This window comes from Mus caroli, unplaced genomic scaffold (genome assembly GCF_978045245.1).
Source record: "Mus caroli unplaced genomic scaffold, Mus_caroli_1 scaffold_20, whole genome shotgun sequence".
Taxonomy (NCBI): Eukaryota; Metazoa; Chordata; class Mammalia; order Rodentia; family Muridae; genus Mus; species Mus caroli.
Genome location: NW_028227275.1, coordinates 31,619,695 through 31,763,400, shown reverse-complemented (window position 1 = coordinate 31,763,400; position 143,706 = coordinate 31,619,695). Strand labels below are relative to the sequence as shown.

General features: G+C 41.7%; 5 protein-coding genes and 1 long non-coding RNA gene across 10 annotated transcripts in view; 2 read left to right on the top strand and 4 right to left on the bottom strand.

Moving 5' to 3' along the window:
• The window catches only part of Jak2 (Janus kinase 2), a 62,474-nt gene extending 18,394 nt beyond the window's left edge, over window positions 1-44,080 (top strand). The window contains exons 4-25 of the mRNA XM_021151607.3: window positions 270-393; window positions 3,665-3,782; window positions 5,414-5,559; window positions 11,977-12,298; window positions 13,207-13,326; window positions 14,518-14,675; window positions 15,880-15,991; window positions 17,669-17,855; window positions 18,420-18,547; window positions 20,986-21,120; window positions 24,659-24,746; window positions 25,470-25,597; window positions 26,246-26,384; window positions 28,033-28,184; window positions 28,332-28,482; window positions 29,222-29,358; window positions 30,648-30,837; window positions 31,342-31,466; window positions 31,682-31,854; window positions 40,648-40,765; window positions 41,921-42,034; window positions 42,746-44,080. Of these exons, the coding sequence (XP_021007266.1) occupies window positions 270-393; window positions 3,665-3,782; window positions 5,414-5,559; window positions 11,977-12,298; window positions 13,207-13,326; window positions 14,518-14,675; window positions 15,880-15,991; window positions 17,669-17,855; window positions 18,420-18,547; window positions 20,986-21,120; window positions 24,659-24,746; window positions 25,470-25,597; window positions 26,246-26,384; window positions 28,033-28,184; window positions 28,332-28,482; window positions 29,222-29,358; window positions 30,648-30,837; window positions 31,342-31,466; window positions 31,682-31,854; window positions 40,648-40,765; window positions 41,921-42,034; window positions 42,746-42,853 (3,173 nt within the window). The 3' untranslated portion in view covers window positions 42,854-44,080. The remainder of the gene's footprint in view (window positions 1-269; window positions 394-3,664; window positions 3,783-5,413; window positions 5,560-11,976; window positions 12,299-13,206; window positions 13,327-14,517; window positions 14,676-15,879; window positions 15,992-17,668; window positions 17,856-18,419; window positions 18,548-20,985; window positions 21,121-24,658; window positions 24,747-25,469; window positions 25,598-26,245; window positions 26,385-28,032; window positions 28,185-28,331; window positions 28,483-29,221; window positions 29,359-30,647; window positions 30,838-31,341; window positions 31,467-31,681; window positions 31,855-40,647; window positions 40,766-41,920; window positions 42,035-42,745) is intronic.
• A 13,900-nt stretch (window positions 44,081-57,980) lies between these two features.
• Insl6 (insulin like 6) lies at window positions 57,981-61,968 on the bottom strand. Its single transcript, XM_021152407.2, has 2 exons — window positions 61,642-61,968; window positions 57,981-58,346 (listed from the first exon to the last, which is right to left on the bottom strand). Exons 1-2 carry the CDS (start codon window positions 61,910-61,912, stop codon window positions 58,042-58,044), a joined length of 576 nt encoding a protein of 191 aa, XP_021008066.1. The 5' UTR covers window positions 61,913-61,968; the 3' UTR covers window positions 57,981-58,041.
• Window positions 61,969-68,139: 6,171 nt separating this feature from the next.
• On the bottom strand, window positions 68,140-71,052 carry LOC110286059 (prorelaxin 1). The gene is made up of 2 exons (XM_021152519.2): window positions 70,796-71,052; window positions 68,140-68,553 (listed from the first exon to the last, which is right to left on the bottom strand). The coding sequence occupies exons 1-2, from the start codon at window positions 71,004-71,006 to the stop codon at window positions 68,207-68,209; spliced, it is 558 nt and encodes a 185-aa protein (XP_021008178.1). The 5' UTR covers window positions 71,007-71,052; the 3' UTR covers window positions 68,140-68,206.
• A 12,495-nt stretch (window positions 71,053-83,547) lies between these two features.
• Window positions 83,548-97,006, bottom strand: Plgrkt (plasminogen receptor with a C-terminal lysine). 2 transcript variants are annotated; one of them, XM_021152305.3, is made up of 6 exons: window positions 96,776-97,006; window positions 95,947-96,057; window positions 93,442-93,528; window positions 86,008-86,138; window positions 85,342-85,451; window positions 83,548-83,954 (listed from the first exon to the last, which is right to left on the bottom strand). In XM_021152305.3, exons 3-6 carry the CDS (start codon window positions 93,520-93,522, stop codon window positions 83,833-83,835), a joined length of 444 nt encoding a protein of 147 aa, XP_021007964.1. In that variant the 5' UTR covers window positions 93,523-93,528; window positions 95,947-96,057; window positions 96,776-97,006; the 3' UTR covers window positions 83,548-83,832. The 2 variants fall into 2 exon arrangements, with proteins under 2 accessions (XP_021007964.1, XP_021007963.1); XM_021152304.2 differs by having other exon boundaries at window positions 96,908-97,006.
• Window positions 97,007-102,352: 5,346 nt separating this feature from the next.
• On the top strand, window positions 102,353-122,361 carry Cd274 (CD274 molecule). 4 transcript variants are annotated; one of them, XM_085833915.1, is made up of 8 exons: window positions 102,353-102,707; window positions 104,025-104,051; window positions 107,589-107,654; window positions 108,647-108,988; window positions 114,651-114,935; window positions 116,831-116,941; window positions 118,435-118,494; window positions 119,745-122,361. In XM_085833915.1, exons 3-8 carry the CDS (start codon window positions 107,603-107,605, stop codon window positions 119,765-119,767), a joined length of 873 nt encoding a protein of 290 aa, XP_085690041.1. In that variant the 5' UTR covers window positions 102,353-102,707; window positions 104,025-104,051; window positions 107,589-107,602; the 3' UTR covers window positions 119,768-122,361. The 4 variants fall into 4 exon arrangements, with proteins under 4 accessions (XP_085690041.1, XP_021008203.1, XP_085690042.1 ...); XM_085833916.1 differs by lacking the exon at window positions 102,353-102,707 and adding an exon at window positions 102,727-102,931; XM_021152544.3 differs by lacking the exon at window positions 104,025-104,051.
• On the bottom strand, window positions 105,403-107,346 carry LOC147000153 (uncharacterized). Its single transcript, XR_015046156.1, has 3 exons — window positions 106,827-107,346; window positions 105,629-106,698; window positions 105,403-105,489 (listed from the first exon to the last, which is right to left on the bottom strand). It is a non-coding gene; the product is annotated as an uncharacterized LOC147000153 (long non-coding RNA).
• Window positions 122,362-143,706: the final 21,345 nt, after the last annotated feature.

The following is a 143,706-nucleotide window of genomic DNA, read 5'->3' as shown; positions in this document are numbered from 1 at the left end:
TTTTTTAAAATATATAGAGAGGAGTATTTGATTAAAACTTAGTTTTAGGGAGTGTTTTCCCACAGTATTCCACCTGCGATTGGAGTTTCTGCTGACTGTTAGAGCTGTCACCAGGGCTCCCCGATTGTGTTATGTAAATGTTCTGCCCTTTGCATCTGCAGTCAGTTCCTTATGACTCACCTCTAGGTATCACGTCACGCAGATTATGCATGTTATGTAAATGCTCTGCTAGCTATCTATAATCAGTCCCTTTTATGCTTCATTTCTAGGTATTACGCCTGTGTATCATAATATGTTTGCTTTAATGAGTGAAACCGAAAGGATCTGGTATCCACCCAATCATGTCTTCCACATAGATGAGTCAACCAGGCATGACATACTCTACAGGATAAGGTACTTTCTGACGTTAAGTAAAAGATAAAGCCAGAGAAATTGTTGGCTCTGTAAGGTGATACCTATGATGTGTTGTTCTGTTGGGATGCCACTTCATGACTTTTGATTATAATTAAGAATTTTTAAAAAAGAACAGGTGAAAATAGCTTGCAATCAGTCCTTAGTGTCTGGAATATTGCCAGTTTCCCAGGAAATGTGATGTGTGTGCAATAAAAAGCAATCTTAACAATTTTTTTTTTTACAAATAAAATTTTAAAGTTGAAAGTTTTTGTTTATAAGTTAATGTATTTAGCTATATATGGCAATGTGAAAAATATTAATATTCAGAAAATAAAAATCCAGATTTTTTTCTGTATAAAAGAATAGCAAAGAAATAATGTTGGTTTTACAGATAGCTGTAATTCTCCAAGCACTCACATGTTATTTAATTTCCTTATGACTTAATGAAACATTAAGAATTCCCTGTAATAGATAAAGAATTTGATGTGACGTATTTCTCATAGTTATTTATGCTCTTATAGCTTGGGAAAAGTTTGAACTCAGACCTAGTTTAACTGCCTTCTCACCAGCTTGCTTTTACCTCATTATAGAGATAATATGTGTAGTATTTACTATCATTATTTGATGGTCTTATTTATTGATTTTTATTTGTGGAGACAGGTACAAAAGACTTTCCCTGACCTCACTGACTAGTGGGACTGACCTTGAACTTCCTCCTGCCTCTTAACCCCCAGCCGTTCTGAGATCACAGGCGTGGCCACCACACCCAGTTTGTTTTGCTGAAATCAAACCCAGGGTGTTACATGTGCTGGGCAGAGTGGTGACATCATTAGTATTTAATGCGTTCTTAGTAAATTTTCATATTTCATTACTGACTTTCTTCTCCTTGGTCTGTATAAAACATGTAGATGCATGTGTTTGGGTTTTCTGCTTTTAAGGTAAAACAATGTTAGTAAAAGAGTTCAGGGTCTAAGTGGTGAGTATAGGAAAAGGGGAATGGGCTGGAGGAATGGCTTGGTGGTTTAAGAGCCCTGGCCACCCTTTCTAGAGGACCCAGGTTCCATTCCTAGTACCTACATGGCAGCTCACAAATGTTCCAGGGGGTCTGATGCCCTCTTCTGGCCTGAACACAAAATACATATGCATATTTATTTTAGAAGAAAACAAAATAACGGCCTTTTTACATAAAGTAGCCAGTTGTAACAAAATAATGAAGCTTTCATAAAATAATTTTATAGCTTTAACTATTTGGGGATAATCTAAATAAGAAAAAAATAAGAAACAATGTGGGTGCCAGAGGGTTTTTTTTTTTTTTTTTTTTTTTTTTTGAGACAGGGTTTCTCTGTGTAGCCCTGGCTGTCCTGGAACTCACTTTGTAGACCAGCCTGGCCTCGAACTCAGAAATCCACCTGCCTCTGCCTCCCGAGTGCTGGGATTAAAGGTGTGCACCACCACGCTCAGAGTTTGCTTTTTAGCATTATAATAAACATGACCAAAAGCAACCTGGGGGAGGAAAGGGTTTATTTCATCCTACAGTTTACAATCCATCCTGAAGGGAAGATGGAGCAGAAACTCAGAGGAGGAACTCCTAGAGTCAGGAGCTGATGTAGAGACCAGGAAGAAACTAGCTTACCTCTCCTGTCTTGCTCAGATAACTTTTTAATACAACCTAGACTCACCTATCCAAAGGTGGTAGCATACACAGTGGGCTAGACCCTTCCATATTGATCACTAATCAGAAACTACTTGACTACAGACCAGTCTTACGGAGGCAATTTATAATTGACATTTCCATTCACAATATAATGGTAGCTTGTGTCAATTGAAAAAAAAAAAAACCTCAACCAGAACAATGAATAAATATAAACCTACTTGGAAAATGAGAATATAATATAACTAAGTATCCATGGTACACTGAGCCTCTTTGGATATCAGATTTCATCTATGTTCAAGGCAAAGGACTTGAGTAAATATTTCTCCAAAAAAATGTTTGGCATGCAAATAGCTAATAGGCATTTGAAAAGATACCCAACATCATTAGTCCTGTGAGAGGTGTAAATCAGATGTGCTATAGGTTAGCAACCAATCCACTAAGATGGCAAAAGTAGACAGGCAAACAATAACAAATGTTGAAAATTATTTGTACTAATTAGAATGCTCACACACTGTCAGTGAGAATAGGAAATGGTAATGGCACTTTTGGAAAAGATTGGCCATTTCTCCCAAAGATAAATACAGTGTTGCTAACATGAATCTACAAAAACATTCTTCACAGAGTGTTGTTCACGTTAGCATAAGAACAGAAACAACTCAAATGCTTTTAAAGTGATGAATGAATAAGATATGCACATCATACAGTCCTGTGCTAATTCATTAGGAATAAAGTACATGCCACAGTGTTGATAAAACTTACAGTGTACTAACTAAATGTGATCACATAAAAAGACAACATACCACAGCCATTCTTTTGAGTATAAAGTGAGTAGAATAGAATTTGTAAAGGTGGTAGCTTGTAGCTAGGGGTTAACAGGGTGACTTGAGTTTGATTGCTAATACCTATGGAGAAAGAATAAAAATGTGAAATCAAATTGTGGTGATATTGGTACCACATTGAATACTACAGACCACGCAGCACTTTAATGTGCAGACTGTACGTAGATAAACTACATCTCAAGACTTTTAGTTTCAAAAGTGAGTGTACTTAATTTTTCTTTGAACGATACATTTTAGTGTTCATTTCCTTAAAAGGAGGAATTATTTGTGTGCACAGTAGATTTCACTTTTCGATGCCCTACTAGTGTTGCTGGACTTAAGATTTTTGCTGACTTTTATATCTACATCACTTCAGTTTCCCTTGATTGCTTCTCTTCTCCATCCTATGACTTATCACTCCAAGGTGGCTGTGTGCTTTGACTTTAGAGTTACTTACGCTCCATCTGCCATTGCTCTTGCTCGATGCTGTGTGTGTTTGTTTGTTGTTTATGGAAACAAAGTATTCTTCTAGGTAGCCCAGGATAGTCTCAAACTCATGCTTCTCTTGCTCCAGCTCCCTGGGTTTTGGGTTACAGATGTGCTCCAGGATGCTACACTCTGTTTCTTGTGTTTTCTGCTGACATTATAATCATGTTGTTATGCACAAAGCCTTTTGTTTCACAACCTGCATTCAACACTGCTCTTTGTGTTTTATAGCACAGCACTGGTCACTTTTAGTGTGTTACTGTGGTCTGTGCTTGAACTCTGGAGGCTGATAGACTGTCTCGTTGTCTTACAGGTTCTACTTCCCTCATTGGTACTGCAGTGGCAGCAGCAGAACCTACAGATACGGAGTGTCCCGTGGGGCTGAAGCTCCTCTGCTTGACGACTTTGTCATGTCTTACCTTTTTGCTCAGGTATAATTATAATATAGTTATATTAATCCTCTTTATATGTGTATTAAATCAGAAATTTCTTTCTATTTAGTATGCATCTTAAGTAGAGTAAGTAAGTTTCATGTGGGAAAATGCAGCTCTCCCTGCGGCACCAGCTATGAAGAGATAAGGGGATGGTCTGTTTGATAATCATTTTCGATCTCATGATTTACAGATGTATTTTATAATGATTCCATGAATGGACCCTTCCAAAGTCACTTTTTTTTCTCTTTTAAAATCTAAGTCATTTTAAGGATTTTCTTTTTAAAGGTAGCATAAATTTAGCAGCAGAATTCATGTGGCCATTGGATGGTAAAATTCTATAGAGTTTTTAATAAATAAATTTTGGATACTTTTGTGTTTACATGGTAGGCAGTAAAATGTAACAAGATTCCTCTACAACAAACAGAGTGAGCTGTAATAGTTGGTAGGCCCCTCAAGGGAGGCTGGCCACGTTTGATACTTAGAGTGGGAGCTGTGTTCAGCTCTTTGTCCCCTAGTACTATAGTGATACACTTCTGTCGTGTTATTTGAACACCTCATAATGCATTCTTTTCTATTATCTTTAATTTAACAGTAATTGAAATATTTTCTTTTTAAACTATTTTATTTTCATGGGCTACTACTTTTAACTATCCTATCATGGAAAGAAACATGGTGAGACAAATCTATTGAAAAATGAAACAAACAAAAAAATGAAACAAAGTGAAAACAAAACAAAAACTTCTATTGCATCATTATGAGTGTCTAGCCATACAAGAATACTTTCCGCCTGATCCCAGGCAAGCTACCCATGCCAGTCTCTCTGAGGTGCCCGTGTTCTCTCTTTGCCTCATTCCTTCTATGTCTTTGCTCTGCTTTGCACCTGTCGCAATGCCTTCGTCATTAAAGAAAATTAGGTTTCAAAGTTTCCATGAAAACTTTTAATTATGCCAATTGTATACAATTTCAACACTCTCTAGGTTCCTAAAGTATCTGCTGCGTGGTACTTCACTTACCTGACATCGTAGTGATCTGCTTCTATGTTTAGCTTCCAAGAAAACAAGTCTGGTCTTTCTGATGGATTAAGACCACCTTCTGTGTTTCTTTATAGACCACACAAACTCTAGTACAATGCCTTCAATATGAATTGAAGTCCGTGTACATTTGATTAATTAATATTTATTTTAGTTTAGGCATTTTAAAAATGTTTTTAAGATAAAGCTTTATGGCTGGGCAGTGGTGGTGCATTCCTTTAATCCCAGCAGTTGGGAGGCAGAGGCAAGTGGATCTCTGTGAGTTCTAGCCTGTGTAGCCAGCCTGGTTTACAGAGCAAGTTTGAGGACAGTCAGGACTACACAGAGAAACCCTGTCTGGAAAAAACAAAACAAAACAAAACAAAACAAAAAAAAGAAAAAAGAAAGAAAAGAAAAGAGAAAGAAAGATAGGCTATGAACCCAATTAAAATCAGTTTCTATTTGTATATGAACCTTGGTTAATTCTTTGTGGTATAATGATAAAAGCAGAACTTGGTTTATTACTTTTAAATGCGTATTTTAGGAGCTAACATATAGCAGATAACATAAATGTGATAGTAAAACCTGAGCCATGGCCTTCTCGTTTCTGTTTCTCAGTGGCGGCATGATTTTGTTCACGGATGGATAAAAGTCCCTGTGACTCATGAAACTCAGGAAGAGTGTCTTGGGATGGCGGTGTTAGACATGATGAGAATAGCTAAGGAGAAGGACCAGACTCCACTGGCCGTCTATAACTCTGTCAGGTAATTTCCTCTCACAAAGCATTACATACTTTGTATCGTTTGCTTGTATTTCCTGTGTTTGCTCACGCGTTTGAGTTATTAATAAAAATGGAGGGGTTACGGAGATGGCCCAGTGGGTGAAGTACTTACTGCACTGTGGTTCATATCCCCGAGCCACATAAATGCCGGGATGACACTGTACACCTGTAACTGTAGGTGGGTAGGTCAAGGCAGACAGCTCTCAGGGTGTGGCTGACCACCGTTCGACACAGTCAACACAGTGAGACGGGTCCAGGCTCCGTAAGAGACTGCCTCATAAAATAAGGTCGAGGGGGCTAGAGAGGCGGCTTCCCGGGTAGAGGTGCTTGCTACACGGGCTTGCTGACCTGAGTTTGATCCGTGAAGCCCACAGGAAGGTAGAAGGAGAGCACTGACCTAAGAGATGTATCTCTGACCTCCAGGCAAGTGCTGTGGCAGTGTGCCCCCAAACATGTCATGGGCATACCCACAGTAATATAAAGTAAAACTTTAAAATAGGCTCTGTACTGGGGGAGCACTGGCTGACTTCCCAGGCTTGGGGATTCTCCCCACCCACATAGTAGCTCGGTCAATTGGGACCCCAGTCCAATTAGGTGGGAAGTGAGAAAGACACCACCTTGACTCTGACCCCCTTGAGGTTGCATAGCACATACACCAGCATGTACATGCGTGCTCCCTCCATAGACTGCACACACTCAGCATGTCTATGCGTGCTTCTCACATAGACCGCCCAGAAACTAAAAAAGTTAGGGGCAAACTTTTTCCTACTACAGCGCATACTCTGGAAGAGATTGTGCTTTCAGGTTCTATAACATCGCAGGTGGTCATCATCTGCTTTACGTGTTCTGAAAAGACTCAGTAAGTTCAGAATAATGGAGAAATACTTTAAGGCATAATATTTCAGGCCTAGTTCTTATATTGTGCACACGATCTGAAGCAATAGTTTTCAAGTCATGGTTTATAACTTAGGCATATTAGACTTCTATCTGGCAAATGACCCAGAAGATTTGAATTCTGAGTGTGAGGGGACACACAACAGTGAAGTTTATACAAGTGATCTGGACTTGACCTTCTGCACATTGGATTTTAAGAGTCATGATGGACTCTTACAGACCAGCCCCAATGGCTGTAAGATACCTACTTTAAAGAATATACATGCATTTATATATACATATACGTGTGTGTGTGTATATATATATATATATGGTGTGATATATATTGTGTGTGCCTCTGTGTGTGTGTGAGAGAAGCAGTTGCATACCCCCTCCCAGTGAGTGACTCAGTTGCTCCGTGCTGAGTGACCTCAGAGCACGTCCACATCTAGTTTATAGGGCAGAAACTTCTTTGTCTCCCCCCTTGGTCTGTAAGTATTCTTGCTTTGGTTTTAGATGTCCTGTTAGGCCTTGACACAGAAAGGAGGCTGTAAAGCCTGGTTTTAGGAACTCACTTAGAAATCTAAATGATTCGATCTAAAGGGAAACAAAAAAATTGTATTTTGCACTCAGAGCTTGATTGCTGTTAAAATACAGACTGACAGGAAGGTTAGAGCCCAGGATGGCTTCAGAGTCACTGTGGAGCACAAAAGGCTTACACTTGTGCTCCTCCTACCTCTTCCTCCCAGGTCCTGGGACTTTGGCATGTGTCACTGTGCCTGCTTATATATAATTATTTTCTTGATTCTTTTAACCCTCTCATGGAATGAGGCTATAAACCTGTATACAAGCTTTTTTTAAAAAAATCACCTTTCTGCCTTTTATTAGTGTTTCTTAACTGTACAAAGTAATGGTTTCCTTTTATTTTCATACATGAATATCCACCTCACCACTGTCCAAATAATCCCCATTCTATTAGTGGAAATTTTGGAATTTTGGTGTCTTTAAAAAACAGAAATATGATAAGAATATTTTTATTTTAATTCCCATCGAAGGATACTGGGATGCTTCAGATTGTCCACAGCAGTTAACTAAGATTTGCCTCATGCTCTGGAAGAGAAAAAAACTAAGATTTTGCCACCTGCAGATAGTTTCTGCAATTGCGTGATGTTTGGAATTCTGGGGACTTTTTAGAAGGTGTATAAGAATGTGTATTAGAGGGCCCTAAGAAGCGGGGTGAGTTGTTGGTTGGTAGTTGGTTTATTGTTGGCTGTGATTGGTTAAGTACTCATGTGCAGAGAAGAAAAAGAAATTAGATATCTTGATGGTGGAGATTAAACTTGCACCAAGGAACTTGACATCCCTAATCAGCAGGAAGTAGGGTAACTATAACATCGCCACCTTTCCAACCCCTGGCTTCATTCAGGGTTCTTTCCTCTCTCCCCTCCCTCTTTCCTTTCTCTTTTCTAGTGGTGGGGCACTGAAAGGGTGGAAGAAAAGGGGTGGAGAAGGGTGGAAAAAAGAACGCCCAAGTAACACAGAACAGGTACAATTCTACTTTGTGGTTTTTTTTCCCAGAACTCTGGACATATTTGGAAATATTCTAGTAATTTACTTTAAAAATTGATAATTATTAGCTAGTCATAAGGGTTTTTGTATACATGGAACTGACATATCACAATGTATACATATTTAAAACCATTAAACTTTTTAAGTACATTCACAACATATTATAAAGAGGTTCACACAATCTTCAAAACATTTCTTCCTTCCTAAAAGAAACCCCACGTACATTTGTGTTTCAGCCCTAGTCTTCCTTTCCCCAGACTCTGACAACCATTCATCTATCTCTGTCTTTCTGGATTTGCTTATTTTGGTCTTTTTATATAAATCGAACCATACATGGAGTGGCATTTTCCTGAGTCTGACTTCTTCTGGTGTTTTCTCTAAGTTTTTAATTATTAATGCAAGTGTATGACAGTGTGGGTTTGTGCATGTCATGTGGAGGTCAGAGGACAGCTCTCAGGGATCAGTTCTCTTCCTGGTGATGTAACTCAGGTGTGGGCTTGCATGGCAGGTGCTTTTACCCACTGAGACCTCTTGCCAACCTTAGCATAGTGTCCTCCAGGTTCAAAAGTACAATAGCCTATATCAGCTATTTCATTCTTTTTTATTGACAATCAGTTCCATTTTATGTTATGTTTTTGAGGCAAGGTTTTCTGCATAGCTGTGACTAACGTAGAATGCTGAGTTAGCCAGGGTGGTCGAGTGCACAGAGGTGGGCCTGCCTTTGACACACTTGAGGTAGGATTAGAGGTGTGTGCCACTGTGCCCTGCATGTTATTTGTCTCTTCGGGTCGTGGTAGGGGTAGCGGTGTCTAAGTGTGGGTTGGGTTTCGTTTTCCCAGTGACTGTTGCTGATTAGTAGCTTTTAAAAAGCTTATTGACCAAATGCAGATCTTCTTTGAAGATTGTTCATTTAAATTCTTGGTCATTTTTAAAGTGAGTAATTTATATTCACTTTAAATGTATTTAAATAAATAAATGCATTTATATTTTATTGTGTTTAAATTTTTTTTATATATTCTGGATGCAAGATAAGTAAATCTCTAGATACAAGTTACCACATTTAAAAAACTTAAAATGCTTTTTCATAATTTGTGAATTATTACCTTTTAATTTTCTTGATTGAATTATTTGTGGGACTAAAGTGAGGAGATGTAAAATTAGAGGTGGAATGAATGAAGTGTGAGCTGATCACAAACTAGGCCATGGTAGTGCCTCCTCCAGGACATGTGGTGGTTGGGTTACTAGGAGAAAAATGAGCGAGAGAGAGAGAGAGAGAGAGAGAGAGAGAGAGAGAGAGAGAGAGAGAGAGAGAGAGAGAGGGAGAGAGGGAGAGAGGGAGAGAGGGAGAGAGGGAGAGAGGGAGAGAGGGAGAGAGGGAGAGAGAGGGAGAGAGGGAGAGAGAGAGAGAGAGAGAGAGAGAGAGAGAGAGAGAGAGAGAGAGAGAGATTGATTGATTTAGAAAGAAAGTCAAAGGCTGTAAGGAAAGATAAAACAAAAGGTCAACGAGGGCTTGCAGGAATGGGTGAATTGTGCTATGCCCCATTTATTCCTACTTAGCATGGGTAAACTGACTTACCTGTGACGGGTGTGGGTTTAGAGCATAGTGATCCGGGATGGAGAAAAGCACGTGAGAGAGAGAACCTAGAGAAAAAGACCGTTAAGAAGATGGTCTACATCGAGCTTGGGGAATTACACAGTATTTACTCACAAAGCACAAATTCCACTAATCCAAAGCGGAGATGGAAAAGGGATGCACAAGGAGATGCAGAGACTTTCAAGGAGAGAGAGATACTGGTGTTGAATGCTGCTCAAAGTGGCTAAGGAAAACAGAAGGCACGTTTAGTAAGGAGAGAGGCTTTCCTGACAGTAGCAGGAACCCTTCCCTTCCCTTGGGTGAGGCCCCAGAGCCTTGCTGGTATGAGCTGAGAAATACAGGCAAGAGCATGGAACTGACTCCTTAAACTCTTTCACCCAGGACAGGGTACTCTATAGCTGCTGGGAACATGAATCAAGGCAAGCTTAAATTTAATATGGGAAGGATGTTAGTATTTAAACATGTGGGTAGAAGAGAGATAATATATAGAATAAGGTTGAGAGGGTCTCTCTCTCTCTCTTTCTTTCTCTCTCTCTCTCTCTGTGTGTGTGTGTGTGTGTGTGTGTGTGTTATAGGAAGGGAGAGGTATGAGTGGGTGATACATGTGAAAGAATTAGCTTTTATCTGTCAGGTTTATACCTCATTTATTGCATTGTTGGGAAGGAGAAGAAAATGAGCATGAATGTGTACAGATTTGTTAGCAGAAATCTTAAAGAATTCCCAGTTAGAGGACTTCTCACCCCAGCAGGCATACACAGTCTGTATGAAGTGATAAAAGCATTTGTTGAGAAAGAACTCGAGGAAGACTATTGCTGAGGTTTGAAACAGAAAACCTTTTGGTTTAGAATAGCTGTAGAACTTGGATGGACAGAGAAGTGCTGTAAAAGAGTGTGCTTGATGGAGCTATTGGAAACTGGTAATTATCAACGTAGAACATAACCCAGTTGTCCTCTAATGTAGCTTTCGTTAGCAATTGTGGCTACTTGACCTCACAGCTTTGAGAGCCACAAGAGGCCTTGTGGGAAGTAGGAAAGGTATAAGCTATGATGCTTTGGTAATAATACCAGACAATTCCAAAAAATAGGAAAAAATTCTGATTTTTAGAATCTTTGCTTATATTTATGGTATATCAATAATATTGTTATGGCATCCTGATGTCACTGAATGTAGATTGAGGAGCTCTGGCTGCACCTCACCACTCACATTTGAAGGCATAGACATTGGTAAACCCACATGGAAGTTTAAAAATAATTAAATTATGACTTTTGACTGTCTATTGACTACATGTTTAATGACATTTGATTATAAAATAGATAACTGGAATCTTAGTGACTTTTTAGCAGTCAGCTAAGAATCTTTTAAAATGAGGAGTACTTCATCTAAGACAGGCCTAGAATTTCATTGGTGGAAAATAAATAGGCCCAGAATGGTGTAGGTGATGCTGTGAAGTGGCGCCCACAATATTCTGAGAACTGAGGGTGGAACCCCTATCTCACCCCTAGAATAAATACCAGACCACTTTCCTCTCATAAGAACTAGCCAATTGCCGGGCTGTGGTGGCGCACGCCTTTAATTCCAGCACTTGGGAGGCAGAGGCAGGTGAATTTCTGAGTTCGAGGCCAGCATGGTCTACATAGTGAGTTCCAGGACAGCCAGGGCTATACAGAGAAGCCCTGTCTCAAAAAAAAAAAAAACAAAACAAAACAAAAAAAACCACACACACACACAAAACAAAACAAAACAAAAAAAGAACTAGCCATTTAAGAGATAGATGTTCGGAGTAAAGGTTAGCATGCAGATTTAATGTAGATGTGCTTTAGAAACATAGCTATCTTCTCGAGGCTGTTATACATAGAAATAAATATACAGAAGAACTGCAAAATTTCTAAAAGGAATTGCTTTGATCAGAATGAAATTATTAGGACTTATTGAAGCTAAGCACACAAAATAATACAAACAATAAAGTGTGTTTATATAGCAAGCAGTAGTGTCCAACCATGGATGTTTACAGAATTCAGATAAAATTTGGAGTATAGCGTTATAGGAAATATTTGTAGCACAGAGAAATAAATGCCCAAACTTATAAATCATTTCAGGCATATAAGATAATTGGAGAAAACAAGATTTTAGAGACTTTATTATTATCTAGACAGAGTACTCATTTCACTTTGGGAAGGAAATTAATATATCATATTATAAACTGTGTTGTCACCAAGAGAATGCCTATCAAATGAGAATGCCTATCAAATGAGAATTTATTCTTGCATATATATCAGATGGTAGTTATGTTGAACCTGCTTATTGTGGGAAAAGGCAGGAACTTATCTCCTGAATTTGTTTTGTTTGCTGTGTACTTGTTTCTAGCTACAAGACATTCTTACCAAAGTGCGTTCGAGCGAAGATCCAAGACTATCACATTTTAACCCGGAAGCGAATCAGGTACAGATTTCGCAGATTCATTCAGCAGTTCAGTCAATGTAAAGCCACTGCCAGGAACCTAAAACTTAAGTATCTTATAAACCTGGAAACCCTGCAGTCTGCCTTCTACACAGAACAGTTTGAAGTAAAAGAATCTGCAAGAGGTCCTTCAGGTGAGGAGATTTTTGCAACCATTATAATAACTGGAAACGGTGGAATTCAGTGGTCAAGAGGGAAACATAAGGAAAGTGAGACACTGACAGAACAGGTAATCCTAATGATACATTCTTGCTCTTTCTTCTTTAAGTAGAATGCCCATAAAAGCAAAGTAAATGTGGTTATTTGAGTAAAGTCTTGCCATTCTCTGCTGGTAGAAATTTTATTTATGTAAAAATGTTGTAACTATAGTTTGTATCACAATGTTCTTAAATGTTTTGTTAATTTTTGTGGCAAAATTATTAGTAATGATTTTCTTCCAGTTTCAGAGAAAGATTGAATTCTTTAAGTGATTTAAAGTTAACATTGTTTCCTTTACTCTTTAGCTTCTGAAATTTAAGTACAATCATAAGACTAATTGATTTTGATAATATAATTAGTTCTATTATATTTGCATTGGAACACTGAAACTTGTTCACATGTATCATTCATATATGATTTCAGCAATTTAGTATTATATTAATTTTTAAAATAGTTGATAATTCTCTACTTTTCTGACAATCATTCTTTTTAATATTAACTGGATTAAGTTCTGTATCACACTGTCATACTTTAATGCTCTCACTTTTTTTAGTATGTGTTTTTTTTTTTTTAAGATTTATTTATTTTATATGTGTATGTACACTGTCCTCTATTCAGACACACCAGAAGAGGGCATCTGATCCCATTACAGATGATTGTGAGCCACCATGTGGTTGCTGGGAATTGAACTCAGGACCTCTGGAAGAGCAGCCAGTGCTCTTAATCGCTGAGCCCTCTCTCCAGCCCCTAGTGCTCTCATTTTGAAGTCAATACAAGAAACATAAACTTCGTCTTCAGGTTCAATATTTAGGAGAAGTCATCTCATTCAATGCCTATACATTGCTGTCAGTGTCCCTTTAGAGAACTTTAAGTGGCTCTCAGCACCTTCTCAAGCTTTGTTTGATGTCACTGTGCCTTCCTAAATGTTCTTGATTACAGGACTTACAGTTATATTGTGATTTCCCTGATATTATTGATGTCAGTATTAAGCAAGCAAACCAGGAATGCTCAAATGAAAGTAGAATTGTAACTGTCCATAAACAAGATGGTAAAGTTTTGGTAAGTTTGTATTATACATTAGTAATGTTTCCATTTTAGAAATTTTCAGATGTACAATAGAGTCTTAGTATTGAAGTTACTTAAGTATTTTGATTATAGCCGTAAGTATGCTCTAAAGAGTGCCAGCCCAGCAAACCCTTTATTGTATGCAGATCTGGGAACTAGAGGAAAGGCAGGAAGGCAGGAGGATGCATCCTTCTGTGATGTGTGAGTCATCACTTCTCTGATGTCCACTCCGCTGGTGTTCAGAGTCCCATGTTTGTCTGGTTTTCCTATGTGTATCAACTGGAGTATCTGATGGCCTTCTCTTGGAGAGTGTGCAATTTAGAAATTAATTTGGAATTTCTGTGCTTGTTTTGTTTTTGTTTTTCATGAGACAGGGTCTCACTATGTGGCTTTGATTGTCCTGTAAACCAGACTGGCCTTGAATTCACAGAGATCTCCCTCCCAAGTGCTGGGCTTAAAGGCATATGCCATTGTGCCCACTTTAGGAGATATTTTTATATTTTTATAATTTTGAATTTCCTTATCCAAGAACATAATTCATTTTCTGTGTATGCAGATAATGTGTTACATTGTACAAGGGTATTTTGAAACTTTTAACAATCATTTTCAATTTTTTGGTTAAGTTTAATTCAACATAGGGCATTTTTCTTGCTGCTATAAATAGGGCTTTTTAAAAAAGTATTCAATTACATTGATTATTTTGATAAATGGAAAATAAGTACTTTTTAAGTATGTGTGTGTGCTTTTCTATTAGATAAAGTGACACATTTTTGATTGATTATATGTTCATATGTATATATTTTAATAAAAAAATCACAGCATACTTGCATATCCTAACACATGTATTTTAGTCTGAGCAGTATATAAAATTAAACGTCTGTATTCATAATTAATCTCAACTTTTATGTATGTATTAGATTCTGACTAACTCTCTCAGGGTCATTGAAGTGTATAGTTATGAATGTTGTGTGACTAACTGGGAAGGTGAGCTAAGCCTGTGTTTGGGAGGGTCTTACATGTCAGATAGAAGGACCTGTTAAATCACGCTGGGGAACTAACTGGAAGTTATACAGAATAGTTGAACAATTTAGAGGAAATTAACCAGAATAGAGTATAGAGAATTTCCAACATTAGAATTTAATTGGCTTTTTTAATTCCATGGTTTTCCTTTTCTTTTCTGGTTAGGAGATAGAACTTAGCTCATTAAAAGAAGCCTTGTCATTCGTGTCGTTAATTGACGGGTATTACAGACTAACTGCGGATGCGCACCATTACCTCTGTAAAGAGGTGGCTCCCCCAGCTGTGCTCGAGAACATACACAGCAACTGCCACGGCCCAATATCGTGAGTAATGCCACGTTTCACTGGACAGTTCTAGGAGCTGGCTGGTAGGTTAGCATAAGGACCGCGGAAGTTCGAATCCCAGGCACGCCAGTACAAGACTGAACATAGCCCATCTAACAGATGAGACAGACAGGCACATCCCGAGCGCTTCGGGCCAGACAGACAGCTGAGTGCTGCTGGCTCAGTGAGAGACCTTTCCTCAAAGCAACAAGACAGTTGTAAGGAAGACATTGACACGCTGAAAAGGCTCACTGTTTGGACATTCTAATTAAATGTAGTCTGGGTTTATACTTAATTGTATTTTAATTTCTTTACCTTTCAATACCCAAGGCTAAGAATTACTGTTCTAGTTTGCTTTCTGTTGTTAAACAGAAGCAACTTGAAGAGAAAAGGCCTTTTAATTGGCTTACAGCCCAGGTCACAGTCCATCATAGAGGGTGCCAGAGCAGGAGCTCAAACAAGAACTGAGCAGAAACCAGGCAAACCCTGCTTCCTTTCTCACTCTCCTTGTTTACGGGCAGCCTGCCTAAGGAAAGTAACGTGTGAGTAGGCAGCACCCTCCCACATCCTTAACAGTCAAGATAATCCCCCAGAGGCGGCCACCGGCCAATCCAATCTGTGCAGTCTTGCAGTTGAGACTCCCTGTTTCCAGGTGGCTCTTGGCTGTTCTCAGCAGGGCAGGGACCTTAAGACCAGCACCTATGCAGGCTCCCTATTATTATGTAAATTAACCCTGCTTTCCAGTGCTGCATCTTTGAAATTTATGTGCATACTAATTCTTTTGGCACAAAGCAAATTTTTGGACTGGTATTTTCCAGTCACTGCAGATCTTCTGCTAGATTTGATACTGTTGTAAATATAGAAAGATGATTTTGTATTAGTACTTCTGGGATAGAAGAGACATGAGAGATTTTATGGGAGTATATTTTTTAAATTATTCAATTTGTAAAAAGCAGAACATCAAAATGAATGAATTTTCCTTGTGGCTTTATTGTTTTGTAGTGTCTTAAAATAATATAATTATTCCTCGAATTGATTTGAACTCACTACAAAATAACTCGATACATTTACTTCTCTTGAAAACAAATTTTGTAACTATATATAGTAGGGAGTGTTCTGAGGCGTGATTTTTATTTGGTCACTGTGGCTGTTTGTCAGTCATACGTGCACGCTGCCAGTCATGTGATTTCTCCTTGACTTGTAGAATGGATTTTGCCATTAGCAAACTAAAGAAGGCGGGTAACCAGACTGGACTGTATGTGCTTCGATGCAGCCCTAAGGACTTCAACAAATACTTTCTGACCTTTGCTGTTGAGGTTAGTAGGTCACATTTATTAATAGCAACATGTTGTGTAATCTTTCTCCATCAAGAAGTATTTTATTTTTAATATTAAGAATTATAGTTCTTGAGATGGTAATTGGCATAGTCATACTTGGCATATCTTAAAATGTCATAAAATAAATAATCCATAAAGTTAATGTAAACACATAAATAGCTATAATGCCTTTGTTTTTGACATTTATTTTATTTTTTGAGGTTTGAGTATTAGCCATGTGTCAAGTGGTATTTCGTTAAGTATACTCAAGTCTACTTACAACAACCAAAAATATTTACCAAATCGTTTAGAGGAAAATAAGTGACAAGAACATTTCCTGATTTCTAGAATAGGTTACTAACTGCGACATTCAGAGCACCAGGGACATGATTGCATAGAAGAGTGCACTGGACACTCACTGTTAAATGCACGTGAATTTGGATCTCATCAAAGATTGTTTATCCATATTTATCTTTAAAATATATGCATATTTATCTCTAAAATATATGCAGCTACATGCTCTAAATCTTGAGAGGATTTGTAGCAACATCTAGATTTATTTTATAAAAATATAGAAAGTAAAGATTTTATTCAATTATTTCCTAAAAGCACCTACGTAGCACTCAGCACATGTAGTGAAGGAACGGAGTATAAGGGCAGCAGGTGTGTGTACCTCGTCCCTTCACCATTACGTAACTTACTCACCATGCTCAAATGGTTGTCGATCACTGCGCCTCATAGGTGTGATGAGAAATTAGAGAATATATGATAGAAACCTATGTTTCAAAAATCTGTTGGAAAACAAAAATTTTAAAGTATACTTAACGTGCTCAGTTAAGCTTTGTGATTAGTATAGGCAGAAATAGACAATATTGGAAAATACAGTATTTATTCAGAAAGATGTTTTAAAATATAAAAGACATGCGATTGCCTTGAGGCATTAAAAGTAATTTTATAAATTGCTCCAGGCTGGAGGAATACAGTAATAAAGCAGGTCAAATTATTAAGATAAATGAAGTAGCTCATTGTTTATTACATTAAGACAAATGTTTTTAAGATAGAGCTAAACAATGTCATAGTAGAGATAATTACAAAGATAGAATAGTATACAATGAAATGCATATTCTTTGCTTGTGGAGCAGAGTCAGTCCTGTTAGAGAGGGCCTCACCAGTAAAGTATGTTATCACTTCAGTGAGCTAAGGGATGGATACAGTCACATCAGGGTGTGTGCTGATGGGCAGAATAGAGGTGGGGGAAGCAGTGAACTCGCGAAGGTCCTTATGCTGCACCAGTGCTAGACAGGGGAAGCTGTTACACTTGAAATCAGTTACTGAGCTCTTTTGTAGGATGTGGCACTGATCGAATGCCTTCCAGAGGCACTGCCTAAGGATTTATAGCTTCATCATCTAAATATTCTGTTGGTTTTTTTTTTTTTTTTTTTTGGTTTTTCGAGACAGGGTTTCTCTGTATAGCCCTGGCTGTCCTGGAACTCACTTTGTAGACCAGGCTGGCCTCGAACTCAGAAATCTGCCTGCCTCTGCCTCCCGATTGCTGGGATTAAAGGCGTGCGCCACCACGCCTGGCTCTGTTGGTTGTTTTTTGATAGCCCCTTTGGCTGAAGAATCTGCATAATTATCATTGTGATTTTTCTTCTTTCTATAATTAAACTTATGTAGCGAGAAAATGTTATTGAATATAAACACTGTTTGATTACGAAGAATGAGAATGGAGAATTCAACCTGAGCGGGACTAAGAGGAACTTCAGTAACCTCAAGGACCTTTTGAATTGCTACCAGATGGAAACTGTGCGCTCAGACAGTATCATCTTCCAGTTTACCAAATGCTGCCCCCCAAAGCCAAAAGGTAACAGCTCTCCAGTTACTCTAGTCATAGTCTGCATGTAGTGGGTAGTGACTTGAAAAGAAGTAGGCAAAAGGCAGGGCTGTATGAAAGCAAGTTGATCTTTCTTTGGTACATGTAGCCTGAGAGTGACTGGAAGCGCCTTTCTAAGGTGTTCTAAAGATAATTGCTTTGAACTTGTCAGCCATTTGCTTATGAAACTTCCTAACTCTACTGCCAAATTCCTGCATGTTATATCTTTCATATATATTTTTAGGATATTAATGTTTCTTGTTTTTAAAATGAAATTGCAAGATTGTAAATCTCCTTAAAATAATTTCTTTAAAATTCCCAGAAAATAAATTCTGTTAAGAAGTGATTGTAAGTTTGAATGTGTGTTAGCTAGTAAGAATATTTCTACCAGAGTTGAATAATAAAATTCCTAGAATAATTAAGCAGTTATTGAGAGATTCTTAGACACAGAGCACACTCATGTCACTTATCTGGAGAGGTCATAATTTTGCTGTGCTTTGATTATATACAGACCTACCCACATATGAAACAGATACGTTGTGTTTTTTCCCCCAGATAAATCAAATCTTCTCGTCTTCAGAACAAATGGTATTTCTGATGTTCAGATCTCACCAACATTACAGAGGCATAATAATGTGAATCAAATGGTGTTTCACAAAATCAGGAATGAAGATTTAATATTTGTAAGCCAATCTTGATAATTGGGTGGTTTCTTTTTTTTGTCCCTTTAAAGCAGTGTCTTTTAAATTTTCTTAGTTGATAATTAGATTCATGTTATAGTTGACATTTTATTATAATTTGCATTTCAAGATTTATCATTTATAAAATTCATAAATGTTAGGAAATATGCCAGTCTTACAGCATAAATTAGCAGAATTAATTAATAATAGAGTTATATTCTCTTTTCAGAAGTTTAAAAATATTCCTTTGGGAAATTTAAAAGCTAAAAACACCTGTCTTAGTTCCCATGTATGCAGCGAGTAAGGGGAATTCTGTAGATTGTCTTTAAGGACTTGAAAACAAAATAGTCCATAGGTGACGGCTCGACTAGTGTGTGGTGTGAGAGAACATGTCTTTGTATCATAGAGGTTAGAGTGAGAAGCATTACAAAGAAAGTACTGTTGTACTTGCTGCTTAGTTGATCCTAGGTTTGTCCAAGGGTGCGACTTAGAAGTGAGATTTATCTCGGAATAGAGCTGGAACCTACAAGAGTGTGCATCTAGTGTATAGAGTGTGAAGTGTCTGCCTACTTGCTAGTAGGCAGGAAAAAAATTAATATTGTCTGTTTCAATTGATTTAGTGAAAAAAGACGAGGAGTTTATAAGCTTTTGAGTTTAGGCTTTGTTACATCCCTTACACGATCTGAGAAACACTAAGCCAGTACGTTGAAGACGGTACCATAGAAGCTTGGGAGAAGCACATGCAGAGCTTTTGAAAAGCCCACTCAGGCCTAGGAGCATAGTTCCAGCCCTTGGGGGAGAGAAGCAGACATATGAAGAGCTTTAGGACATTCTTGGCTCCATATGGAGTTGAGGGCGATTCTGGACTGTATGAGACCTTTCCTCAAAAACAAAACAAAATAAAAAACAAACAACAACCAAAAAGGAAAGAGAGAAAGAGAGATTTTTTTTTAACTCACGTTTTCCAGGATTCCCATAGATAAACCACTCCAAAAATAAGCTTTTAATTAAAAAAATTAAAACATACAGGGAAGCTACCCAAAATTAAGTAGAGGTCATCAAACCAAACATTAAACTTAAACTTCTAGTAAATTTATATAATTTTCAAGTATAGACCATAAAATGTAGGTATCTTTAAAGAGGACTTGAAAAACAGCAAAATGAAAACATTTAAGGTGTGTTCCTTAAAGACAGAATTCCAGGAAAGAAGGAATAGTTGTGTAAAAACCTACTGTTGTACTTGCTGCTTAGTTGACAGTGTAGAAAGCAGGTTCCTCTCCCGCCACTGACCTGAGATTGAGGGAACTGGAAAGCAACCGTGGTGTAGCTCAGCGATAGATAGGTTTGTCTAGTGTGTTCAAAGTTCCAACTTTAACCACAGCATCTCAAATATAACAGCAAACCCCAGAATTTTTAAATGAAGCATATTGGCTTATGCCTGTCACGTGTGTGCCCAGGAGACTGAGGTAGGGAGATAGTAAACTGGAGGCTGGCTTGGGGTACAATAGTGAATTCCCCAGCCTCAGCCTGAGAAACAGTCCACACAAGGGAGATGGAGAAGGGCAGAGGGAGAGGGACAGAGACATAGAGAGTGGGTGGAATTAGAGAGGGGAGGAACTGCAGAATGCGAGGGCATTGTTTTTCAGATGTGACAGAAGCAGAGAGCGGCTGGGGAAGTTGACAGTTGAAGTGCTGTGCGGCTGGGGAAGTTGACAGTTGAAGTGCTGTGCGGTGGAGCTTACATTTGAACATGGCAGCACAGCTTCATAATGCAGGCCTTCAGCAGTTATTCTGGGCAGATACATGATAAATGCTAGTACTCATAGTGGTGGTGGTAGATGGTCATCTGGTTTATTTCAGGCTTTGGTACTTCCATGTATTTACTCACTTATTAAAGCGGTTCTACAGGACATTCATATTAGTCCTCATCATATGAAGAGTTCAAGGCCAGCCTGGGCCACACAGGAGAAAGAAAAAGAGAAGTGGGAGAGGGAGGAATGGGGCGGTGAGGACACCCCAGGTAACAGAAGCACACGGGGATTCATTCTGTAGCCTTCTGAAGGGCAGCTGGTGAGTGGTCAGAGACAAATCAGGCTCCTGCCTCTACACTGTCCTGCCTTTGTACTGTACGAGGAGGAAAACCTAGGAAGGATCGTTTGTTAACAAATTTAGGCAAAGGCTGACTCTTAAGGAGTGCAATAATTGTAGCCATTGCAGGAGACATGAAAGTACAGTAGTCAAAATATATTTTATTAATCTTTGTTTTTTGTTTTTAATTATTACTTAAGAAGAGTAGAGAATTTCAAACCTCAAATTTAGGTTCATTTTTGAAATGTTTATCATTTTTAAAAACATTTCGTCATTGAATATGTTTTCTATTTTCTAATTCCTTACTTCATCCGTCTTTGTTCACTTCCCACTTTCCTCTTTTTCTTTTAAAGAATGAAAGTCTTGGCCAAGGTACCTTTACAAAAATTTTTAAAGGTGTAAGAAGAGAAGTTGGAGATTATGGTCAACTGCACGAAACGGAAGTTCTTTTGAAAGTCCTAGATAAAGCACATAGGAACTATTCAGAGGTGTGTATGTTTGTTGGATTCGTCACTTGGCTTTTTACACTCTGCAAGTGTATGCATTCATAAGCACATCAGATGCCTGTGAGACTTCAAAATTATAAAATTGTATGCTTTTATTGCATATATCAATTATGCATAAAATAGGTTTTATTATGATATATTTATTTCAAGCGTTTGGTCTGTTACCTTCTCATGTCTCCCTCCCAGTGATCCTCTTTCTCATTCCAGCTACCGTCTGTTCTACTGTTTCATCTTTGAGTGACCTAGTGAGCTTTATTAGGGCTGCTTACATGAGTGTGGGTGACGGTTGATTTACAGGAATATACTCACCTTACCATTAAAGCAATATGTCTCCATCCCCTGTCAGCCAGTAAACTCCTTAGGGAGTGGCAGGTCACGTGAGCTCCTCCTTCCTCCACGGAAGAGTAGTGAGAGGCCTCATCTTGTATGTATATGGCCAGGTAAACAAGCTGCTTTAAGTTCAAGAGTGCACCATCCATGTGAAGCCCAGAGTGGTTGTTCATACCACCCTTCTTCCTGCGGGCACACGATTTCTCCTACAGTGGTCCTTGTAGGGCATATATATTACTTACTTTCCCATTGCCGTGATAAACACTACAACCAAAAGCAAATTATAAAGGTGTTTATTTTCACCTGCAATTCCAAAAGGGTAAGAGTTCATCATAACAGAGCAGGCGTGACCTGGTGACAGGAGGAGCAGGAGCAGTGAGAACTGGAAGTGTGAAGCAATGGTAGCCTTTCAAGACCATCCTCAATGAACTCCCTCCTCTAGCATAATCTCCCCAGACAGCACCACCAACAAAACCTAAGTGTTTGGATACATAGCCATATAGGGGACATTTCTTAGTCACAGAGTGGGTGATCTAGATGTCTTATTTATGGCTGGAATTTGAAAGTCACTTATTCTCAGTACTTGGACAAGTTATCAGTCTCTGAGGTCACTGCTGACCACTGCAGAAAGAAGCTGGTCAGGACCAAGGCTGACAGCAACACTGGTCTGTGCGCAGAGACCGTTGTATTCGGGGCCGTGGGATGGAGAGCCCGTGCTCATGTGGCAGGACAGCAGCAGTAGCTGCACTGCTCGGGCCTACGACCTCCCCAGTCACAAACGTCTGGCCAGCTTTAAGGTTCCAGACCTGAATTCCTCCAGCGAAGCAGGTCTCAAATCTAATCAAAACGCAACCCGTTAAAAGACATGTCACCATCGAGCTGTTAGGGGCATCTTGTCTGGCTGATTGGTATTGCTGTGTACAGGAGCCATCACTGAGTAAGACTGTTTGTGACAGTTTTGGCCTAGCAGCCAGCCCCGCGAGGGCTGCAGACCAGGGAGGAAGCTTCCAGCCCAGTTCTGGCATGACTTACTTATGTCCTGTGACTCAGATGTGTGGCATCTTCAGCAATAGGCTCTCACAGTCTAGCCTGGTGCACAACCAATAGGCATGGTAATTGTGTGTATTGCCTGGAGGGCCTCAGGCCTCACTGGCCAACCATGTTTAAGGAGGTATCCCACCCCTGGTGCTAGGATTACCACTCACCAACCCATGGCTTCTGGGAACAGCTTTATCTATAGTACAAGATCCCTCTGTTCAGACTCCTGTGGTTTTTAGTTTAGTTTTAGTTATCTTACAGATACCTGATTTACTTACAGATTTTCACACATTAGTTTTTCTTGACTATCCCCTCCCCTTCCTGCCCCTCCTCCCCTCCAGCTTTCAGTCTTTTCATTTCTAGCCTTCCCTTCTACTTTTATATCTATACATTCTGTTACCCCCTCTTCCCTCTCATGAGCTCTTTGCTTATATTTAGACTCTATACATACATGTATATTCACATGCATAACAATTAGAAAGTAGGGTTCATATAAAAGAGAACATATGGTATTTATTTCTTTGAGCCAAACTGAGTTACCTCACTTAATACTGTTTTTTTTTCCAGTTCCATCTGTTTTTTTTTTCCAGTCCCATCTGTTTTCTTTCAAACTTAATGATTTTCTTTTCTTTATGACTAAATGATATGTCATTGAGTATATGTATTTTCATTATCCAGTTGTCAGTTAATGGGCCTTGAGGCTGATTCCATTTCCTTGCTGTTGTGAATATAGCAACAATACGTATGGATATGGAGGGATCTCTATAGTAGGATACACAGTCCTTCGGGTTTAAGCTCAGAAGCAGTATAGCCGGGTCACATGGAAGTTCTGTTTTTAGGGGTTATGTGGGGCTTATGTCTGTATGTAGGTGTGTGTGCTAGAGATCAACACTGGGTGTTTTTATTCCTCTCCACCTTACTTGTTTTAGAATGTATTTATTCTGTACATAATTTCATGCATATATAATGCACTCGGTTAGAGTGCTGTTGAGGGCACCCGACTCGATTCTATAAAATATCTATAAAATAGAATATTGCCCTCAGCAGCAGTCGCTATCCAGAAATGACCCTCAGTGAGAAGAGAGCAGCGCTGAGACTGTAAACCGTCTCCCCACAAGCACTCATCACTTTAAGAAGTAAAGGAGCACTGACAGTCTGTATGTGTGGACCATTAGTTGTCATGGGTATGTGGAAGGAAAAAGGAAGACCCACCCTGGACTCCTGGGTGGCGCTGGGGGAGGAGGAGGAGCTTAAAGTGGGAATGGAGAGAGAAGAGGAGGGGAGAGCACTTCTGGCAAAGGGCAGACTACAGGAGAATGCTAAAGTGATGACGAAAGGGTCTGTGTCCCAGGAGGCTGAGTGCACATCTGCACAGCAAAGCAGGCTGGCTTCTTTGAGAGAAAAAGAGTAAAAGAAAGGAGTGAAGAAAAATATTCCTGCAGAGCAGGGACAAGCTGGCCTGCTGATAACATTGTGTATTAAACAAAGATGTTTAGCAGAGAAAGGCCTGGATGGGAATACACAGAATGGAAACTGACTGGCCAGGCACTGCATTCCCTCATCAGCTCCTATCAAAATTGTGACTTTTTTTAAAATTTTTTTAAGAGGAGCATCAATGACTACATGATGAGGAGACTACAGAACATTTGAGAATTTTATTAATTTCTTTATTTTTACTTTATGTCATGGTTGTTTTGCATGTATGTATGTCTGTGTACCATATACGTGCTTAGTGTCTGTGGAAGTCAGAAGAGGGTATAGGATCCTTTGAAACTAGAGTTACAAGCAGTGGTTAATGGCTCTGTGGGTGCCAGGAGCCATCTTTCCAGCCTAAAATTAGTAGAATTTTAAAAATAATGTTAATGCATTACTTGCTTTCAGTGTTGTGTTATAGGTATAGTTAAATCTTTACATATACTGAGGCTACTCCCTTTAAATGTAGCTACTCGGAGCCTTACAGACTCCTCCACGGTCTCATCTACGTAAGAATAAGCTTGGAGGACACCAAACTAAAAAGACCCCATTGTCCAGCTGAGAGTAGGACACACGCCGGTTCTCTTAAGTCAGGGGGTTTCTTTCTGAGTTCTGTACACTTACAGACTCATTGGACAGACTTTCCTTCATGTTTCTTGTCTCCCTCTGCCCCCTCTAGTCTTTCTTCGAAGCAGCAAGCATGATGAGTCAGCTTTCTCACAAGCATTTGGTTTTGAATTATGGAGTCTGTGTCTGTGGAGAGGAGAGTAAGTAAAGCCACCTGCTTGTCTTTGTCAATGTCATAACCTGTCTCGGAAGCCTTCTCATTTAGGACGACAGTAGATGTCAGCAAAACCTTGGACTTACAGATGTTGTTGAACTTGAAAGCACTATGGGACTGTTCAGTTATATCTTGTGAAACAAACAAACTGGTGTTTAAAGCTAAAATGTAGACTAGAGTTAATATGTCTTGCTAAAGCCCAGGTGACGGATGAGGATTACAGTAAACAAATACAAGCTTTTGTGTGCACATAACAATACAGATTATGGGTGACTCGTGTAACCCTGGAGCAACTGGTCCTTTCAGTACTAACTGACTTGGAGTTATGAAAACAAAGCATATATATGATAGGTTGAATTATTAATGAAACTGAAGTGACTGAATATTGGCACTAGGTAGGTTCCCCAGTTATGCTGGAGTATGTATATTTATACTATATAATAAATAGCATGTTATATATAAAATTATATGTTAGGTATACATTATTTAGCATCCTACCTCTTACTGTTGTGAATAAGCCAAAAACAAAAGTACAGTGGTGTGTATGTATTGTTTCCCTTATGTTAGTACAGTTTGTTTAATTTAATTTATTTGCCTGTTGTATCTACAAGTAACCTAAGTACTTTGAAATTTTGAATTATGCATTTTTAATTGGATGTATACTTGGGTGTATAAGTGGATGTATATCATTACCTATATTTTGATGCAGACATTCTGGTTCAAGAGTTTGTAAAATTTGGATCACTGGATACATACCTGAAGAAGAACAAAAATTCCATAAATATATTATGGAAACTTGGAGTAGCTAAGCAATTGGCATGGGCCATGCATTTTCTAGTAAGTAATTCCTGAATTCTCTTTAACAAACTAAAACTCCCCGTTCTGTTTTGTAAAAGTACTATACATATCTTAACCTGGCAACCAGGAAGTCTTGGGATGGGTGTCAAGTCATTCAGTGTGTCAGGCATTGAAAGGGATAGGTATGCACATGGAGGTATTGCATGAGCTCTGAAAGTCAGCGCTGCCTCCACTAACCTCCTGCAACTACTGTAGACACCCGTAGTTTATATCACTTGAGTTTATAGATGCATATGGTGCTGCTGCACTGGCAGAAAACAGGCTGCGGTATTTGCAGGCATTGAACAGTGTACAGTGAGAAAGCAGTATTGGCAGGTTCACACTGCCAGAGTGCCTTCCAGTTGTTAGTGTACCTTTACTGAACCAGAAGTTGTCAGCTACCACCTAGAGGTGCTTATCACTTAGAGTCTCCTTTGAAAAGTGATGCTCATTTCTTTGTGGGTGTAGATGACTGCATCCGTTAAAGAAACTGAAGACTTCCTTTTACTCTCTAAAGTACACCCCACATCAGTCTTAACTGTGCTGTGTTTTGTCCTCTTTAAATCTGCACTGTAGTTTTGGGCATATTATATGTGCACACACATTTGTATATTGATATTTGAGTGCATGTACATTTATCTTTAATAGGAAGAAAAATCCCTTATTCATGGGAATGTGTGTGCCAAAAATATCCTGCTTATCAGAGAAGAAGACAGGAGGACGGGGAACCCACCATTCATCAAACTTAGTGACCCTGGCATTAGCATTACAGTTCTACCGAAGGACAGTGAGTTCCGGGCCAGCTGCGCTCAGCATTCTTAAATGTTGTTTCGGTGGTACCATGAAGATCATGTTAATTTTCCTTTCATCCTAGTTTATTACTGTTTTTGCTTACTAATGACATTTAGCTACTACTTCTAGTAATTTAAACTGTTGTGGTTAAATTGTGACTATGTTCATTTCTCCTTTTGTAAAAAAGTACGTTACTGGGCTGGAGAGATGGCTCAGCGATTAAGAGCACTGACTGCTCTTCCAGAGGTCCTGAGTTCAGTTCCAAGAAACCATATGGTGGCTCACAACCATCTGTAATGGGATCAGATGCCCTCTTCTGGTGTGTCTGAAGATAGCTACAGTGTACTCTTATAAATAAAATAAATAAATCGTTTTTAGAAGTGTTCTACCATACACTGAAGTATTTCTTCTGTGCATCTATCTGTATGGAGGAGGCCTGCATGTGGCACAGCACATGTGTGCAGTCAGAGGGTAGCTAGTGGGAGGTAGCCCTCTCCTTCCACCATGAGGCCTTAGGGCTGCACTTCTGTTCTTGAGCTTGGCTGCAAACACCTTTGTCCACTTAAGCCATATTGCTGGCTGTATTCTAACTAATTTTCTGCCTGAATCTTCTCAATTAAGAATCCATATTAATCAGATATTGTGCATTAGTGTATAATATTCTGGTTTAGCCAATGCTACTTAACTTTGATAGCTGGCTGAAAAGGACACCTATCGTCAGACAGTAGTGCAGAAAGGAAAACCTCACAGGGATTTTTAGATCTGCATTTGAGGAAATTTACCTTTCAGAATGAGAAGTTAAATTGAAAATTATATAGTAAAGGAGAGAGGAACTAATGAACTATTAAACCTCCTCCATATGTAGAAAAATAATCTATATTGCTTTACCAACAGGTAGAATAGTATCCTCATTTTCTTATCTTTTTCTCTTTATCAGAGTCCTAACAGAGAGATTTATACTGCTGCTTCCTTCCTTAGATACGTTCTTTGCAGTGGTGTTCAGGACTACTGAAACTTTATTTGGGAAATTCCATGATTTGAACATTACTCAGTCTGCCAATTCCATACTGAGACTGTTTGATATAATTTAATCGTTTGTCTATTGTAATGATGTTGGGCCTTGCTTATCTGCCAGTCACAATGACCTCTGCTGCTAAGTTGTTAAAACACCCATCAACAATGTAACATTACTTATATGAGATATATGTGTGTATGTGTGCACGCACACACACACACACACTGAATATTGAGAGTAAATCTTAAACAAATTTTGCACGTTTCTTTCTGTGGTAGAGAGAGGCAGGACTAAGGGGAAGGCGATGGAAGTGGTGTGCCCAGTGAGACACTTTGGTTTAATGGAAAGAAGTTTAGTTGATCTAAAATCATTACACGGGATACTAATTCTGACAACACTCTTAAAACTATGTCTCTGTGGGAAATTCCCTCAGTTTTGTGGATCTGAATTGTCAAAGCTGAGTTACTGAAGTAGGATGTTAAGGTTCAGCCCTTAGACTTAGTAAACATAAGCCAGTCCCTGTACAGCTACGAAAGACTTGATTATTCAAGTAAGTTTGGAACTCTTCACATATAAAATAATGGTTGTGGAGCTTAATTAACGATAGTTTGTTCCTGTTGTTTCCAAGTTCTTCAGGAGAGAATCCCATGGGTACCTCCTGAATGCATTGAGAATCCTAAAAATCTAAATCTGGCAACAGACAAGTGGAGCTTTGGGACCACTCTGTGGGAGATCTGCAGTGGAGGAGATAAGCCCCTGAGTGCTCTGGATTCTCAAAGAGTAAGTTCATGTGGGCTGAAGGGAGAGGCACTCTGATTCCTCGGGGCTCTTCCATGGTGTGGTAGTTCCTGGCCCTTCTAATTGTGAAAAGAACGCGAAGTAACAGCACTGTGGAGTGTGTCTTACCATTTGGCCCTTTCATTATAGAAGCTGCAGTTCTATGAAGATAAGCATCAGCTTCCTGCACCCAAGTGGACAGAATTAGCAAACCTCATAAATAATTGCATGGACTATGAGCCAGATTTCAGGCCTGCTTTCAGAGCCGTCATCCGTGATCTTAACAGCCTGTTTACTCCAGGTGAGGACTAGTGGGGCCGTCTCCCCGGCCACTGACTTTCTATCTCTCTTGCTTTAACTGGATAGTTTCTCATTCTGTAGTTCCATCTGAGACAGTCTTTGATGTCTTGCCGTATATATGTCCTACATGACTGGGCAGTCTTTATTTTTTAAAAAGATATTCTTGCCGTTTATAACCTAATTTTATTTACTTGTTTATTTTGTGAACAAGAAAACTTAACCACAGAATTTATCATCTGTGTCTAAAACAAGAGCTTTTTAATTCATTGCATTTTTAGTTAATGAGAAGCAAGTTTACCTGATCACACATGTTAATCGGCTACATGGAGTTTGTAACAAGTCCCCCTTTGTTTTTTCTAGTTCCCATCTATTTTGTAATTGACTTGTTAGTGTAAACACTAGATAGGCTTACTTTTGTATGTCCCTACATCTGGAGTGCTGAAATAAAGGCACACCTGCCCCACAGCTAGCCGTTAGGACTTACCTCTCACTGCAGCAATTGAGTAGGACCTTACTTTGTGAATAGCCTGTTTAGGAAAACAGTATTTTACCTTTTGAAAAAAATCTATGTTGAAAGTCTGGGTAATAATTGAAGGCCCCTATGAATATAATCTAAATAATTTTGCATTTCCCTATGTTATTTAGTATTCTAAACTCGTTCTGTTTCTTACCTTGAATATCAGTTTTACCTAGAGAATGTATTTGACAATTTAATATAGTGTCATTCCTTATTTCTACAGATTATGAACTACTAACAGAAAATGACATGCTACCAAACATGAGAATAGGTGCCCTAGGATTTTCTGGTGCTTTTGAAGACAGGGACCCTACACAGTTTGAAGAGAGACACTTGAAGTTTCTACAGCAGCTTGGCAAAGTAAGCTGTCATAAGTTTTCAAATAGAATATAATCAAACATTGTGTTTTGGAAACAAAAAGGCTTTGGACTAGAGTTTCTAAATATACTTTTCACAAAAAATTTAAGGGTTTTTTTGTAGAGGAAAAAAGCTTATTTGTTGAATATTAGAGAATTTTCCTGTTAAATAACACTGTACTGAAGAGTACTTCAGGTCCTTTAGCATGCAGTGCACATTCAACATCTTTTAAGAGGATGGATATAAACTAAGGAGTACGTCCCAAACCGAAGGCACTCTGCGTCTCTCGCTTGGAAGGGGAAGTTAGTAGTTCAGAGTAAGTTAGGGTAAGCGAGGAGGAAACATTCAGTGTTCTGTTTGCTTTCCAACTTCATCTTGGGAGAAATAGTCTGAGTGCTTAGAGCGTAGGACCTTGAATGACCATGTTTACAAACAGAGGTTCCATTAAAAGGTTGCACACTCATACATAGCCTGTATTATACAGTCTAGACTGTATAACAAGATGAGAAAAGCCACAGTGCTTAGCCCACCCAGTTGTGGTGACATGCTCTCTTCCTTGTCTGTTTACCGGGATCTATACCATATCTCAGTATGAATTGGGTTTTGGCATAGATACAACATGAAGTCTTCACTGAGACCTTTACCTAAATGAGAAGTTTCAGTTGGATGTTCCTAAAACTAAACATTGAGGGTTACGGTAAAGTTAGCCTAACTGTGCTAATAAGTGACTGTTCCTTTTTCTTAGAATACTCTTGGGAATATTTGAGGCATATAGCCATCCAGAGAGGGAAAGTTCTGGACTTATTCTTGTTCGTATAATGGTGCCACCCTTGTGACCAGTTACCCTTTACCACTCTGTATAAGACACTACCGTATAAGACATTAGGGTTAGGCCTCCATTATATAACTCTGTGGGCCACACATACTCAGGCCGTAACAACCCTTGTTCACTGGCGGCAGAGTTAAGGTGCAGTGAGATAGACAAAAGGTTCCCGGAAGTCAGTTATAGAGACTTACCACAGCTCCTAGTGTAGCCTGATTTGTCTTTAGGAACTAGTGTTCACCACTTGTTTATCTTTTCCAAGAGTACTCCTTCATCTCAAGGAAGTTGTTTATAGGCATACTACCCAGTTTTTAAAATAATACTTCCATTTATTGCTCCAAAAGTTGTCTAACAGAAGCTGAGAATTCTTTCTACTGATTCTAGCAGCCAGCATTTTTTGCATATTTAGAAATTAATATCAAGTTGTCTTGGAAACGTTTGGCTTCCACCCTAATGGCTGTGTTGTTAGGGTAACTTTGGGAGTGTGGAGATGTGCCGCTATGACCCGCTGCAGGACAATACTGGCGAGGTGGTCGCTGTGAAGAAACTGCAGCACAGCACGGAAGAGCACCTCCGAGACTTCGAGAGGGAGATTGAGATCCTGAAATCCTTGCAGCATGACAACATTGTGAAGTACAAGGGAGTGTGCTACAGTGCGGGTATGTTGCCAGGCACACCTGTCTGCACTTCACAGCGTGTCTTTGTCATCCAGGTAGTATATTAGTCAGTGCCCGAGAGCGAGCCTTGGAGATTGTGCAGGGAGATCCGGGGCTGTAACTACAACAGTATTCCCGCTGGTTGGCTAATCATCCTTCTCACCACTCCCTTAAGGAAGAAGTGTTGACTTTTTTAACAAAATTAATTTCCTTATATAATCTATTAAAATGTTTTTATATTAGATACTTCTTATAATTGAAAAATATTCCTTAACCGCTTATATAGATTTGTAAAAATAATTAAAGGAGGTTTAAGAATATTTATAAAGCTTCTTTAAAAATGTGGATTGAAAACCTGTATTCCTAACTATTATATCACCTTTAACTTTTATCATCATGGACCCAGATTTTGTATATACTTAAATCAGTTACATAAAGCTTTTTTCCTAGTATTTAATCAGTGAAATACAGCACAGGAAAACATTGTGTTCCTTTTGTATTTAAAAGGTCGGCGCAACCTAAGATTAATTATGGAATATTTACCATATGGAAGTTTACGAGACTATCTCCAAAAACATAAAGAACGGATAGATCACAAAAAACTTCTTCAGTACACATCTCAGATATGCAAGGTACCCACCATCCCACATGTCTCTTATAGATGAAATAAACATGGTGAACTAACTCAAATCATACAAGCTTATTCTTTTTTTTTTTGGTTTTTCGAGACAGGGTTTCTCTGTATAGCTCTGGCTGGCTTATTCTTAACTAATAAAGAGAACTTGTAGGAATTCAGCCCTATAAATTATATTTATATGACTACTAAAAATGTGTCTTTTGGTGATAGGGCATGGAATATCTTGGTACAAAAAGGTACATCCACAGGGACCTGGCAACAAGGAACATATTGGTGGAAAATGAGAACAGAGTTAAAATAGGAGACTTCGGATTAACCAAAGTCTTGCCCCAGGACAAAGAATACTACAAAGTAAAGGAGCCAGGGGAAAGCCCCATATTCTGGTGAGTACAGCGGCTTTTGGTGTAATGGAATGAGACGTTAGAGGGCTTGCTTCAAACTTCAATCTTACTGTTACTAAATGTATAATATTTAATCATGTTCAGTTTAGCACTTTTCCCAATAATAGCAATATTTATCCTATGCTTTGTATTGAGCTAATTTGTATTGAGCTAAATGCACCTCATGTATTATCTCAAACAATCCTTTTTTTTTTTTTTTAAAGGTTTATTTATTATTATATATAAGTGCACTGTAGCTGACTTCAGACACACCAGAGGGCATCAGATCTTATTACGGATGGTTGTGAGCCACCATGTGGTTGCTGGGATTTGAACTCAGGACCTTCAGAAGAGCAGTCAGTGCTCTTAACCGCAGAGCCATCTCTCCAGCCCCCTCAAACAATCCTTTTTAAAAAGGAAAACAAGTAGTTGTGAGCCACCTGGTGTCGACTCTGGGGATTGAACTGGGTGCTCTGGGAATGGAACTGGGTCCTCTGGGAATGGAACTGGGTCCTCTGGGAATGGAACTGGATCCTCTGGAAGAGCCGTATGTGATCTCAGCTGCTGAGCCAGCTCTCCAGCCTCTCAGGGTTCCTTATTGCAACCCACAGAGAATGTATATTCCTATGAGTATTAGAGATGCAACAGTCCTAACCTGAAAACCCAGAATCAAAAGGCACTAAGCATGAGGCATCTCAGGTGCTGACGTGGTTCTCAGCCTCAGATTTGCAGTAGGGAAGCTTCACTCACAGACATTTTATGTAAGAAAATGTCCCAGAATCTGAAAAGCTCTGAAACCAGAAGCACTTCTCATCTCACGCATTTCTGACAAGGCCCCATTTAATTAGGAGGGAACTTACTGTACATGTAAGCTAAGTAGCTTGCCCAATGTGTATGACTAATAAATTGTAGCACTGGGATTCAAACTCAGTCTGATCTTAGCATTTACACTTGCAATCTTTCTAGATCATGAAAATGTCATAACCTGGCATTAATTAAATACTGGATTTATAGTAGTTAGGTATTAGAAGTAATTTTTGATCTTTAATTAAAATTGTCAGGAACATTCATAACTTATTTTACTTATTTAAATATTTTATTAGCATTAATTATACATAAGAGTAGGTGTCATGACACTTTTCGTGTCACATTTACTCTCTGCCTCACCCTCATCTCCAGCTGGCCTCTGTTCTGGAGTGGGCTGCTTGTTTCCATGACAACCCAGGGGCTTTGGTTAGGCTTTGATTATAGGAGGATAGGTGAGGGTTTGGACTTTCTCAGCAGTTCCTCTGCTTAAAATATTTATGTGAACCCATAAGCTCCTCTCTGTATTTAATGATGGAGTGCCAGGCCCAGCTTTATGTGAGTAATCAGAGCTGCTATGAGCTCAAAAGAAGAGCTGCTGCTGACCACCGGGAACAAACTTCTCACACTCAGGCTGACAGCAGCACTGTGTCCCGGCATAAACAGTTATATAGAAGGTAATATAATGGGCCCAGGCCCATTCACCAGAGGAATGGCCGCCAATTCATCAGAGGAATGGCAGTAGCACACACACACACACACACAAAGTTTCAGTGTGTTCATTTAGGATGCATTTTGTCTTCTAGGAATGCCACAATGAACTACTTTTTGTTTTATATACCATTCCAATAGAATTTCTGGCTTATTTCTCTGCTGAAGTAATACTATTAAGCAGTATTGTTTGAATCAAAGGATGGTGTTTAAAATTTAGAAAAAGTAATACAAAGAATACAACTGTCAATTTATAAGTATTGTCTAAATTTTTCCAGTTATTTTAAAAATATCAGTTTGCTAGCGCTAACTTCACGGGTCATCCATATTTCTGGGTTATGTTTATTTAAGGCTCTAAACTTACAGCTCATCTTTGTTATAGTAAACTATTCTGAAAGAATTTTGGTTAAAATATTTAGAATAAGTGTTTCCACGTAAGTTTATCGGCATTATAACTGTGTTTTAAAGGAAGAGGTCCCTTTCCCCTCTACTTTAGAGACGTGATGATTCACATCACTGTAAGATACAGGTGTATATAGGTGAGTGCTTTCTCAGGAGGACTCTCCTTACTCAGGAAACAAGGCCAACAATTGACAAGTGGGACTTCATGAAGTTAAAATTATTTTCCTTGTCTTCTGTGTGGACAAGGAAACAATCAAGTTAAAAGCACCCTCCAGAGTAGGAGAGAATCGTGGCTAGCTGTGCATCTGACAGAGAATTAGTATCTAGAATATACAGAAGACGAACACACTAACCGCCAAGAAAGCAGCCCCTCACTAAGTCCTTGCAAGGGAGATGGAGTGAATGGCAGCAGACTAGGCGTGGTGAGTAGTAGACCTAGAAAGAGACTGAGCCCTGCCCTGACTTGAATGTGTCCGTCCCAAAGGGTGGGAGGCCTTGAGAATGTAGGCAGGGCTGGGGGTTAGCTCAGCTCAGGGTAGATCAGCTCTGCTTTCCTCTAAACTTTCCCTTTCCTCACAAAAGACCAGGATCTGATTATGCCTTCCTTGGGAAGAGACTAAAGACACTTTTAAAAGAAAAACAGGAAATGTGCAGAGGTCTGGTGAGAAACTCTGTGCATGATGTAATAACCTGGAGGTGTTGTTCAGTAGACACTGTGTAAGGTGAGCAATGAAAGGCTTTATCATGCTGAGCTCTTATTTCAGACAGCATCTGATTCTGGTCTAGAAAGCAGGTCTGTGTGGAGTCCCTGGTATCCTATTTTGAAAGCAAAATATTTCATAGAGATACTATGACTATTTGCCTGTCAGCTTTCATTTTTATAAGGATCTAACAGAATTTTTCAAGACTACAAGGCATTTTTTAATCAAACCAGTCATTAAAGAAACTTGCAAATATTTAATTTATGTCAACACATAATATGTTTTTAAAGAAATAAGATGTTTTTATATTTTAATATAAAGATCTAAAATGGCACATATCATTAGATACAACCCATTGAAACAAAAGCTTTAGGGGCGCTGTGATAATTTTCAAGTGTTTTAAGGGAGTCTGAGGCCTGGCTTGTTACAGGGAGGCAGCTTAGTTAAGCACATTTACAGAAGTCTGCATCACTGTTACTAAAACGTGTGTGGAGATGTTGTACCCATTAGAAAACATAAATTATGATATTCTATCTCATAGAAATTTTATATTATTCCTTTACTTCTTACGCTTTTATTTGTACTTCCTTTTTCACCCCAAATTGGGCTTTAAAAATTACATTTGGTACTTGGAAAAATTCTAATCATCTAGGCCTTTTGAAATCAGAATATTTGAACTGGATTTCCCTGTGACCACAAAGTTTTTCTTCCCGGTGGATTATTAAAATACAAATACTTTATATTTAAGTTACTCAAGTTATTTAAATACAGCAGTCCAATGCCATGTGAATAAGGCACAGATTTGGATAGCTGTTTAAAAAGTTTATTGTAGACATTTTCAATCAAGTATTTAGGTCGGCAGTTCTCAGCCTGTAGGTAGTAACTTCTAGAGGAAGGTCAAACGACCCTTTCACAGGGGTCACCTAAGACCATCAGAAAACACAGATATTACATTACTATTCATTAGTATTCATTGCTATATATATATATATATATATATATATATATATATATATATATAGTTACTAGTAGTAACTATTACTACTATTATAGTAGCAAAATTACAGTTATGAAGTAGCAGTGGAAATAATGTTATGGTTGGGGTCACCACACCGTGAGGAACTGTTCTTAAGGATCACACATTAGGAAGGATGAGAAGCACTGGTTTAGGTGAGTGCATCAGTAGTCATGGCAACAGACATACTTTGTTCATTTTACATCTTTATAAGTGGAAATACAGAGAAAACTGTATTTCAATAGATGGAAGATTGGCTACAACAAAATACATTTTTATAATTCCTGGACAACTAAAACATATACAATGAGTCAGTACTAAAATTATCTACTCTTAACTGAAAATGTATTTTTTTCTCACTAGTATTGAAAACAAAGAATAAAACCAACTTGACTGTCAGAAATGGATTTAGTAGCTAATCTGTAGTTACTCTTTTCTCTTCATTTCTGGGAAGAAAAAACAAAATAGTTTTGAGTTAATTAAAATGTCTCTATTGAACTATTGTAGTGATACTTTATTCGAACTGATCTATTCAGAACTTGGAAAAACAGATTGTCACTCATTTCAAATAAAGTACAATGTTTTAATAATACCTTTTATTATATATAATTAAACAGATCAAGTTTAAAAGATTAAGGGTTCTTTGCCTTTAAAAAAATTATTGTTGTTTAGAATAGCCATCCTGTAACCCATCTGCAACACCGTACCTTATTTACCCCACCTGACCCCCAAAAGACTTACTTTCTAACAGAGAAAGTCTTGGCTCAGTTTTCTTCCTGGCCAAGAACTATCTTTTGTTCAAGTGTGTGTGTGTGTGTGTGTGTGTGTTATGTGGAAACTCAAAGTTAGCATCAGGTTTTCTTTTCTTTTTTTTTTTTTCCGAGACAGGGTTTCTTTGTGTAGCCCTGGCTGTCCTGGAACTCACTTTGTAGACCAGACTGGCCTTGAACTCAGAAATCTGCCTGCCTCTGCTGGGATTAAAGGCGTGCGCCACCATGCCTGGCTAGGTTTTATTTTCTATTCATCTTTCTGCTTTAGTTTTTGAGATAAGACTAAACACAGAACTTGCCTTTTTTGCCAGCAAGTACCCAGATCTGCCTGTTTTCTTGTCCCTCTGTGCTTGGGTTATAGGCTGCTCTCCCTGGCTTTTTACATGAGCTGGGGATCCGAACTCATACCTTTTACAATGATCACCTTACCCACAGAGTCATACCTGCCAGTGAAATATTATTTTGAAAAACTAGCAGTAGTAGGCCAGTGAAGTGGCTCACCTATAAAGGTGCTTGCTGTATTGACTTGAGTTAATCCCCAGATCCATGTAGAAAGTGGAAGGAGAGACCCGGATCTTCACGGTTGTCTTCTGACCTCCATGGGCACACGTGCTCTGTACCCGCATCCCCATCATGTGCACCGACACAACAGCAAATGCAGACATGCTGGTAGGAGCACACAGAAGGTCCAGTGAGTGGTTCCTAGCATCAGCAATCCAGAATCGCACAGAGAATATGTGCTTCTGTAGTCGTCATGAAGCCAGTGAGACATGCTGCAGAGCCCGTCCTGTGTGATGCTCTTTCCTGACGTTTAAATGCATGCCTTAGTTTTCTTTTGGTCATGGTAAAAATCACCAAACAATATAAGCTTTGGCACCTGGCTTCCTGAGTATGTGGAGACGTAAGTCCCGAGGGCGGGCGGTTAATATGAACATGAGTAAGACACATTGTTCATCGAGTCTTTCCACATCATCGTGTTCTTCCATGGAGGAAGGTGGAAGGGCAGGCGCCACGCAGCCTGTTCTGGAGTTCCTGACTCTGATTCTCCAGCTACAATCCCCGTAGCCTCTTTCTCTAAGGAGCCCCCTTCCTATACTACATTGACCATTAAGTTTCAACACCTGAATTTTGGAGAGAACACAGTCAAATTCTAGCAAACAAAATTAAGATATGAAAGAAATCACATGCAGTTTTTAACCATAGAAGTTAGTCATGGTTTTTTTTTTTTAAAGCTTAATTTTATTTAAAAATCTTTGTCTTCCTTAATACTTTAATTATTCAAGATGCTGTTTCTCTTTCATCTGTTGGCGTGTTCCAGCACATTTTCGGGGTTGGTACTAAGAGCTTGAGGAAAAGTGCTTCTACTTCAGTATTGAAAAAAAAAAATGTTGGGGCTGGAGAGATGATGGCTCAGGGGTTAAGAGCACTTAGTGCTCTTCCAGAGGTTCTGAGTTCAATTCCCAGCAACCACATGATAGCTCACAACCATCTGTAATGGGATCTGATACCCTCTTCTGGTGGGTCTAAAGACAGAGACATTGTACTCATGTACATAAAATAAATCTTTAAAAAGAAAAAAAGAAAAATGTTGAAGCAGAATTTCACCCTACAGGGAAGGCTCGAGCTGTTCTTACTACAGACGTCATTTGGGCAGTCTTTGTGCATATTGGGTTACTCTGCAGTAGTCATAGGCTGTGGCCTAGGACTGTAATGATGGAGAGAGTAAGCTAGGAGACCATTCTGAAAAGACATGGTGGCTTATTACACACACCAGTGAGAGAGTTAAAAATAATTCCTGGGCCAACCAGAGGCTCAGCAGCAGGCCTGAGTTAGGTTCCTCAGGATCTGCATGGTGGAAGAAAACATAAACTCGTGGGTTGTCTTCTGACCTCCACGAGACATGTGCAAATAAACACATGTACACATAAATACAAAAAAAACGTAAACTATCTTTAAAAATTCATGAGAATCCTTTCTTGTGTATAGATTGTGATTCCATTTATTGTATAATCAAAGCCAAACACTCAGCAGGATTTGGGAAGATGGAGTTCTGTTTACCTGCAGGTATTTAATGTGGAAACAAGAGATATATTAGAGCCAAGAGAATGGACTGTGTGTTTAGGAGACTTCAGTAGAAGCATGGGCAAAATCTATAGGAAACATGGTAGCATGAGAGGGAGGGATTAAATGATAGAACTACAGGAAACTACATTTAGAAGAGAGAAAAGAAATGTTGGCAGAAATACAATTAAGGCCAACCCATTCTCTCAACTCAAAACCCATCTATGAAAGCAGGAGACAGAAAGGACCTATTGTTGAATAAGGATTAAGTACGTGTGTACTGTTGACGTAAACAATCCCCGTGTCAGAAGAGATCTCTGAGATGGAAAGAAATCTTACATTTTTCTGTACTCAGGCAGAAACAGCCCACTGCATACAAGTTTACTACACAGCATTATTCCTCCAGTGAAAGGACTTAACCGCACTGCTTGTCACACATAGTTCATCCTAAATCCCCTTGGTGACCGACCGTGTGACTCCCTGTGCCCGGTACTGGTCTCACCATACTGTGACATGGGCTAGCACTTGGAAAGAGGCTCTGGCCAACTTGGGTTCCTCCCCTCCCCAAGAAACCAGAAGAAAGGGGCATTGCCTTCTTTGATGATTTCCAAAAGACACAGTTCCTCGGTAATTGCTACATATGTTTCTGGATCATAAAACTGACAGTGGCTTTTAAGCAAGAGCATTTCAAAGAGACAAAATATACAAGTTCCCTAAATACTAACAAAAAAAGGAGGGAAAAAATCTTCCTCTTAAGACCCACAGAGAAAAGTCTTTTCCTGACTTGATTTGTCTTTGTCTGAGTAAAAGAGCATTATGTAATGAATGTACCCGGGGGTTGGCAGTATGTAACCAAGAAATTAATTACAAAGAGTGCTTTGCTAAAAACAAAACAAAACTAAAAACAAAGCAAAATAAAAACCCTAAAACTAGAAAACAAAAACATAAGAACAGGATGGCTGTAATCTCAGTACTTGAGAGGCTAAGGCTGGAATTTGAGTCAAGCTGGGTACATAGAAAAACCTGTCCAGCTTTTTGAAAGTAGGGACAAAAGCACTTTAGGATATAGGATAATAGCATTGTCTTAAGGAGATTACATTTTGCTAATAGAATAAAAAGCTATTAAAGGCGTGACGCACACCTTTAGTCCCAGCCCTTGGGAGGCAGAGGCAGGCGCATTTCTGAGTTCAAGGCCAGCCTGGTCTACAGAGTGAGTTCCAGAACAACCAGGGCTACACAGAGAAACGCTGTCTCGAAAAAACAAAAAACAAACAAACAAAAAAGCTAAGTACACAGATTCCATACTGGTTGCCTGTTTGTGTAGTACAACTGTAAGTCTAGATGTGTAATAAGCAGCCGATTCGTGAGCTTGACTACTTAGGGAAGGACTTGTGCAAGTAAAACTTAAATTAGGTTTTGAAGACCTAGGTTAAAGATTAAATAAATGTGATACACACACACACACACACTGGAGCCAAGGTTTCTGTGTAGTCCTGACTGTCCTAGAACTTGACTGGTCTTGAACTCACAGAGAGTGACGTGCCTCTAAGGCTTGTTCATGTTTTCTGTCTAGCCAGTCCAACAGGTCTCTGTAGCTATTTCTATAATAATGACATGTTATGGAACTACAAAACTCATGGTCCACTGCCCACCTCTGACTGGGATACCACTTTCCTGTGGCTTTGTATTTTCCGTGTTCTCTTCCATAATCACTCCCTTTCTGATCTTTTTTTTAGATTTATTTATGAACCTTATGTGTATAGGTGTTTGTCTGTATGTACATTTACACACCAGAAGAGGGCAGCAGACCCCATAGGACTATGGTTATAGATGGTTGTGAACCACCATGTAGGTTTCAGGAATTGAACTCAGGACTTCTGGAAGAGCAGCCAGTGCTCTTAAGCCCTGAGCCATCTCTTCAGCCCCTCCCCTTCTGATTCTCAAGGCTTCAAGTTACATTTCTGGCTAGAAACTTATTTCCTCCACCTATTTTTAATCTGGATTTCTTTAAAAGAACAACTTAAGAGCATCTCGCATTTCAGGTCCTAGAAAAACTTATCATTTAACACCTGGTGTGCCAACAACAGAAAAACAATGTGTTTAGGTTTTTGTGTGTCAGACGGTCTCGGGGCCAGGCTTTCTGATTTGTTAGGAGGACCCACTGTCAGCGTGTGTTAGATTCATAGCTGTCGTTCATCACTGGGGAGAACAGCGGAGCAAAGGCCAGATGGGAAAGGTCTGTGGAGCAGATCACAGGCCTTCTGTCCCCTTTGTTCCCCCCTCCATGTGTCACTCCATGAAATAACTCTTCTAAATGATTGCAATATTGCAGGTACGCACCTGAATCCTTGACGGAGAGCAAGTTTTCTGTGGCCTCAGATGTGTGGAGCTTTGGAGTGGTTCTATACGAACTTTTCACATACATCGAGAAGAGTAAAAGTCCACCCGTGGTCAGTGTGCTCCTTAGTAGCGTAGCTCCCCGAGCCCCCTCCTGCTGTTTAACTTTTGTTTTAAGCACACGAAAGGCATTATCCAAAGATGAGTAACGTGTTTAGGACCTAGTTTAGAACCCTGTTATTATTTATTTGGGGACAATATTCAATAATACCCAACAAAATAACTACAAACAACTAAATTCAGTGTATTCTCTTGTCCATTGTCTCTGTGACTGTAACAAAATACATGCTATTGAGTAAATTCATAAAGAAAAGCTCGCAGTTGTGGAGATTGAAACCCCATTATCAAACCAAGGACCCTTTGGGATCTTTACAACATGGCAGAGAAGCAGAAAGAGAACTAACTGCAAAAACCCATCACAAGGCAAGGCTTCGGCTGAGAGCCAGGAGAGCCAGCATTCTGCTTCCTGTACAGCAGCTCGCTCTCCCAGGAAGTGGAACCCACAGGGAGTCTGGTGTTATCCCTTACAGAGCCCGTCATTCCAGTGCTGCCAGGGCCCAGGCCTGGCATCGAAGTTACATTGAGTGTGCCCGTCTACTGTAGGAAGCATTATACAACCTAAAATAAACTTTTGGAAGTATATATATATATATATTTCTTTCAATATAGGGAAGTATGAAAAAAAATAAAAATTATTTTAATGAAATTACTCATAGATAACCATTTTAATATTGTAACATTTTCTTTCAGACTTATATATAAAAATGAAACTTTACAAAGAAGTACCTATTGTTTTAGTAACTGAGCTTTGTAGCTTCTTGTGAAGTCCTGTTAATTATTACATCGTTTCATAATATCTCACTTTATCTGTACTTACTGCAAGTATGATTTTAGTTATCCAGTACCATTCTGACATAAAGTTGCATATTTCTGGATAACCATTTACCATTTTTATACATAAATAAATACTTTGGTTTGTGGCTATCATGTTAGAAGAAGAGTGTACTTGTTAGTGAGAAGAAGAGCTGCATCAGGCTATGTATTCACGGCACTGAGAGGGCTGAATAATTCTCTATTCACATTATATATTTAATGAAATGTTACCAACATAATATAAAAATTCTTATATCTATTTTATCCTAATTTGCATTTGTTTTGTTAGTGTAATAATTATTTAGCAAGTCATTTAAAACGGGTTTCTGTTTCAGGAATTTATGCGAATGATCGGCAATGATAAACAAGGGCAAATGATTGTGTTCCATTTGATAGAGCTATTGAAGAGCAACGGAAGATTGCCAAGGCCAGAAGGATGCCCAGATGAGGTAACAAGCTTTAAAGTCATTCATTCATTCTTTTGTGTGTCTGTATGATATGTGTGCGAGAGTGTGTGTGTGTCTCTGTATGCATGTGTAAGAAAAAGGTGTGTGTGTATGTGTGGGTCCGTCTATGTATGTATGTATGGTTTGTGTGAATATTTTGAGTGTGTGTGTCTTGGTGTGGGTGTCTTGGTATTGGGGGGCGGGGCGGGGTGGGGCGGGGCGGGGTTGGGAGGGGAGGTGTGACTACAGGCATACATACCACAGTGCACATTGGGATCAGAGGGAAACCTTCCAGGGTTGGTTCTTGCCTTCTGCCTTGCTGAAACAGACTCTGTTGTTTCTGCTGCTGCGCTAAGCCCACCAGGCTGGTTGGTCCTCATGACTGCCTCTCGTGTCTGGAGTGCTGGAATTAGAGACTAGTGCTGTTTTGCTGGCTCCTTGCATGGTCCCAGGGACTGACTCTCATTACCAGGCTCTGTGTGCGGTCCTGTTTGTCTACTGAGCCATCTCCCTGATCCAACAATTTTTTTAATCCACAGTAATTATCCATTTTCTTTCTGTTTCATTGAAAACATACACAGATTTCTGTTTCGAGGCATAACCGTAGCATTATTATTGGCCTACGTAAATTAAGATTTCCAAATTCATATCATCCTCTAACAAGCGTGGTACTTTGGGTCACTCTCACTTTGGTTTCACTTTTTCACTGTACAGATTTATGTGATCATGACAGAGTGCTGGAACAACAATGTGAGCCAGCGTCCCTCTTTCAGGGACCTCTCCCTTCGGGTGGATCAAATCCGGGACAGTATAGCTGCGTGAAAGAGATGGCCTTCCCTCAGAGACCAAGCCGACTTCCAGAACCAGAACAAAGCTCTGTAGCCTCATGGCCGTGGACTTGTGTCTACACATCCTTATCATGATGCTAGCTAGGCAGAAGAAAATGTGACGCCGTCTGCTCAAAGCTTTGGAAACGCCGTGCGTTTGTTTCTACACCATCTGTAAAAACCACTGCTCAAGTCTGGCAGCATGCTTGTGGGCTGATGCATGGAGCTCACCACAGAGTCTGCATCTCCTCTGGCAGAAGAAGAAAATAGACAGTTTTCAACTCAGCTTTTTTGAGAAATGGAAAAAATTATAATGTAAATTTTGCAGTGTAGGAAATACACAGAACATACATGTACAGTTTTTACTACGTGGAGTGTATAATACTTTGGCCTCTTGTGTGATTTACATGAGGGCTGATGTTTGTTAATGTTTTCTAATTTTTCCATGGGTGATCTATAATAACTTCATGATACAAATTAAAATGCTCAGAAAATTAAATACCTTTTCTTTCTTGCTCATCTTTGCTGCTCTGTCAGGGCCTGTAGTTCCATGCCACTGTAAATATTTTTCAAAGCAAAAGGAACAAAAGTCTAGTTTTACTTGTATAGGAAATCTTCCTGACCCTAAAGAATTTTGAAATGGGACAATCTTACAAAGACACAGCACAATCTATTTTCTTATTTGTTTTCCTTGTGTTTATGGTAAATGTGTTTTTAAATAGAACTGTCTCCAACTTTTTCTATGACTATAATGAATAGCATCCTTTTATATTTTTGAGATTAAGAATGCCAGAAATACTTCCCTCCCTTGAACTGTTAACTGCCAATGAGATGTTTCAATCCCTGAGACTTGTCATTATACATTAAATTGAAGCATAAGCCATACATAATTTGTAAAAATGTACAAGCTCTTTAAGATGCTTACTGGGTTGGAACATGGTCAAAGACTGTGAGGGGTCTCCAGGTTTGCCATTACAGCTATAAGAGAAATGTCCTTTGATCAGAGTCTCCCAGACAGATGGGAAGGGAAGGGTGGTGGGCATATGCTGTTCATTCAAGAATACCAGCAGGCGTGTAATGCACATCTCGAGACGAGAAGAGAGAGCGTACATCTTTTCAAAGTATAAATAATTGTTATCATCCTTCGCGCTGCTCCCTCTTAGACAATGTCATGTCAAAAATAAAACAAGATTTTTGTGTGTTATTTATACAAGATTTTAAATATTTGGTAATTTGTTTAAAAATTCTGTTTTCAGTGGTGTGTTCTGTTTTTTAACTTGGACTTAAAGAGTTTTGGTTGTGCTGAAGGGACAAGCCTCTCACATCCTTTGAGGATTTTAGTAGGTAACATATATAGAAACCATCTATGGTGGTGAGACTAGTGGATTTTGTTTTTTTTTTTTAAATCTAATATGTATTTAATGGAAGTCAGATTTATTTTTATGTAATTTCTCAGATCTTCTCAAGGAAGTGTGTGTGTGTGTGTGTGTGTGTGTGTGTGAGAGAGAGAGAGAGAGAGAGAGAGAGAGAGAGAGAGAGCGCTACAGCATCTAGGATAAAAGTAGTGTATCATATAATACAATTGATCTGAGATTTTTGTACTAAAATTTAACATTTTCATAAAAGACTAACATTTTACTTATTTTTAAAAATTGTAATATAAACTACATTTTGTTAGGCTTTTAAAAATATTTGAACTTTACTTTTAAAGAATCTTGCATGCATATTAAGATTGTAGAATGAGATGACAGTCTAACTGTAAAATTCAAAGTTGTGAAAAGACTTCTCATTGAGAGTTCATAATCTTTTTAGTTTTGGTTTGAATGGTACACATAAAGAAGTTATTCCCATAGTTAGAGCTTAGTGCCACATGAGAAGCAGGTATCAGATGTTTCTTCAAGCTAATATTTATTAGAAATTAAACTTTTTTCAGAATTTTATAATTATGTAAATATCAGATGATGATATTCTATAATCATTAGATAATCCCATACTATTGTGGGTACTTGGTTTTAGAACAGCAGTTCTCAGCCTTCCTAATGCTGGGACCCTTTCATACAGTTCCTCATGTTTTGGTGACCTTCAGCCATAAAATGACTTTCATGGCTACTTCATAACTAATTTTTCTGCTGCTATGAATAACACTGTAGACATCTGTGCTTTCCGACGGTCGTAGGAGACCCCTGTGAGATGGTTATTCCTCTCCCAGAGGAGCCGCAACCCACAGGTTGAGAACCACTCCTTTAGAAAAAAAATTGTGATATTTATATATATACTGCTGGTAGCACTGCAAAATTTACTCTAGCAAAGTGCCGTCTTAACAGTCCTAATTTTCCTCCTGAAAATGAAATTTTTTTACAGTTGTAACTTCTGGTAAATATTTAAGTTTTAACTAAACAATTTTATTACGTAATAGAGATGAGGAAATACCTACATTTCTACATCTGAGGCGCCACCCCCCACCCAAAACCTGGGGTGGACTGTGTGCTCCATGTATTGTCATAGTAACTACATTATTGGACCTTTAGCATGTTCTCACAAGATTGGAAGGTTGCTGTAATCGTATTATAACTTATCTTCCTTTGTGTAATCACCCAGACCATCACACTTGTATATATAGATGAAGCTGTTTCATAAACTTAAGTGAATGGTGGTGCTTATAACTTTTTGCTGGATGGTGGTATATCTCAGTGTTGGGGTACCTATAGTTTTGGATTGCATTACCCTTATGACTTAAGGTGTTGAATCTTTTCTTCCAGTGTACGTTTGACCATTTACATTTTATGTTTTGAGAACTTTCTGTTGCATTCTTGCCTGGATCATAGAATTTGTACATAGGTCTGAATTGTTTATCAGAAATAAGGTTCTCCTGCTGCAGTCTTTGGATCTTTAGGATATTGGATCATGGAATCTGTACACTGGTCTTTCTATTTCTATTCCTTTTGCTATCGTTTTATTCTAGCTCTTGCTTTCTTACTCTGCTTAAGCATTTAATCTTAGATAAGGGTAGGAACTGATGCCCTTGTCGTATTTATGATTTTAGAGGACATGCTATCAGTTTTCCACTATTCAGTGTAAATAGGGATATATCGCCTTTCATATTAAGGCATGATCACTCTGTTTCAGGTTTCTTCAGGGCTTTTATCAAAGAAGTTGGATTTTGTCACTTTTTATCCACTTATTGTGCTTTTTAAGGTATTTTAAGTATATTTACCTATATAGGTATAGGTGTGTGTGTGTGTGCATACAATGCACCATATGTCCCTGTGATCCCAGGGTCTAGAAGGAAGTGTCATATCCTCTAGAACTGGAGTTATAGTTTTGTGGCAACATATGGGAACTAGGTATTGAACCTAGATTCTCTGTATGGGCAGCAAGTAGTCTTAACCACTGAGCCACCTCTCCAGACCCTATATTGTGATTTAAAATGTTCTATTATTTGATAATTATATACAGTATAGTTTGATCAAATACATCCTTAAGTCTCTTTTACCATCCTCACCCCCTTATTCTTCTCCCAAGTCCAGGTTGTATTGGCCAACTACCCTTGGGAGTGGGGCCTGCCCTGGAGTGTGGTAAACCTACCAGGGCTGCATCATTAAAGTTCTTCGTCTTTCAACAGCTATCAAGGGCTAATAACTCCTCAGCTTGTAGTGGCAATACCATGCCCACCTCCATGCTAGGATTCTATCTGGCTTGTGTATGTGTGCAAGTCTTGTGTATGTGTTGATAAGCACCATGAGTTCGGATGTGCATTTTCCCTGTTGTGTTGGGAGAATACTTTTTTTTTATTCAGTATGTATTGACCAGTTGAGGATTTCTGTGTTAACTGTCATCTATAGAAAGAGGAAACTTCTCTTATGAGGTCAGAGAGATGTACTGATTTATGCACATAGCAATAAGTTATTAGAAGTTATTTTAATGCTATGCTCATTTAGCAAAGAAACAGTGGTAGGCTCTCCTCTAGGGCCCAAAGCCTATTTAGCTGAGTCTTCTTGGCTCTGTTAACAGTACTAGCGAAGAAAATAAAAAGATACAAATAGAAAGGAATAAAAAGTAAATAGTCTCTATTTGCTTATGGCATTATACTATACTTAGAAGAATGTCTGGTTTCTACAAGAAAAGTCTAGAATCTGATAAATGCTTTCAGGCAAAGTTGCATTATTTAATACCATAATACACAGGGCAGTAGCTTTTCTATGTACCAGCAATAAGCTGGCTGAGAAAGAAATGAAAAATATCTATTCATAATAGCTTCACAAAAATAATGATATCCATGAATAAATCTAATGAACAGGATTAAAGATCTCTGTAATAAAATATTTAAGACACAGAAATGGGAATTGAAGAAGACACTAGATGGTGGAAATGTCTTCTCTGCTGCTGGATTGACAGAATATTGTGAAGGTGGGTACAGTATCAAAAGTAATCACATATTCAATGCAATTACCTTCAAGATCTCAAAAACATTACTCAAAGAGCTTAGAAGAAAACTCCTGACATTCATATGGAAACACAAAGCTAAGAGAACACTGTTGGATAGCATGGTGCCTAGTCTCAAGTTATACTACAGAGCAATAGTGACAAAGAGAGCAGGGACCCAACACGGAGCCAGACGTGTGCACCACGGGACAGAGAAAAGAACCCAGAAATAAACCCCCACAGCTCTAAGCACTGCTTATAACAAAGGAGAAAAATCACCAGAGCAGGGGGAACACACCTCTTTCAACAATGGGTGCTGGGGAAACTGGCATTGGTACACAGAAGAATGAGCCATATCTCTCACTCTGCACAAATTCCAAATCAAAATGGAACAAGGACCTAACTGTAAAACCTTAGTCACTGCAACTGCCAGAGAAAACACAACAAAATGCAGGCTTAGGCAAATGAGTTATGGTAGCACAGCGAATACCCCAAGAGTCTGGAATTGGGAAATTAAAACAAAAAAAACCCTACATAGCAAACAAGACTAGCAGCATAGTGAAAAGACAGCATACACAATTGAAGGGAATCTTTGCTAAGTGTATATCCGATAGTAAAATATTCAAGACACACAAACTGTCATGATTAAGCAACACAAAAAAATATATTGAATCAATGAATATGCTAATGACCTGAATAGACAGGTCTCAAGAGAAGAAACAAAGTAGGCAATAGTTTTTAAAGGTGGTCAACATCGTTAGCCATTAGGGAAATGCTGAGTAAAACTACACCGAGATACTGTCTTATCCCTGTCAAGAATGGCTAATGTCACCAAAACACTGCCAGTGTGTGAACACTGCCAAGGACGTGGGGAAGGAGGAATCCTTAGTCATTGTAAGTGGTCATATAAATGGACACGGCCAATGTGGACATCAACATGGTTTCTCAAAAAAAACCTAAAAAAGATCAACCAGTGCATGGTGGTGGTGCATGCCTTTAATCCCAACACTGGAGAGTCAGAGACGGGCCGATCTCAATGAGTTTGAGGCCAACCTGGTCTGCTTAGTAAGTTCCAGGCCAGCCAGGGCTACATAGTGAGACCCTGTGTGGATTGTTGGAGGAAGTCTATCACTATCGGGGTGGGCAATGAGACCCTTCTCCTAACCACTTGGGAACCAGTCTTCTAGCAGCCTTCAGATGAAGATGTAGAACTCTCAGCTCCTCCTGCACCATACCTGCCTGGATGCTGCCATGCTCCCACCTTGATGATAATGAACCTGTAAGCCAGCTCCAATTAAATGTTGTCCTTATAAGAGTTGCCTTAGTCATGATGTCTCTTCACATCAGTAAAACCCTAACTAAGTCAGAAGTTGGTATCAGGAACCAATGGTATGGCTGTGATAGGCCTGACCATGTTCTTGTTTGAGTGATGTGGATCTGGGGACTTTGTAAAGTGGTGGAATGCTTTGGGTGTGACTTAATGGGCCCTATTACCAGAAGCATGGAAGACAGTGTTCCTGGGTGGGTTTTGAAAGGCAGGGACCTAACTCAAGAGGTTTCAGAGGAGTAGAATTTTAGATATTTTTGCAGCCTAGAGATATTTTGGGTAATATTTTGGTGAAGAACGTGGCTGCTTTTTCCCATTGTCCGAAGAGTCTGCCTGAGGCTAAGGTAAAGGAATTTAGATTAATTGCTTTGACAAAGGAAGTCTAAAACCTGCCTGGTATAAATTCTGTTGTGTGATTACTAAAGTTCACTCTTTTTTTAAAAATCTATTTTTATTTTTTTAATTGGATATTTTATTTGTTTACATTTCAAATATTATCCCCTTTCCTGGCTTCCTCTCTGCAAACCTCCTATCCCATCCCCCCTTACCCTGCTTCTATGAGGGTGTTCCCCTACCCATCTACCCAAACCCACCTCACTGCCCTAGCATTCCTCTACACTGGGGCATCAAGCCTTCATAGGACCAAGGGCCTCCCCTCCCATTGATGCCAGATAAGGTCCCTTCAGCTCCTTCAGTCCTTCCCCTAACCCCTCCATTGGCGTCCCTGTGCTCCGTCCAATAGTCGGCTACTCGGCTGTGAGCATCCACATCTGTATTGGTCAGGCTCTGGCAGAGCCTCTCAGGAGACAGCTGTATCAGGTTCTTATTAGCAAGCATTTCTTGGCATCAGCAATAGTGCCTGGGTTTGGTGTCTGTGTGTGAGATGGATCCCCAGGTGGGGCAGTCTCTGGATGGCCTTTCCTTCTGTCTCTGTCCACTCTTTGTCCCTTCAGACAGGAGCAATTCTGGGTTAAAATTTTGCAGATGGGTGGGTGGCTCAATCCCTCAACCAGGGGGCCATGTCTAATATCTGGATATGGTCTCAACAGGTTCTCCTTCCCCTTTGTGGAGTATTTCAGCTAATGTCATCCCTGTGGGGTCCTGGGAGCCTCTTGGCATCTAGGACCTTCTCTCTGACCAGTTCTTCTACCTTGTTTGTGCATTCATTTACGCTGCTGCTGCTGCTGCTGCTAAATTCCTTTCCTGATATCAGAACCCCACTTCTTCAAGCTTCCAGTATAGACGAGTTTGGAATGAAGACCAGTGCCTCTCTAGGAATCCTCTAAGCCTTCAGTGCCAGACTGGGCTGCTGAGGCATCTGGCATTGTGGTCTCAGCTCTCCAATGTAAAGACCGCCATTGTTGGACCACCCTGATGGAACTCTGTAAGCCAATCCAATAAATACCTTTTCAACATAAAGTCATTCTATTGGTTTGGTTCCTCTATAGAACCACAACCATATAATTGAATGCTAATTTTAAAAATAAAAATTACTTTTTTTTGATTACTGCAGGGACTTCAGCTTCCTCCGGCTAAAGACTTGACGAAAAGATCTCTTTAAAAATGATTCTTCGGAACTTAGTCTACAGGTTAGAGTGAGGACCACAGAGGCAGACAGCTTCTGGGACAGGCAGGAGCCACAGAGCCGCTGAGGCAGCACCCTTTTGGGGCCGCAGACATCCGGCACCCTCCCAGTCGGAGGACAGTGACCTGCCCTGCAGGGAGCGCCATCTTGGCTCCGGGACTCCGCCGAGCTTAGTCTCTACAGGTCAGAGTGGGGACCACGGGGGCAGACGGCTTCTGGGACAGGCAGGAGCCACAGAGCCGCTGAGGCAGCACCCTTTTGGGGCCGCAGACTTCCGGCACCCTCCCAGCCGGAGGACAGAGACCTGCCCTGCAGAGAGTGCCATCTTGGCTCCGGGACTCAGCCGAACTTAGTCTACAGGTTAGAGTGAGGACCACAGAGGCAGACAGCTTCTGGGACAGGCAGGAGCCACAGAGCCGCTGAGGCAGCACCCTTTTGGGGCCGCAGACATCCGGCACCCTCCCAGTCGGAGGACAGTGACCTGCCCTGCAGGGAGCGCCATCTTGGCTCCGGGACTCCGCCGAGCTTAGTCTCTACAGGTCAGAGTGGGGACCACGGGGGCAGACGGCTTCTGGGACAGGCGGGAGCCACAGAGCTGCTGAGGCAGCACCTTTTTGGGGCCGCAGACATCCGACACCCTCCCAGCCGGAGAACAGTGACCTGCCCTGCAGGGAGCGCCATCTTGGCTCCGGGACTCCGCCGAACTTAGTCTGTACAGGTCTGCTGACAGAGGATACTCAGAATCCCCAGAAGAACAACCTCTGAACAGAGACAACTATAACAACTCCAGAGATTACCAGATGGCGAGAGGTAAAGGTAAGAATCTTACTAACAGAAACCAAGACCACTCACCATCATCAGGACCCAGCACTCCCACTTCGCCCAGTCCAGGGCACCCCAACACACCTGAAAAACTAGACCTGGATTTAAAAGCATATCTCATGATGATGGTAGAGGACATCAAGAAGGACTTTAAAGAACTACAGGAGAACATGGCTAAAGAGTTACAAGTCCTTAAAGAAAAACAGGAAAACACAACCAAACTGGTAGAAGTCCTTAAAGAGAAACAGGAAAACACATCCAATCAGATGATGGAAATGAACAAAACCATACTAGACCTAAAAAGGGAAGTAGACACAATAAAGAAAACCCAAAATGAGGCAACACTGGAGATAGAAACCCTAGGAAAGAAATCTGGAACCATAGATGCAAGCATCAGCAACAGAATACAAGAGATGGAAGAGAGAATCTCAGGTGCAGAAGATTCCATAGAGAACATGGGCACAACAATCAAGGAAAATGGAAAATGCAAAAAGATCCTAACTCAAAACATCCAGGAAATACAGGACACAATGAGAAGACCAAACCTACGGATAATAGGAGTGGATGAGAATGAAGATTTTCAACTCAAAGGACCAGCAAACATCTTCAACAAAATTATAGAAGAAAACTTCCCAAATCTAAAGAAAGAGATGCCCATGAACATACAAGAAGCCTACAGAACTCCAAATAGGCTGGACCAGAAAAGAAATACCTCCCGACACATAATAATCAGAACAACAAATGCACTAAATAAAGATAGAATACTAAAAGCAGTAAGAGAAAAAGGCCAAGTAACATATAAAGGCAAGCCTATCAGAATTACACCAGATTTTTCACCAGAGACTATGAAAGCTAGAAGATCCTGGACAGATGTTATACAGACACTAAAAGAACACAAATTCCAGCCCAAGCTACTATACCCAGCCAAACTCTCAATTAACATAGATGGAGAAACCAAAGTATTCCACGACAAAGCCAAATTCACACATTATCTCTCCACGAATCCAGCCCTTCAAAGGATAATAACAGAAAAAAACCAATACAAGGACAGAAACCACGCCCTAGAAACAACAAGAAGGTAATCCCTCAACAAACCTAAAAGAAGACAGCCACAAGAACAGAATGCCAACTTTAACAACAAAAATAACAGGAAACAACAATTACTTTTCCTTAATATCTCTTAATATCAATGGACTCAACTCCCCGATAAAAAGACATAGACTAACAAACTGGCTACACAAACAAGACCCAACATTTTGCTGCTTACAAGAAACTCATCTCAGAGAAAAAGATAGACACTACCTCAGAATGAAAGGCTGGAAAACAATTTTCCAAGCAAATGGTCTGAAGAAACAAGCTGGAGTAGCCATTCTAATATCAGATAAGATTGACTTCCAACCCAAAGTCATCAAAAAAGACAGGGAGGGGCACTTCATACTCATCAAAGGTAAAATCCTCCAAGAGGAACTATCAATCCTGAATATCTATGCTCCAAATACAAAGGCAGCCTCATTCATTAAAGAAACTTTAGTAAATCTCAAAGCACACATTGCACCTCATACAATAATAGTGGGAGACTTCAACACACCACTTTCACCAATGGACAGATCATGGAAACAGAAACTAAACAGGGACACAGTGAAACTAACAGAAGTTATGGATCAAATGGATCTGGCAGATATCTACAGAACATTTTACCCTAAAACAAAAGGATACACCTTCTTCTCAGCACCTCATGGTACCTTCTCCAAAATTGACCACGTAATTGGGCACAAAACAGGACTCAACAGATACAAAAACATTGAAATTGTCCCATGCATCCTATCAGATCACCATGGACTAAGGCTGATCTTCAATAACAAAATAAATAATAGAAAGCCAACCTTCATGTGGAAACTGAACAACACTCTTCTCAATGATACCTTGGCCAAGGAAGGAATAAAGAAAGAAATTAAGGACTTTTTAGAGTTCAATGAAAATGAAGCCACAACATACCCAAACTTATGGGACGCAATGAAAGCATTTCTAAGAGGAAAACTCATAGCTCTGAGTGCCTCCAAAAGGAAACTAGAAAGAGCACACATTAGCAGCTTGACAACACACCTAAAAGCACTAGAACAAAAGGAAGCAAATTCACCCAAGAGGAGTAGACGGCAGGAAATAATCAAACTCAGGGGTGAAATCAACCAAGTGGAAACAAGAAAAACTATTCAAAGAATCAACCAATCAAGGAGCTGGTTCTTTGAGAAAATCAACAAGATAGATAAACCCTTAGCCAGACTCACTAGAGGGCACAGGGAAAGCATCCTAATTAACAAAATCAGAAATGAAAAAGGAGACATAACAACAGATCCTGAAGACATCCAAAACACCATCAGATCCTTCTACCAAAGGCTATACTCAACAAAACTGGAGAACCTGGATGAAATGGAGAAGTTCCTAGACAGATACCAGGTACCAAAGTTGAATCAAGATCAGGTTAATGATCTAAACAGCCCTATATCCCCCAAAGAAATAGAAGCAGTCATTAATAGTCTCCCAACCAAAAAAAGCCCAGGACCAGATGGGTTTAGTGCAGAGTTCTATCAGACCTTCAAAGAAGATCTAATCCCAGTTCTTCACAAACTATTCCACAAAATAGAAACAGAAGGTACTCTACCCAACTCATTCTATGAAGCCACAATTACTCTGATACCTAAACCACAAAAAGACCCAACAAAGATAGAAAACTTCAGACCAATATCCCTTATGAATATTGATGCAAAAATCCTCAATAAAATTCTTGCTAACCGAATCCAAGAACACATCAAAACAATCATCCATCCTGACCAAGTAGGTTTCATCCCAGGGATGCAGGGATGGTTCAATATACAGAAATCCATCAACGTAATCCAGTATATAAACAAACTCAAAGACAAAAACCACATGGTCATCTCGTTAGATGCGGAAAAAGCATTTGACAAGATCCAACACCCATTCATGATAAAAGTCTTGGAAAGATCAGGAATTCAAGGCCCATACCTAAACATGATAAAAGCAATCTACAGCAAACCAGTAGCCAACATCAAAGTAAATGGTGAGAAGCTTGAAGCAATCCCTCTAAAATCAGGGACTAGACAAGGCTGTCCACTTTCTCCATACCTATTCAACATTGTACTTGAAGTCCTAGCCAGAGCAATTCGACAACAAAAGGAGATCAAAGGGATACAAATTGGAAAAGATGAAGTCAAAATATCACTTTTTGCAGATGATATGATAGTATATATAAGTGACCCTAAAAATTCCACCAGAGAACTCCTAAGCCTGATAAACAGCTTAGGTGAAGTAGCTGGATATAAAATTAACTCAAACAAATCAATGGCCTTTCTCTACACAAAGAATAAACAGGCTGAGAAAGAAATTAGGGAAACAACACCCTTCTCAATAGTCACAAATAATATAAAATATCTTGGCGTGACTCTAACTAAGGAAGTGAAAGATCTGTATAATAAAAACTTCAAGTCTCTGAAGAAAGAAATTATAGAAGATCTCAGAAGATGGAAAGATCTCCCATGCTCATGGATTGGCAGGATCAACATTGTAAAAATGGCTATCTTGCCAAAAGCAATCTACAGATTCAATGCAATCCCCATCAAAATTCCAAATCAATTCTTCAACGAATTAGAAAGTGCAATCTGCAAATTCATCTGGAATAACAAAAAACCTAGGATAGCAAAAACTCTTCTCAAGGATAAAAGAACCTCTGGTGGAATCACCATGCCGGACCTAAAGCTCTACTACAGAGCAATTGTGATAAAAACTGCATGGTACTGGTATAGTGACAGACAAATAGACCAATGGAATAGAATTGAAGACCCAGAAATGAACCCACACACCTACGGTCACTTGATCTTCGACAAGGGAGCTAAAAACATCCAGTGGAAGAAAGACAGCATTTTCAACAAATGGTGCTGGCACAACTGGTTGTTAACATGTAGAAGAATGCGAATCGATCCATTCCTATCTCCTTGTACTAAGGTCAAGTCTAAGTGGATCAAGGAACTTCACATAAAACCAGAGACACTGAAACTTATAGAGGAGAAAGTGGGGAAAAGCCTTGAAGATATGGGCACAGGGGAAAAATTCCTGAATAGAACAGTAATGGCTTGTGCTGTAAGATCGAGAATTGACAAGTGGGACCTCATGAAACTACAAAGCTTCTGCAAGGCTAAAGACACCATCAATAAGACAAAAAAACCACCAACAGATTGGGAAAGGATCTTCACCTATCCTAAATCAGATAAGGGACTAATATCCAACATATATAAAGAACTCAAGAAGGTGGACTCCAGAAAGTCAAATAACCCCATTAAAAAATGGGGCTCAGAACTGAACAAAGAATTCTCGCCTGAGGAATACCCAATGGCAGAGAAACACCTGAAAAAATGTTCAACATCCTTAATCATCAGGGAAATGCAAATCAAAACAACCCTGAGATTCCACCTCACACCAGTCAGAATGGCTAAGATCAAAAATTCAGGTGACAGCAGTTGCTGGCGAGGATGTGGAGAAAGAGGAACACTCCTCCATTGTTGGTGGGACTGCAAGCTTGTACAACCACTCTGGAAATCAGTCTGGCGGTTCCTCAGAAAATTGGACATAGTACTACCGGAGGATCCAGCAATACCTCTCCTGGGCATATATCCAGAAGATGTCCCAACCGGTAAAAAGGACACATGTTCCACTATGTTCATAGCATCCCTATTTATAATAGCCAGAAGCTGGAAAGAACCCAGATGTCCCTCAACAGAGGAATGGATACAGAAATTATGGTACATTTACACAATGGAGTACTACTCAGCTATTAAAAATAATGAATTTATGAAATTCCTAGCCAAATGGATGGACCTGGAGGGCATCATCTTGAGTGAAGTAACACAATCACAAAAGAACTCACACAATATGTATTCACTGATAAGTGGATATTAGCCCAAAACTTAGGATACCCAAGATTTAAGATACAATTTGCTAAACGCATGAAACTCAAGAAGAATGAAGACCAAAGTGTGGACACTGTGCACCTTCTCAGAATTGGGAACAAAACACCCAGGGAAGGAGTTACAGAGACAAAGTTCGTAGCGGTGATGAAAGGATGGACCATTTAGAGACTGCCGTATCCAGGGATCCATCCCATAATCAACTTCTAAACGCTGACACCATTGCATACACTAGCAAGATTTTGCTGAAAGGACCCAAATATAGCTGTCTCTTGTGAGACGATGCTGGGGCCTAGCAAACACAGGAGTGGATGTTCACAGTCAGCTATTGGATGTATCACAGGGCTCCCAATGGAGAAGCTAGAGTAAGTACCCAAGGAGCTAAAGGGATCTGCAACCCTATTGTTGGAACAACATGATGTACTAACTAGAACCCCGGAGCTCTTGTCTCTAGCTGCATATGTATCGAAAGATGGCCTAGTCAGCCATCAATGGAAAGAGAGGCCCATTGGACTTGCAAACTTTATATGCCCCAATATAGGGGAATGCCAGGGCCAAAAGAATGGGAATGGGTGGATAGGGAAGTGGGGGGGCGCTATGGGGGACTTTTGGGATAGCATTGGAAACGTAATTGAGGAAAATATGTAATAAAAATATTAAAAAAAAAAAAAAAAGAACCAGGGGAATGCCAGGACCAAGAAGTGGGAGTGGGTGGGTAGGGGAGTGGGAGAGGGGTCTGGGGGACTTTGGGGATAGCATTTGAAATGTAAATGAAGAAAATACCTAATTAAAAAAAATAAATTGGAAGAAAAAAAAAAAGAAACAGAATTGTATTAAAAAGAAAAAAAAATGATTCTTCACTCAGCACCACTGAATAGGATAGGAAGAGCAGGGGCCGTTCTCCAGGATCTGCTTGCTGTGTTGACCAAAGGCATTCCTTCCCTAACTTTTAGCCAGCGGCAGATTGTGTCCTTCTGCACTTTGGTGAGACTTTTTTTTTTTTTTTTTTACTCTTTTGCTCAAAGCTTTGCTGGGGTTAGGGACTGTTCTTTGTCCCTCCTTACTGTAATGCCTAGATCTGATGTTAGAGTTGCATTTCTTTAACTGATCTGGAACTTCTGTCCGTATTAAAGGTACATTTTCATTGAAAGCTTTGTGGACCTATTCAACCATGACACAACATAAATTTGTTTCCAAAAATGGTTCTTCTCTCTCTTTACAAAGGGAAATGTGCAGGGTATATTTTGAAAGCAGTTGAAGAGCAAAACATTTTACAAACGCACCAGAAACGTAGATTTGAGTGGAAATGAAGTTCTGTCTTAAGACATCGTGCAGCTGAAGAGGAACCGAAACAAGTCCCACTGAGCAGGGTGTTATAGGGCGTACCTGCGAAGAAGACGAGAGAAATCTTTCCATCCATGCTTACCCATCATTTCGTGAGTGAGAATTCTACTTTGGAACCTCCAAGGTTTTGCTCAACTTTATAGCATTAAAATGATGTCACCCAGGGCTGGTGAGATGACTCGGCAGGGAAATGGTACCTGAGTAAAACTCAAGGCCCTGGAAACGATGTGTCTGTCTACTATTACAGTGAAATAGCTTGTGCGAGGCGCATAGTTATTCGCTTTAAGTTGCTGAGACAAATGAGTTGGATGACTAAGAGGAGCCCAGTAGTTATGGACATGAGTCTTCTTTTTATCATCTAGATAGAATGATAACATGCCATATTCCATCTAAACCCAGCTTAAGAGCTTTCAATCATGACAAAACCCAAATAGATAGTTTTCAAATACCTACGTGGATTATGGCACTTATACATATTCTTTAAAAAAATATTCGACAAAATAGGAGTCACTAAATACTAAGATTCTCGTTACTAGCACACAACACTACAAACTACTTGCAAATATTCTCTAGTGTGATTCAGTCCTGCACCTACAAGCAGCACTGCAAGAACAGATTAGATTTAGTAAGCTTTTATTAAGCGAGCATAGTTTCTACGACAGTTTGTACATCTCTATCACCAGTGATGTTTGATTAATTGTTAAGGTTTAAAAATCAACAAAGGGGAGGCACGCGACGGCCATCTCTTCTTTGGTACATCCTATCACACAGCACTTATCTGCAAAACCTCTGCGTTTCCTTTGGGAATGATTCCCCCAAAATAAACTTCTGAAGGTATTCATTTTGTTCGTGCTTTTCTTCTGAAGTTGTACGCTCTTAGCATAGGGCTTGCCACTGTGGTATGCAAACACTCTTGCCTTAGGGAGCAACTCCGCCTTTTCAAACTGATAGTCAGGCAGTGATGGAGGCTCCCAAGTGTGTGTTCCTTTCTTCTGAGAGACGCCTGCAGGGACTGTTGAGAGACAATGGGAGAAGAAAGTCCTATTTATCCAAATCTCCTATTAGACATGAATTTAGTATTGCAATACTAAAATCAGATAATTATTTTAAAAAACATTTTAAATAAAAGTTGAAAAGTACAGCCATTCAGAGGCAATGTGCTTTTAAGTAAAATAGTTACAATGTTTTCCTATGAGAAGGCTTAGCAACCTTTGAATATTTTGTAATAACATTTTTTATCTCAATACCGCTCACGTGCTGTCGAATTCAGCATTTTACAACACACTGAAATCAGTGACTCCTGCTGGGTCTTCAAGGCTTTGCGCCAGCCACTTTCTAATTCCAGAAAGTTTCTCTCACCTCTCAAAACAAAAGTGAACAGAACAAACAAACAAACAAACAAACAGACAGAAAGCCAGCAGCCACTGCTAACAGTCTCGCCCACCATCTCTCCCTCTAGCACCAGGCAACCATCAGCCATGCTCTCTCCCATGGCTCTGTCTATTCTGTACATCTCACACACGTGGTAGCATTTGGTATGTGCTCATTTTTGTCTGTCTTTCCTTTAACATAGTATTTTCCATGAGTAACCATGTGTAATTATATATGTCCCCCCCCCCTTTATTCCTTTCATGGCTAAATAACTTCCCAGGGTGTGGCTTTCCCACAATGCACCTCACTCACCCATCACCTTGGTAGTCTTCACCTCTTGGCTATTATGAATGGCACTTGCCCTGGCTATTCACACCCACATTTTTATGTGTTGGTGTTTTCAGTCCTTTGGGTATAAGCCTAGGAGCGGAATCGCTGGGTCCTGTGGTGATTCTGAACATCTTCTCATGACCTTCATATGTCACCATTGTTGAAATAACCATTAAACCCCGTGTTCAGTTTGTTTGTTTACAGTGTTTGCCTTTGATTATTTCCAATCACTCTGTCTTCTATGTGTATGTGATAACTAAGTGGTTAATAGAAGCACTTTGTTCTTTAATGAAATGTAAAGAAGTATGCAGTGGCCTTGTGCTCCAAGTGCAGATTTATTGTTACATTGTCTTAACTCAGCATTATTGGACACTGGATGATAGAAACTGAAATAACTCCTGGATGTAATTATCCAGAGACATTGTGGATGTCTACTGTGGTCACATTTAGTACTGCCTAGGAGGAGAATTTTTCCCCCCAAGTCTTTAACCAGAGATTCAGCTCTGTGAGCTGCACTCTGCATCCTGTAACCCCACTGTAAGCTCAAAGAAGGAAATCTTTATGGGGGAGGATAATCCATGGTGTGTGGGGAAACTAATTGGCTCAGTCACATTTCTGCAGTTTGAAATTAGAAGAGGAGGAGGAGGAGGAGGAAGAGGAGGAGGAAAAGGAGGAGGAGAAAGCAGAGACAGAGGAGGAAGACAAGGCGGAGGAGGAGAAAGAGAGAGAGAAGGTGGAGGAAGGAGGGGAGGAGGAAGAGGAAGAGGCGGAGGAGGAAGAGGAGGAGAAAGCAGAGACAGAGGAGGAAGATGAGGCGGTGGAGGAGAAAGAGAGAGAGAAGGTGGAGGAAGGAAGGGAGGAGGAAGAGGAGGAGGAGGAGGAACAGGAGGAAGAGGAGGAAGAGGAGAAAGAGTTAGTGAGTTTCAAGACTGAAAAGATTGCATGAGGCTTGTCACAGAATAAAGGAATACAAATACAAATGGGCAAAAAGAAGGAGAGGGACAAGGAGGAGGAAGAAAAGGGAAAGAAGGGAAATAGAGGTCAGAGTCTGTGTGGATTCTTGGCCTTTCTGAATCCATCCCTGGATCTTTCTTCCCACCCCCCACTTTCAGTGTGAGGTTTTGCCAGGCACGCTCTGTCCCCTGAAGCTGGAGGGTGCAGCTTACTGTCCTTTTCTGCTATTACAGTGAGTAAGACAGAATTATAACTAAACAAAAAAAGCAAAGATTAAAGGGAGCAAAATGCAGTAAGAAAAGAGGAAATAGTCTAGGTAATAAATGGTTATTAATTCTGTAACATTTGAAATCAAACAGAAATGAATTCCTATGAAAATCTTGACAGACACAGACATATGAAAGCTATGCACATTGATGACAAAGAGATCAAAAGCAAAACTAGTCACACATAGATGATTTTAGGGGTGAATTCCACCTAGTTGCAAAGGAAAGTAGTTTACAAGCAGTTCTACTTCATTTTATGACTCTCATTAATTCCTTATTTCCAAATCAAGTAAGAACATTGATTTTTTTTTTTAAAAGTTCTGAGAAGACGTTTCACTTACAAACACTGCTTTGGAAAAAAACTATAAAATTAGTTAAGCAAATCTACAAACACATTTTACAACATAGGAGAAAGGCTAATATCAGAATGGCAAGGGTAGGTCAAGACCACAAGATCTCTATGCAATTCAGCTCGCTAGTTCACCTTCAGTGCTGCTGCAAACCACAGAGAAGCTTCATCTGTCCCCATACTACAATCTACCTATCTGCATCGATGAGCTATCCATGCCGAGATTCCTCTCATCCGCCCTTGTCCTTCCCTGTGCCCATTATTAAGTTTTCACTTCACATGAATTGCTCCATTGGCTTTGCTCTCCCTCTCTCAGCCCTTCTGGACGAACCTTACTGCCCTACGCTGTTGCTTCTTTCCCCTCCTGTTCAACACATCCTGATCTCCTTGCTCTTCCCCGTATAATTCAGACAGCAGTGTCTTTCCCCTAAATAAACTTTTCCTCTAAATAAACGCCCTCATCCCATCACATCCTATCTATGTGACTAGTTCCTCATCACCTATATCCATCTTCTGACAATGCCTGACAGTGGTTAATTTCAAATGAGCAAGAATTTATTTGACTCATGATTTGAAGATGCTCCAGGGTCCAAGGACTTTTCCTGTAGCATCATCCCATTGCGGAGGTGGCGGAAAACGAGGATGAAGTGATCCTGCAACAGATTCACTCAGGACAATCCACTTCTGTGATAATGGCCTTACTCCATCTCAAGAACGTTTAATTTCCTCACTTCACTTCCTAACGCTGCCCTGGAGATTAAGCTTATAACACACGGAATTTGGGGTATACATGAAACCATAGTAACCTCGTTTGCCAAAGGCCATCTTTTTAATAAAGCCTACGCTGAACAAATTATTTCTTCTACGTTTAAAGTGAACTTCATATTAGTTTGTATGGTTTTTAAAACTGTATTCACACGTACACAAGGTACAAATTCTATTTCCTACAGAAATTCACTGGCAGAGCAAAGCCAAGGATGAGAAAAGAGGAGTTTGCACACTGATAAGCTACCAAAGCCTTCCCTTCAGAGTTTTACCTGGGTTTGTGAATCTTCTCCAGGCGGAGGAAGAAGGGTGAGGGTTGAAGGCTTTGCCCTTGCGTGAGTAGTGGGGAAAGAACTGTGTCATAGGAGTTTGCTCCTCCATCTCAAACCGGCTCCAGTCACTTTGGCCACAGAGTTTTATAACTTCTATCAGCAGGTGCCTGCCGCACAGCTTCCTGGGTCTGGATTCCTCTTCTTCTTCCCGGGAGAAAGGAGTCAGTAGGAGTCCAAGCCACAACAGACAAGAACAGCACAGCTGCTTCATCCCTGGGCTCCGCCACAGGGCCGGGCGCGCTGCAACGGCCGTCGCCCCGCCCCCGCCCCGCCTTCGCCACCCACCACGCCCCAGCCACGCCCCTCTCCGCACCGCCCTCGGGCTGCCCTCCCTCGCAGGCAATCTTCTCCAGAACACTTCAGTTAGGTATGGGGTGTTCCAGGCTTACATGGACTTCCGGCTTGCAGAAAGTTGAAATTAACAGGCTCCTTTGGCCTCAGAAATGCAAGTTTTAAAATGTCTTCTTTCCCTGACTTTATTCATTCATTTTCCTTGTCGTCCGCTCCAAGAAACTGCCTCATGAAATATGAGAACCTAGGACTCTGAGATGCAGCATCCTCCACCTGAAATGTGATCTTCTTTTTGCCTAGTGTTTTACAGGAGCCGTTTCTTCCCTTCGGAGAAACTTCTCATCTCCTTCATGGATTATATTTTTTAACTTTAAAAAATTGGTACTGGAACTAGAGAGATGTCTTGGCAGTTAGTGCTCATGCCGAGGATCCGGGGTCGCTTCCCTGTACCAACATAGCAGCACATGGTAGTCTGTAACTCCAGTTCAGTACCAGTCATACTCGTGGTGCATATACACACATGCAAGCAAACACTCATACATATCAAATAAAATAAATAAACCCTTTTTAAAAATTACTCATTCCATCGCGGTGTCTTCTCACATCTATAGCACTGTACTTCACTCTCTCTTACTCGCCTCCCTTAACCGCCCTCTCCCAGTTCCTGCCTTTAGTAATCTCCCTTTTTGCTTTTTTTGTTACATGTCCTCTATTAATTGATTGCCTCCTACCTTATTTAAGCACTCATCCCTCCCGGAATCCCTTTTGTAGTTTCATGACCTACAAACACAAACATTTAAGCATACACATATATAAACACACAAATACATAGTTTTAAGTCTAGATTCTACATATACATAAAAGCATCATTTAGTATCCGGTTCCCGGTAAAGTTTGCCTTAGTTTATGTATATGAACATATTATTTTTTATAATAACTTATCATTACCATTATTATTATTATTATTATTACCATTAACACTATTTTATTTTGTTTATTTACTGCTGGTGTGTGTGTATAAGTTGGATCCAGTTCTCTCCATGCACCATATGGACCCCAAGATCGTTGTCACATTGTCGGGCTTGGCAGCAAGTGCCTTAACCCGCGAGAGCATCCCACTGCCTGGGAATGCATTCTTAACTGCTACACACTATTATTAGCAGGACAATGGCTGAATGGATTTATTTAACTGAAAAAAATATTATTTACATGCCTAATTTTGAGTGAATAAGTTCTAATATAAAATTAATTTCAGATGCATTTACTAGAATCCCATACTATTAACTTTACTCCAGAACATTGTCATAAAATATTTGTCTTTCTGAGTCAAATGTACTTTATTTAACATAATATACACTTGTATCCATTTTCCTACAAAGGTCATAATTTTGTGTTTTTTTTTTTCTTCATAAATGTATTCAAATTTCATTGTGCATATGTACCACATTTCTTTTTTTTTTAATTGGCTTTTATATTTAAATATATGTATGGGTATGTGTAGTGCCCATTGAAGTCATAAGAGGGTGTCCTGTCAGATCAAATGGTTACCTGACATGGGTGCTGGGAACCAAACTCAGGTTCTCTGAAGGAGCAACAAGTGCTCTTAACCCTGGAGCTCGGCGCCTTATCAGCACCCAACCATTGGTGAAGGACATCTCCGCTGGCCCCACTTCCTAGCTACCGTGAACAGTGCAGCAATACAAAAGTGTGAGTGTCTCTGGGATGGGTTGACTTGGAGCCCCTATAGTTCCCAAGCTCTGCAGTGCTCCTTCTCTTTAGATTCTTCAGGAGCGGCCATAAGGGCAGCATGTATCTGTATTCTCATCGGCAGGGAACACACATTCCTGTTTCCTCACAGCGTTGCCAGCAGTTGCGGTCCCGTGCTTTGTTTATTGATAACAGCTATTCTAACTAGAGTGATATGGACTCTCAACTCCTTTATAAATTGTATTTCTCTGGTGAGTGAGAATGTTCAAGTATTGGTTTTTTTTTTTTTTTTTTAGCCATTTGCATTTCTCCTTTTGAGAGTTCAGTTTATTAACCCATTAAATGATCAGACGATTAGCTTTCCTGGTATTTAAAATTTTTCAGTTCTTCATATGGGTGGATATTATTACCCTGTCTAATGTGTAATTAGTATATCATTTCCCTCATTCTGTAGGATACCCAGTGGAAGCTGGTTTTTTTCAGTTGTTCTTTTGTTTTTGTTTTTTTTTGTTTTTATCTTGTTTTTGTTTTTTGTGGTGTTTGTTTGTTTGTTTTTGCTATATGGAGCCTTTTACTGTCATGTGATCTTTTCAATTGTTGTGGTCATTTCCTGCGCTATTGGAGTTCTTTTCAGAAAGCCTCTGGCTATGCTGCACCTTGAAGTGTTTGCCCTAAATTATCCTCTTGAAGTTTTACAGTTTCAAGTTTTAAGGTCTTTGAGAAATTTCAAATTAAAACACACACACACACACACACATACACACACACCATGGAAAATAAACTCTAGCTTCACCCTTTATGTGAAAAATCCAGTTTTCTCAACACCGTTGTTCAAAAAGCTATCTTTTCTCCTACCTTTCTTAAAAACCAGGCTGTAAATGTGTAGCCTTATTTGGGGTCTGCTACACTGTTGCATTGGTCCACAGATCTGTCCTTGTGCCAGTACCCACTGCTTCTGCATCTAGGACTCTGCTGTAACTGCTCTTGGCTACTGAAACTCTTCCAGCACTGCTCTTCCAGATGAGCATCTCTTTAGCTGTTCAGGGTCTCTTGTGCTTCCAGGTGAAGTTTAGGGTTATCTTTTCTGGTGCGGTCGAGAACGGCACTGGAATTTTGCTGCCTATTGTACTGAATCTGCAGCCATCTTTTGCTGATAGCGGTCAATCTTGCCATATTAACACTTGTCTGTTTTTGAGCATGGGAAACCATCCTGTGTCCTATTATCTTTCCAATTTATTCAGTGTCTTAAAGTTTTCACTGTAGGAGTGTTTCCCTTCGAGTTTTGGGGAGTTACTGGGAATGGGAATTCCCTCATTTTGTTTTGTTTTGTCCCCCCACCCCACCCCGGTGAGTTCCTTACTGATCTATATTAAGGATACTGTTCTTTCTATGTTGGTTTTATGTTCCGCTCCACTGCTGGAAATATTCATCAGTTCCTAGACTTTCTGAAAGTGTCTTCTTCCATTATCCCATTCACTTAATATTTTCACTGTAAATGATTTTAACTCCATAATATATTCTACAGTCATTTTTCACTTTCAGTTTTATAATCATTGGTGATATATTAATAGATTGTATAGTCTGATGCTCTTGCTGATACAGAAATTTAGTGTTTTGGTGTTTTTTTTTTTTTCTTGCCAAGTAATGCTGGAGATTCAGTCTTCAAGAATAGATTGTTCAATGAGAATATTGACCACCAAATAAGAAGAGGGATTCAAACCAACAGACTGTAACACAGAAATGCAAAGAACACAAAAAAAGCAAAGCAACTAACTCTTCCACAAGGTTTTGATTCTTCAACGACAGAACCCAAAGACCCTGAAATAGGCCAATGCCAGATAAAGAACTTCAAATGTTTCTGGTAAAGATGACCAGTGATCTAAAAGAGGCTATGAACAACTACATGACTTCAATCAAGAGTCTTGAATTGTCTTGTCATTGCTGGGTTACTTAACTGTAGCATGGACAACTTGCCAATGACTACATCACAGAAAAAAATCAACACCTCTCAGGGAGGGGTGAGACCTCATAACCAACGCACTCTCATTCCCTGGTCCATGATAGAATGCTGAAGGGTCCAAGTTTGTGCAGGTCCATGTCCAGAAGGCAGCACTTCAGAGCACTCTTCCCATTCTCTAGAGCTTTCTAGTTCCCGACTCCCTTCTCCCATGATGGATACTCCATGAGTCTTGATGGGGATGACGTCAGTGTCCTGTTTAGGGCTAAGCACTTGATAGTCACTTGTTCTCAGTACTTTGACCCATTATGAGTCTCTGCATTAACAACTGCCTCATTTATAATTTCCAATGAAATTTTATTATCTGGAAGCAATTTCATCAACTTCAGGTGGCCAGACAGAGGGGAGCATAAGTTTAATACATTAATATTCTCAGTACTTCCACTTATAATTTCTCTTTCTCTTTTCTATCTTCTGATTCAATTTTTTGTTTCCCTAGCTTTGTCCTGAGTTCTAGTGGCATCCATAGATACTGTTAAATCAACTATCAGTTGATATATAATATATGACATATGGTATATACTATATACTACATATAGTATATACTATATACTATATAATAAAATATACATAAGAACATTCTCATCACTTTCCTTCATGGAGATTTAAATGCTCAAGCTTTGTCTGCTAAACAATGTGATTTACTGAATGCTTTCTATACCTGGGCTGCCTAGTTTTATGTCAACATAACACAAGCTAGAGTCATTGGAGAGGAGGGATCCTCAACTGAGAAAATGTCTCTGTAAGACTGGGCTGGGGGCAAGCCTGCTGGAATTTTCTTAATTGGTGGTGAAGGAGGACCCAGCCTATCATGAGAGGTACCATCCCTGAGTTGGTGGTCATGGGTTCTAAGAAAGGAAGCTGACAACTATCAGACTGAGCTAGAGAACCCTGGTGGGGGTGGTGGCAGGGGGTGGCTAGGGGAAGGACTGGAGGAGCATAGGGGGATTGCAACCCCATAGAAAGAACAATGTCAACTGGTCGGAACACCCAGAATTCCCAGGGACTAGACTACCAACCAAGGAGTGTATGGGGAGGGATCCATGACTCCAGTTACATATGTAGCAGAGGATGGCTTTGTCTGACATCAATCAGAGGGGAGGCCCTTGGTCCTGTGGAGGTTTGATGGCTCAGCATAGAGGGATGCTGGAGTGGTGGGGCAAGAGTGGGTGGGTAGATGGGGGAGCAGTCTCATAGAGGCAAATGGGAGGGGGGAGAGAGTGGATGGAATGGGGGTTACTGTGGAGAGGTAACCGGGAAGGGGGTATCACTTGAGACGTAAATGAATGGAATGATTAATAAAAAATAAAAATAAAAAAAGAAAGAAAGCAGGCTGAGCAAACCATGAGGAGGAAGCCAGTAAGCAGCAGCTCTCCATGGCTTCCGCATCAGCTCCTGCCTCCAGGTTCCTGCCCTGTTTGAGTTCCTGCCTTGACTTCCTTTGATGAGTGACGTGGAAGGGTAAGCCAGATCAACCCTTTTGTCCCCAAGTTGCTTTGGTCATGGAGTATTGTCATAACAATAATAGCCTTAGTTAAGACTTGTCATTGTCTTGCTTTGTGTTTCCCCTGCCGTCCTACACAAACTGGCATGGATGTCACTTCTTAATCCATGTGTTCTCTTCCTATCAGAATGTGTTCGCCATGGAGGTAAGAGACTTCATTTGATCTTCTTATTGTGTGGTATTCCTTACTTTAAACAGTCAGGAATACAGTAGGTTCTTAATAACTGAGACTAACAGATACAATTAATAATGCTATCAACAAATAATAAATTAAGTGCTGGTAATATATAATATTTGGTAAATTAATGCATAAGTGAATAAATGAGAATTTGTTTTCTCTTTACTGTTTCCCTACCTCTGTCATCATCCTAGTTTAATGCTGCACTGTTTAATGTTTAAAATCCTTTTTAAAAAGCTCATTAGGCAATGGAGTCATCTTTTGTTTATATTTATAACCTAGTATCTCCTAAATTGAGTCTTAATGTGAATCTTTTATGCGAAGAAAAACATTTAAGTAGTATTTATTATTAGCACAGTTTAAGAGATTTATTAAATTGTTATTTAAATGTATTTTATTTAATTATTACTTTTTAATTTTACGAGTATGGCTGTTCTGCCTGGGTTTATGTTGCCTGCCACGAGCATGTGTGGTGCCTGCAGAGGCCAGAAGAGCCCACAGGATTTCTGAAGAGAGCATTGTATTAGCATTGTATGCATGCAGTGGTAAGGATGTATAATCATTTTAAATTAATATAATTCAGAAGCAATAAGACCATTAAAAGGACAAAATGAGTTTTGCATACAAATATTATTAACAGAACTACAATAATTCAAAGAACATTTCTTTTATATCAAAGGACAAATCCATATGTAAATTATGGTTTCTCAAATCCTAATAAATAAGAAAAGGGAACAGAAAAAGGCCATCAACCAGGTAGCAAGAATGCATGTGAACACTGGACTGGTGGCACACAATTAGCTCCGTATCAGCAATAGAGCTTAGCAATAGATCTTCTGCTACAACCGACGTGGCAACATTGCTGGCTCAGCAATCCACCAGACTCCCTCTTTTTCCGTGAATGGGTATCTGATTGTAAGTATTTAAGCCCTGGAGGACTGCCGTCTTCTGCTTCACCCAGTTTATCATGGAGAGTTTTCTTAAAGCCTTCCAAGCTAACAACAGAATCGCTCAACACAGGTGAATGTTGTAGCTCTGGGAACGAGGCCCGAGCCTCAGACAGTACTGCCTTGGGCTCTTCAGACAAATTTGGAAGGCATTTCAGCGTCATATCGAAAGGCTCTGCATCTTTGTTGATGAAGGATGGCATAACTTCTGTTAAGTTTAAAAAAGAAAAGTGAGTGGGGTAGGCAATTTTCATGTCAAGGTGCATTTGGGAAACAAAAGACATCTGTATAGAGAAAAGCATTTTGCCTGAATATAATTAAACACGGAAACAGGGTCAGAGAGTATTGAAAATCTCAGTGGTTTTGCTGGCTGGGCAGTTCAGACTGCTACGATCTTACCAAGGCTCTGTTTACCCCATATGGCTTCTTTCTGCAAGTGTCCTCCTCTTGCTTTTATCACTGTAATTTTCACCCTTTGTCACTAAGCTCTTATTTCTCTGCAATCACGCTGGCTATCAACAACACTATTTTTCATGTTTTCTAGCCCAATGTGGTGCCACACACCTTTAATCCTAGCATTTGGAAAGCAGAGGCCAGTGGACCTCCATGAGTTCAAAGCCAGCAGATTTACAGAATTCCAGATTAGCCAGGACTATGTTAGAAAGATTCCCATCTCAAAAAATAAAATAAAATAAAGTAACATAAAATAAAACAAAACCAACTCATTCACATGTTTTCTAACCTGAGTAATTTTCTTCATTGCCTTTGAGCCATGAAAAAGTAGTCCTTGAAAACTCTTTCCATGATTTTAGGAGTCCCAGAGTGTCAAGTTACTGCTGTAGGATAAAGTTTAAAAGACAGATGTTTCCAGCAGTTCAGCTCTGACCAGAGAAGGAAGGATGTCTCTGAACACTTACGGAGCAATCTTTCTTCCCTAGAGTGTCTGCTCCAAGTCAGTGGTATTGTATACTCAAGACAGAAACAGCCAAAAAGAACGCTTCCCAAACTGTGTGTTTCCCAATGGTGCCTGGAGCAAAGTGCTGAGTGTGGTGTTTGCTCCCGTGTTGTGGGAAACCCTCTAGAACCAAGTGACCCCTTCCTTCTTTGTACACATTTACAGTTCAACATTCACGGACTGTTTCCACCAGCAATGTCAGTTAGGAGATTTAGAGGAAAAATTTTTTTTTCTGCTTACAAAACCCTTTATAGTAACTCAAACCTCCCCCCTGCTCTTACCTATTCCAAATGCACAAATTTAGAGTGTTAGCAGACAAAAAACAAAACAAAACTGGCAATGCCAATCAAGTTTAAATTATAGTGCAATAGCTCAGTTCTTGATGCTGTTCTTCATGTACAGCAGAACAGCGTGTCAGCTTACCAATCAGTCACTCCTCTGGAAAGAATAAAACCAAGGAATCCAAAAGGCACAGCCTAAGTGTGGAAGGGAGATACCAGGTTAGCCTTGGAGGCTTACCCTCCAGAGAAAGCCAAACCGTTCCCCTATACTGGGGTGCTCTGGGATAAATATCCTTCCGAAGGGTCCCGTTGTCCTTTTAGCCAACAACCAACTTCAGCCGTTGGAATTTGGCATGGAAAGTGATGGCACTGTCACACCTGTTCATTCCAAGTCTAAACCAGCGACGGCAGGTGGCATGCTGTACCATTTTGTGTCTATCAGAAGTCCTGGCTTTTTTCTTCAGGAAGACATTCTAACTTTAACTCAGTTTACCAATCCCTCCTTGCTCTAAGATTTTGTCCAGTCAGAGTTTCATCGGCTGCCAAGCTAAGTTAATGTACTTAAAACCAATAAGCAAAGGCCATGCACTTAAAACCAGTAAGCAAAGGGTAGCAGTAGTCGGGGGTCAGAGTTAACTTACAAGCTTTTGTGCCTTGAAATTCCTTATTTAAAACTATTTTTGAAATTCGAATGTTTGGTTTGTAGACAATAGACACAAATGTAACATTTTAATCTAACTGAACTCATACAGGTATACACTTTTTAATTACTGGATTTTGGATTCAAATATTATTTTTATGACACTAATGAGTTTTCGGTCATGATAGTCTTCGTGCTAGCCCTTATTGATTTTCTTACATTCCCTCAACCTCTCAATTAAACTGCAAGCCCAATTAAAAAAAAAAAAAGATGCACAGCAAGGCTCCCTAGGTGATGTGCCTTAAAATCAGGGAGCAGTAGTCCGCCCGGGCATACTCCACAGCCCAGATTTTGGCTCCCGTTAGGTCCTAGCTCCATTCCTAGTATGAATGAAGCCCTTGGCTGCAGCATATCTAATTCCCTCTGATAGGTTTTCACTGAAACTCTCACGTCAAACCTGAGGCTGGGGATCACAAACCTCCCCCGCCCCGGGGGGGGAGGCAGGGGGCCTTTCCAATTGGTGGTCAGCCAATGGGAAGCATGAGAAGAAGGGGTGAGATGAGAAGTCGCTCACCAGTGGCTTGCCTGGCAAGCAGAGCTGGCTCCTCCTGGCTCAAAGCCAATCTTCCCACGGAGGCCCCGCAGATTTTGATCAATTCACGGGCATATTCACGGCCGCACATCCGAATGAATCCGTCCATCCACTCCTCCGAGACTCGCGTCCTGCAAGGCTGGCTCAGCAATAGCCAGAACCCCAAGAGCTGGAGCAAAAATCTGCTGGACATTCCGGTCTGGGCTGCTTCTGGGCGGCTCAGCCTTGGCGGGACTGGGCTCCTGCTGCTTCCGTAGTGCTCAATCCGGCTTTTATATCCCTTGGGAGCTCTCAGCACCAGTGTTGATGGTTCCAGCTCCACCCACTTCCCACCCTCGCCTGCCTGGTATTGTCTTCTTGGGTCTCATTCCCCTTACCCACCTTTCCTTCATCACACCACCCTTCTGTCTTCTCTATTCTTGCCCCCAAACCACCTTATATCCCAAAATTACTTTGGATTTGAAGTTTTTCCTTAATTACAGAATAAGGCATGGCCCCTGGACTAAGTCACATCAGCCATAGAGACCCACCTATCTTCTTACAAGCAAAGGCTTCCCAGCGTGAATGTTGGTCATGTTACCTTCTAACCCCACTAAGGTTATAGCTGCAATTGCTGGTAGGTCCGGCCATAGAAGACATAACGGGAGGAGGGTAAACTGTTAAGAGGGAAACTGACTTTTCACCTGGAATGTGTTTTTTGTTTTGTTTTTGTTTGCTTTTGCTGACGTGAACCTGGTTAGTTTTGTGATTTCTCTTAAGCAAATTCAGGACGGTTGTTTTAAGATCCTATTGAGATTTGTAGGTTAGTTTTAGATCCTACAGTGGATATTCTTCTGTTGGTCATAATGGAGTGTGGTTTGTTTGTTTGTTGGTTTTAATAGATAGAGTCATAGTATCTGCACCTTTTTTTTTTTTTTTTTTTTTTTTGGTTTTTCGAGACAGGGTTTCTCTGTGTAGCCCTGGCTGTCCTGGCACTCACTTTGTAGACCAGGCTGGCCTGGAACTCAGAAATCCGCCTGCCTCTGCCTCCCGAGTGCTGAGATTAAAGGCGTGCGCCACCACGCCCGGCTTGTATCTGCACCTTTGACTTCCTTCCTGGCTACTTGTTTTCTGTGCACCTCGTTGCCTTATGGTTCATCCTAAAGTCTTTAAGACTATGGGGACCGAGAGCAGTAAGAGCCAATGTCCTTGTCTTGTTCTAAGTATCAGAGGAAATGCTTTCAGATTCTCCGCATCCGACATGATTCCAGGCTGTGGCTTGTTGTATACTCTTGATTATATCAGGTAGCAACTTTCTTTCTGTAACTTGCTTTAAATAATGATACAGTGTTGAATTCTATCCAAAGGTTTACCTGCTTATATGGAGATAACTTTTACGACTTTTGCAATTCATTCTGATGATATATTACATTTATTGATTTGCATATGGTAAACTATCCTTGCCTCTCTCGGACTCATCCACCTTCATCACCATGAATGATCTTTTTGATGGTTTAATATTTCGTTGAGTGGCTTTGTATCTATGTCTATCAATGATGTTGGTTTATAGTTTTGTGTGCTGTGTCTCTGTTTCCTTTTGGTATGGGGCAATGCTGAACTGAGAGAATAAACTGATTCTTTGGAATGCTTTGAGAATCTGGTAAGATTCAGCCACAGGGCCATCTGGGGCTGGACTTTTTTTTTTGTTGGGAGACTTGGTTACACATTCTCCATACTTGACTTAGTCTCTTCTGGTTGTCTATGTCCTCATGGTTCAATCTTGATAAGTTATCTATATCTAGAAATTTATCCATTTTTTTCTTTTCAATTTTTTAAACGAATTTGATTTATTAGACTGTCCATAGCATATAAGGTCCTTTTAGTTTTCTTCATTTCTCTCTCTCTCTCTCTCTCTCTCTCTCTCTCTCTCTCTCTCTCACTTTCTTTCCTTTCCTTTCCTTTCCTTTCCTTTCCTTTCCTTTCCTTTCCTTTCCTTTCCTTTCCTTTCCTTTCCTTTCCTTTCCTTTCCTTCCTTTCTTTTAACGTTGTCCTCAATGAAGCAACTATAGTATTTTGTAGCAAACATAATTTAAAAACCAAAACCAAAGTCTCCTCAGTTGTGGTACCTCAGCTGTGAGTTATGACCAGACTAAAGACCCAAAACTCTACAATACATAAAAAACAAACAAACAAACAAACAAACAAACAAACAAAAAAACACTGGAAATTAAGCAAACATTCTTGACTCTAACCGGATGATGTCTTAGTAAAAAACCCTAAAAAACCCTAAAAAAAAAAAAAAACAAAAAAACAAACAAACATCGTCATGAGTTATTTGGCCTTGATCTTTGCCTGTAATTTTAGTCAGTTGCATCTTCTCCTTTATTTTGCCTCAGTTGTTCTAACTAAAAGTTTCTCAGTTTTGTCCATCTTCTCCAGAGCCAGCTCCTCATTTCAATTATAATTTAGTCTCTACTTACTTTTTGATATTGTTACTTTTTGAATTTGTTATTTTGGATTTGACCTGCCCTTGCCTTTTGGTCTTTGAAATACACAATTTGGCTGTTACTTGAAATTTCATCATTTTTCTTATTGCTATAAATTTCCCCTTGCTACTGACTTTTATTTACTTATTTTTTAAAAAGATTTATTTATCCATTTTATGTGAGCACACTGTTGCTGTCCTCAGAAACACCAGAAGAGGGCATCTGATACCACCACAGATGGCTATGTGGCTGCTGGGAATTGAACTCAGGACCTTTGGAAGAGCAGTCAGCGCTCCCAACCGCTGAGCCATCTCTCCAGCTGGCTACTGACTTTTTAAAAATTCCTTAACCTTTCTTGTGTTGTTTTCATTTCTGCAAGTTTTAAGAATTTTCTTCTTTTAGGCTCAGTTATTCTTTTACATAAATTGATTAAAGAGATACAAGAAAAGAGAGCTACATTATGGTTTTTTGACCAATCATCAGACTAATATAGTATAATTTTTTAAATCATTAATTGTGGTAGGAGTCTATAGACAAGACTGAAAGCAATTTTGATTTCCTTTGTTATTTCTTTACTGACTTAGTATTTACTCGGTATCAGTTGCTCAGTCTGTGTAGGTTAATACAATTTCTGATGTTCCTTTTATTCTCAATCTCTAGCTTTATTCCTTATGACCAGAAAGATACACGTGGTATGATTTTGATGTTCTAAAGTGTGCTCTTTTGCTTTGCTGTGCTCTATTGTAGAGAACGCGGGCGTGTGCATGAAAGGCGTGTGCCCTCGGCAGCTGTTGGGTTGAAAAGTTCCACTAGTGTCATCAGTGTGGGTTAGTTCCGGTGTTTCTTGGCATCTACATGTCTGTCCCCTGTTGAAAGGATGCTCAAGCCCCGACTCTGACTGCGCTGGAGATGTTCTCCCCTTCGTCTCTAATGTTTTATAGTGTTTTATAAATTGCATTATAGCATGGGTCAATGTTCATCTGTAATTGCTATGTCCTCTTGCTGGATGGATCGCTTTCTGTCTCCTTTTGCAGTTTATCTCAGAGTGACTTTTACCCTGTGCAAGTGTAGGTGCTCCTGTCTGCCACTGCTTTTCATTAGTGTGGAATGCTTTATTATCTCTGCTCAGTGTGTGCCTACTGGTGAAGGGAATTTCCTGTGGACAACATATTGTTGCTTTGGGCAATTTGCTGAGTTATTTATTTCTAAGGTCATTGCACCTTCATATATATATATATATATATATATATATATATATATATATATATATAGTCCACTTAGCCTGCATCTTGTTAGTTCCTGAAATAAATATTTTTCTTTTTATTTTGACAGCATATTAATTTTATGTATTCTTATGGCTCAGTGTGACATTTCAGTTCATGTGTACAGCATGTACCAGGCAGACGCAGCCTTCCTCTGTCCATCCCTCCCCACACTCTAGGTTTCTACATACACATCTAGTTTTGGTTTTGGGGGGTTGTTTGTTTGTTTTGTTTTGTTTTGTTTTTACAATCTTACAGGCTACTTGGTGAGAAATAGTATAGAAGTAACCAAACCAGCTAAAAGTGTGATGGTATATAAAACTAATCCTGATTTCTAAGTCTTATTACACTGAGATTTGGGGATGAAGAATGAAGCTAACTCACTTCTGGATATGTATCCCAGGGACATCTGGGTTCTTTCCAGCTTCTGGCTATTATAAATAAGGCTGCTATGAACATAGTGGAACATGTGTCCTTCTTACCAGTTGGAACATCTTCTGGATATATGCCCAGGACAGCATGTAAAACCCAGTCTTATAAGTGTGTATTCTGAGGGTGGGACCTCTGTCTGAAGTTCTTCATTTGGAAAGGAAAGGCGGATATAGGAAGGGCTGGGTGTGCAGGGCTGCTTCTATATCCAGATGTCATCTGTGTCCCATTGCCCAGGTTCTTCTGGGTTGACATCGCCATTTCAAAGAGCACAGGTCCTGCCTATGTCAGATGGTCAAGCGCCTCTGAGTTCCCACAGCCTATTATTGAATTCCTCTGCTCATGGTTTCCTACCTGCGCTAGCTCCTGACTGCCATGACAGACAGTCAGGCATGGCCAGTGGCTCACAAAGCCATGGGACACTCAGTTTTTAAAAGACCCTTTTAAAGCTGGCCACCAGTAACTTCCTGTAGCTTTGTGTTTCCTGACCAGTTCTTACAGTTCTCCACTCTGCCAACTGCGGGCAGTCTGTTCCTGGGGCCAGTGATGATCCGTGTGCCCCTACACCTCTGTTGGTTGCCTTGTACTCTACCATTTTATTGCAACTCAGGGCTTGAAGAATAAAGTGAAGATGCGCATTTCCAAGGATTCTGGGTAAAACATGGCGGTAACTCTCTAGTTCCCAGCCATCCCTGCAATCACTCCTCCAGTGTTCCCTACCTGCTGCCTTACCGAGAATGAAAAGTAACAGTGAAAAATTGATCTCCAAGGTCTTCTCGCTAGGAAACTATTGGGAATTTCTCAGTTAAGAGAGTAACAGAGAGAGAGAGAGAGCCACTTCTCATTGCTTATTAGTGTACTCAGATAGTAGCACATGGGCTTGGGGAAGCTCGGCAGTGCCCCAGCCACACCCAAGGCTCCAGGACTCGCGCTTCAGACTTCAAATAGGCATTTGGCTTGGGTTTGGTTTTTAGATTACTTATTTTATTTTACATGCATGAGTATTTTTGCTCAAACATGTGTCTGTGCATGCTTGACGCCCGAGCACATGAGAAGAGGGTATGTTTAATACCTGTAGAATTGGACTTAAGAGTGATTGTGAGCTGGCATCTGGGTGCTGGGAATGGAATGTGGGTCCTCGGGAAGAACAAGTTTTCTTAACTCCTGAGCCATCTCTCTAGCTGATTGTTTAAAAAACCAGTTGGCCACTGAAGTGTGCCCTTTTCTGTGGTCTGTGGCTTTCACGTTACACCAGACACTGACGCTGTGTCACAGTTTGATTTCTGGCTACATAGTTCGGCCATTACCACAGACATTCTTGGAACATCACAACCACAATCCACTCTCTGCCCTCTCATGGAACCTGGGACTCATACTAAGTTCTATTGCTAGTAATGAAATAGGCCCATTGAAAGATGGCAGGTGCCTAGAATTAGGACCCCAGACAAGATACCATACTTCTGATGATATAATTCCTACATACCCTTCTCAGATCTCACAAATAAACTCTGTGGAGTCAGGCTGGAGAGATGGCTGAGTGGTTAAGAACACTGACTGCTCTTCCAGAGGTCCTGAGTTCAATTCTCAGCAACCACAATGTGGCTCACAATCATCTGTAATGGGATCCGATACACTCTTCTGGTGTGTGTCTGAAGACACCTACTGTGTACTCACGTACATAAATAAATAAATAATAAGAAAACCTCTCAGGGGCCATATTGAGAACCACTTATGTAGAACCAAGGACCACTGACCGATAGCTAGCCATACACATAAAACCTGCCAACCAAAAACCTCATAAGTATTAGCCTCAATGCTCTAAGGTGGGTGATAAGGGACAAGCCACCCAGCCTTTGTTTGGCTGCATTGATTAGCCACTGAAGTGGGAGTGTTTTATTTCCAAAGAACTACTTACTGGGCTTCGGTCAAGAGTCTTTGGGCAAGGACAAGACCATTTCAGTTAAATAAAAACATATTTTATACTAAGAATCCTGGAAACCACAGATGTTTTCTCTTGGCTGTGTCAGAGCAAATGGAACCAACAGTTCTCCACAGGTTTGTAAACCCTAGAGAGAGTCATCATAACAATCGTGGTCCTGTCCTCCCATATATCAAATGCTTACTCTCCTTCCTGGTGAAGCAATGGGGTTGACTTGGTTTTAAAGCTTCAAATGAATGGCCAGGAATCTCACGTGCTGCCATGATACCAGCTAAAGCTGGAAGGGCCTCTGAAGGTCTGCCCACAAGCTACTCTCCCTCTCTGTGAAACACCCTTCCTACTGAAGAGAATGCAGTATTACTCTTGCTGGTCCCAGAGGAGTGAGCCTCAATTCTCTGCTAGCCTGCTGGAGTATTCAAATAAGCCAATCACATACTCTCTTGGCAATCAGGACTCATGTCACCCTCTCAATACTGCCAACGCCTGTCTCACACAGGGGTTTTACCCATTCAATCTTTTCACACCTGCCACTCCCGTGTGACCCTCTTAAGTGCTCACCACCAGTGGGTGGGTGTTTCGTCACCTCCATAACCCAAGTAGGGAACCACTCACTCAAGCAAAGTGACTCAATTAGAAGATGATTCAAAATGACGACCACTACAACTTCTCCTCCTCCTCCTCCTCCTTCTCTCTCCCTCCCCAATATTTTCTTTATTTACACTTCAAATGTTTTCCCCTTTCCAGGTATCCTCTTTGGAAGCCCCCTATCACATCCCCAAGCCCCTGCCTCTATGAGGGTGCTCCCCCACCCCCCACCCCACCCCCTGCATTCCCACTGGGACATTGAACACCCTCAGGTCCGAGGGCCTCTCCTCCCACTGATGTCCAACAAGGCCATCTTCTGCCACATATGTGGCCAGTGCCATGGGTCCCTCCATGTGTACTCTTTGGTTGGTGGTCCAGTCCCCGGAAGTTCCAGGGGGTCTGGCAAGTTGACACTGTTGCTCCCTCCATGGGGCTGCAAACCCCCTTAGCTCCTTTAGTTCCTTCTCCAACTCCTCCATCAGGGACCCCCTAGTTCAGTCCAATGGTTGTAAGCTTCTTCCTCTGTACTTGTCAGGCTCTGGCAGAGCCTCTCAGGAGATAGCCATATCAGGGGTCCATCAGCATTCACAATAGCGTCCTGGTTTGGTGGCTGTTTATGGGATGGATCCCCAGGTAGGGCAGTCTCTGGATGGTCTTTCCTTCAGTCTCTGCTTCACACTTTGTCTCCATATTTCCTCCTGTGAGTATTTTGTTCACCCTACTAAAAAGCACTGAAGCATCCATCCTTCTTCTTAGGCTTCATATGGTCTGTGAATTGAACCTTGGATATTCTGAAATTTGGGGCTAATATCCACTTATCACTGAGTACGTACCATGACAACCTTCTCTCTTGTCAAAACTTTTGTGACCACCAATACATTTTGGAATATTGTATTTTTATTTAAATCTTTAACATTTAAAAATTTTTTTCAGATATAATTGTCAGTTGGGAACATATTGTTTAATTTCTATAGGTTTGTTAATTTTCCATGATTCATCAATACTATTTTCTAGCTCCAACTACTGTGGTCAGAAAGGATATTTGATATGACTTTAATCTTCTGAAAATTTTGGTGCTGTGTTCCGAGACTTAACCCATGCTCCACCATGCAGAAGGGCCCCTGAACAGTTGTTACGAGTGTGTGTTCAGCAGATGACGGAGGAAATGTTACGTCAGTGTGCTAGGAAGTGTAATTCAACTTCCTTGTTTCTTATTTAGGTTTTCTGTCACCTGACAGATGGTGAGTTCAGTGCTGGCCACCTTGAAGAGAACCTTAGCATCCAAGGCTTAGGATGTTCACACTGGGGGTCCAAGTACAAGTTAGCAAAGAGTAAGTCTGGTGTCTGAGATGTGAGCCAGGCAATAGAGCCAAAGAGCATAGATCTAGAATGCGGGCATTTCTGGAGCAGCGTGGGTGGGGGTCAGGGTACAAAAGGCTGGGAGAGGTGGGGAACATACAGTCAGGTCTCTGTGGTTTCCAGGAAGGAACGGCTGCTGAGTATTCTGTGGCATCCTTTGAAGAACAAGCTTCCTGGGAACACAGTGATTCCCCCTTACAGCTTACAGTATACCGCTGATGCTACAGAGCCTCTAGCCTCTCCTTTTTGTTCCTAGCCATCCGGATGTCTCAGACGAGCATCAACTGGCCTATTGACATAGATGCTCCATCTTATTCTGCTCCACTGTATTGCAGAATTTTAATGGGCCTTCTCAAGGGTGTTTTGTTTTATAAATAACTGGCTTTTTTCCCCTGGGGGGATGGGGGATGAAGATTTCTACCTCCCACTCCATCATCTTGGTAACGTCACCTCCTTGACCCGGGTTCTGTTTCAAGAATCTCATTGCCATGTTGAATGAACCCCTCTGAATATTTTGGTTTTTTCACTCAACATTATGCTTATGGTATTTATGTTTTCTAATGCAAGGAATTTCAGAAGTCTAGAAAAATCAAGTTTGCAAATCAGACAGATTTAGGAAATACCTTAGTTTTTAAAGATTATTAATTATAAAGATTATTAATTACATATAAAATATATATGTCACATAAAGACACCCACGTACTGGTTTTCCATGACTGGTATTCTACCATTCTTATTTCACCTGTATCTACAATTTCCCCTCTCTCTCTACATACAGGCATATACACACACAGTACAGCATACACACACACACACACACACACCACACCACACCACATACACATATACATGCACACACACACATACCACACCACATACACATATACATGCACACACACATTACACACACACACCCCTCACACACTACAGCCCCCACTTCCCCACACCACACATACATATACACACACTACACACACACATTCCACACTGCACATACCCCACACACATACACACACCCCACACTACACACACCCCACCCTACACACACACACCACGCACACACACACATACACACACACACCACACACTACACTCCCCCACCACATACACACACATACACACCCCCACACTACACCCCCACATCCCCACACATACCACACACACATACACACACCCTCACACCACACACACACATACACACACACACTACACACACACACATACACACACACCCCACACTACACACACTCCACACACCACACACACACACACATATATATACGCACACCCCACACTACACACACCCCACACCACACACACACCATACACACATACATACACACCCCACACCATACATACACACACACCCACACCCTCCCACCACACACACACACTACACACCACACACCTACCCACACAAACACACACCACACACACACACACACACACACACACACACACACACACACACACACACCACACTATAGTCTCCAACTCATCCAATTATAACAATGGAAATTATGGTGATAGTTATTATAATTTTAGATAATACACCTTGAAATGCACAAATATTAGGCATGCAGTTTGACAAACAAGGACACCGGTGTATGCCATATCTTTGTCATGACACAGACAGTTCTATTTCCCCTCATGATTCTTTCTAGTCAGTGCTGAACTTTCCAGGAAAATGCTGTTATGGTCAACTGAGGTTAGTGTTGCCAAAGATTTCATAAGTGGAATCACAATGCATGAGCTATTTTATTTAAAGGAGACTTGGCCAGAACAGGTCTCTCATTAAAAAATAAGAACAAAAAATGACACAGAAGAATGGAGGTTATGCAGGGGATAGTAACTGAAGCAATTCCAGTAATGGGCACCAAATGTGTTTGGAGAAAGCTGTTCTAACTGAAGTTATCCCTGCCTTATGTGTCTAGACAGAAGTGAATGTGGCAGACAGCGCTGAGTCAGCATCTAAGACTTGTGGCAGCGGTCAATGCTTAATCACAATAGCAGAATCCGGCAGAAAATTTATAATAGAAAAACTTGGATGTTCTTCTTTGGTCTTAGGCCAGTGTTTCTCAACCTGTGGGTCATGACCCCTGGGGGGGGGATCGAATGACCTTTTCATAGAGGTCGTATATCAGATATCCTGCACATCAAATATTTACCCTATGATTCATAACAGCAGCAAAGTTGCAGTTATGAAATAGCAACAAAATAATTCTATGGTTGGGGGTCACCACGACATGAGAAACTGGATTAAAGGGTTGCAGCACTAGGAAAGTAGAGAACTACTGATTTAGACGATGTCTCATACTGATGGAAGGTGTAAAAACATTCAGATTTTTGGAAGTACGAACAGTTCTGCTATTTAGGTGGTGTTTATGCTCAGAACAACAAAGTCACGGCAGTGGGGATACATGTATGTGTGCGTCAGAAGAGATCACACTCTATTAGCTATATAAAAACGAACTGGCTTGTGAGAGGATCCCACTGTGGTCACTGGCAGCTACGCATGGCTTGTCTACTAGTGGAAGCATTCAAGTGAGCCCCTCCCCTCACAGACTGCTCCCCCTCAGCCCTCTTCTTGACTTTTAGACCTTTCAGATTGTCCCTGTACACACATTTCTGGGCCTTGTGTTCTTCCTGTATATAACCCAGGAACTGCTCTAGTCTTCAACAGTCACCAGACTAACCAAAGTAGGTATTTGGAAAAAAAAAAAATCAGTAGATACTGAAAGTGCCAGACACTGCTTTCTACACTTTGGTAGTATGCACTGTCTTCCTGAAGTCTCCTGCGGGTACCCACAAGGCTAAAGCCAAGGGAACATTTCCAATCCTCATGCAGAATAGATACTTTCCCGCCCACCCCCCAAGGGCAGGAAACACCACAATGTTTGAGAAACAGTCTGTATTTAATAAGGATTTCTCAGCAAGAGCCTACTCCTTTCTCAGAATGGCAGAACAGAAAAGAAAAAAAAAATCTATGTTCTGGTGAAAGTGACTAGAATACCCATTCACATTTGGATTCATGTGTTGGAATTGTTGAAATCTATACAACATGTCAATTAGATGGCTGACATTTGAATCATATCAGTTGCAGAGGTTTTGAAATTTGACGTCTGTGAGTGAATAAACATATGTGCTATATATAATATCATATGAAGTTTGTCTCTATATCTGTCTGTCTCCCGTGTGTGTGTGTGTGTGTGTGTGTGTGTGTGTGTGTGTGTGTCTTTCCAGGCTAGGAATTGAACCCTGGGCTCCATACACAGTAGCCAAGTACTCTACCCCCAAACTCCATGCCCAGCCTAATTTTGACAATCTGAGTCTGTCCCTTGTCTATTCTCTTCTAACCCACGTACTTTTGATTTTGGTTTTGTAAGAGTCTCATGTCATCCAGGTTGGTCTTGAACTCACTACATAGTTTTGCCTTACTCTGCCAGCATGTCTCCAGAAGTGGAAAGCCACCTGTTAAGTGTCCCACCCCAACTTGTCTCTGACCATTGGCAGAACCATCGAGTGTGGTTTCCGTGAGTCTCTAAATGTTGGTTCATAAAGCGACTTCAGCTTTCTCTCGCCTTTCATGCTTTCTCATGCTTTATTACCTCATTTTTTTCCTGAAGCCACACAAAAGGCTGTAATAATAAGCTAGCTAAGAGACCATAACTGATTCAGTATTAGGAATTTAATAAAAGTTGTAGTTAAGATGCACTAAATATTTAATTAACATAGATGACTAAGATAATGCAAGAGTTACAGATGAAATGGTTGTCAATTCAGTAAAAGGATAGTGTAATAGGAAAAGGGGAAGCTTTGAATAATCAAGTCTAAGGCCAGTTGAACCAGGTTTTAACATAGCTGTGCTTAAAAGCAGTGGTTTAGACCGGCTTTGGGTTTTGTCTCTCTGTACGTGGGGAAGACTCTTGTAGGAGTAGCTGTTTGAATGTGAGTTATTAATGAACTCTACCTCAAGACAAGGAGACAGCAGGAAGGGTCTGACAGTCCAAGAGCGCCACGGGCCTGGGTGGGTTGCACAGCAGCTAAATGTTCTGTAAGGTCTTTAGCGACACAGCTTTGAAGTTCCAACTGCTGGACACTGATGTTCGAAAGCTCACATAGCAGAATAATTCTAAATTTAAAACTCTTGATGAACCATTTTGGACACCAATGACACACTAGTATTATGAGATTGTGTGTGTGTGTGTGTGTGTGTGACAGAATCTTGTTACACTGCTCAGCCTAGTCTCAAACTTAAGAACTTCCTGCCCTAGCCTCCTGATTAGTTGATATTATGGTATATTCCATTGTGCCTGGATCCATCAGATGAAATCACCATCTCTTTCCTCTATAATTTATTCTATCTAACATCTATCTATCTATCTATCTATCTATCTATCTATCTATCTATCTATCTATCTACCTACTTATTTATTGGTTGATTGGTTGTTTAAGGCTATCATATATGTATACAATGAAATAAAATCAACCCATTTCCCTTCTCACACTCCCTACTGACCCCCATTTATATCTCTCAACTTCATCATCTCTTCCTCCCCCTCCTCCCCCCCCCCAAACGTTGTAGTTCACGGTGTATTGGTCGTTCTTTTGTGTGAGACAGGACACAACAGCCTGGGAGCACTGAATACCGAGGACAGTCTGTCTCACAGGACCTCAAGCAGCAGGACATTGGGGTCAAATTCAGAACAACATAATTTATTAATTTTGCCCTTGAATACTTATAAAACACACATACACACAAGAAATTTGAATGCTATTTAGAATACTGCCATGATTTGGTGGAGTGTTAGAAATTTTATTTTAAAATAGTTCAACAAATTCATTTTGAATTTTAATATTCTAAAATAAAAATGCATCATATCAAAATCTTGATCATTTAAAAAACTGTAAACACCATGATTCAAGCCAACAACTTTGTGCTTTGGAGACACGATGTGTGCTCTGAGGGTAACTGTGACTTCATTTGTCTGAGAAGAGTTTACTCTGTTCCCTTCTGGCTTTCTCAAGGCTTTCAAAGGTGATCAGTCCTTTTGGCAGCTCCAGCTTCGTCTTTTCTGTTTCCAATATGTCCTCAGCTTCACCTTAAATAAAATGCAGACACGGGTAAGCTGATGAAGACGTCCTAAGGGTTCCCTAAGAGGGCCTGGTTGCTGATCCAGGGACACACTGTGGGGACTGGATCCATGACCTTAAATCTCAGAGTTAAGCACCTCACCCATCTGACTCAGGAGAAGGAATACACCACTCAGGGGAAACACATTACATGCTTATATTCTATCACGCAGGAGGAAAGACAAGACGATCATGAGTTCAAGGTCAGCCTAGGCCACACAGGGAGACTGTGTCTCAGAAATAGTACACAAAAGAAAAGATAAATGCATGAGGCGATCACTTTAACTACCTTGATCTGACCAATATACCACACACACAAACAACTGAGAATTGACACTAAAAACGAATAAGTTGTCTGCAAAAGGAAGAATACTTATAGAAGTCATTAGAATTCTTTCCCAAAGGTTTAAAATGTCAACGTTTTCCAATCCCTGGCCCAGATGATCAGCAGAAGACAAGGGTAAGCCTTGACTTGGTGTTTCGCCAGTTTCCACAATGTAAATACTCCTCACCTGGCCAATCACAAGCCACCAATGAGTGATGCTGGTTTTTTGTTGTTGTTGTTGCATCTGTATGCTGCGTCTACATTTGCATAATGCAGATACAATGGATACAAATAATCTATGATTATACAGAATAGAAAAGTAATTTAAGACAGATGAGTTCTGCGTATTTAACGCTTTTTTGTTTTAAACAAAATTTAGTGTTTATTATAATTTAATTATCAGTCTGTAGACTTATACCTATTTTGTTTAGTTATAAATAAATAAGTAAACCCATTTTGTTTAATTTTTTAAAAAAACAAGTGTTCCTCATATCCACCATGCAAAATTTCTAAACATTTAGCAGTCAGTTCTTATGAGCTACTAAAAGCTGACTCCATGCCACTAAAGAGATGCTGGTTCTCTGGATTGTAGGAAAATGGTCCTATCAGAATCCACATTAGTCAAAGATTTATAAGGAGGGTGTGTGTGTGTGTGTGTGTGCGCGCGCGTGTGCATGTATATGTTCATGTGTGTGTACTTGCGTGAGGAGGCCTGAGGTTAACCACCAGTCTCCTCAGGCGTTATCTCTGTGTTTGTTTTTGTGCATGACACAAGATCTTAGACTAGCCTGGAGCCTGCCAAGGAGGCTCGTCTGGCTAGCCAGGAGCCCCAGAGATCTGTGTCTCTGCCTCCCGTGTACTGAGATTACAAACCTGTACCGTCACACCTGGCTTTTTCACATGGGTCCTGGAGGCTGAACTGAGGCCTCCTGCTTGAAGAGTGAGCGCATTACCAACGGAGCCATCTCTCAGCCCCAGTCCTGAAGCACAGACTATTTACCACACAGACGCTCTAGCTGAGGAAGACCTACTTTTCATTCTCTGTAGAAGAGTTCCGTAGCCCAGGTCATACTGGTAGGTGAAGATGAAGCTCAGCGGGACTATAGGAACGAGAAAGGCTGGCTTCTTTCGCTTTAGTGCTCTGTTTCAGAAACAAAACAATAAATGTCAAACATAACCTGCAAATACATATCTTATCCTTGTTAAAAAAACAAAAAACACCTTTGGAAGAATGTATCCTATCTCGTAGGCTATTTAATTCATCTGAGCCTTCTGTAGAAATTGAACAATTGAATTTCCTTGTCCAACAAACCTTGCCAGATTTTTTTCGGCTCTCAAGGGGAGGGTCTGTGACTTGTTAATCTTCCTTTGACCTCAAGGCTTAGATTCCCCCTTTGAAAGCAGACAATGATTGAGAGCTACTATTCAGGACGGCTGGGATGAGCACAGAGGCCATCCATCTTGGTGTCTAGTGAGCTCTCTTTAACTTATAGACTAGAGAAACAGACAAAAGGAACATCAGGAACTGAAGGCAGGATGAGCTGTGAGAGGAGTAAGCCAGGGGCGCTTTCTTTGTTTACGTAATACTCAGGGCTCGAAACTCAAAGGCCTACTCCAGCCAACTTAACGAGCGAGCGCTATGACCACTGCAAAGACTTTGTTATTTCAGAAACTCTTCAAGTAAATGGTAAGCATACCCAGTTGCTAAAGAGATGGTTGCAATGCCAAAAAACGTTCCAAAATATTTGAGGAATTCCCGAGACCAGGCGATCTGCATAGCCATTTGCCTTTCTCTCATCTCATTCTGCATGGTCAGCTGCCTTTCCAGCTAAGCACAAAAGACAAAAGGGCAGTTAGTCACCTGCCACCTTGGAACCGTGTCACATCGGCTTTTCCTCCTTCCTTTGTTCTCCTTCCTCTGTTCCTCCTTTCTTTTGTTTAAATCACAGTAGATTCCCACTAGGTTTCCTGAACAGCTCTGTGCAACTGTACCTTTGGCAGTGACAATTCCTTCCAATGTGCCCTGCTCCCTGAGGTCTTGACTGTATGGCTATGGATCCAAGTCACGGCTATGTTCCCTGGCTTCTCTGTTTTGTGTGAAAGAAAGATTTCTGGGTCACTAAACAGGCACTGTGCTGTTCTCCATTCATGTTGCCTTCCAAATGCACCCACTACAAACTGAAATGCCAGGTCTTCATACAGTGATGGAGGGATGTCAATAGAGATTTTTGTTTGTCACATGTTTTGTCTTGTGGCACTTCAATCAGTGCCTTTCTTGGCTTTGAACAGCCCAAACTACAGGACACAATATCTGGTTGGATTTTAAAAAAAAAAAGAAAAGAAAAATCACAGAGTAGTAGCAAAATGAAACGTAAGCCCCTCTTTCTTCAGAGAGAAACTGCTTCTTCTTGTCTTTTAAATTCTAAAACCTCGACAGCACACATCATCAGCAAAGCTAAGAAACAGAAAGCTAGAGTTCGTGATGGAAGAAACGTAACGTGACTCAGTTTCTCGTCGTGTCCTCGTTCTACCGTGGCAGGAACTGAGAGAGGAAAATGCGTTTTGGTGTAAGGATAAGGCTTAGCCACGTGGCCTCTCCTGGGAGTTGTAGTACAGGAGCATACTAAGATAACCCCAGGTGGGCCTGGAGAATCCCTAAACAGAGAGGATTCTGGGAGGGGGGAATCCAAAGTAGAGAGACAAGGCAGATCTGGGTTCAGGCAGGCCTGAGAGAGACAGTTGGGTTCATCTCAGCTACATAAGTGTCCACATGGTTCCCTTTCCCATGAAAAGGTTTACAGGGGATAGCTAAAAATTAGACGGAGGTAGCATACCAGAATGCTACACTCATAGCAGAGACTTGGGCAGAGAATATGAGCCAGAGATAGCTGGAGAAGATAACTGGGTCTCAAGGATCCACAGCATTGAAGAGTGTAGAAGTCAGGGCCAGACTCCCCCTGGAGCACAGTCCTCAGAGCAGATCACCCCGTGTTCCTAGGAGTCAGCAGAGAAGCTCCGCTCAATCAGAGAAGCCTCCTCTAGCGCCTGTACCACCTGCGGTCGCCTAGGTCAAACCAAGATTGGTCCAAGGAAAAATGAACAGAGAAGAAGAAAGAGCAAGAAGCAATTGAGCCACTTTGTCTTGCCCAAATTGCCTTGATCAGTAGAAGCTGAGACTCATTTTGAGTTCTGTTAAAGAGACATCATATGACTTTGTACACATGAATAGTGAGTGTGTAAAACCTATCCTTGCCAGACTACTTATTTTCCAAACTCACATACCAATGCATACCTTCCAAAGTGATATAAATACACTAATTAATAATCTGTGTTCCTATGAAAAGGCATCTAAATCAAAACAAGATCCAGGCACGTTCATCATCTGTGTCCTGAGCCGTAAACATCTGTGGAGCTCTTCGGTAACCATACTAGCGTACCAAAAGAATTATTCAGAATATTAATTGGAAGGTTAGGTCAGCATAAGTTTAGTTTAGTTTAGTGTTTTTCAGGGCATTTAGGTAGTTCTAGTATGCAGCTGGGATTAAGAACTACTGTCTAAACGAACTATCACAGGATACATTTTTCTCTTTATCCCCAATAAAGCATCACATAGTTATCAGTCTATGACAAGGAACTCTCCAAGGCAGAAGCAGAAAGCTTTCTAAAGATCTTTCTAAAGATCATAAACAGGATGATGCTGGGGTGGACACAGAACACACTGTCCTTGTCACAGGAATAAACTTTATGGTAAAGAGTGAACTCAGCGCATCAAAATGTATAAGACAGCCAAGAACTCAGAGGATGCCCCAGATGAGATGAGACCGTGACAAGATCCCGGGACTGACTGCATGACATGACAAACACACAGTGTGCACAAGGGGAAAGGGGCCATCAAACTATGCAGAAGTTGTTGTCAAAGATAACGACTGGACTCAAACACAGTTGTAAAGCTCTCTCTCTCACAGGATACAGGTTAAGAGTTCGGCACCAGGCTTGGGAGGGTATGACCGTCCTTCTAGAACTCAAGAGGAGACACAGAAAGAAGAATTGTGAATTGAGGCCAAGTTGGGCTACATTGCCACCCTGTCTCAAAGGACAGCAACAACAACAACAACAATGACAACAGCAACAATGATTCACCTACGGCAGTGGGAGTCTTAGTAAGGAGGCATCAGAGAGACCTCATGGATCAGGTGGGAGGGAGGAAGAAGAAAGGTAATGACGTAATCTCTCGTTCTACCGTAGTTTTAAAAATGTTGAGGTCTTCATGTTCAAAAATTTTGAAACAAATGAAACTTGAAGTTAATGTTTTTCTTTTGGAAAAATGTAACTGAAAATTATGTCTTAGTAGTATTTGTCATCTAAACAATGTTTAATGACTGAAAAACTAAAGTATACCCATATGTAGTAAACTCATGTCTCCAATGGTATAATTATTATAAGTAACCACCTAAACCAATAGCTAGATTCGTCAAATATTCTAAACAAAACCTAACAATAAACCTAAAACTAACATCAGTTTTCCTAATAGATTTAAAAGTGTGCTCATTAAACATGATCTAAATATTTTTTCTTCTGAGAAAAGTTCTACATAAACAACTTGAACCATGTCAGAACAGACAGAGGGCAAAGGTCTCAACCCCATGTTTTCATGTTTATTCTCTCATTAACAAGCTGGCATCGGTTCAGTGCCAGGACTAAGTGTTAACTGAATAGGTGGCCTTTAGATAAGCCCCTGCCATTCTATAGTCAGCAGACATACTAATATACATCGTTCTTGGTTCTTAACACACTACTGAACTCATTGGCTGCCATCTTTACCCTCTTCAAGAGTGTGTGATCCCTTGAGAGAAGAAATCACCAAGGTATTTTAGCACTTGATAAGCACACCACCGAAATTCACATAAACCGCTGACCATCGTCATGTCTAAAACACAGAAACCCCTCGGTGTGTCTGGAAGTGTCTTTTATTATTTCCACATTAGGAACTGCTTCTGTAACTGTGACCCCCATGACCAAAAAACAATGTTAGAAGGACAGGATTTATTTAATTTTACAGGTTGCAATCCATCACGGAGGGAAGTCAGGTCTAGAACTCAAGGCTGGAACCTGGAGGTAGGGACCATGTGGAAAACACCATTTTCTAGCCAGGGGCTCCTATCCAGCTATCTTCCTTATGCAGCCCAGACTTACCTGCCTAGGAATGGTGCTGCCCACAGTGGGCTGAGCGCTTATCATTCATTAGTCAAGATAATCTCTCACAGACATGATGCAATCTAATTGAAGTAGTTCTTCAACTGAAATTCCCTCTTTTCAGGTGGCTCCAATACAAATTAACCAGGGTCAGAACACTACATCTTCCATGTGCAAAATCCAATCTCACTAAAAACTAAGAGAATCTATACTACATTAACTTTTCAGCACACAGACAGCCTGGCTCTCATGTTTGGTTGGATTTTGTTTTTCTCTCATGTTGTTCCCTGAACACAGCAAACGACAAACTTTTGCTGCCCACCAATCTTTGCATGACCATACTGCTCTCTGTCTACAGTCCCACTGCATAACTCGGGCAGACGTCTGTATATTTCTTTCTCTGTGTTAGGTTTCCCCTTTCCAGCCTACATCATAACACCAGGACTCTTTCCAGGTTTTACTTTGTTATAAAGTTGTTTGTGTGCCACCTAGTGGCACTGTGAAAACTGCTCATTTTAACTGTATAGCTAGCTCATTCTCAGTAACGGAAGTTAGAAGAAGCAGTTTCTACCGGAAAACTAAAAATTGACGGTAATATCGTTGTAACTACTAATGTGAGTCCCTTCCATCTTAAACACTACCCCCTCCCCTCCTCCCCCCACCCCCAGCAGTAATGAATCCAGAACCATGTGCATGCTGGGCAAATGCTCTACCACTTAACCGTAGCCCCAAGCCTTGTATGAAATTCTCAAAAACCATCCTTTTTTTTTTTTTTTTTTTTTAAGGAAAATAAAAACAAACCTTTTTGTGGTTCTTGAGGAGGAAAACAAAGGCCTTGACATAATAATCACTGAACATCTGCAAAAATGTCTAAACTCCCGAAACTATGTAGGTAGGGACCCTACAACACTTAGGATGCATTCTTTTCATGGAATTTAACCGATGTAGTCGGTTTGCAAAGTTTGCAGTGAGGATAGGAGCCTGATGCAATTCAGATACTGCCGTGCACACAGGTAAGTGTGCAGTGAAACTGATGCGCCATTCTGTACAAAAACCTCATGGTGACCAAAATCTCTCCCACTCATGACCTCTCTGATGCTCCTGGCAAAGGTTTAGAGAAATAGGGAGAAAAGCAGAAAATTGCAGTTGAGCTGCAGGGAGCTCCTTGCTCGTTGCACCAGCGCCCCCTTCTGGACGCAGGTTCCAAGTGCTTCCCTCTTTTGCTTGCTAAGGCTGCACACCTGCCACCACTGCGCCTCCCCCACCCCCCAAAAAACAGAGACCACGATCTGGCTAGTTTAAACAATAGGGAAAAAAAAGAGGGTTTTTGTTTTTGTCTCAGTTCTGGAATCTAGAAATCAAAAAATCAATGTATTTGATTCCTGAACAAGCTGTGAGGAGACCTCTGTCACTGGTTTGTAAATGACATATTTGGGGTGCATGATTAAATTTCCTCTTAAAAGTCAACAACGTATCAGATTAATACCCACCCTAAGGATTTATTTTAACTCGATCACCTCTGTATAGACCCAATCTCCAAATGAAGTCTGATTGGGGTTGGGTTTCCAGCATACAAGTTGTTGAGGGATTTAACATCAGCCTGTAACTGATGGTAAGTAATTTGGTGAGTTTTTGTTTAAAATAACCTTTGCTCTGTGGAAGCTACGTGAGGCTCAGGTGTGACATGTCCACTGTAGAGTCAGGAATCCGAGACAGGACAAATAGAACGTAGGGGTCTGTCTGCTGGAAAACGAAGGTGGCGTGTTTGAGGATGCAACTGGTGAGACCACACCTCAGTCTCTCCTTGGTTGCATGCAGGTGCGGTAGCCACAGCCCTCAGGAGAATTCCAATCTTTCTTCTTCCAGCTGAGACAAAGCTACGGGCTCCAAGGGGGCTGGGTTCCCAGGTTGGGCTCGCTTTGGGTTTAGCTAATCTGAAGAGTGATGGCTGACACAGCTCGATCTCAACGGCACATACTGAAAACCTGCTCACTGGCATCCATGGAGAGGACTTAAAGCCGTTCTCTTGCCTCTGGCCAGTCAGGTGACCACCAGGGACCTTGAACATTCTGTACAGTCTTGATGGGTAGGTCAAAAAAAAAAAAAAAAAAAAGCGAGGCCCTAGCTACCGGAGCTGAGCGATATCTTGCTTGCATGTCAGTGAACAACCCTGGGGCGTGAAACGAAGCAAACGCCTCCACATTCCTCCTGTTCATGGTTCCCCACAGAAGCAGGAGATTCCCGACACTCAGTCTTCCCCATAGCTGACCCACAGAGTGCATGGGCTTTGAGTAGCAGGAGGAAGTGACATCGGTACTTAGCTCACACTGCTTCCGCGCAGTGATGAACTCCTCTGGTGTAGGAGTCTCTGGTTTTCTGTAACTTCCAAGAGGAATAAAGAGGAATAGAAGCCCCAGATCGTCACAGATCCTGAGGTCATGCAGTCTGATATAAGAATGAAACTCTTGTAGTTTCCACCCACACACGCCATTCTTATTTCTGAGATACTGGGCTGATTCCTAACCTATACGTCTCCTCTGGCCATTGCTCCATTATAGTAAGTAACTTGTCCATTCTTTCAATTTTCCCCCAAGGAACCATTATCCCACACCGAAACTTAACTTTTTAACATCAGTGGGGTATGGTGGTACATACCAATACTCCTATCACTGAAGAGACAGACAGAAGGACTACAAGCGCAAGGCCATCTTAGACTACATAACCAGCTTGAAGCTAGCCTGGGCTATATGAAACCCTAACACTTAAAAAATATTTTTAATAGCAATGATAGCAACACCTAATATAAGCAAGAGGCATTAGAGTACACATTCTATAGAATGTACATTCTATAGAATGTGCATAATTTTTACTTCTTGGAGCATCTCAGAAGTGTGTATTGCCTCTAGGGTACAGACCAGGAGACCGAGGACAGGTCATGTGCACAGTCAGGATGCTATGAATTGATTCATCCAGGTGTCTAGGTTATCTCTCACTTGTACCGCCCAAGAGTAAGGCTTTCTACTCTTAGAGCCATAACAGACCATAGGGGCTTCATCATGACCATTGTCTAAAACCTTAGCAAGACAATTTAGGTCGAACATTTTAACATTCAGCTGTGTCTTGTAATATTTTAAAAATACTTTGACAGCTTATATTAGATAATTCAGCAATCTGTTTGACTTTTTTTTTCTAAACATCTACTGTACAATCCAAGGTCAAGCGCCACAGTCTATAACCATTTCCTAGTGCAGCTTTCACAAGTTATGATCTGTGGTTAAAGGGCCAAATCGGGCTGGCGAGGCTCTGTCTCTCTGTTTCTTTGGCTTTTCCAGCTTATTAAGGCTGCCTGCATTTTTTGGCCCATGGCCCCGGTTCTCTCCATCTTCAAAGCCAGTAGAGTGGTTCTCAGGTTATGGCTGTGTTTAAGACTTTTATGGGTAACAGTATAACATCTAATTCTCTCTCTCTCTCTCTCTCTCTCTCTCTCTCTCTCTCTCTCTCTCTCTCTCTCTCTCTCTCTTTCTCTCTCTCACACGTTCTTATAAAGGTCCTGGAAGTTACAATGGATCCATATTGATAATCCAGAATAACACTTCTTTAGATGAACATATTGTAAATTCCCTTTCCATGTAAGGCATCACATTCCTAATATACTCACAGGTTTTAGGAATTCAGAATGCCTCGCGGAAGAGCCATATTCTGTTCATAATATACTCTAAGCAATTACCTAGTGGTATAGAAATTTTGGCTCAAGTATCTGGACTGGAAACACGGGCTGTTCACCAGTTATTTGGCCATCCACTTCACCTTGTCTTTGAGGATGGAGCCCAAGAGCGTCTTGATTAGGAGTCAAAGGGAGTCGAAGAAGACTGTGCCTCTAGAGCACCATTCTAGAAACTTAACATGATTAGGAACATAGCATCTTAACTAGCACATACCTGAAGCCGAGCATGTGTAACCATGAACTCCTGTTGGTTTTTCATGTTTTCGTTCATAGATTTCGAGAATATAAACCCCATCTTGACCTAAAGTGGAAAATGCAAGGCATATTTAAATAATAGACTCTGTGCATCCTTATACAGGCTCTGGGCTCCTATCAACTGGGATAATGGAGAGAGAGAGAGAGAGAGAGAGAGAGAGAGAGAGAGAGAGAGAGAGGCCCTAGGGAACAGTGTAAATTCTAAGTAGCTATCTAACCTCAGGCATACTTCTTACCCAGCCTGAGCATCCTTTCCTCAGCCAAGAACAGCTGACTGAAATGATTTCCCATCTCTCCCTGCTCTGTGAACACGCAGTGCCACGTTACCTCGGTTTTCCCTTCTATAAGCCTAATGTGATTCACCTTCTCATCCGCTGTTCTGACAGACAGGAAGACCATGCAACTGAGGATGTGAGCTCAGAACGTCCGTCTGTCCCTCTTGACCTTGTGTCTTAAGATGTAAGTGTCTTAGGGTCAATTCTTCAGTATTCCTCCTGACGTCTCATGCTCCCCTCCTTCTCTGACACAGGTCTCATCCTCCTGCAGCTGATTTCCCCCTAGCCAGTTTTCTCCAGCCTCGCCTTCATTCTCTCCAAGTTACCGAGGCTCTCAAAAGGGCAGGGTGAGGATGCTCACACACCTTTGCAAATGGATCCCCAGGAATGGGAAGTTTGTGTGAGTGTATATATTCATTCATGTGCGTGAGTGCAGGTGGGTGTGTGCCACGGCGCTCCTCCAGGTCAGAGGGTAACCCCAGGTATTGTTCTGCACTTTCCACCTTGTTTGAGACAGTCTTTCTAGAATGTTCCTCTTGGCTGTGTACCCCAGGCTAGCTGGTCGGGAGCTTCCAGGGATCCTCCTGTGCCTGCCTCTCATCTCACCACTGCAATTACAGATGTGTGCCTCTGGGCCCAGGTCGTCATTGATGTGCAAGCTTTCAGCACAGGTCTTCACGGTTGCATGGCAAGTGCTTTACCCACCAAGCCATCTCCTCAGCCCAGAAATGGAGTTTTAAAATGACCACATTGTAGAGTTTCTCCATTATTTCTTCCAATGGAAGTTACAGCACAATAAGCTCATTGCAAGTTGGAAATACCATTGAGAGAAAAATGCATTTATTACACCGAATATACCAAACATTGTGGTTTACCTTAGCCAATGTTACTGTTCTCCGAAACACTTAGGCTAGCCTGAAGAAGTACAGACCTCTTTTTATAATAATATGCTCAATATAATTCATTGAATTTTACAGTAAAATTTAAAAAATAGAATGGTTGTTTTGTTTTACTAGCCTGGGACATGAATTCAAATTTTGATTTTCTTTCCCTTTATGATCTATATCACCTTTTAACCATCATTTCCTTAAAAACTGACTTGAGCCACCCTCTACATCAGGCACGGCATTGTTATTTAGGTATAACAGCTACTCCAGAGGGCTATAAACTATAGATGGGTAAGAACTCCTAACTTTGTTCTAAATACAACTAAGTATGTTCAGAAAAACACTTTGGTTAGTTATTGATTTTTTTCAGAAGACCATAAGGCCCAGGGGGATGTCACAACATCTCTACTTTCTTCAGTGCTGTCTTAGGCTGTTAAATACCTTCCCACCACAGCAGCTCGTCTCAATGCTTCACAGCCAGGATTTATGTATAATCTGAGGAAATCCCGGACAACAGTTATTTCCACAGCTTTCCTCATAAGGAAATCCCTGGGTTTAGAGTAACCTAGCATGGAGCATGGAGAACAGAGGTAGTTCGCATCAATTGGGATGGTTACCCTGTTAGTCGGGCTCCAGGGGAGTATGAACTGACAGCCTGGTTTCAATGATTTCCGTGTATTCTAACAAAGACAAAGATCGCACCCCGGAATTAAGCAGCCCTTGAGCCAGTTGGCTGCGAGGCTGAGCAGAGGTTGAACTACTTCCCAGGAAGGAAGAGAGAGCCTTCCACAGCCCTGGGACATCATGATTCCTCCCGTCTCTCACTGTCCCACTTAGCACCCTACCAGCAGAGGCAGAGGGCACTCATCATGGAGGGGGCTCTAGCCATTTGCTCTCTTATCTAAGTATTGGCAGCTCACATGAGTCATTTCCAGCTGAGCCTGCAGGAGAAGTGTTATCATCCATCGTGATAGTCTCTGTGGCTTCTATCTCACACAAACACTTGCACAAAATAGGAATGCTTGACAGAAGACCAACCTTGTCAGGCTGCTCAACATCCTTTAGTTTTCTTTTGCATGTCGGAGCAGACGGATGGATTTTTACATCTGCTGCAAGCATCTTCAAACATCTTCAAAGAAACCGACTGTTCTCTAGTCTACCCCCCCCCCCCCACACTCCCTTCAGTCCCTTGGCCTAAGGGGTAAGCTCTCCATCCCTTGAAGTGGTCGGACCATCTTTCTGTCAATCGTCTAGAGAAGAGAAGAGAAACACTTTGGAAATCTAGCTAGGATTTAGGCTTACCTCCTTCTGGGCCTTGCACTCTTGGACTTGGACTTTGGATGTGTCGGGGGAAATCTCAGGTACACGGTTAAAGATAGAAGGCAAACAGGAGTGTCCCTCTGGAGATCTCACCTGCAAATGAGCATGCCACACCCTGTAACTTCACCCTTGAACAGTGTTTCCAACGTCTTCTGATCATACCTAACAAAGCCATGCTGCACTCTTCCCGACGTCCCAAATACCTTCAAATTTCTCTCTCCCAGAGACACGATATTATCAGCGACAAGTAAGCGTGGCCCCAAACTGACTTATTACAGGCAACACAGACAACTACAGTGTCCTATAGGATGGAGGATACAGATGTGAGTCCAGGCTGCTCCTGGATTTTGTTTGTTTGTTGGTTTTGGGTTGAGGATGGGGAAGCAGGGGTGTCTCCAGTTCCAAGAGGCCATGATTCAAATTACTCTGGAAAGGTGTGTTGGGAAGGGTATGCTGATTGTGCAAATCCCAGACAGACTTTCTCTGGTCATCGGAGGAACCAGGATTCGATTTAGAAGGAAAGAAATTCTACACGATTTCTGTCATCCAGATTTCTTCCCTGATTTAGTACCAGAATTTTTGGCTAGTCACAACATCATTCTCAATAAATCTTCCAAACCAGCACAGGAAGCACATGACCTCTGGGGGTGTTTGTTTTGTTTCCACTCTCGCTCTGTTGAGCCAGTTTAGCGTCATATAGGTATTTCCCTAAAGGAATTCCATTTTCCTGTCCATTGCACTCTGCAGTCTTGTCCCAACTTGGTGACAATGGTACAGAGAGATCACACTCACAGAACTGGGTTGGCAATACCTGTCAGCCTCGGGAGGCATCAGCAGAACCCAGAGCCCTGGCCTTCCCTGTCCAGCCGGAGCTGCAGCTGTGCGGGACCGTGCGACGGAGCCGACCCCTCCCTCCCAGGTGTCTGTGACCCGAAGCACTCACGCGACACGGTGCGGGGGGACGGTGACCACAGCAGAGGCCTCTAGCCAGAGCTCCAGAGCGGTCAGCGCAGGGACAGTACCTTGCTTCGGCAGAGCCCCAGGATTGGTTGGCTATGACAGTGGATCACGAGCTTCAACCAATCAGCGTGGCCTTTGGCTCCTTTAAGTGCTCGGGTGTTCTTCCGGTGCAGGCGCCTGGAGCCGGGAGGTGGGTGGGGCGGGACAGAAACGCAAATTCCAACCTGCATGGTCTTGTAAGGTGCGTGATTTTGAGGGAAGGCCCAAGGAAGCAGCGTGGAAATGTTTCAAGTCCTCGGAGTCCTGAGCCTCAAAAACAAAACAAAACAAAACAACAACAATAAAAAAAAACCCACCACCAAATCTCGCTTAAAGGTAACCAGGGAACAAAAGCAGACAGTGACCAGAATTTCCGTATTTCCCTATGCGTTTTCCATATTTCGTACTCCTACTAGAATTGTCTGTCTATAGTACAACTCCGAACTTCACTGAGGAAACATTGGACTCATTAGCATTTACTATGTAACCGGTTGGGAAAATAGTATGTGCGTCACAACCTTTAGGAAGGTCTCTGCATTAGCATTTGTTGGCTCCACACCTTAGAGAAGGCAGTCTAGCCTCTTCCAGGTATATCTAACCTCGCAGGCTTGTATAGAAGTTTTTAGTTCCAGTGTTCCTTATTCTGACTTTTAGATCCCTCATTCCAAACATTACTTGGATGGGAAAATTGCAACAGTATCTTTATTTAGTTCTATTTGTGGGAGTGGGTGGGTGTTGCTAGGAGTAAATGCTTTTGGAGAGAAATAAGCAGCCGATCCCTAAGATAGAAAGTAGTGTCTATACGTGCAGACTAAACTTGTCTCCGTTCTGTTCCCAGCTCTGTAACCTGTAGGAGGAACAGAGGTCGTTGTACCTTCAGATAAACACTGTGGGAACCAAGAATGTTAAACACACAGGGTTGTAGCTTCAAAGAGAAAGATTTAGAATGTGTTTTCTGCCCAGAAGACTGGGAGCAGAGGTGGTTAACATTTGCACTGTGTGTGCAAGACCTCACCAGATCCTTCCCTCATCATGAGCTGGTTTTCTCAGTCAGTCTATAGAACCTATTTTTATGGATAATGTCATATACAGTCAACCTAGAGACCCCATCTTAATCTATGTTCTACCTTTTCAAAGACTTATATATTCTAGATAGTTTGTATAAATGAAACGGACTTCTTTTGTTTTTGTTATTGTTTTTGTTTTGTTGTTGTTGTTGTTTGAGACAGGGTTTCTCTGTGTAGCCCTGGCTGTCCTGGAACTCACTTTGTAGACCAGGCTGGCCTCGAACTCAGAAATTCACCTGCCTCTTCCTCCCAAGTGCTGGGATTAAAGGCGTGCACCACCATGCCAAGCTGACTTCTTTTACTTTAACGTGTGTGTGTGTGTGTGTGTGTGTGTGTGTGTGTGTGTGTGTGTGTTCGTTCATCTAAGCTATAGTAGGGGGCTGGTGAGATGGCTCAGTGGGTAAACATGCTTACCACCCTGAGACCCAGTCCTATTCCCGGGATCCACATAGTGGAAGGGAAGAACCCATTATTGTAAGCTGTCCTCTGACATCCCTAAGTGTTCCGCGCATGAGTGTGCACTTGCGCACACAGGGAATAAATACATGTTGAATGGAAATAAAAATTAAACAGGTAAATTATAGCATGGATCATGGCTCCATTTCTTGTTGGGACTAAATAGTAGTCCAGTGTATGAATATAAGGCATTTTGTGTGTCCATTAAGACCGATGGACATTTGCATGGCTCTATTTAGTCTAGTATGAAGAACATTGCTAGTTTTGTGAGCATGTTGTCAGTTGTCTTGGGTAGTAGGGGTAGAATGGCTGGGGCATACAGTAGTAAGTCAGGGCCTTAAAATCCACACACTGTGATTGATGGCAGTGGATGAGGACGCTCACCTGACAGTCCACCTGTGTGGCCGCTGTGTAGCAGACACTGGGGCACCGTTCCGGGTTTCATTCCCACTAGTATCCTTTCCTGAACACGTAAGCTTCCACAAGTTACTTGAGCGAGTTGTCTCCAATTACACAGCCCTGAAGTAGAGGCGACTCCAGGAAACACAACTCATAACACAAGTTAGGTAACCCAGTGTATGCATGGGAGAGTCTGACATTTGAAAATACTACCTGTTTTACTATTACTGACACTTTTAATCATTATTGTGATTTCATCTTATTAATTTGATAGGCTTTTTTTTTTTTTTTTTTTTTTTTTAATGATGCTGTAGCCAAGGAAGGCTGTTCCGAGCAGGGGCTGGCACATCTCAGAGTGTAACCTGAATCAGATGAGGCTTCATGTGGCGCAGCCCAAGCATTTCATAGCATCCCAAGAGAAGCTTGACTGGGGAAGCCCTGGGGAATGGTGATGAGGGTGTGGGCTTTAGCCTTCCACGGCTGTATGTAAATAACCGCACAACTGATGAGCAGGAAACTTGTAGCTGCTTCTCTTTAGGGTGCTTTTCAGCTGTGATGTCAGTATTGACTAAGCACCTGCTTGCTAACTTCCTTCTCCTGCAACCCATGCTACGCACATGACCCTGTTCTCAACCTGTGAATCTCAGCCTGTTCTCCTCCCCTGAGTGATCTTTTCCTCTTCCTCCTCCTCCTCTTCTTCCTCCTCCTCCTCTTCCTCATTCCCCTTCAGAAAATAGTCCCTGAGCTCTGAGAACTAGGGCTGTAGAGAGCTTATCCAGTTACGGACACCCCAAAGCACCAAGGTTTGATTCTTAGCAGCTTACAACTAACTGTAACTCCAGACTCACGTGGCCTGACCTTCGCTTCTGCACTCTCCAATGACTTTGCATTACCACTGGGAACCAACCTGAACCAACCTATCTCCTTAACCCTCCAGGCCCTCTGAGATGTGACGAGAGCCAGCCTTTCAGTCTAGACTGCAGCACAGTAATATTCTCTGCAGGAACTTTCCACGCTTGCTCCCCTCCAGCCTTTGCAGTTTGTCCCTCCTGCAGGTTGGGTATCTCCGGAATCACTTTGTGTAGTGCCTTACCCTTGAGATGGTTGGTTGGTCTTCATCATCAGCTAAGCAGACTGTGAGCAGCAAGGAGGTTTATCTCCCTGAAATGAATAGGCCAGGTGGGGTATGAACAGGAAACAGCAAGATTAGAAATGACATTAGAGATTTGTTCCACTCTTCAGCCTTGGCTAGCTGCTGTTTTTCTCTTGTCTGACCGTTTCTCTATTCATTTTGTCCAAATCACAAAAACGCATATCATTTTCAGGAATACTTCTCTCCTTGCCTAGGCTATTTTGGCTTATGTGTATTTTTGAGATGGTGATTATATATATATATATATATATATATATATATATATATATATATACATACATACATGTGTGTGTGTGTGTGTGTGTGTGTGTAAAAGTCACATCCTTACTTTCTATTTCTGGAGGATACCAAAACTTCATTAAGGGGGCACGGTGAACTTCATTGGAAAATAAATGTCGGAGGAGTAGAAACAGGTGGAGGAGTGGGGGTGGGGCGACTCTTCAGATTACTCATATGCAAATCAGCGAAAGCAGCAGGCCCCAGTTCCCATGGAGAGCTTCAGAGAGACCAGGTTCAGTCACCCCTTGCCTTTTCTGTGGAGTATTTATGTAGACCTTAAGCAATGCTTTAACAAACCAAACCAAACCAAACCAAACCACCTCACCTCTTCTAGCTTTAGAAGGAATTCACATATCACAGAGACTACTCAGGGGGTGTGGCTTAATCCTCACCTCTCAGATCCTTAGGGAACCAAGGGAACTCAGCTAAGGAGTGGGTCTCTAAAGTGATTTTTTTACAGATCTGAATAGTCACAACCATACTAACCTATCATAAAGCTTGGCCAGGCGTGGTGGCACACGCCTTTAATCCCAGCACTGGGGAGGCAGAGGCAGGCGGATTTCTGGGTTCAAGGCCAGCCTGGTCTACAGAGTTCCAGGACAGCCAGGGGCTACACAGAGAAACCCTGTCTCAAAAAACCAAAACCAACCAAACAAAAAAACCCTATTAACTAGAAATATGTTTTGTCTGTGCATGTGTATATACACACACATATGTTTAGACTGAATTTCCACATATAAAGTCTATATTTTATTTTCAGTCAGCCAACTAACGTTATCTCTAACTTTAATTGCTTTATTCTATTATTGGGGTTCAAAAGACATTTGGAAGAGGGACTATCTCAGCCGAGGCTCTGGTCTTATTCCAATTTTACTGTTGCTGTTTAGATTTCCACATTCTCTATAGATTCTTAAGGCAGCATCAACCCCAATGACTTCCAAGTTTAAAATGGAGATGCTTTGAGAATGTGAAAATCTCATTACAACCAAGCCAGCGGACACCCCAGTATTCACCCAGAATAGAATAGTAGTTTTAGTAAGTAAGTGGGGGAAAGCAGAGAATGAAGAAGGTCCTTGAAGTCCAACAGTGAAATGTTTAAAGATGACAGTGCTCTGTGGAGTTCCCAAGGTTTTGTCTTAGAAAAAGTCCACACTTCCAGTTCGCAGAAGGGCTCTCTCAACATCGCTTAGACTAGACTTCCCCCACCTGGATCCCGAGACTGGCCGTGATCCACAGCGTTCACAAAGGGCACGGTTCGAGATGGGAAGTTCTTGAACGGCAAGGCAACTGGTTTCATTATGTCGAGGAACTTTGAGGAAGTCACCAAATCCACGATTTAAAAATATATTTCCTATTATACAGACACACCTACTTTCTAGAATTAAAACTGAGTCATTTGCCTGATATTAACTTTATAGGTTGTGTAACTCTATATGTAAAGTTATGTCAAGACTGTCACGTATCCACGTATCCAGAAAGGGCTTGAAAGAGATGGGGAATCAGATGGTAATCTGAAGTGTCTGGATTCTGAAGATAAAATTTAAGTCGGAGATCTTATGACTTCAGATATTTTGCTTCGAAAACGCTCACTGCTCAAGCCTGAAGATTTGAAATTCGGGTCCTCATTACCCATAATAATTGCAGAGATGGCCCATTTCTGAGTCCCTAGCCCTGGCAGCAGGGGCGTGGATGGGGATCCCTGGACCACTCTGGCCGGCTAGTTTGGCCAGCTGCGAGCCCGAGGTTAGGTAAGAGAGACCCTCTTTCAAAAACCAAGGTGGGAGCTGTAGAGGAAGCAACCTATGTGGATCTCCACGCACACCCTCCCCTTCCGGAGACCTCAGGCTCCACTGCCCCCCACCCCCCAATAGAGCTGAGTTGTTTACTCTGGACTGGACTGTTTCTTTCAGGGACCCTGATTTACAAGAAAGCTAATGCGGGTTTCACTTTCACTTTTAGTTTCGTTTTTTAAATAGTGTTTGGTTTTTGTTTTTCTTTTTATCAACAGGGTCTCAGTAGTAGCCCGGTTGTCTTGGAGCTCTCTCTATAGACCAGAGAGATCCACCTGCCACTGGCTCCTGAGTACTGGAATTAAGGCATGTCACCGCACCGAAGCCTAGTTTCGTTTTTTCTATAAACGGTGAATATCCCAAAACTGACTCTAAAGTCATCTGCAGGAAATACTATGGGATAAACTCGCAGGAAATACTATGGGATAAACTGATGCTCAGAGGGACTGGGTGGCTTCGGTTTCACAGACAGCGGAGGTTGGACAAGGTTTCCGAGGAGTGGGCGGGGCTCTGCGCTCAAGATAAGACCAGGAAATCGTGGTCCCCAAGCCTCAAGCCAGGCTGCACTTAGACGTCGCCGGCTAGTCTCCTCGCCTGCAGGTAGGGAGCATCTTCTCGCGGAATCCGCTTGCAGGGCACGTTAAAGAGCCAGAATCCCTAGACCTTTTTAGAACGGAGAGGGGAACCGGTTTCCTGGGAAAGTTAAGAGCTCAGAATCCGCAGTTTTGTGTGTTTATCTATGGATCTTGGGGGTAGGTAGCTGGGTCAGAAGAGATGATGAATTGGTCCTAGCGCGACTTTGACGGTTTGCTAGCAATGACTGGGTAAGTCTTTCCACTTGAAGCATCTCCTGAGGTCCCTTCCTCTGTCAAGGTCTAGGATGCTGGAGCTTAAGATTTTCATTCTATCTGCCCAGAGAACCTAAAGGGTTTTTGGAAGAAAATGCCCCAAACAGTTCTTAGACCCAGTGCCCTAGGCTATGTTAAAGTTTAGGTTGGGGTTGTCATAAGAGGTGAAAGTAAAATATTCTATCTTTTTTGAATAAATTATTACAGGTGTTTTTCTATGAATTACTTAGCCAGTTTTTTTTTAATTGCTATATTCCATTGTGCTGGGTTATTAAAGGGCATCACTCTCCCACTGAGGAGTGCACAGGTTAGCGATAGTGCCTTACTGGCTCAGTCATCCACTGACCATCTGTGTATGTGACTGTCTGGAATATGGCTGGGTATTTCATTTAGATAAACTCTTATATGTATAAGTACTTCATTATGTTTGAGTGTCTGAAAGGCCTTTGTGTAGAAAAAAAAAACTGAGAATGCATTCCAGAATGTATCCGCAGCTGACGACGACGACAGTGACCGGCGGTGTTTAAGGAGAACTTTATACTCAGAAAATATTCACCTTTCCCAGCTGAGCATCATAGATAGGAAGATATGACAGTGGTTACATGCCACTCTAAGGAGGGATGGAGAAGGGAGGAATTTGAGCACAGAGTTCAGGATCATTTGATAGAATTTGAAAACTGGGTAAATTTTCACTGTTTTGAGAAAGGAAGTTCGCATCTGCTTCCCCTCCCCCCCCAGGCACTCCCCCCCACCCCACCCCCACCCTCCCACCCATGGGAAGATAGAGAAGTGGCGTTCCAAGATCTTCATCTGGACTTCCCCTGGGACAAACCTATTTCCCCATCTTGAATGAGCGCCACTTCTTTACGTTAAACTCTGTGAAAGGCTCTCAGCTCTTGTCTGGGAATTTGTGAAAGGTTACAGTTTCTGCCGGAGGGAGAAGGCGATCCTGGACTCTTAGCCCATGTAAGAGGTGCAGGTTTAGAGGTCAAAGGCCATGCTGATTTACATGGTCCCAGAATTTCCCCTTTTTATCTTCTACTGCTCACACCTGCACCCTGAGAGCCAGGGAGGGGAGGATATGCTACTGAAGAAGGTGAGTATCAGACCCAACCCATCACCTTTCAGACTTTATACTAGGCTTTTAAAGCAGACTCATAATCAATAGATAAGTGTTCCAACTGAGTCTGCCATCAATGTAGGAAAAATTAGGTATAGTCTTCAGTGGATATCATGTCCCTCAGTGTGACTGCCTAGTACTCGGCTTGGCCATTTCTCCCAGGGCCTCATTGCTACAGTCACTGTGTCCTCACACGCCTGGATGTCATCCTGCCTCATCTGCTTGGGCAGATGAACTGGAGAGATAGGATTAATAATGAGTCATTTGATTTTGCTCTTTTTGTAAATGTCCTTGGTTTGGTTTGGTTTGTTTATTTTTTGTTTCGTTGTTGTTTGCTTTTATTTTCCTGCTTTTGTTGTTGTTTGAGACAGAGGCTCACTATGTAGCCCAGGCTAGCCTCTTCCCCCAGTCTCTCAGATGCTGTTGCATCTGCCCTTTTCTAACATCAATGATTCATAATAATCAGCAAGAAGGCTATGACCTTAACAGTCCAAATAAGTAATCAGGTAACGATTGAGAGCTAAATATTTATTTAAACAAATCAAGTTGCATTTTTCAAGAATTGAATGGGGGGGGATTTAAAAAGTAATGTTTGTGCTGCGCAAAGATGCAGTGGCATCAGCTGCTGTAGTCTTTCTCCCTAGATCCGCCGTTCACTTTAGGGAAATCTATCATTCGAGCCTAAACTTGGACCTGGTACACAACTGGTACTCGCCCAAACATTGGCCAAACACACACATATTTGTGATTCTGAAAAAAAGGGACAACACATAACAGCAAAGGTGCTCCGTGTTAGGGGCCTGTTAAATACAAGACTTGGGGAAATTATGCCATAATCTTACATTTTAAAAATGGCTACTACATGTGTAAAACAACGGGGGCTGGAGAGATACCTCAGAGGTACTAGGCACACATATGGCAAGCAGACATACAAGCAGGCAAAACATTCTTAAAAAACAAAAACAAAAACACTCCAAAAAAACAGATTTCTTTCTTATTATTTATACGGGGTTTTGCCTGCGTGTACACCTGAAGGCCAGAGGAGGGCACCAGGTCTCATAGATGGTTGTAAGCCACCATATGGTTGCTAGGAATTAAACTCAGGACTTTGGTAAGAGCAGCCAGTGCTCTTAACCTCTGAGCCATCCCTCCAGTCCCAGACAAAACACTCTTACACATAAAATAAATCAATCTTTAAAAGCATAGAGGAAAATGGCTGAACAGAAACTATTGACAGACATGCTGAGAGTGGTCACCATTTCTCCAGCTTGGCACTGGTGGTGCTGTAGGCCATCTCAGTCTCTGTTGACTTGGGGCGGTGGGGGGGGGGAGGTGGCGGCAGGGTAGGGTCTTGGCAGCATCTTGGGCCTCTATTTCATCACATCAGTAACAGCTCTCCTCCTTCCCAAGCAATCTTTGGCAACCAAATAAATATGTTAGCCAATATTACCAAATGATCCCTAAAGGAGAATGTGTGTAATGTGCCTACATTTGTTTTTATAACAACATCAACAATATCCAACCATAAAAATAAACTGAAATGGTCACCCTACCTCAGTGAAGACGTCTGAGCTCCGTTTCAGGGTCCCTCACAAGAAATTTGGTAGGTGTAATGATTTATTTTTCCTAATAAGATAAGTCAAATGATTATTCATTCATTTGAAAATTGGACACACAAAAAAAAATGAAGAAAAAATTTGTGATTTCATCTCTCGTTTTCTATCTTTCTCCCTTAAAAAAAAAGTATAAATGTGGGCTGAAGAGATGGCTCAGCAGTTAAGAGCACTGGCTGCTCTTCCGGAGGTACTGAGTTCAAATTGCACCAACCACATGGTGCCTCACAACCATCTGTAATGGGATCTGAAGTCCTCTTCTGGTGTGTCTAGAGACAGTGACAGTGTACTCACATACATAAAATAAGTAAATAAATCTTTTTTTTAAGGTATAAATGTGTAAGAACTTACGTGTCTTCCCTATAAAAGTCACAATTACCTTTGCAGATAATCACTGTCAGGCAGTGTCTTCAAGAGGAGTGGGGTTGTTCTACAACACAAGAATATTTTTGCTTTACATACTACCCTCTAAGCTCCTTCCTACTTCTCTGCAAACTCATCCCCTGTGCATATACTAAAATCTATCTGTCACGGTATTTTGAGTATACACAGTTTTATTAGCTAATACATGGGGTATTTCAAGTCTGGGACTGTTGTTGGCTGTGTCATCTCTGTTACATATGACTTATGTTGTCTAGGATGAATTTCCAAGACAGGAATAGAGAGATCATATGACATGCACAGTTAAAGTTTTAACAGATTACAAAATTGACCTTTAAGAAGCTATACAATTTCACATCCTTCCCAGGAAAGGTCAAGAAATCCTGTATCTTCACTAACGCTACCTATGAGGAGTCTGTAATTTTGGTAGAGCAGAAGGTCCAAATGGTATCACAGATCTTCCATGGACTTTCTCATCGAGAGCGTTCTTTCCGTTTTTATTGATTATCCTTCGAGCTATGTGAGACTCTCATCCGTCTTCCTCTTGACCGATGTATAGTTTTCTCACTGAGTTCAGAGGCTGGGATGCAGAAGCCGTCCTCGCCAGCTTTATACACCTTTCAGATTGACTGTGAATGAGCACACAGGTCAGAGAAACAGTAAGGGAAGACTGACTCTCCCATGAAAGTTGTAAACATGCAAATAACACAGAAGCAGAAAATGTAAATTATTAGACTGGCTGGAATGTAGCGCTCACCTTTGAGCACACTCCTTTAGACACCGGTTTCATGGAAGAATGGCTCCTGTTTCCCACCGCTGCTTCAGCAGTGCCCAAAATACTGCCAGACTCAGAGGAGATACTCAGTGTTTGCCGAGTGAATTAGGAAAGTGTTCAGCGGAGGGGAGACTAGGATTCAGACATCCAGACCTTAGAGTAACCAGGCCAGATGGAAGTCTCCTTCCTTCCCATACCTGTTACCACTGTACTCTCTTTACTGGGGAAAAGAATTATCATGTGGAATGGGTGAGAGGCAGAGGTGAGATTTTAATGGGGAGGAAGCATTGAAAAGTGAAAGTGAAAATTGGATGTTCTTTGCTTTGAAGCTTTGCCTAAAGCAGGTTTTAGTTTTCAAATACGTTACAATGTTGAAAGAACGCATGGTACATCTGAGGGGGTTGAGGGGATCCTTGGCTGAGTTTGAATGTACATTAACAATCTGGGGGGCTTATAACTCAATGTAAAGCTGCTGATCCCATCATACTGACTTCTTTCCACTTGGTTCTACATGGCTTTGACTTACAAAACGAAAGCATTGAATTTTGGACTGTTCAGCTGTGTTTCCACACTTGCAAGTCGGTTGTTGGCCAGCCCTCATAATTGCTTCAGTTATAGCTGGCTTGTCTGCGCTTTCCAGACTGGCTTTTAGGGCTTATGTATATATGACAAGGACACATCTACTAGTGTCTCCTTGCTCTGCTATTGGAACTAAGCAGACCTCTCTGTGTTTCCTGTTACTAGATAGTTCCCAAAACATGAGGATATTTGCTGTCATTATAGTCACAGCCTGCTGTCACTTGCTACGGGGTAAGTCACCAAATCTTTTCAGTGGGTTCTATATTTTCAATACTTTAGCCATGAGTTAAAAATGGAAGTAATTTGTGGGGTGTGTATGTGTGTGTGTGTGTAGAGGGGGTCTGTGTTTATGTGCAGTTGCTAGGCACACATATAGCATTCATAGGACAACCTAGAGCTTAGTCCTCACCTTCAACCTTGTTTGAGACAAGGTCTCTTATTTGTTGTACATTGCTGAGTCCTGTAGTCCGGCTGGCTCAGAATCTCCTGGGGGCTCTCCTGTCTCTACCTCCCAGTCCACTGAGATTATAGGCACATGCTACTGCACCTGGCTTCTACCTGGTCTCTGGGGATTTGAACTTGGGCCCATGTGCTGCACAGCAAATCGTTTACTTACTGGGCGATCACTCCATCCCCTAAAATAATTATAAGGAATAAACTTTGCTTATCCAAGCACATTCTCGTTCTCCTTTGCCATAAATAAGTTACTTGGCAAATATATTGTATATATTTTTAATAAATAAATAAAATCTTAAAAATAAGTAAAATTTGTGAAGAAAAAAAATAAGTTACTTGGAAAGGATGAAGGAAAATACTGGAGCTTTGGGTGTGGTTTAGTAGTAGAACACTTGGCTGATGTAAAAAAAAAAAAAAAAAAAAAAAAGCCCTGGGTGCAATCCCAGCACCAGAAACAAATGAAGGAATGAATAACAACCGCCGCCCCCCCCCCCAGGGGATGAATATAAAAATATCAGGTGATACAGAACTAACAGGTGATCCGTTTCCTATAATATATTTTTATATATTGGTTCCTTTTAAATAAGACTGGGAATATATTATCTAGATTGCTTGCGTCACCCCGCCCCCCATGAAGTTATTTTAAAGAAGAATTTTAGTGTTCATGTGATTCCCTAAATAAAATGATGGTAACCTTTTACCCAGTTTTTCAGATGTGTTTGGAGGAGTTTTCTGTCTTCTGAGGGCTGGTCCTCTTTCCTTTTCAGCGTTTATTATCACGGCTCCAAAGGACTTGTACGTGGTGGAGTATGGCAGCAACGTCACGATGGAGTGCAGATTCCCTGTAGAACGGGAGCTGGACCTGCTTGCGTTAGTGGTGTACTGGGAAAAGGAAGATGAGCAAGTGATTCAGTTTGTGGCGGGAGAGGAGGACCTTAAGCCTCAACACAGCAACTTCAGGGGGAGAGCCTCGCTGCCAAAGGAGCAGCTTTTGAAGGGAAATGCTGCCCTTCAGATCACAGATGTCAAGCTGCAGGACGCAGGCGTTTACTGCTGCATGATCAGCTACGGTGGTGCGGACTACAAGCGAATCACGCTGAAAGTCAATGGTAAGAATTACCCTGGATGAGGAAGGCTTCATCCATATTTAAAACAGCTCCCTAATGTTGAGAGCTCTTCGTTCTTGAGAGTTTGCATGCACGTCTCACAGAACAACAGCAGCCTGTTCTTTTTCTCGCTCGTTTGTTCATTCGTTCGTTCACACACTTCACCAGTGAAAAAGCCTAGCACTGTGTGTTTGACAGTAACTTGAGATTCAGTACCAGATAATACTCAGCCATGCTCTGCGGTAAGTACCAAAGGTGAAATGCCAGGTGTTTGTTTCTTATCATAAGTGCAATATATATAATATATTACATAGATGTGTAGATATAACTGTGTAACATGCAATAAGATATAATATGCATATATTTCATATAACATAATGTATAATAATATATACTACAATATATAATTATGTGCATAATTATATATTGCATTTATGATAAAAAGCAAACACCTGGCATTTCACTTTTGCAAGCTTTTTGTAAATATATATACATACAAACATACATACACACACACACACATAATTTTTTTACAAGTAATTTGAATGTCATGGAAAGAAATAGAATCATAAAAATGCCCCTCTTCCCTAACCACCATCTTCTAAGCATAAATATCCAGTAACTACTATTTGTACATCCCTCCATGACTTTTTGATTGGATTACTGTTTATATTTAATCTATCAGGCTTAGCATATTTTCTTTCCTTTGAATACCTCCATACAAAATTCAATGTGTATATATGTATATATGTATATACAATGTGTATATATATATATCATATCATATATCATACAAAGTTTTATATATTTATACATATATAAACACACATATCTACATATACATACACATTTTATATATATATACACAATATATAATGTATGTATATATATGTGTGTGTGTGCATATATCTCTATATCTATCTATCTATCTATCTATCTATCTATCTATCTATCTATCTATCTATATCTTCTACTGACTGAACTCAAGGTGGGTGTCACTTTAAAAACATTAAGGTTAATCTATGAAGGATGAGAAGTGAAGATCTTAAGTGTAGAAGAAGCCGTCCTTCCACAGAGAGGGTACAGGCTACACTCAGCAGGCATGCATTCATTTTCAGGGCCTGCATCTCTGGGAGTGCTGAGGAGGAACTATGAGTGTAAGTTCCTGGGTAACGAGCCACAGAAATGTCATCAGGTCCCTTGAGTTCACAGTTCTGGGTTGGAACTAGCTAAGGGAAGGAAAACACCTTGCTAACCACCCCTGCTTTCACTGTTGGGTTACATAGACCTGAGAGCTTCACTCATCGCAGGCATGCACACAGCCAGTCCAGTTGCCCACCAGGACCGGAAATCCCCAAGGCTCTCTTCTTCACATACCTCCCACAGTGGTGTCCCTCGAATCAGGTCCCTTTCATGGTCTGAGGAAACTTCACCTTGATGGACTCTGAGCTGAACCCCATCTTCTCCAGGCAGACGTTGCAGATGGTCTGCCTGCTCCTTTTTGGTTTTCATAGTAACTTTAAAACTATTTGGCTAGAATCAGATAGTCTCCTTTGCTCTTTTTACTCCTAAACTAGTGTGAAGGTCAATATTATACATAGGAAAAATTCACGTTTCTCATAAGGGATCACGGCAGTTATTAACTCAAACTTATGTAGAGATTAGGAAAAATGTGTCCATCCGACAGTATATTAATGGGTCTGTGATGCTGGGTCGCTTAGAGCTCCCATGGTTATGAAGATGTCACTTGCCTTATTTCAGTGCTTGGCTCTAACTTCCATTACCTTTTACTTACAATTCTTCGTTTGTGACACTCATGAAAGGAGACTCGGGATATGGTTGTTAATATCTTGAGCAGCTGTTAGTACATCAACAAATATGAGGCTCCTGTTTGGTTCCAAGACATTTAAAGACATTATGAAGCTGGAAGGCCATGAGCAGTCGAAGTTGCTGGACCTGGGGCACTGGAAGGAGCTCAAGGCGGGCAGTCAGGAAGAAGGACGCAGGGTGTGTGTAAGCCTCTGTGACAAGAGGTCTCTCATGGCTTGTTAGGAGTAGGTGACTCTGTGGTAAGGAAGAATTTACTCTAGATCTTCTCAGTGATACCTCTGATACCAGAGACAATCTTCTGGAGCGGATGGCTTCTCCGCGGAGGGACGTGTGATGCGGCAAAGCTGGTAACCAAGCAGACTTGAAGACCTGCTTGACTATTTTGTTTTCTTACAGAAATCACTACGTCGATATTTTACTCCCAGTTCATCTTGCCATTTGCATGCAAGTTAGCTGGTCTAGGCCAAGAGTCTGAACCTTGGCTGCGGTGGATGTTGTGGCTCAAATCTGTAATCTCAGCTATGTGGGAAGCTGAGGCAGGAGAATCACACAATTAGGACTTGTCTGCACTATGAACAAATAGCTGGTTCAAGAGCAACCTGGGCAATTTGGCAAAATCCTTTCTCAAAGACATACATACATACATACATACATATAACATATATGAATAAATGTAAAATTAAAATAGGAACAGGACTGAGGACATGCCCAGTGATGTACAGGACCCTGGTTTCAGTTTCTAGCACCATGGTGGCTGGCATGTAAGAGCTTTCCATGTCAAGGAAGTAGAACTCCTGAATTCTGTGCTATGCAAATGACTTCACAGCAAGGCTCCTTCCCATCACTGCAAGTGTGTGGTGGTGAAGCTGCCCTACAGGGAGTTCACGCGCCATGGGGTTTTAAAGGTGAACCATTTCAAAACTGAAATCTGAAAGAGTGTAGTTTTGGATTAACTCAGTTTTTATTATCTCTTTGGATCATGTTATACCTTCAAAGGTTTACAGAAGACCCTCGGGGATCTGGCTTTTAATTGAAAAATATTCAGCTTTAATCACTGCCCTCAATATCAGAAAATTTAATAGTCCTCGGACTATAGATGGTATTAAGCAGCTGTAAGAAACACGTTCATCACATGGTTCAACAATTAAGGATTGCCATGGCTCACCAGATCCCTCAGCTCTGTTTAAACCTTTTCTCTGTCGTCTATGCCTATCTAAGATGTCTCAGCATATCATGCTTATTGTCTCTTTCCTTCTCTTGAACACAAGCTCTAGGGGTAGGGGCTTTGGTCAGTTTTATTGTTGAACCTGTTGGCCTTGATATATTATGAAGTGGCAGTGTAATAAGAAAAGAAAAACGTGTTTGTTGATGGAATGGTTTAAAAAAAATTACCTTAAAGTGTATGCTGTATGAATGGGCTTGAATCTGGGAGATTTTAGACTGTTCCTTGTGAGCCGTAGGAACTTTCTTGTTTCTGTGTTCACGCTCTTCCACAGCTGTGCTCACAGTCCTCCACAGCTGCCTAACAACAGCAGGGGTAGATGTTATAATTAACACTCACAGAACACCGGATATGTGAGAGGTTGTGCCCTGGGCTTCTTGCTCATATGAATTCATTTAATCTTTAACATAACTCTTCGGAGGAGGCACTTGCCCATGACCATGGTTTGTTTTCTTTCCTATCGACTGTCTTTCAAATCGGAATGTGTCTTTCCCTAGGTGACATCTCAGATTCAATGTTACACAGCACTGCTGTGCCCATTTTTCAGGCATTAAAAATTTGAGGGCCAAAGAAATAATGCGATCTGCCTAAATTCCACCCCCATAAAATTATGCAGCCAGGTTCGGAACCCAACTAGCCCATCTCTAAACTCTGTGCCCTTCCTAGCCTCGCTTTGTTGCCTGTCTTTGTACCTCTGGAGTGGGGATCAAGAAACAGAATGGCTTTGAACATGATTTGAACTTTTCCTGGTTTTTGATCACAGCAGTAACAGAGTGTTCTAGAGGTAAACCAGAGGTTTGAAAACAAACAGAACTTGTCTTTGAGGTGTTATAAACATGTGTGTGATTATAAAGGATGTATCTGGTGCCAATAGATATAGCTTGTATTATAAGAAATGGCCACTGTGAAGATCAGAAGGAAATAACTCACTGATTTCAGGTGGTTGATTCAATCTAACACATGATATATTCTGAAACTGTACAAAAAAAGATATTCAAAAGAAGAAACACATGGAACAAAGAGTATTTGGAAATCCTGACAACTCAGAATCAGTGTATGTTAAGATGAAATTCATGATTAACAAATAGAGATGGTCTCAGTCACCCTGAAGCTTATTTTAGCCAATGCTTTATCACATCCAACTCAATCTTTGTTTTTAATGTCCGAAAGCGACTGGTAACGTCACTGCTGACATTTCCCTTTGCTTTGTGTTGAATTGTGAGCTTTATCTTTGATCTGAAGTTTCTTTAAGAAGATTTTGTAATGCATTTATTTTTAAAGATGGTGAATTCAATTAAAGATAGACAAGAGGGACGGGTCTGTAGCTCAGTTGGTAGAGTGCTTACCTGCCATTCATGAAGTTCTGGTTCGATCCCCGGCACAGCATAGAACCACATGCGGTGGCAACTCAGTTGCCTGTGACCCCAGCACTCAGGAGCTAGAGGCAGGTTACCTTTGACTACACAGCAAGTTCAAGGCTAGCCTGGTCTACATGCAACTCTTCCTCAAAGGGAAAACAAAACAAAAATAGACAGGAGAATTGGAAACATCCATAGAAACCCAAATATGAATCAATAGGCTCCCCTCTTCCTGTGACAGACATTCAGATTCAGTGACAGCCGTCACCGTTTATGAGGCATGACTGATTTTACAGATCCTAGAGCAAACGTGCACAGTTCTGGTGTTTCCTGCCTGTGTCCTCCCACACACGCTCACCTTAGGGACGGAGGCTGCGGAGGTCTAGTCAGCTTCAGACGAATCCACTCATCAGCTGCTCACCATGGTCTTCTAGGTGAAGCAGAACTCTCCTTCCATCAGCACCCGTGAAAAACAAAAATGGAAAGCAGATATTTCACTCCGAATGTTTTATCATTGACAGTGATTTCAAATTTAAACCTCTGATTTCCCAGAAGAATTAGGTCACGGGCCATGTGGCATAGACCCTATTGTGGTGACATTATTTCCTGATGTGCCTATTTAAAAATGTATAGTGGTCTCATCTTTAGTTGGTCTTGAATGTGATAAATACAAGACTGGGCAAGTGCTCATCAAAGCTGTTACTTGAAATCGTAGTTATACCTATTTTATTAGTGGTGGTTTTTCTTGGTTCATGGACAACCAAACACATTATGGCTTTGCTTTGTCTTAGCTACTCTGTGTCAAGTTCCTGTGAAAATATCGTATTACAATGCTCTTATTACGTCTTTGGTAATCAAGTAGGGACCTATGCCTCTATCCTGGGCTCTATATGGCTCACTAAAGAATCCTAAGTAGGACAATGATTGCTGAAGAAATAGATATGTTTTATTTACATTGAGGTAGAAAGGCCTGTGGTTTCTAGGTAACAGTTTACTTAATTTAGTTGCTACTCAGTAAACACCCTGGTGCGTTTTTTTTACAACGAGGTTGTTCCTGAAGCCCAAACATGGCTCAGATTTGAACAGAAGACCTGAGGCAGACTAACACTCACTCCCTGCTGCCAAAGTAGCAGAGCCGGGGACATATTTCTCCAATAGCCAGCCTGAGTTGATGCTCTTTGTAAGCAGACACCACAAAGCCACACGGCTAGCCCTAAGATGGGAGAGCTCTGACCTCTCTTTGTTTCTGACCTAGCCCCGTACCGCAAAATCAACCAGAGAATTTCCGTGGATCCAGCCACTTCTGAGCATGAACTAATATGTCAGGCCGAGGGTTACCCAGAAGCTGAGGTAATCTGGACAAACAGTGACCACCAACCCGTGAGTGGGAAGAGAAGTGTCACCACTTCCCGGACAGAGGGGATGCTTCTCAATGTGACCAGCAGTCTGAGGGTCAACGCCACAGCGAATGATGTTTTCTACTGTACGTTTTGGAGATCACAGTCAGGGCAAAACCACACAGCGGAGCTGATCATCCCAGGTGAGTTGCCTAACTCGGTCCCCGGACTCCTAGCACGATGGCCATCGCCATAGTCATTTAGCAGTAGTTGGCCGAGTGTATGAATACATGACACTTACATTGGCTAGACGTATTCTGTTTCCTCTTTCTCTTGCGTGCAAGCCATAATGCTACTTGGTCAACACTCAGCAAGAATTAAGTGTTTGCTCCTGACAGAATGTATGTTAGTCATTGAGTATTTGTGGTTGGATAGGACATAAGTTCCTGTGCTCCAGGAAACAGGTGACAGCCGCATGTAGGAGATGCTCTTGTAACTTGGGCACCACGGGCAATGTGAGAGCAAGCTTATGCTTCAGGAATGTCAACCTTGTCACATCAAAGCTGCCCTCTCTCTTCCCTCCCGGGCTGCTGTAGTAGAAAGCAAATGCATTGGTTATTTTGTATCTTATATTCAACAGGAAGAATTTCCTCCCATACTCCTCTTCAGGGCATTCCCTGATACTTCAACTCCAGGAAGTCTGCCTGTGCATAGAACATGAGGCTGATGCCTATGGGCAACCGACTTGCTGGGTTGTAACTCACCAGGCCAGGGCATTGTAGGGTAGAATGAGCTGCACGAAAATGAGTGTAGGAAAATCGTTTGAGAATTCAGCTATCTTTAAAATTCATTTACCTTACAGAAACAGGAGGCATGGGAGACAGTCTGGTGAGAGGCTCAGAGCATTATATGAATATGAACCCAGAGGTACTCTGAGGAGGGTTGCTTCTGCCTCCATCGACACCCCTCTCCCAATGTAGGTCAACAGTGCATTGATGTCTAGAGATAGCTCTGTGAAGTTTAGAGAAGATAAATAAAACTACATTAAAAAGTCAACCAATATGAAAAATGAAGCCCAGGATGGGCGTGGAGCCAAAAGGAGCACACAAGTTTGGAAAAATGTAAAGTAAAAAGGAAGACACTCTAACTAGAATTGGACTTTTTCATAAAAGCTATATTGCTGGTTTCCTACCATTAAATGTTTTATGGGGCTGGAGACGTCGTAGCTCAGTTGGGAGATTACTTGCCTAGCATCCACAACGCTATGACCCCAGCGCCATATAGACTTATATAGGGCTCACCTATAGTCCAAACACTTCGGTGGTGGAAGCAGGAGGATCAGTTAAAGGTCATCCTCAGCTACACAGCAAGTTCAAGGCCAGTATGGACTGACTACAAGAGACCCTGCCTCAAAGACAAAACAAACAAACATCATCATAATAAAACAGCAAAAAGCTGTTTTCTGGCCATTTCTTTGTAGGACATCCTGGAGTAACTCAACCACTCTGAGTGTCTCTTCTCATCTGTAACTTGGGTTCATAGTGGGACCAATAGGAGCTGAGTTACAGCAGGAGATGGAAGTTAGCAATCTCAGAGCATCCCATAGCCCGGGGACCCGTTTTTCTCTTTCTCAAAACTCCAGGCAGAGAAACAGGGAGATGCTAATGACTAGAGTGCCCAAGAGTCTCAGACATGGAAGAAAAACAACCCGCACTGGTCCCTGACCTTGACCACAGTTGTGGGAGACAGAAGCGGCTTAGCAGTGCCCTGCTTTCCCATGTTCGGGAGTTGGCCTTCCACACCACGTCAGCTGTTACTGTCTATGTTAATGAGTGCACAAGGAAGTTACCGCATTATGGTTACCATTTAATATTGCAGTCACTTTCTGTGGCATTACGCTAAACATGTCACAGGCCTGGAGTTCTTCTCTGTGCTGCTCCCAGTTTCTTAGGAGACCTGTCTTCTTCTAACCCTTACCTGGACATTAACCTTCAGTAATTAAGATCACCCTAAGATCAAACTATATTTCAGGAGTCATCATGAAGCTATGGCGCAGCCTAGCTTTACCTTCCGTCAGCTTCTCTTTATCCTTTTCCAGAACTGCCTGCAACACATCTTCCACAGAACAGGACTCACTGGATGCTTCTGGGATCCTTCCTGTTGTTCCTCACTGTAGTGTCCACGGTCCTCCTCTTCTTGAGAAAACAAGGTATTTCCTCCATTGCTGTACTGCCTGCAGGGAAGTGCATGAGGGTCCCTCCACCATTGCCTTGAGCAGGCAGTGCCAGAGATGGTACTACCCTGACAAGAACAGCCCCACAACACAGGGCGTCCTACACTGCCTCTAGCTGAACCTCCACCAGGAAACACTGACTTGAAAGGTGCTGCCCTCCACTTCCTGGGCTTACTTTCAGTTACACAGAGTAAGTTTTAACAGTGACTCTGATGTACTGAGTCTTCCTTAAGTCCTGTTCACATTGTTGCTCTGCAACATCTCCTACCTTGGAGTGTGGTGTTGGACCCTGTTGTAATATGAAGAGGTATCAGTTGGACAAGGGCGTAGGGAAGCTAAAAGACTTAGCTTTCAAGGTGCGGGGGGTGGGGGGCATTGTGAGGTTCCCTGTTCAGCGGTTCACAGTAAAGCTGGCCAGCACACAAGTTTAGACAACAAGGAAGATGCTCTAACTGGAGTTGGAGGTCAATGGTGCAGGGATAGGTAGCAATGGAGGCTAAAGAAGAAAGCCATAAGTTTTCTTTCTACAGACTCTGAAGACAGAGCACTGTGGTGCCTATTGGTCTCAGTTGAACTCAAGTCTTGTATTCCTCACAACACCTATTGAACTGGGTTCTGGGTACCCTAAGTGGGAAAACACTTCTTTCTAAAAAGAGCTGTGGTATCTTTACCACAAAGCACTTTTTTTTTTTGCAAGATTTCTGAAGACAAAATGACACAGTTTTTAAAATAATTTCCATATATTTATTTCAGTACTTACCCATAAGAATGACTGAAATCTAGGAAAATGAATATAGTCAAATAATGCCTTCCTATTGTAAAGTGACTTAGAGTAAACCTTTTCACCAAATACTTTGAAATGCATACCAAGTGAGCCAATGATGTATGGACTTGCGTGAAGCCAAATGGGGAAATAGAATATGGGAGGGAACATCTATCGTCAGAGAGGAATTCCCCATCACCCTTTTGGAGGGCGCGTGTATGGGAAAAGTGTTGTAACTGGGGCGGTAGCAACCAGCTGCTTCCAGAGAATAAGCCCTGAGCAGAACCAAGAGGGTTGCCAGGGTGTAAGGATTAAGCTTCAGAGACACATCTGGCTTAGGGCTAGCCTAGGACTTGCACAGGAACGCAGTCGTTGCCTAATGGCATCTGGGATGATTGGCTGAGGATGAGGAAAACAGAGAGTCAGTAGGTGGTAAGATAGCTCAGGATGTGGGAAGTTTCTGAGGGAAGGGTGGAAGACAAAGTAGACAGTCCTAAAAACCATCTGAGAATGAAACTATGTACCCTAAATTGTTGAATAATTAACTTTGCGGCTTGGGATCTGGAATAAGGAAGTTCATGGGCTAAAAGCCTGGTGATTAGGGATTGATCGGTGTCTCCTAAAAACCTTAAGTTGAAAATCGAGTCCCCGAGGGTTGTAGTAGCATCTTGCTATAAGGAATTAAAATTGATTTCTTCTTCTTTAGTGCGAATGCTAGATGTGGAGAAATGTGGCGTCGAAGATACAAGCTCAAAAAACCGAAATGGTAAGTGTGAGTAACGAGGGAGGGGCAAGCTGAGGGAACGAGTGGGACAGAGTAGCCAAGCAGGGTCTTGCAGGGCTGCAGTTTCATGCGCTCTGTAGGCTGAGGCAGGAGGATAGGGAGTTGCAGGCCAGCAACCACACAGCAAAAACAAAACAAACAAAACAAAAAACAAAGCAAAAGGAAGAGCAGAAAAAGCTACTGTTACCAACAAGAGACATACTTTAGCAGTGATCTCCTCTCCTTTCAAAGGAGGCTGTTTGTGGGGGCTGCTGGCTCCTCTGCCTAAGGATCGCCACATCTGAGAAAATTCTGGGTTTGCTGCTGCGGTGTCTGTGTGGTAGCCCTGCAACCAGGGACGCTGCTGACTTATTTGAATGGGCATTTGATTAAGCAAATGATTCTGCTGTGTGGTTAGCTGTTAACTGTTTCATGTGTATGATATGGCATTTCATCACCCTGCCCCCAATCAGATAAATATGAGAATCATCTCCATTGTATAGTAGGGAAAACAGGGCTGAGAAGATGATGCGAGGTGCCTAAGAATACACAGACTTGCTACCACAGACGTACGTTCTTATGCTAGGTGCTTCAATCTATTCTGCTACTAATGTCTGTATTTATAAGAGTAGAAAACTCAGCCGGGCGTGGTGGCGCACGCCTTTAATCCCAGCACTCGGGAGGCAGAGGTAGGTGGATTTCTGAGTTCGAGGCCAGCCTGGTCTACAGAGTGAGTTCCAGGACAGCCAGGGCTACACAGAGAAATTCTGTCTCGAAAAAACCAAAAAAGAAAAAAGAAAAAAAGAAAAAAGAACAAGAAGACGCTGAACCAGCTAACTGAACTATTTTGTAGTAAATTACAGTGTTTTATAATTCATTTTAGTGAACAGTAAGGCCAGGCAGAACTAAAGTGGTTTCGCTAACTTGGGCAAACCCAAGCAGGTTCCCTCCTGTACATTACCATGTATAATGCTGAGTCACCCTGAGGAACCAGCCTGACTTGCTCAAGACTGAGGATTTCTCAGCCATGAACACTTTCCATTTTAAAACCAGGGCAGTCCTGGACAAGCAAGGATGGTTAGTCATCTTTCATCATGTAAGGGTAGTCAGACATAGGTAGAATCTGTCTCTGTCTTATGGCAATGTTACTCTATGCTCTAGCAAACATCACATTTGTTTAGCTTACATATCGTACGCTTCCCCCTACATATTCCCTGCCCCTGTGAAATTATTATACTATGATCACTCTCCAGATACACAATTCGAGGAGACGTAAGCAGTGTGGAACCCTCTGATCGTCGATTGGCAGCTTGTGGTCTGTGAAAGAAAGGGCCCATGGGACATGAGTCCAAAGTCTCAAAATGGAACCTGAGGGAGAGAACCAAGAGAGAAAGTGTTGGGAGAGGAGCCTGGAACAACGGACATTTCTTCAGGGAGACCCTGCTAAGCAAGTTGCCCATCAATCGTCTTGGGAAATGGGTTGAGGGTTCCTGGCTTAACAGCTGGTCCTTGCACAGTGACCTTTTCCTCTACCCAGTGCCGGGATGAGAGATGGAGTCATGAGCGTTGAAGATTAAGTGCCTTCTATTTATTTTGAGTCTATGTGTTCCCACTTTGGGCATGTGATTATGACTGGTGAATTCTGATGACATGATAGATGTTAAGATGTAGTCACCGAACACAGCTGCTGCTTAGCATCCTCCGTAACTACTGATACAAGCAGGGGACACAGAGGTCACCTGGTTGGTTGGACAGGCTCCTGCTCTCTGACTCAAATAATCTTTATTTTCAGTCCTCGAGGCTCTTCGATAGCAGTTGTTCTGTATCAGCCTTACAGGTGTCAGGTATAGCACTCAACATCTCATCTCATTACTATAGCAACCATCATCACCATAGCAACAGCTAACCTCTGTTATACTCACTGCATAGCCAGGAAGCTGAGCGACTAAGTCACTTGCCCACAGAGTAACAGCTCTCAGATTTCTGTTCTTCAGCCACTGTCCTTTCAGGATAGAATTTGTCATTAAGAAATTAATTTAAAAACTGCTTATTGAGTAGCATTGTATATCACACCATGCCTTGTGCACTGTGCTGGCCTCTGAGCTTAAAGATGTACGCCGGAGTACCGGTCGGACATGTTTATATGTGTGTTAAATACTCAGAGAAATGTTCATTAGCTCGAATTTTAAAGACACTGGGAAGTAACTCCAGTTCATTGTCTAGCATTACATTTACCTCTGATTTGCTATCCTTGCCATACAGTTTCTTGTTCTCCATGAAGTGTCGAATCTTGTTGAATAGTTTTTTTTTTTTTAATGTTTCTATTTAAGTGATATTGACATCTGAGGTGATAGCTCATTTGGTAAAACACTTTCCTCACAAGTGTGAAGCCCTGAGTCTTAGCCCTAGAACCCGCATAAAAAAAAGCAGTTGCGTATGTTTGTGCATGCTTTTGATCCCAGCACTAGGGAGGCAGAGGCAGGCAGATCCCGAGCTCTCATTGACCACCCAGCCTAGCCTGCTTGGTAAGCTCCAGGCCTACAGGAGCTGGCAGAGCCTGAAAAACGATGCCTAGACACACACACACACACACACACACACACACACACACACACACACACACACCATGTACTCATAGACCTAAGTGCGCCCTCCTGCACATGCACACACATACAATTCAAACGCAATCAACTGGGAACTGTCTCAGAATGGTCCCCAAGACAAAGACGAAGAAGAAAAAAACCAAACCAGCTCTATTCCCTCAGCCTATCCTCTCTACCCCCTTCCTAGAAGCAACTGCTATTGTTTTTATGTATAAATTTTCCCAAAGACAGTTAATATGTAGAATATATGTAAAAGTGTCTGTCAATCTATATTATCTATCTATCTATCTATCTATCTATCTATCTATCTATCTATCTTTCTATCTATCTGTACCTAAATGGTAGTTCACTATGCATTTTCTGTGCTCTTCGCCCTTTTCATTTAATGTATGGATATTTATGCTGCTTCCAGAATGGATCTAAAGCTCCTAAGAGGAAACTGCCTTTGTTTCTAGGTTTTCTCCCCCATCCTTCTAGGCATCTCTCACACTGTCTAGGCCAGACACCATGTCTGCTGCCTGAATCTGTAGACAGCATTTATAAAGCACGTTATCACCGAGTTTGTATTTGGCTTGTTCTGTGTCTGCTCAAAGGGAGACCATGAGTCCCCAGGGTACACTGAATTACCCCAGTACCAAGGGGGAACCTTGTTTGTGTCTTCATGGCAGAAGCAGACCTGGGGCCATTTTGGCTTCTTCCTTGACTTCTCTCAAACACAGATGCTTCTCTTGCCCATTACAGGGTCTCCCTGGGAATGTCAGCATTGCTGCTTGACTGCTGGCTGCCCTGGAAGGAGCCCATTAGCTCTGTGTGAGCCCTTGAAGGCTACTGCCTCTCCTTATACACAGGGGCCTCTAAGATACTGTTTTCTCTAGGGGGAGGAGAGGAGGAGGAACCCAGAACTTTCTTACAGTTTTCCTTGTTCTGTCACATGTCAAGACTGAAGGAACAGGCTGGGCTACGTAGTGAGATCCTGTCTCAAAGGACAGACGAGCATAGCCGAATCCCCGGCTCACAAGCTTGTTACCTGTTCACACAAGCTTACTGATGAGTCTCGTGTTAATGTCTTGTTTGTATGAAGTTTAAGAAAATATCGGGTTGGGCAACACATTCTATTTATTCATTTTATTTGAAATCTTAATGCCATCTCATGGTGTTGGATTGGTGTGGCACTTTATTCTTTTGTGTTGTGTATAACCGTAAATTTTATTTTACATCAGATTGTCAATGTATTGCATTAACTTAATAAATATTTTTATTTATTAAACATTTGTTTTCCCTTTTTAAAAAAAAAATTCCTCCCCATTAGCCCCTCCCTGTCTCCTCTGAGAAGGGGAAGCCCCCTTGGGTACCACCTGACCCTGGGATATCCAATCGTAGTAGGCCTAAGCACATCCTCTCTCACTGAGGCCCAACCAGGAAGTCCAGTTAAGAGAAGGGGATCCAATGGCAGGCAACAGAATCAGAGAAGACCTCCGCTCCAGCCTTTAAGGGAATCTACATGAAGACCACGCTACACATCTTCTATGAATATGTAGGGGGTCCAGGTACAGCCCCTGCATGCTCATTGGTTGGTGGTTTAGTCTCTGTGAGCTCACCTGGGCCCAGCTTAGTTGACTCTGTAGGTCTTCTTATTGTGTCCTTGACCCCTCTGGCTCACTCAGTTCTGTCCCAGACTCTTCCACGAGACTCCTCCAGTACCACCTGATGTTTAGCTGTGGGTCTCTGCATCTGTTCCCATCTGCTGCGAGGTGAAGCCTCTCAGGAGAGTTATGCTAGGCTTCTGTCTGGATGTTCTTTGTCCTCACCAGCATGGTGAGGACGGCAGAGTGGTGACTGAACAATGGACAGTCGAGTTGGGGACAGCACATAGCTAGCTCAGGGCAGCTGGGATTTGGTTTTTGGTTTTTGTTTTCTTTCAAATCATTCCAGTTTAACCTCCAGTGGGGGGGAAAAAAAGTCTCTTAGAATATTCGCATCCCTGGCTTTATTCTTTTTTCCACACAGCATTTATGTATATATAGTATGCTATTGAATCCTGAATGATGAATATTATCAAAATAACTTATTTAAGGAATTTATTAGGAGCTGGAGAGAGCTTAGTGGATAAGAGCACTTGCTGTTCTTTCGGAGGACACAGGTTCAGCTCATAGCATTCAAATGGCTAGTCACAACCACCTTCCAGGCAATCAAGCCAATCAAGTGCCCTCTTCTGGCCTCTGAGGGTACTGCATGCACATGGTGTCTATACATACATGCAGGCAAAACATGCAAACCCAGAAAATAGAAATAGATCTTAAAATATATATGAGACATTTCGGTCTGTTTCATTTTAAGGATTTAATAAAAACTATCAAAAGTCTTCCATCCAAAATGGAGATGTGGGGTGGGCGGGTGGGAGGAGAAAGCGTAGGCCTCACAGAATGGAGGACGTGAAGGGCACGCTCAGATCAGTGAACACAGAGATGCTCGGGCAGCAACATGAAGCTGTGTCTACTGCAGCCTTCAGGCTCTGAAGAGAAAGTCAGAATCCTGGAGCTAAGTAAAGTTCAGGGCTTGGACCCAAGACCTTCCTAGAACCATAAGGTTCTGTAGTTTTCAAACAAACACCACCACAGTCACCATTAAAGAAAGTGTGTGTCGGGCTGGAGAGATGGCTCAGTGGTTAAGAGCACTGACTGCTCTCCCAGAGGTCCCGAGTTCAATTCCCAGTAACCACATGGTGGCTCACAGCCATCTGTAATGGAGTTTGATACCCTTTCCTGGTGTGTCCGAAGACAGAGACAGTGTACTCATATAAATAAAATAAATCTTTAAAAAAAAAAAAAAAACGAAAGAAAGAACATGTGTGGCATTCAATGCATTGTCTCTCTTGACCACGTCTTCAGCAATTCAACTTAAAGAAGCTTGTGATCTTTGGATAATTTCTTAAAACCAGATACTCTCAAAACATGGTTGGTATTTCTAATAACATATGATAGACTCTGGATGTTTATAAATGAAGATCTGCATCTTTGTAGTAATAATGGCGGCACACTATCTCAGCCCCCTGGAAACTGAGTCCCTGGACAGTCAAGGAGTTTACCATCAGAAGGCTTCCTGGCAGGATTGCATCATGTGCCAACATGTTGGTGAATGTATTTCCTCTGAACAGCTCGGTCTCCCTCCACTCTGTGTCTTTGGAGTCTAAGGGTAAGCCTTCCTCTCCCTTGACCCCCACCCAAGCTGAGAAATACAAAGTGCCATTTAACTCCAGAAATTAACATGCCATTTCCATTACAAACATCTCAGTGACTTACCATTACATTTTACTGGGCACTACAAGGGAGTCAGAGATACACCCCATGCCTTGCAGTCTTGCCAAAGGGACAACGTAAAAATTCATTTAAAACGTTTAATTAAAACAGTCAAATTAAACAAACTTAAAGAATCATTTGAGGGCTGGTGAGATGGCTCAGTGGGTAAGAGCACCCGACTGCTCTTCCGAAGGTCTGAAGTTCAAATCCCAGCAACCACATGGTGGCTCACAACCATCTGTAATGAAATCTTGACTCCCTCTTCTGGGGTGTCTGAAGACAGCTACAGTGTACTTACATATAATAAAAATAAATAAATAAATAAAAAGAATCATTTGAAACCATCCATCCATGTGTTAGAACATGAGAGTTTAGAACATGGTGCCTGGGAACAGTGAGAAGAGAAGACGGTGAACTCTGAGCAGATGAGATTTGATTTGGATATGGTTTGTCCCTCAAACAGTCTTGTGCTGGATGCGTCATCTCCAAAGTGGTGGCGTGGATGGGATGGAGCCTTTAATAGATGGTGGCTGGACCTGAGGAGGATTGGTGGGTTTCTGTGGGAAGTGAGTCAGGTCATATGGTTACTGGGGAAACCTAGCCTCACTCTCCTTGGCTGGGATTAATCCATATCATGGTTGATCTAATGAGATCTCAGGGTCCTTCACTAGCTCTTTCTCTATGATCCCTTGTGCACACTGCTCTCTGCACACACTCGGCTCCTGCCCCAGGTGGTTGCTCACTCTGCTTTGATGCCATCAGAGGCTGTTGCCAGGTGTGGAGTGCCCAATTGGACTCTGAAGCCTCTGAAAGCACAAGATAAATAAACTCCTTTTCCTTGTAAAATAGCCATCCTAAAATTTAAACTGAAAGTCAATCTGAAGGGCCAGCCATCCTTCACAGAGGACAGCAGTCTCTGAAGCATGGAGAAGATGCCAACCCTTGATAGCACAGAAACGGGCTTCTTCCAGACAGTGCAAATGTGACCAAGAACATTTGTTATGGACAGTGGGGATAGCAAGTGGCACGGCCCCGTACTGGATGGTCTGGCAATTTCTATCAGATCACAAATGACCTAGTATTTCTGCTTCTAGAGCTTCTTGTGTGTGCAAATTGTCACACGTGTACGCTTATCCATTGCACTTTTATTCGGAGTGGCCAAACATTAAAAACTTCACTTGTAATTTTGGCATAACAGAGGTGGGGCTTTTTCTGGTCAGTAATTTGGTGCCTTTGTTGAGTCTTGAAATCCCCTGAATCTGGCTTTCCCTCTCATTTTAATGTCTTGCTTTCTTCCTGGGAAGTCTGTCTGTCTGCTTTGAGAGTAGCTGTCCTGCCTTCAAAACCACAACAAGCTTGAACTAAGTCACCAGTGCAAAGGTCTATGAAACCAAATAAAATGATCTCTTTCTAAGATACTGGAGGTGTTGAAGACTTCAAAAATAATTTTAATAATCCAGGCATTTAGGGAAAACAGGAAAAAAAAAGTACAAACAGACAGACAAACATAAAACCTATTTGTACAAGCCAGGACCCTGACTACTCATTGTGAAAGAAAAACCCATCCATACTGAGAAACCTACTTGTATTTGGGAAGGACAGGAAGTTGACTTAACGCCCATGACCTCAGGCATGACATCAGAGGCTCTCTGACTTCTCTGAACCTGTTTCATATGGTAAGTGGAGTCAGGACTACCCACTTGATATCTAAGTGCCCAGCAGACCACTTGGTATTAGTAGGTGACAAGAAACCCATGTATTGGTGTAGCTGATTTCAGGAAATGGTCTATTAAATTATTTTAAGAATCAGAAGCTCTGTATCCCTTCAGATCAATACTGTTATGGAGGACTTAATTAAATGCTAGCTTTAAAAGTATTAAGTTTTTAAAATATTTTTTAAAAGTTTAAAGTTTTTAAGATTTGTTTATTTTATACTGTGGGTTTGAATGTCTTGCTTCTATGCATGTAAATTCCCCACATGCATCACTGGTACCTGCAGAGGACAGGAGAGGATCTCGTGGAACTGAAGCCATGGATAGCTATAAGCCACCATGTGGGTGATAGGAGCTGAAACTGGGTCCTCTGCAAGATCAATGTCTGCTTTTAGCCACTGAGGCACGTCTCCTCCCACCTGCAAAGTGTTTAGCTTCTACATTTGTCATTAATTAGTACATGCACTAATTAAAGTTGTGGCAGACTGAAGAGCTACATTGATGCACATTGATGTTGGAGTTTTCATAATGTCAAAATTAATTGGAGTTTCTTTTCAATTTGTGTGCGTAAATTTCTGGCATCAATTTCTTTAGAGACATTTGGGCCTTCCATGCCAGTAAGTGCTGAATTACTGCAAAGCTAAACTTAGACTGGATGACATAGTCACCAGATGTTGAGTTTAGGGTAGACCATGTTTGATTTTGATTTTTAGAAAAGATACTTTATTTCACGACAAAGAGCTTTCTATCTGGAAGCTATCCCTCTTTTCACCGCTGAAAACGGTCCAGCCATGATCCAGCTGGGGTCAAACTGGATTGGGGTCTACACACAATAAATGATAAACACCTTCTTTGTTCTCAGTTTACTGGCTGCCTGCTACCCACACCTGGCATCTTGGGGAATACATAAGTGACTTAGACATCCCCTTCAAGGACACGAAGGCTGAAATACACTCTTGGGTTTATGGGAACAGCTCCTCTTCCTACAGAAGCTGAACAGCACAAAAGCCAGAAAACTGTCAGAAATAAACCATGGACGTCTACGGTCACTTGTCCCTCTGTGTCATGACTGGGCCATGAACTTCCTGAGGAGACCTTTGCTGCATAGCTCCCACCCACTGGTCACTTAGAAGTAGTCTGGTTCATCAGACCAACTGTCACAAGATGGCGGTGCTTGTGTCCAAAGGGCCCCTTAGTCACTTAATAATGACCCTAAAGCCATTCTTAATGGTGGTGATGGAAACTCTGGTATACCAATAAGAAGTCATATCATGCGTCCTCTTAAGTGAAAGTGTAAAAAAATTTGACTCAATAAGGAAAAATAAATCATATCCTGAGGCTGCTAAGATTTACATTGCAACAACACATTTTAAGAATGAGAAACCATTCCTATAATTTTATTATAGCATAGAACTACAATTATTCTAATTATAATCTTTAATCTTATGTTTGAATCTTTCTATGCATAATCTATAAATTAACACTTGTTATGTGTATCACATATCTGTATGCATGTATGTGGAGAAAGCAAAGGTTAGAAAAGGCTCAGTACTACCTACTATCAAGATTCCACAGGAGTCTGAGGTGCAGCCCACAAATATAAGGTATAAGGGTCTGGGGAGATGGCTCAGCTGTTAAGAGCATATATTGCCCTATGAGGGATCTAAGTTTGGTTCCCTGCACTTATGTCTACCAGCTGACAATTGCCTGTGACTCCAGCTTCAGAGAAATCGGCTGCTTCTGGCCTCTGCCAGCAACTGTACTCATGTGCACACACCCCAACACGGATACACATACATACACATAATTAAAAATAAAATAAATCTAAAAAAAGACACCAAAGATAGACTGTCTATGTTCGTGATTTTGTAGTGATCCTTAAGTGGTCCCGGATACCAGTCAGACACATGGCTGAGACTCTTCCTCTGCAACTGCTAACGGGTGGTCTGTCACCTCTCTCGATGAAGTTACTCCAGGAAGAGAAGTTCACGGCACGTATTACAGCTGGTCAGCCTTTCCCCACAGCTAGCATTATTTTTGCATCCTGTCGTAAACATATTTTGCTTACTCAAAAATCAATGAAGAATTATTTCCCCTTTCCTTCTAAACTCTCTGTTATTTTCTGTTTCACATTTAGATGAAATCCTTCCAGAATCAGGTTTTAGTTTTTGTGGAGTTTTTTTCACATATAATATGAGACGGGGATCAAATCACATTTTTGTATATAGATCTGGTTGTCCTTGTACCATTTACCATGTTGAAAATATCACGTCCCCATTTTACTGCCATGTCAAAAGACAGTGTCAAAAAACAAATATTATTTACTTTTTCATAGGCTGTTTTGTCTGTGATGATGACCAACTCATTTATTTTGTGTGTCTAGAAAGTTCTATTAGAGCAGTATTAGTGAGTTTTAACTCTGCTTCTCTGGGACTAGGCTAACTTTCAAGGCTATGATATTTCCAACTGTAGCCATAGACACAACCATGACAGCCAGTCAGGGCTCCAGCCTGTGGGCTGTCACGTGATGTATTGCTGACTTCGTGCCCACGGTCCCCCCAGTCTCTATTCAGCCTCTGTCCTTCTCTATGTCTGCCTCTCCATACGAACAAATCATTATCCTTTAACCATGTATCTGTTGGATATCTCTCTTCTCTGTGCATCTTAAAAGCAACAGAAAATAGATTTGCATCGTGTTTTGTTTCATTTTTAAATGATATCACACTTACCTATGTAATTTTCAATGAATTGTTTTTTTCTACTGTAAATGTGGTGGCATTAGGTTTTAACAAATATTATCTACTCTTTCCCTAAAACTGCTAGATATTTGAAATCTGGAGGTGATTTCTACTCCAGTGTGGCAATCACTGTAAGGCAGTATGCCATTTCAATTGTAATAGGTGTGTTTTTAACTGTACCTTCCTAGAATGTCTTTGAGCGCCCTCAGTGTTGCGGGAGACTCTGTGTTGTTTCATAGTGGAGCCATGTGGAAACACCCAAGGTGAATTTCTTGTTCTCTTGGCCTCACATTGGCTTTCTGACTGGGATGAAACATGGTGGGTGGTGCCCAGCGTCTCTTCATTTCTGTCCATGGCATAAACTGAGGGAGTGAGCGCCATCCCAAAGACCCTGGCCACTCTGAACCAAGCTGCCGTTTGACTTTTTAAGGTTTGCATGGATTACCAGATGAATGAAAAAAATAAATAAAAGAAATAGAGAAAAGGACAGCTCCTAAGGACTCAGGTTTTTATTAGACATATAAGGGAAAGTTCAGGCAGAAGCAGAGATTCTCAGGAAAGTCTTTTCTGCATATACATCTTAACTTGTGTGTTGATTTCATCACATATGTACTGGAGCCAAAGATAGTATCTGGCTAGAAGAGTTACTAGGGCAATTACATGAGTTAGTACATGCAAAAACATTGATTGCACCATATATAAGTTGAAAAAATAATATATATGTTCTGTCAGACACGAAATAAAATTCACAACAGCAAACAAAGTCAACACACCGACCTAGGTAAGCGGTGTGGGCTGGGTAACCATTCAAGGACACAGGTTAACAACGACTCTAGTCCCTTTAACACAGGAGTGTTAGTTTTCTTAGGAGTGTTCCATATACCTGTTTGGACTAAAAGCAAAAAGAAGCTCAACAAAAGTTTTTTTTTGTTTTTTTTTTAAACAAGGTTTGGAAACACAGGATTTCTTCACGTTGTATTGGTGGACCGTCACAGGATCTGTACAGGATGATCGTCTGAGCCAAATTTCCATCGTCTTCACAACTCCAGTTGTGCCTACTTGCACAAGATCACGGCCACTGGGTTTGTTGGCTATTGACATTCTCCCACAGGAGGGGGTGGGGGGAGGGCCCTAAGACTCTCACCTGTGTCTCTAGCCTTACCTCCCAGCCAGTTGTATGCAATTCATAATAAATAAATAATAAATAATGATTGATAATAAATTAATAAATAATTTTATTTATTTTAACTGGTCATGGATTCAGGGAAGGACTGGAATACAGAGGCCAGGGAGGGAAGAGGCTCCAACCTCTGGTCATGGGGGAGTCATCCAGGCTGGGTTCAGACATTCCAGCATAGCTGCTTTAAAGTTCCTTCAGGCCCTTAACTCCTTCCTCACTAACTGCTCTGTAAGTAAGCTTAATCCACGTATTGGTTTCTCTAGAGTGAACTCTAGGGATACTGTATCTCTGGTTGTTGTTGGGAGCTTAGAAAGAGGGCAAGATGTTTGTGTCTCCTTGCAACAGAATTTTAGCAATACCTGGCAGAGCCTCATTTCAAGGGAAGCTGAAAAACAGTCTAGTTGCCTGGGAGAAAGTGGTATATGTGTGTAAAGTGAGGGCAAGAGAGGGTATCAAAATGACTATGTTTATTGCTCAGTATCTATGTAAAGCCTACAGTGAGTTGTGGTATTTATAGAATTTTGAATCTATTGAGTCTTTTTTTTTAGTTGTTTAATAAGTTTTTAAGCATCTTTAAATATGTATTTGCCACAGACTGGACTTAGTCAGTCCCTCAACCCACAGGAGAAGTCAGGGTCCTGGTTCTCAGGTGGACAAGGAGTCGGAGAAATGACAAACAGACATGGACACCAGAGAGTGTGTTGTATCTGAATGTAATTTCTCAAAGCAAGCATCAGACGCATCAGACATATATTACAGAAGAAAACAAAGAAGTTAGGTGACACATCAGCCAAGGTACAAAGAAGTTATCTGACACAAAACAGAGAAATGCATACATAAAGACTGGCAGGAACCAGGCAGTGGTTAAAACTGAGATAAAAGGTGGCCCTTTCTAAAGTCAACCATTCTAGGAGCCAGGTGAGGATTTCACACCATAGTCACAATTTATGCTATTCCTCTGAAACTTGTGAAAGCTTGCACCAGGGGGTTCTGCTCTTGCTGACCTTTTCATAAATAATGCAACACTCTAGTTCCTCCTTAAACCACAACCCTCCTTCTTCCTAGACCATTGTAAATTCCTGCATATGGGAGTAACTTGGCTCCTCTTTTAAGTACCCATAGGGAATCTCCATTTGTCAGAGGAACTCACCAACTATATTCTAATATGTAATGTAGTCTGCCATATCTGACTGTAATGAGGAGTCTAAGTATACTTTGTTGAATTAGACCTGAGATTTCTAGCTCCTATCTGGCAAATTGTAATGCCTGATTTCTTATCAACACTGGAGGCATTTTGTCTGAATGAGTTACATTCTTACAAAATTCCAAGCCCATAGTCTGCTCAAGGACTGCCTAGGACATCCGGACATTGGTGAAAGGCCAGGAAGCAAAGTTCAATCTAACTTAGCTATTTGTCAAATCATTCCTTCGAGGCACCTATAATAAAACAATACTGAAAGAAAGCACACAGACCCATTCACCGACTGACACAGGACAAGTTTGGAGCATTTGTGCTACCGAATGCCAAGGTTCCAGGAGACTAAGTTTGCGTCCAAGCTTTTGGGCTTGTCACACAGTTTCCACTGGAGTGGGTGTGCATGTATTTATTGTTTTATGTATAGGAGTATTTCCAGAATGTATTTCTGTGTGGTATTTGTCTGCAATGCCTATTGGACCCCCTGGGACTAAAGTTACAGAAGGTTATGAGGGAGATTGTGGGTGCTGGGAATTGAACCCGAGTCCTCTGGAAAAGCAATCAGTGCTTTTAACTGCTGAATCATATCCCAACCTCAAAATAAAATTTTTTAATGATTTTATTCCCTATGGTCTAGGACTACTAATGAAGAATCCTTCATTTTATTACTTTATTCTTTTTACTTTTCTAGGAAACTTTTCTTTTTCTTTTTCTTTTTCTTTTTCTTTTTCTTTTTCTTTTTTCTTTTTTCTTTTCTCTTCTCTCTCTCTCTCTCTCTCTCTCTCTCTCTCTCTCTCTCTCTCTCTCTCTCTCTCTCTCTCTCTCTTCCTTCCTTCCTTCCTTCCTTCCTTCCTTTCTTTCTTTCTTTCTTTCTTTCTTTTGTCTTAAAACCAAAATACTGGTATTTCCTCAAGTGATGGATTGCTTTACTTTGGCCCTAAATCTTGGAACTATTGTCAGGGTTGGCTTAGAAAGACTAGAAGTCATTTCATCTTATCATTCAAGTAACTTTTATGGGACATTTGCTAGATGTCAAGCTTCCAAAGAGATGCTGAGAACAAAGAAGGAATATCCCGAGGGATCAAAGAATAAGGCTTCTGGTCTCCTGGAACACACATTCTAAGTGAGAGATTACTGTGCAGATAAAGAACAGGAAAAAAAAAAAACATGTCAGGGCAGAACACTTGCCAATAAGGGGCCACACTGATGAATGGCAGAGTTGGGAGCCAACTTTAAGTAGGGTGGGCGGGACAGGGCTTTTTGAAAAAGACACACTTAAATGGGCTTTGTATAACAAACCTGATGAAGCCCTAGCCAGAAGCCCAAGATTCATCAAAACACTAATAAAGTGGAATTGAGTTTATCAAGTTCAAGAAAAGGAAGTGTGAGGCCAGAGAGTGACAGACATGAGTGTGAAAGCCACAAGGTGAGTCTAAAGCTCACCATGCAATCTCCAAGGCAGATAGTACAGTTTGATTCTGTTTTAAATGCAATGGGAAGGATTTGAAAGTTTTTCATGTCATTATCAGCAGGACCGTGAGCCTGGTTCTATAGAAGCAGCATTTCACGGGCCATGGAAGCAGGAAATAGCTGGTGTTGAGGGTCATAGCTTGGGAAAAGCTTCCAATAGGTAGGCAACCTTGCTGAGCCCTGACAGTGAGCTTGTCCTTCTGGAGTGTCCCAGAAAGAAGGAAATTTCCTTCAGACTCTGTTTATAGCCCTACGTCAGGACTGTACTCCATTTTACATGATGCAGACCCTTGTAAGTGGATCGAGTCCTTTCTGAATCCTAGATCAATAATGTTTAATTTGTTCCAAAAGTCATCATCATTTCATGATATAGCCTAGAAAGACACGGTCATGTTTCTGGGTGGCTTGATCCAAAGCTTTAAGCTGTAAACACCTCTGGAGCCAAGAGGAAAATGGTTCTCCATAAATCCTAATTTGCCACAAAATTTAGGTGAATGTAGATCATGGAGCAGGGGGAAAATATTCTTGCTTAAGCTTGCCTAGATTATGTGAAAGGGAGACATTGGGAAAGTCTGTGGAGAGGTTTGGGAAAGCTCAGGTTTGGTAATTATGAAACCATCAACCGAGGGTGAGTGTGGAATGGTGAGATAAGGCGGGAGGCTACTTCCTCAAATGTCAAGACGATTCTGAGAATGCTTTGGTTTGAACTTCAGGTTACTGGAAATGAAAATGACATGCACATGTGTGTGCATGCATCATGCACACCTATCAGAAAGAAGAGGGAGCAAATGTTTTTTTGTTTTTTGTTTTTGTTTTAGTTAAAACACCATGTCTAGCCAATAAAAATCTCTTGATAGGAGAAAGGGTCTGTTGGTTACCATGTGGCATGGCCATTGGATCTGTAAGAGAAGGATACTGTAGCCCCTCTCTAGAACAGCCATCCCTCCAGTATGCCAGTCTTCTCCCGGTTCATTGCACAATAGCTTTCTGACTTTACCCTTTGCCATCTTCCTGTCTCTTTATTTTGTTTGAAAATGCTTATTTTTATGTATCCTTTGAAAGTTCCATACATGTACACATTATGTTTGAGCATATCCACCCAACATCACATCTCTCCAATGCCCCTACAAACCCCACTCTGTCTGCACCCAACTTTGTTGTTGTTATTAGTCCTGCGTTCAGGTAAATTGGTGCTGCCCATATGGACGTCGTATGTGACGTCATCATCCATTCTGGTATGAGCACTCTACCATCAGCATGTGCCTAGAGATTGTCCCTCTTTTGGCAGCCATCAATTGCCAGTAGCTTTCTCACCAAGGTGGCATTTTGACAGGCTTGTTCTCATCTAGATCTTGTACAGGCAACCATGGCTACTGTGAGATGACACATTGCCTCATTTTTAAAGATAAGATCGTACACTATAGCCAAGGCTAGCCTAAAACTTACTCTGTGTGTATGTGTGTGTGTGTGTGTATACACACATATAGCTAGGCTTGAACTATCAACAATTGGATCTTACACTATAGATGAGGCTTGCCTAGAACGTACTGCATATTGCAGGCTGAGCTTGAACTATCAACTATCCTCTAGTCTCAGCCTCCCAAGTGCTGGCATTACACACATGAGCCGTCATAACTAGCTTCCCTTCATTCTTAGCACCTCCCATCAGAGAGCATCTTAAAGGGCCCTTGACCCTTGCACACCTCATTAGATACCTCATTTGTTTCCCCGAGGATAATGAGGTCTTAAGTTGAACCTGGACATGTGGTCCAAAACGCTTATTAAATCAGATTACTTTCTCACACTATTAGACAAGGAAATCTGTGCTGACAAATTTTGTGTCTATGATATGAAGAATGTCCACCCGCAGGAGACATTAGCAGTGTGACTATTGATTGTGAAGTAGGTCACCTAAGAACAGAGGGCAGCAGACACAGGAAGCAGCAAGGAAAGGAACAAGAGCAGACAAAGAATGAAAGCAAAGATGCCCTTTCTCCAGTCCTCCCTCCCTCAAGCCCCTTGTTTGAGCAGCTTTTGAGAAGAGTTTTTTTTGTTGTTGTTGTTTCTTCTTCTTTTTGTTTTTGTTTTGTTTTGTTTTCATAGTCTCTTGCCTGCTGAGGACCAGGCTAATCATACACTACTATGCCAGGAAGTTTTTTGTTTTGTTGTTGTTTTGGGTTGGATTTTGTTTGTTTGTTTGGTTGGTTGGGGTGTTTGTTTGTTTGTTTGTTTGCTTGTTTTGGTTTCTTTGTTTTTTTTGTTTGTTTGTTTGTTTTTGTCACCTTTGAGGTTTCTCTTTAAGCAGCCTGCTGAAGATCAGCTCTTCTAGAGTCTCCTGGACAACTCTGTTCTCATTGGAGGACCTGGTTGAAGACAGCATCAGAGATGCTGTTACAACCAGCACTGAAGCTAACAATGAAGAGGAGCAGTGGCAAGTGAGAGACACCCAGAGCTAGACAATTCTGTGCAGCCTTCAACAGTCCACTCCCTGGGCACCAGTTCCCCTACTTGGAAATGAGAGCGATGAGGGCTCTATTTGTCTGGGTTTTAACAGCAGAATGGTGGATATGTTCAAAGCAGGTGGAACTGTATGGCAGTGTTCTCACCTCTGTGGGGCTCAGCCTGTGTTTCTGATTTTCTCCTTGGGAATTGCATTTAAGTGGCAACTGGTAACACTATTGCTCTGGGATGGCCCCTGCTCTGGGATGGCCCCTGCTCTGGGATGGCCCTTGCTAGATCTCTATGGTTGTGGTTGGTGGTGTGGGAGGCAGGAGGAAGTGGATGGAGATAAGGTGACCATTGGTTTGAAGGTCCAAGCTTTTAATCCCCTTCCCTACCTGTGAGAAGAGCCAGGCCAAGCTGACCAGGCCTTGATAGTCATTCCCCAGCCAGCCATGCCCTCCCTGGTTGACATCATCTTTTTCTCCTCTCTAGCCCATAGAAGCCAACGCAGCTTCCAGCCACCATTCGTGCATGTGACCTTGCACCCTGACTTCATTTACTGAAGATATGCAGAGTCACCATCAGGAATAAGGAGAGTTTGGGGTCTGAGGAAAATCATCCCAAGCTTGGGTGGGGTAAAATACCCTGTGGATTGAACCCTAAAAAAGTTCCTCAAAAAATGACATGACGTTTTTCTGCCAATTAAACTTCCCTAACCTCTTCCTAGAAAAGGCAGAAATTCAGAGAAGTTGTAAGGCACCAGAGGCCGACCAGATCACTAGATTCTCCCCTCTCAGCCTTGGAAAATCAATCCACTTTATTAAGGGCATGTTTAAAACCCATGGACAGGAAAAGCCTCCAGACATTTGCCTACCCACGAACTGGCCATCAGCCAGCAGGGTTTCCCCCAGCTGCACCCTGAGCTAGTGCAGCAGCCACAGCCTTACGTGTGCCATCCCACCTGCTGCCTGGTCGGTCTGCAGACACACAGCCTGGCAGGATGGACTGGTCAGAGGTTCAGAGTTTGTCTGTGCAGTGTTTTCAGCTGCCATTGATTTGTTAGGCACCGTGTCAGAAGCAAGTCAAACGGTCGTGACTTGTAGTAGGTTAAATAAATTGTGGTGCTCCCAGACAAGAAAACTTCTGTCAGTCTCAAAATACTTATAGGGACTGTATTAACTCACAGGGATCTATGTCCACCATGTATTTGCAATTGGTTCCCTAAAGTGCCTTGTAACATATTGGGACTTACTTTGAAGGGCATGTCTACAGATACGTGTGCTTAGGCACAGAGTGCCTGCCAACTATGCCTGCCAAAAGCCACAGAGCAATTATCTGGAGGTTTACTCTTTACTGTCTTCCTTATAATATACGTTTTTTTTGTATCTTAAAATATTTTTACAATGATACATTGTTTCATTTTGTGCCAGGGGTGGGGGTGGGGAGCTATACTTTCAATTTTAAAATTTGAGTTAAGTCAATGAACTAAATCACTCATATTTGAGAGATGTGACCTGGGTTGGTTGCCCTATAAGACTAAAAGCCACAGAGAGGACTTCTTGTGTGCCAGCCAAGGTCTGAGGACCTTCTGGGATCAACTCGCGTTATCTGTACAGTAGCTCCAAGAAGCAAGTCTTTTATGATCCACATTTGACAGATGATCAAATGGGGAATTAGAGGAGTCATTTGTCTAACATCTCCAGCTGACAAGGGGTGAAACAGAGCTCTATCTGGTCAAAGGCCTGCTTCCAAAGCAACGGCCACCATGCTGTATCTTTGGCCTAGAGCATCAGTTCACCAGTTCTGCTGCATGGGGCACGGAAGGGACTGAGAGCTGAGCAAGAGCTAGGGTCACGGGGTGGGGAGAAGGCAGAAGTGAAGGCTGTGGATTCAAACGGATGACCCTGGGGGTTCTTGGGGTCTTGTGGGCCTCCTGTTCCCTCGGTTCCTCCCACTTGTGCTTCCTCCGTTAACAGGGCATTGTTTCAGGCACTCCATTTAGAATTAATTAGTTGTTATGGCTACCTACCCAGTAGTGAGTCATGTGGTACCACTTCACTGCCCTACTGTGTCCACTAACACCTTGTTCCAGGCCAAGATATAGGGAGAAGAGGGATTCCTATGTGAGGGAAGTTCTGAGTGAATGCGTGTTTCATTATGGGCATAGCCTGTCAAGGACTCCAAGACCAACTGGCCCATGGGAAACGTTTACAGCCTGAGGTTACTCATCTGCCGAGACCTTCTACCAGACTAGCCAGCGCCTCCCCTGCGCTGTACCTTATAAAGGTTGCAGGTACTGGCCATAGTGGTGGATTAGAGAACCCCACCTGATCCCAGCTTCACAGTACACATATGTCTGTGTGTACTTTCTTCATTCCCTGGGTCCCCTTAGTCAGAGTTCTGCGACCCAAGCTGAGCCCATCACCATCACACTGAGAGACACAGACCTACCCAGGTCTCTGGGTAGGGAAGCTGTCTCAGAAGGCTGGAAGGTACACAAGTGTCCCCATCCCTCACCACCCTGTGGCAACACTGTTCATTTGTCATTGTCTATTGGGCATAAGCCCCTGAGGCTGACACAGTTGCCTTGTGGAGGTCTGTATCCCCAGCCTTGGAAGAGAACACTCAGTAAGAGAACATCCTCTGTTGATAATTGGACGTTTTCACAAGAAGCCTTGCAATTAAAGTGGCATTTGTGAATTAGCTGGTAGGATTAAAACAATTTTTTTTTCTGTTTTCTACTTAACCTGGCTCAGAGTTCTGACACCAAGAAGTTGCTGGTTTTTAATATGTCCCTTAAACCAGAGGGGCCAGTAGTAGGCCCTATTTTATACTAGATACTCGAGTGAATAACTTCTAGGTGTTCTATGTACATTATAGGCTATAATTCACAAAGCCCTGTGTTGTAGGCCAGGGCTCTGAGCAGTCAGGCCACACAGCTAGAGAGGGGTGAAGACTGGCTTCTGTCTGGAGCTGTCCACACTAATTTCTACCCTGCTCCCTCCTCTTGAGTTGCTATAGCTTTGAAGAATAGGCCTGTTCTTAACTCTGCCGCCTACACCCACGAGAGAGCAACTTAAATTTAAACGGCATTCTCCTCTTCTATTGCTGGAATGGAGACTACCACATGAGCTCACCTGAGAGAGCAGGGAGGGAGGGAGAGAGGGAGGGAAAGAGAGAGAGAGAGACAGACAGACAGACAGAGACACAGAGAGACAGACACACACAGAGAGAGAGGCAAAGCTTGTCTCATAGCTTCACCTTTCTTTCCACCCTCTGACCCATTTAATGATGTCTGTCAGTGGACATCAATCACATGAATTCCCTGATGCCAAGCCACCAAATCAAAGCAGGGCAGACTGCTCGAGAACCACCTGAGCACTTTTGAGAAAAGCAGACTCCCAAGTCCCAGCTGGGGTGTCTGGACAGTACCCCCAGGGTACCTCTCTGTGCATTCCAAGTTCCCCCGGGGATTCTAGAGAGCAGCCAAAAGCCCCGGACTTGAACCGCTTCAGGAACCACTGACTGGACACCTAAGCGTGAGTCAGCAGTCCCTTCTGATACCTTTGACTATATTTGAAAAGGTAAATTACCACTTCACTTTTTTTCCCCTAAACTGAAACCTGAGAGTCACTGTGAGAATCTGATTTCATTTACCTGAGCGTTAGTCTAATTGCCTCCTCTGCTTGGCCCATGCTCTTCATCCGCTTCCGGGTCGAAAGGCTAAGGGATATAGGCCCGGCATTGGCATCGGGAACTGTAATCCCTTTCAGTTTGGTCTCCAGAACGCGTCATAGCCCTGACTAGCTCTGGTGGGAGAAGCCCTGGGGAGATCGGCTGGTTCTGAAGGTCCTTTAGTCCCCAGCTTCTGTCTGGAGTTGCCCATACTAATTTCCACCCTGCCTTCCCCCCCACCCCCCACCCCCTGCCTCTTGAGTTGCTATAGCTTTGAAGAACAGGCCTGTTCTTAATTCTGCCATCTACATCCACGAGAGAGCAGGGATCTTCACCAGATTCTCTCATTCCTGAAGTCTTTTCTCTTCTTCCTGCTAATCCCTACAAAGTCCAGCCAGATTCAGCATGGAGCTGGAGGGTGGGGGCTTTTCCACCCCTGTGTCTGATCTAACCCAGATCTACTTGAAGAAAACCTCCTAAATACACACAAGCATCCATACAATGCTGAGGCTGTGACCACATGCCAGACTGTGGAAGGGATAGGGCCAGGACCAGGCTATAGCCAGACCAGTCTTTCTTTCTCATCTGCTGCTACTTCAATCTTTCAACTAGAGGAGATGGGGGAAGGAAGGAGAGAGAGAGAGAGAGAGAGAGAGAGAGAGAGAGAGAGAGAGAGAGAGAGAGAGAGACAGACAGAGAGAGAGAGAGAGAGAGAGAGAGAGAGAGAGTCATGAGAGTTTTTTAAAGAATACACCCTTACAGGGACTGCTTCTGGGCCCTTCTCACCCTACAGTCAGCAACTTGGGGTGACTCCATTCATTGAAATATTTTCTTTAAGCTGCTACTAGTCTGTCACACTCTCCTAACCTGTTGGGCAGAGGCTGTCACCACACCCCAGCCTGAGCCTTTCATCTCCAGGTCACTTGTTATGCTTCGACCTAGTCTCACATGTTTTATCAGCTCCTGGGATATAATTCACACACGACCCAGCTCGCCCACGGAAGTGCTTTTACTGTTCCATACAGAATCGTGTGGCCTGTACTGCAATTAAATTGCAAACATTTTCATCCAAAAATGAAGCCAGGTGCCTTTTAACTGTCTCCCCCAGTGCTTTCCAACACTAAGCTGTAGTCCGTTATCCTCTGTCTCTGTGTGAGTTTGTCGACTCTGGATGCGTCATAGATACGGGATTACATAACGCATGGCTTAGTGCCTGGCTTTGTGGCCATAGAATGCTTTCAAGGTGCATTGACATCTCACGGTATCATATCATCACATCATATGCTGCTGTGCCACTTATCCTGAGGACTCAATTATATTCCATCATATGGAGTACTGTGCTTTATCCAGTGCTGTTTGTGGTACTGTTTGTGGGTACTTAGGTTGTTTCCACTTTTGGACTATGGTGAACAATGCTGCCATGAACACTGACGTAGACTGTGTGTGGATATACATTTTCACTTCTCTTGTCATGTGTACATTGCTATGCCTAGAAGCCTGTGCTATGGTCTGAGGACCAGACAGAGTCGGTTCCAGCTAAAATTCCAATCCTGTATCTTTTCAACTCACGCCTTCTCCCAAAGTAAGCTAAGCTCCTGGCTTTCTGGCCTCAGAGCAGAAAAGAGACGTGGCCACCTTAGCCTGGTTCCAACTGCAATTAAGTAGCCTTAGAATCCTGTCTTCCTATGCCACAGGCGTCCAGCCTTTCTGCATCTCCGTGATCCAGACCTGGGAGCAAAGGTATATTCCCATTTCCTTATGAACAACCCCATCTCCCATTACACGCATGGGCAGGGTGGTAAACTTCCCACCTTTAGAAACTCCATACACCAAACCTTCGTAATGCATCCAGTGTCAATGCATCCAGCATCCAGTGTCCTGCATCCTGAGTCCAGAATCCTGTGTCCTGTGTCCAATGTCCTGCGTCCAGCATTCCTTTCTTCTGTCCAGGAAGAGGGGGAAAGAGGATGACATATGTCTTCTCTAGACTCCTAGAAACTTCTATCTGTCACATAAGTCCTCTCCTCTATTTTTCATTGTTGAAGTCCAGGAGTCAAATGCCATTTCTCCCTGACTTCGTGCTTGACCTCTGACACCCACTTCACCCCCAACCTCCCACACCCGCTCTGAAGAGGCCTTTCTCGGGGAAGGAGAGCTGACTTAAATTTGACAATTTTGAGTTCAGTAACTTGCCTTTTGGCCAGGAGCCAGAGCCTTAGTTATTCTCTGTTCATGATGCAGAGGGGCGAAGTTGGAGTGGCAAGTACTTCATAAAGCCCCACCCTTTGCTTTTAGAGCTCTTGTCTGTGAATGAGCTAAACCTCTACTTGGGTCCTGAAATGAACATCTCAGCTGCTATGGACAGAGCTTCAGTCTACCCTTCCCCCCACCTCCCTCAAGATCAGGCCTCCTTCAGTGGGGCTCCTGATGGAATTCCAAGCTACTCTGTATCTAGAAACAGACTGGCCTCCATTTCCTGGGCTGTAATATAAGGGGCCAGTTTTCAGGCAGATTTCCCTGTCCCCAGCTGTGTATGTTCTTCTTTCTACCCACAAGTCCCTATGCTCCAGAGGAGGCTAGCCATTACTCCCTTCTATCAGGTTCCAGATAAGCCCATACCTGAATCTTGGTTGTGGACATTGGGAAAGGTGAGAAGACCTGTTCTAGAGCAGCTGCAGGCTTCTCTTGGGTCTCAAGCCTTCCCCAGCCCCTGCCCTTTGTTATTTCTCCAAAGCCAGTCCAGTCAGAGTAGGCAGATTGTTTCAGATCTACATGAGCTGGGATAGCTACAGCTGACTTAGCACCTGCTGGGTGACAAATACCATTCTAGATGGCTGATGTAAACATTTCATGTGTGTCCAGTCTGTTAGGTGGTATCAAGGTCCATACATTGTATGGCAGTTTCACAACAGTGCATTTAGAAAAAAATGTTAGGGAGAGACAGAAATGGACGTGACATAGCCTCTCTCTTCTCTGTCTCTGTACATAATGGAAGCCCTTGGTAGTTTTGTACACTAATGAGATCATTATTACGCATATTATAATAGTATGTTTTGTGACCTAATTTGTTGTTTTTCATGTTAGACAATGTTAGAAAGATCTACTGTCCTCTCTGTCTCTCTGTTTCTGTCTATCTGTCTGTCTGTCTCTCCCCCTCCCTCCTTGTCAGGGACCTTTGGGAACAAAGAAAGAGCTTATGAGTGTTTATAATTTAAGAGATTTCACGGTTATTTGTAGTTTAATAAATAAAGACATAGGAGCCCTTTGCTAAGTTCTTAACATGTTTTCTCGGTTTTGTTTGCTATCTAACCATAATCTCCATTATTCCTCTTTTAAAAGCTACTTCTATAGATTTAAAAGAGTAATGTGGGTTCATAGCAGGCAGAAAATACAATATAAGGTAGAAAAAAGAGCAACTGCGTACCAACCACAAAGCCACCTTCTTGTGTCCCGAGAAACACTCTGTGGAGAGTTCTGTAGCTGCCCCTCTGGCATTTTTTTTCTCTTTAGATACATAGCTTTCCAAGCAGGCCAGCATGCAGAGATGTCAGCTTGAGTTGCTTTGGCTGTGTTGTAAAGACACTTGGGCTTTCCTTGTTTCAAACTAGTCCAGGAAAGGCTCGTAGGTGAGCAGCCACTGGAGCAAGTTCAGGCCTAAAGAGTGGTTCTTCTCCATGCTTCGCTCCTGGAGGGTGGGCTGAGGATCCCACAGATGCTAAAATCCCAGAGCCACGCAGAGACTGCATCTCAGAGCCACGAGTGGGAGGAGGTCTGCAGAAGAAGGGCTGAAGACCTCTTCCCAGACAGCGTCACCCTTATAGCCCTCCTTTTTTGTAGTTGAGGCAAACACTCCTTTTTGCAATCATTACTTCTTACTCAAGTGAGAGAGTAAAATAATATATATTTTTAAACATTTTAAAAGCATGCAAACAAGTATGGGAGAAGGGCCCTGCAAACCAGGAGTCAGAGAGTCAGGAAGGCAAAAGCAGAGAGCAAGAAAAGCCAAGACCTAAATCTCTCACATCCCCTGCCTCCCCTGCCCCCAAGGGTGCAAGAAGTCTTACCCTCCACATCTGCACTTACTGTAGCCTTTATTTTAATCACCTTGTTTGAATTTTGCCCTGCTCAGCATCATGAAATAGTGGGGCCACGTGGGCCTGAGTGCCAATTTAGCCATGCAGCTAAGAAACCACTGCTATATCTTGTGCTGTATATTAGCCATTCCTTCTTGTGTGGACTGACTTTCTAGATTAGAAGTGAAAATGAGATAAGATACTGTAGGGAATTAGTGCCAGGTCATGCCCACCTAGATGCTGTAGTAAATTAATGCCCACCCCCACCCTCTCACCCAAAACCCTAGTTATAGTCTAGACCTAGAACTTCTGAATTTACTTGGAAACTAACAATTTATAGATACAATTATAATGGATCAGGCTGGACACAAATCCAATGGCTGATGCCTTTATAGAGATAGGAAAGGGACAGAGATATATGTACAAGGGATGGGGCCATGTGAAAATGGGGTGGTGTTCTACAAAGCAAGGGATGCCCAGGACTGCCATGTAGCTGTCTGGTGGGAAGCCATGGAGAAGTTGGGAAGTGTTCTTGTTGTATTTATTTTCTCTATTTCTGTGTGTGTGTGTACACACACACACATGTGGGCATACCTTTGTGTGATGCCCTTGTGCTTGTGAATATGGAGACCCGAGGGTAATGTCAGAGAATCATATTCCACCTTATTCAATGAGGCCAGGTCTCTCAGTCAGACCCGGAGCTTGTGATAATGGCTAGGCTCATTAGCCAGCTTGCTGTGGGGAATCCCTGGTACATATGGACCAGGGGTACAGCTAAAGGGCAGCTGACAAAGACAATGGCTCTAGGGTGCCTGGCAGGCATGGGTGCTT

Excerpts from the sequence above, each read along its gene's own strand:
- Cd274 (XM_021152544.3), top strand. The coding sequence starts at position 107,603 with ATGAGGATATTTGCTGTCATTATAGTCACAGCCTGCTGTCACTTGCTA. Across the intron at positions 107,655-108,646 it reads CTGCTGTCACTTGCTACGGG|CGTTTATTATCACGGCTCCA; the intron begins GTAAGTCACCAA and ends TTTCCTTTTCAG. Across the intron at positions 118,495-119,744 it reads AAGCTCAAAAAACCGAAATG|ATACACAATTCGAGGAGACG; the intron begins GTAAGTGTGAGT and ends ATCACTCTCCAG.
- Plgrkt (XM_021152305.3), bottom strand. The coding sequence starts at position 93,522 with ATGGGGTTTATATTCTCGAAATCTATGAACGAAAACATGAAAAACCAA. Across the intron at positions 85,452-86,007 it reads ACCATCTCTTTAGCAACTGG|AGCACTAAAGCGAAAGAAGC; the intron begins GTATGCTTACCA and ends TTTCTGAAACAG. Across the intron at positions 83,955-85,341 it reads TCTTCTACAGAGAATGAAAA|GTGAAGCTGAGGACATATTG; the intron begins GTAGGTCTTCCT and ends ATTTTATTTAAG.
- Insl6 (XM_021152407.2), bottom strand. The coding sequence starts at position 61,912 with ATGAAGCAGCTGTGCTGTTCTTGTCTGTTGTGGCTTGGACTCCTACTG. Across the intron at positions 58,347-61,641 it reads GAGAAGATTCACAAACCCAG|TCCCTGCAGGCGTCTCTCAG; the intron begins GTAAAACTCTGA and ends GTCTCTCAACAG.
- LOC110286059 (XM_021152519.2), bottom strand. The coding sequence starts at position 71,006 with ATGTCCAGCAGATTTTTGCTCCAGCTCTTGGGGTTCTGGCTATTGCTG. Across the intron at positions 68,554-70,795 it reads GCTTGCCAGGCAAGCCACTG|AAGTTATGCCATCCTTCATC; the intron begins GTGAGCGACTTC and ends TAAACTTAACAG.